General features: G+C 39.4%; 2 protein-coding genes across 4 annotated transcripts; one reads left to right on the top strand and one right to left on the bottom strand.

Annotated features, from left to right (window-relative positions):
• Positions 1–4643: 4643 nt before the first annotated feature.
• Pacc1 (proton activated chloride channel 1) lies at positions 4644–44082 on the top strand. Of its 3 annotated transcripts, XM_026387479.2 has the most exons (8): positions 4673–4802; positions 7753–7849; positions 30694–30903; positions 32188–32339; positions 37554–37696; positions 39057–39201; positions 41281–41388; positions 43260–44082. In XM_026387479.2, exons 1-8 carry the CDS (start codon positions 4767–4769, stop codon positions 43419–43421), a joined length of 1053 nt encoding a protein of 350 aa, XP_026243264.1. In that variant the 5' UTR covers positions 4673–4766; the 3' UTR covers positions 43422–44082. The 3 variants fall into 3 exon arrangements, with proteins under 3 accessions (XP_077658858.1, XP_026243264.1, XP_077658859.1); XM_077802732.1 differs by lacking the exon at positions 7753–7849 and having other exon boundaries at positions 4644–4802; XM_077802733.1 differs by lacking the exons at positions 39057–39201; positions 43260–44082 and having other exon boundaries at positions 41281–41392.
• A 2049-nt stretch (positions 44083–46131) lies between these two features.
• Ppp2r5a (protein phosphatase 2 regulatory subunit B'alpha) lies at positions 46132–112499 on the bottom strand. The gene is made up of 13 exons (XM_026387417.2): positions 112233–112499; positions 79782–79978; positions 75989–76090; positions 62855–62947; positions 59049–59179; positions 57633–57692; positions 56719–56827; positions 56045–56098; positions 50547–50597; positions 50157–50276; positions 49941–50068; positions 49116–49217; positions 46132–47276 (listed from the first exon to the last, which is right to left on the bottom strand). The coding sequence occupies exons 1-13, from the start codon at positions 112411–112413 to the stop codon at positions 47144–47146; spliced, it is 1461 nt and encodes a 486-aa protein (XP_026243202.1). The 5' UTR covers positions 112414–112499; the 3' UTR covers positions 46132–47143.
• Positions 112500–123599: the final 11100 nt, after the last annotated feature.

A 123599-nucleotide genomic window follows, 5' to 3' on the forward strand; every position in this document is an offset into this window, starting at 1 on the left:
TAAATTAGTGTACCCCACTCATAGCTGCTGTCATGCCCTATCCTATCTATTTTTTTTTTTTTAGGTACCCAAGATTGGACTCAGCCCTTTTTATTTATTTATTTTTTTTTAGAGATAGGGTCTTGGTAAGTTGCTGAGAGCCTCACTAAGTTGCTGTGGCTGGCTTTGAACTTGCAATCTTCCTTCCTCAGCCTCCTGAGCCCCTGGGATTATACGTGTGTGCCACAGTGCCCAGTTTTATTTTCTTTTGAGCTTTTATTGCTAGGTGAGATTGTTTTTGTTTGTTTAGTCAACGACTATTTGAACAACTAGTAAAAGAAGAACACCATCAAAGGTACTGGGATTCAGCAGTGCACAAAGAATACCACCTTCAATGGGGGAGGGGAGAAGGGACAGGGGACTGGAGGGAAAAGAGCAGGGAATCATGCACTGAAATCGAATTCCATGCATGTATGCGTTTGTTGGGATGAAGCCAACTACTGTGTATAACTATAAAGCTCTAAAAAAGAAAGAGAGGGAGAGAGAAAAAAGAACTCTATCTTCCTAGTGCTTCCACTCTCATGGAGGGAGACTGAAAATAAATGAGTTGATCAGAAGGTGCATGTGTTAGTAAGAAAAGTGGAGTAGAAGGATTGTTGAAAATGGAGTTTGCTGTTTTAATGGGTTTCTCAGAAGAAGGTGATAAGTTGACATTTGGAAAAAGATCTGAAAAGGAGATGAGGAAGTGAGTCATGTGTACATCTATTTCTTTTGAATGTCTAGGTGACTTCTTTTGGATATCCAGTGCAAAGGTGCTAGATTTTTTTTTTTTTTTGTGGTGCTGGGGACTGAACCCAGGGCCTTGTGCATGCAAGGCAGGCACTCTACCAACTGAGCTATACCCCCAGCCTGGTGCTAGATTGAAATGTGCTCAACATCTTGGAGCTGGGGAGTCGGGGAGCATGAGTATTAGGAAAGGTGGGTGCTAGAGGACAGATCCTTTGGGCCTTGTAGGTCACTGTGGAACTTTGGATTTGGAAGGGTTGGAGCAGAGAAGCCCTTTGATCTGACTTTAACAAGCTCTCCCTGGCTGCTCTGTCAGGAAAAACCTACATGGCATCAAGGGTAGAAATAGCCTGGCCGGGAGGCCACGGAAAATAATCAATGAGAAATGCTGGAGTGGGTGGCCATGGCAGAGGCGGTGAAGAGTACTCAGATTCTGAATACATTTTTAAATTAAAGCCATGAGGATTTGCTGATTTAGTTGTGGGATGTGAGGGAAAGGGAGGAATTGAAATGACTCCAAGAATTTTGGCCACAGTGAATTCAAGGATGGGTTTTTTTTTTTTTTTAAGGTTATCAGATTTGATTTTTCTTAAGAGAGAGAGAGAGAGAGAGAGAGAGAGAGAGAGAGAAAGAGAGAGAGAGAGAGAGAATTTTTTTTAATACTTATTTTTTAGTTTTCGGCAGACACAACATCTTTGTTTGTATGTGGTGCTGAGGATCGAACCCGGGCCGCACGCATGCCAGGCGAGCGCACTACCGCTTGAGCCACATCCCCAGCCCAAGGATGGGGTTTAAAACAGTGTGGGGGAACGATGGGAGGAGCAAGTTTGGGGTAAAAAGATTCCCCAGTTTGGCTTTGAACCTTGAGATAACCACTAACACTAATCTACTACTTAACATGTGCCAGATAATGTTCTAAATTCTTCACATCTCAGAGTTCTATGAATTGGTGGTAATGTTCCCACATTACTTGTGGGGTCACTGAAGCACAGGGAAATTAATTTCCCAAGATCACAAAGTCAGGAAGTGGCAGAGCCAAGCCTGAGAACCAGGAGTTCTGGCTACAGGGTTTGTGCTTTCCATAGTTGCGCTCTGCTGCTGCCAGGTGGGCATCAGGGGAGAAGAGGCACAGGAAGCTGGGCAGTGAGCCTGAGCCTCAGGGGAGAGTGGGAGGCTAGAAATCATGCATTTGTATACACTTGGGGACTGTGTTGGTTTCCTAGGCTGCTGCACAGAAGAACCACAAACTAGAAGGCTTTAAAACAACAGGAATTTATTCCCTCAAGGTCTGGAAGCTTTGAAATCAAGGTGTCAACAAGGACATGCACCTAGCTTCTCTTGGCAGCTGGAAATCCTTGGGATACTGCCTATTGTTTGGCCAAGGGATGGAGTCAGGACCTGGGAGTTGGGACTTGTAAACAGCATGTGAATAACTGAAGTCACCTCAGCTTGCAGCTGCATTACTACAACGTCTGCTTCTGTCATGACGTGGTCTTCTCCCTGTGTCTGTCTTCACATTATCTTCCATCATTTTTTATGCACACAGGCTTATTGGGCTAAGGAATCCCTTCACCACACAACACATGGTTAGTGTTCCCACAGGAGTAATTTGTCCAAGTACCTCTGCCAGACAAACCAAAGCGGTAGAGTCATAAGTGACCTTTTGATCTCATCTTAACTAATTACATCTGCAATGACCCTATTTCCAAATTTCTAAGATACTGAAGTCAGAATTTCAACATATTTGGAAGGGACACCATTCAAATCATAGCAGGAATCTCTAGGGTTCAGATGGTAATTCCATCACGAGACTAGAGATGACCACTTCACTAACTCCTAGGGAGTAAGGAGAAAGGAAAAGGCCACTCTGTAACGCTGAGATGAGGGGGAAGTCAGTACAGGAGGCTGAGAAGGAGCAGCAAGCCAGGGAGGAGCAAAGTGGGAGGTGTCCTAGAAACCAGGGAAGAAAGTGTATCACGGAGAAGGGAGGATCAGCTGAGTCCAGTGTCCCTGATAAATCAAGAAAGAGAAACATGGTGAAATGGCATCTGATCTGACAATGCAGAGGTCATTTGGGACCATGATAACCACTGTTCTGTTGGAAAATTTGATTAGTGTGTGCTCCCAAGGGAAGGGGAAGAGAGACCTGGGGACATCAAGGACTGAAAGTTCTACTTTATGGTCTATCTCTGTATACTAGCATGGAAGAGCCACAGAAGCAAGAATATTGGGCTATCATTCATTTGTATACCCCAATGCCTGGCACATTTTATTTATTTTTTGATACTGGGGATTTAACTCAGGGGCACTCGACTGATGAGCCATATTCCCAGCCCTATTTTGTATTTTATTTAGAGACAGGGTTTCACTGAGTTGCTTAGTGCCTCACCATGCTGAGGCTGGCTTTGAACTTGTGATCCTCCTGCCTCAACCTGCAGAACCATTGGGATTTCAGGGGTGCGCCACCACACTCTGCGTCACATTTTATTTTTAAAACTATGTTAAAAATTATATTAATCAGTTAATCTCCTCAAATAAGGGAGACCATCATTTCCCAGTTTAGTCATACCAACAAAGAGCAGAGAGGTACGATAGGACTGAAATAGATTGCTTTAGTTCCTTCCAGTCTAAAATTTTATGATTGTGTGACATGTTCTACCAACCACCTTTGCATGAATGCACTAAAAGATTTAATTAGTTGATTGTTTTAATTGATAAGTGAAATGACTGGTGTTAAGTGTTCTATTCACATTTAACAAATGTGCAGTTGAGTGCTTACAATGTGTTGGGTGCTATACACATTGTCCCATTTAATAGATGTAAGAGCAGAGGGCCTGGGGTTGAGCAGGTTGATCATGAGAGGCATGGGACCTCCCACTGCTAGCTTCAGGAGGCCCAGGATGATCTGATGTGGTTGGTGCTACTGTGCATGTCAGCAGGGAAGAGGCCCAGTGGCCTGAGTGGAGGGGGCTGCAAAGCTGCAGCTGCTCGGGACACAGAGCAGCATTCACTAAGGCATAATAAGCAGCCTCTATCTGCTTCACCACTAAGCAGCTCAGGGTGGCCACTCAGACCAGCTAGCCCCGTATGGGAGATGTGGGTGGTCCTCAAGTCCACCCTCCATAGGGCCAACACCCAATTCTCTGCCACATTTAGGGCTCCCTGCTTCTGCTGTGGTTGAATTACACCTCTGGGTGTTCACTGCAGGAACTCTCTTGGCTCCCATGAAGCCCAGTGAAACAGAGCAGGTTTTAGCAGTTGTGCTGAGGCAGAAACAGGTGAGCTCTGTTCATTGCTAGATTACAGGGTGAGGGGCAGAGCAAGGACAAGAACTAGGACTCCCGACTCCAAGTGGGTGCCTCAGGAATGATGGAAAGAACATGAATTCTGTAGTCTACTCTTGGATATATAATCTTCACTTGATCACACTGTTCTTCTTCCATCCTTTCTGAAACAAGATACCTCAGTTTCCTCATCTGCAAAATAGGGAGAAAAATATTCCTCCTAGAGGGGCCCTTGAAGGATCAAGGGTAGAAAGTGACAATGCTGTGTAACATACAAAGCGCTCTTCCAGACATTTATTGCCGGACCAAGCTTCCGCTTGCAATTATAGATTAGGCGGTCCTACCCATCTGATTTGGCCTCTTTGTTCCACTTACCCTCCCCCTCCAACAGAGAGAGGAAGTGAGAGACAAAGAGGCACGCGCGTTGAAGGCCGGGGGTTTGGCCGGGCCCAGCCAAACACTTGGGCTCCTGTTTCCCAGGGGTGGCGAGGGGCGCCCTGCCAAGAACTACATTTCCCTGCACTTCCTTCGCCCGCCCGGGCGGCTGCAGGAGCGAGGCGCATGCGCCTAGCGCGTCACGCCTGGTGTCTGGGACGCAGCTTCGAACCGGTCTTGCTCTGCGGAGCCGGCAGGTCCCCAGACTGCAGCTGCGGTGCTCACTCCCTGCGTCTCCCGGGCTGTCGCGGACTCAGGTGTACCTTAGCCCTGGTCAGTGCCATGATCCGGCAGGAACTCACCACATCCTACCAGGAGGTATGAGGGAGCAGGGGAAGGAAGGGAGTTTCTTGTGAGGCGGAGGAGCGAGGTCTCGGGATCCTGGGGGTGGGGTGCCGGGGGGCTCGGGCTGCGTGGGGGCATCCGGCTGTGCAGCCAAAGGGCGGGGTGAGCGCGTCCTCAGAGGGTCCCGGGGTGCCGAGGAGCTGCTCAGCAGGAAGGAAGGAAGGAAGCCGGGTGGCGGGCGGCGCGGGTGCCAGCCTCCTCCGGATGCTGCCAGTCGATTGGCCGGGGGATGGAGTCGGGTCCCTGGAGCCGCGACCCGTAACCAGCAGGTGAATGATTAGAGCCCCTTTGGTCCCGGTCCATAGTGCGGCCAGTCGACCGAAGCGAGGTTCTTTGCAACAAGTGGAGTCGGGTGCGTCTTTCTCGCGGCGAGCTCAGATGCGCATTGGGCATCAGCTCTCCTTTAGCTCGAGGCCGCGTGGTCCCCGTGGCTGGTAAATGGCAGGGATCATTATCTCTTGTTTTGGTGGCCGCCTAACTTTGAAAAAAAGTACTTTCACCGACCTTGCTGTTCTCGCTCCTCTCCCTTCAATCTCACCTCCTCCCACGACTTAACAGATCACTTTCTCCAGTTCTTTGTCTCTTGTCTGTCCTGAGTACAAGCTGAGCCTCCAGCTTTTCCTTCAGAGTACTCTTCCTCCTGGCTTCTTAAGCCTGTGGGTGAAACTGCTCTCTCCACCCGAACCTTGGTCATCTTTGGTAATCTTCCTCTCCTGTTCTCCTCCACTGTGCTCCTCTCACTTGCCAAGATTACTCAGGTCCACATCTTCAACTCTTCCTCCAGTTTGTGTCCCTGTGTCTGTTCTAATCACCCGAGTGTGATATTGTGTTACCCCCTCATTCTCCAGTCTCATATTCTCCACATTTGCTTTGAGGGTCTTCCCTGACCCCAGAGCCTTTTCCTTTCACAGCCCTGATGCTGGATCTTCCCAGAACGGGCCAAACTTCTCAGCAAGGATTCAAAACCATGTACAGCTCAACTTTTTATGTATTACTTTGACTATCTCCTCACCCACTTCGGCTTTGGTCATACTAGACACTCACTGTTCACAAATGAATTAGTATATGGAAAGTGCTGAGCTCGGTGTCCTCAGAGAATGACCGGTATAGTTCCTTCTTTAGGGAACTTTGCGGTCCAGATTTAACAGGATCCTGGCTCCACACACAGTCTGCAGTATCTCCTCACCTAACAGGGCTCATAAAATATTTATTAACTTATGGACTGTTATCCCACTTGCAAGGGCAAGGCCACAGGTGAGTCAGTTGCTCACTGGGGGCATTCCCATGGTGGATGATACTCTGAAGTCCCAAGAAGATTGCCCAGATAATGACTTGCATCTTTCTTGCCTGAATCATTTGAGTGGACCTAGCTCTGAGATAGGTGTCTTTGCTGAGAGGAAATTTTGGCTTTGAGGGAAGGGGTAGGCAAGGAGGTGGGCTTATTATGGCTGCAGGTATCAAGAAGGGAACTGGGTAAGAGGATGTTGCTATGTGGGTCAGGATGAATCCAGGTGAAGCTGGGATCATAGAACTTTGAGGCTTCCTGGTTCTAACAACCTCATCTCATTTTGTCCAGTGAGACTCTGGGGTTCCCTTTTGTGGGCTCCTATAGAGGCCTGTATATCATGATGTCTTCCCCAACCTCCCAGCTCTCTCCTTTTTATTTTTTCACTTTGCTTTTTTTTTTTTTTTTTTAATATGATTGGAGGGCTTGAAATTGGAGGTTTTTGCCTGATTCTAAAGGGCAGGGGTGTATGCTTGGTGAAGGAGATGGAAGAGAAACAGATGCATAAGAGTTTTTTTTTTTTTTTTTAACTCAAGTCTCCTGGAGGTGAATTTTTAATTGAAGTACTTTGGAAGTGTTAACACTGTGTACCTGAGAAGCCACTTGGGAAAACTACCCCACTGCCTCCCAATTCAGTGACAGCTCCTCGTCCCAACTCTGACCTCTCCTGCCCTCCCTCCTAATTTTATGGAGACTGGTGATTATCACTGTTATCCTTTCTGTCCTTCTCAGTGGTATAATTTCTCCCCTTTGACAGGTGAGAACACTGATGAAGTGAGATGAGGGTGGCCTGTCACCTGGACTTCCCTTCCCACTTGGTTCTGCCATTTGCAGCCCAAGTCAGTGGACTTTAGCCAGAGTCCTAGAGAGCTCTGACTGCAACTTCACTCTTCCCTTTTCTCTCTCGGCCGACTCAAAGCCACTCTTCCTCTTCCTTTAGGAAGAGGTTGAGCACTTGGGCTTTGGAACTAGACCAACTAGGATTGACTCCTAACTTTTTCTTTCACAAACTTTATGGCCATGGTGTGTGTGGTAGGTTGAAAAAGATATGTTGACATCCTAACTCTGGGTACCTCAGACTGCGATTTTGTTTGAAAATAAGGTCATTTCAGGTTAAGGTAAGGTCAGACTGAAGTAGGATGTGGCCCTAATCCTGCATGACTAGTGCCCTTCAAGATGACCCTGTGAAGACACAAACACAGGGAGAATACCTTGTGAAGATGAAGTAGAGATTGGAAATCAGATTCATCTGTAAGCCAAGGAATGAATTCCAAGGATTGCTGGCTGACATCAGAAGCTAGGAGAGAGGTATGGGATGTATTTCCCCCCATAGCTCTTGGAAGGAACCAACCCTGCCAATATCTTGATATCAAACTCCTAGCCTCCAAGAAATGTGAGAGAAGATAGTCCTGGTGTTTTAAGCCATTCAGTTTGTGGCACTTTGTTACGGAAGTCCTAGGGAACTAAGGAAGTTCCTTGAGTTTTCTGAACTCTATTTTCCTGATTTGTAGATCACACTACATCATGTGGTGTTTTGGGTGACAGTTCAGTGAGTCGCAGCTTCTGCTTTCTTATTTTGGTCTAGAAAAGCAAGGCGGACGCAGCCAACCTGTTCTCCCGCTTTGCTTTTCCCCTTAGCTGAGTGAAGAGTTGGAACAGGTGGTCGAGAACTCAGAGCAGGTGGACGAGCAGGACAAGGAGACAGTCAAAGTCCAAGGTCCAGGTGTCTTGCCAGGTAAGTAGGTCGGGTGCTGAGGGCGGGAGTGTTGGAAATCAGCTGTGTTGATGCTGCGGCTGATGCTGTGACTAGAGGCCCCAGTCTAGGTGCCTTGCTAGCTATTGGAGTGGGGGAGCCCCCTGTCCTGCACCCTGGTGTCAGATCAAGTACTGTCCTGTCCTAGTTCTAAAGCCATGCATATTTAACCAGCATCATGACAGAGGATATGTCTAGGCTGGTACCTACTCTTTCCTAAGGCCAGATCGTTGGATTCAGTGGCAGATGTTTCGAGTCTCTGTTCTTCCATTCTTCCTCCCAGGAAGCTGCTGGCAGGAGAGCCTGTATGTAATATGCCAGTCACTTCCCAGGCGCCTCCAGGAGATCTCATAGGCCCCCAGTGCTTAGATATCAAGGCCTCTGCATACTGCTGCCCAGCTGGGTGAGCCGGGTCCTGTCAGTCAGTGGCCTCTTACTGTAACTGAAAGCTCGGTCCCTGTCCCCAATGCCAATTTAATAATGAGGACATGGTTTTGAGAAAAAAAGGAAAAAGAAGATTTATTGCTTTGTTAGCAAAGGAGAAACACAGGGGCCTTCTGTCCCAAAGGCTTTGACTCTCCCAATCAGGAGGGACAGGGGTGTTTTAAAGACACTCTTTAAGGGTTACATTCCAGGTGTGCTCTGGGCGTCCCGATGGATTTACTTGTTAATTTGGGAGATATTCACGTCTCACATCCTCAGCTGGTGGCATCTCCTTCCTGTATTGGGGTGTGTGCAAGGGCAGTTAACTTGGGGAAGAAAAGATAACACTGTCTCCCAAAAATTCTTAGGGAGGTGGAGAGGGGAGAAGAGAGAAAAAACCATTTTTTTAAAGAAAGAAGCCTTAGAGCAATGGGGTCTGTATTCAGAAGGTGAAGGGACCACGGTTAATCATGGAGCCTCAGCCTCACAGCCATGCCTTATAGTTAGGTTTCACACAGTCGACTCCTCCCTTAGCTTCCATGATGTGACACCTCTTAGGCTGCTTCTTTCAGACTCTTTGAAGCTACCCTCCAGCTCTTGGCTGTTAAATATTTGTCCTAGGCCCTCTTCTCTCTCTAGTGGTCGATTCCCCTAGGCCTGTTCCCTTGCTTCAGTCACAGCTTGCTCATGTTGGCTCTCCTGTTTACCCCTCCAGCCCAGAGGGTGCCCATGAACTCCAGACCTGTATATTCTACGTAGTCAACTGTCCACACCATAGCTCTGCATTTCTTCCTACCCTAGGACCTTTCTGTTATTGTTTTTTTTCTTCTCCCTGGAAATCTCTTCCCTTCTTCACCTAGTTAATGTCCAGTCATTTATCAGCCTTGAGCTTCTCTCACCTCCTGGCCAGATCCTTTCCCATCTTCCAACACACCCCTGCTTTGCAGCTGTTGCTGCTAGAGTAGTTTGTTTGACTCATATCTGTCTCTTCCCCTACACTGAAACTCCATGAGGGCAGGCAAGAGTCTGTTTTGTTCACCACCTTGGCTCTGACCACTCAGTAAAGATTTATGGAGTGAGTAGAGCCCCGGCAGGACTGTAGCCTCTTGGTGGGTTGGGGAAAGTGGAGTTTTCTTCCTTTGATTCCTGTATTTTGGGGGGAGGAGAATGGAATGTGGAATTCCTTGATTCTACCTGCTGTTAAGTCAGAGAAGACTGTCGCAGGAAGGAAGCTGGAAATGCAGCTGATGTCCCCTGACTGCTTCCACAGTGTCAGCTTCTGTCACACCCATTGCCACGTTTAATTTTCTTAACAACCTTGTGAGGTGGTTATTATTTTATAAATGAGGGCCTGAGATCTCTCTGAGCCTCAGGGAGATTAAGTAAAGCAAGACTGAAATGAGCTCTGTCTGACTCCAAGCTTCTACTCTACCAGTGGTTTTTTTGTTTTGTTTTGTTTGCATTACTGGGGAATGATCCCAGGCCTCATGCATACTAGGGAAGTATTCTATCACTGAGCTGCATATCAGCTCTTTTTATTTTTATTTTTGACACAGGGTCTTGCTAAGTTGCTCAGGCTGGCTTTGAACTTGTGATCCTCCTGCCTCAGCCTCCTGACTAGCTGGGATTACAGGATGCATCACAATACTGATTGGGGGGGTTCTTTAATTGACACTTAATTATGCATATTTATGAGTTACAAGGTAAGGTTTGAATACCTGTATACAAATGATAATGACCATACCATAGTTATTAGCATGTCACTTCATACGTATTTACTATTTCTTATAGGTAGAGCATTAAAAAATCTCTTCTACTGAGTTGGGTAGAAGTGACTCCACCCATGATCCATGTACTCCAGAGGCAGAGGGAGGGGGTGCTCACCAGTTTGAGACTAGCTTGGGCAACTTAGCGAGACCCTGTCTCAAAAATTAAAAAAAAAAAAATAAGGAGCGGGGGAGCTGAGAGTCTATCTTAGTGGTAAAGCACCCCTGAGGGGTTCAATCTCTAGTACCAAAAGAGGACGAAAAATTGAAACGAAATATAAACAAAACCCTCACCAGGTATGGTGGCGCATGCCTGTAATTCCAGAGACTCAGGAGGCTGAGATAGGAGAATCATGAGTTCAAAGCCAGCCTCAGCAACTTAGCGAGGCACTTGCAACTCAGTGTGACCCTGTCTCTAAATAAAATATAAAAAAGGGCTGGGGATATGGCTCAGTGGTTAAGCACCCTTGAGTTCAAGTCCCAGTACTAAAAAAAAAAAAAAAAAAAAAAAAAAAAAAAAAAATCCCTCTTGCTGTTTTGAGTGCATAGCATTTTAATGTTAACTTAAGAGTCACCCTGCTATGCAAGAGGATATAAGTAGAAGAGGAAGTTATTCCTCTTCTACTTATATCCTCTTGACCTACCTCTCCCCACTTTCCCTGTCCTCATCTCTGGTAACCTCTATTCTGTTCTCTACTTCTGTGAGTTTAGCCATTTTAATTATTTATTATTATTTTTTAAAAAATATGTTTATTCTAATTTATTATACATGACAGCAGGATCCATTTTAATTCATAGTACACATATAGAGCACAATTTTTTATTTCCCTGGTTGTACACAAAGTAGCGTCACACTATTTGTGTCTTCATACATGTACTTAGGGTAATGATGTCCATCTCATTTCATCATTTTTTGTACTTCCATATCCCCTTCCTTTCCCTCTCTCCCTATTGGCCTATCAGAGTTCCTCCATTCTTCCCATGCTCCCTTCTGCCACCCCCGTTATGGATTAGCATCCGCATATCAGAGAAAAACTCCGTCTTTGTTTTTTTTGGATTGGGAACTTCACTTAGCATGATATTCTCCAACTCCATTCATTTACCTGCAAGTGCCATGATTTTATTCTTTTTTAATGCTGACTAATATTCCATTGTGTATGTATACCACAGTTTCTTTATCCGTTCATCTATTGATAGTCATCTAGGTTGGTTCCACAATTTAGCTGAATTGAATTGTGCTGCTATAAACATTGATGTGGCTGTGTCACTGTGGTATGCTGTTTTTAAGTCCTTTGGGTATAAACCGAGGAGTGGGATAGCTGGGTCAAATGTTTTTTCCATTTCCATTTTTCCAAAGAATCTCCATACTCTTCCAGATTGGTTGCACCAATTTGCATTTCCACCTGCAATGTATGAGTGTACCTTTTCCCCCACATCCTCGCCAACATTTATTGTTGTTTGTATTCTTAATAGCTGCCATTTTGACTAGAGTAAGATGAAATCTTAGTTTTGATTTGCATTGCTCTAATTGCTAGAGATGCTGAATATTTTTCATATATTTGTTGATTGATTGTATATCATCTTCTGATAAGTGTCTCTTCAGGTCCTTAGCCCATTTATTGATTGGGTTATCGGTTTTTTTTTGATAAGTTTTTTGCGTTCTTATATATCCTAGAGATTAGTGCTCTATCTGATGTGTGTGTGGTAAAAATTTGCTCCCATTCTGTAGGTTCTCTCTTCACCTCAATGGTTGTTTCTTTTGCTGAGAAGAAGCTTTTCAGTTTGAATCTATCCCATTTATTGGTTCTTGATTTTATTTCTTGCACTATAGAGTCTTATTAAGGAAGTCAGGGCCTAATCTGACATGATGAAGATTTGGGTCTACTTTTTCTTCTATTAGGTGCAGGGTCTCTGGTCTAATTCCTAGGTCCTTGATCCACTTTGAGTTGTGTATTGTGCATGGTGAGAGATAAGGGCTTAATTTCATTTTACTGCATATGGATTTCCAGTTTTCCTAGCACCATTTGCTGAAGAGGCTATCTTTTATCCAATATATGTTTTTGGTGCCTTTGTCTAGTATGAGATAATTGTATTTATGTGGTTTGTCTCTGTGTCCTCTATTCTGTTCCATTGGTCTATAAGTCTATTTTGGTTCCCACTATCATGCTGCTTTGTTATTATTGCTCTGTAGTATAAAGTCTTGTATAGTGATGCCACCTGCTTCACTCTTTTTGCTAAGGATTGCTTTGGCTATTCTGGGTCTCTTGTTTTTCCAGATGAATTTCATGATTGCTTTTTCTATTTCTATGAAGAATGTCATTGGAATTTTGATTGAAATTGCATTAAATTCGCATAATGCTTTTGGTAGTGTGGTCATTTTGACAATATTAATTCTGCCTATCCAGGTAGATCTTTTCATCTTCTAAGGTCTTCTTTAATTTCTTCTTTTAGCAATCTGTAGTTTTCATTGTAGAGGTCTTTCACCTCTTTCGTTGATTCTCAAGTATTTTATTTTTTTTGAGGGCTATTGTAAATGTGGTAGTTTTCCTAGTTTCTCTTTCGGAGGATTTGTCACTGATATACAGAAATGCCTTTGATTTATGGGTGTTGATTTTATATCCTGCTACTTTGCTGAATTCATTTATTAGTTCTAGAAGTTTTCTGGCGGAATTTTTTGGATCCTCTAAGTATAGAATCATGTTGTCGGCAAATAGTGATAGTTTGAGTTCCTCTTTTCCTATCCGTATCTCTTTAATTTCTTTTGTCTGTCTAATTGCTCTGGCCAGAGTTTCAAGAACTATGTTAAATAGAAGTGGTGAAAGAGGGCATCCCTGCCTTGTTCCAGTTTTTAGAGGGAATGCTTTCAGTTTTTCTCCATTTAGAATGATGTTGGCCTGGGGCTTAGCATAGATAGCTTTTACAATGTTGGGATATGTTCCTGCTATCCCTAGTGAGGTTAGCCATTTTAGTCCACATATGAGTGAGATCATATGGTATTTGTTTTTCTGGGCCTGGCTTCTTTCACTTAACATAATGTCTTCTAGATCTGTCCACGTTGTCACGAATGATGGATCTCATTCTTTCAACAACTGAATAGTATTTCATTATGGATATATACCAATCTTATTCTTTATTAATCTGTCATTGGACATTTAGATTGATTCCAGATTTTGGCTACTGTGTAAGCATGGGAGTCCAGATATCTCTGACACAATGATTTCATTTTCTTTGTGTGTGTATGCATTAGTGGTGTTGCTGGATCACGTAACAATTTTCTTTTCAGTTTTTTGAGGAACCTCCACACTGTTTTCTGTATGGCTGTTCTAATATACTTTTCCACCATGCCCAGCTGGATCTGAAATTTTCATTACTGATTCAGTCTTGTTATTGGTTATTGATCTGGCTTTGCATTTCTTCATGATTGAATCTTGGTAGGTTTTTTTTTTTTTAATATTTATTTTTTAGTTATCGGCGGACACAACATCTTTGTATGTGGTGCTGAGGATCGAACCCGGGCTGCACGCATGTCAGGCGAGTGCACTACCGCTTGAGCCACATCCCCAGCCCCAATCTTGGTAGTTTTTTTGTGTTTGGGAATTTGTCCATCTTTTCAAGGTTTTCCAATTTGTTGGCATTACAGTTGTTCATAGCAGTGTGTGATGATCCTTTATATTTTTGTAGTATCAGTTATACTATCTTCTCCTTTTTTTTTTTTTTTTTTTTTGTACTGGGGATTGAAACCATGGCACTTAACCACTGAGCCACATCCCCAGCCCTTTTCTACTTTTTATTTTGCCACAGGTTCTCGATAAGTTGCTGATGCTGGTTTTGAATTTATGATCCTCTGCCTCAGCCTCCTGAGCATCTGGGATTACAGGCATGTGCCCCCACATCCAGCTGTACTGTCTTTTTTTTTTTTTTTTTAATCTCTGATTTTGAGTCTTTTTTCCCCTTAATCTAGCTAAAGGTTTTTGTTTATCTTTTCAGAAAATCAAATTTTCTTTTAATTCATCTTTTAGATTATTTCTTTAGTGTCTATTTTATTTATTTCTGCTGTGATCTCTGTTATTTCTTTCCTCCTGGTTTTGGATTAGGTTAGTTTTTGTACCTTTAGTCTTTTGAAGTAACATGAAGCAGTGTACTTGGATTTTTTCTACTTTTGAGGTAGGTATATGTTAAAAACTTTCCTCTTTAGCTTTATCCCACAGATTTGGTGTGTTGTGTTTCCATTTTCATTTGTCTCTAGAAAATTTAAAATTGCCTTTGTAATTTTATTCTTGGTCCATTGGTTGCTCCAGGAGCATATGGTTTCATTTCCATGCATTTGTGAAATTTCCAAAGTTCCCTCTGTTACTAATTTCCAGTTTTAGATTATTGTAAAAAATAATACTTGAAGCTGGGTGCAATGGTGCACACCTGTAATCCCAGTGGCTTAGGAAACTGAGGCAGGAGGATCGAGAGTTCAAAGCCAGCCTCAGCAACTCAGTGAGGCTCTAAGCAACTCAGTGAGACCCTGTCTCTAAAATACAAAATAGGGCTGGGGATGTGGCTCAGTGATCCAGTGCCTATCAGTTTAATCTTTGGTATAAAAAAAAAAAACAAAACAAAACTGGAAATGAGTAGGTCTTCTTAAATTTGTTAGACTTGTTTTGTGGCCTAACGTAAGAGCCATCCTTGAGAGTATTTCATAAGCTGTTGAGAAGAATGTGTATTCCGTAGCTGTTGTACAGAATGTTCTAGAAATGTCTGTTAGGTCCATTTGGTCTAGAGCGTGGTGTAAATGCAATGTTTCTTGTTGATTTTCTGTCTGGATGATCTGTCCATTGCAAAGAGTGGGATGTTGAAATCCCACAGCACTCCATTTCTTCCTTCAAATCTAATAACGTTTGCTGTATATATTTACCCTCATGTTGGATACACACACACACACACACACACACACACACACATGCATATTTGTTATATCCTTTTGCTGAATTAATTACATGATTCTATAATGACCTTCTTTTTAGTTTTTGATATGAAGTCTGTGTGATCTGATAAATATAGCTACTCCTGCTTTTTTTTTTTTTTTTTTGGTTTGTATGGAATCTTTTTCCATCCCTTCACTTTAATTTTTTTTTTTTTTTTTTTTTTGTGGTGCTGGGGATTGAACCCAGAACCTTGTGCAGGTAAGGCAAGCACTCTACCAACTGAGCCATATCCCTAGCCCCAGCCTTTCACTTTCAGTCTATGTGAGGTTTATTTATTTATTTAAACAGGCAAAGTGAGTCTCTTTTAGGCAACATGTAGTTGAAGTGTTTTTAATCCATTGGTTTATTCTGTCTCTTAGATAATTTACTCCATTTACATTCCAGATATTATTGAGGGATACGGACTTACCTCCTGCCATTTTGTTCATTGTTTTCTAGGTCTTTTGTTTCTTCTTTGAAGTTTTCTTTAGTGATAAGGTTTGGTTTCATTTTCTTTCTCATTTTTGTATTGGCTGTACTTTTTTGTGTGTGTGTATGTCTGTGGTTACTTTTGAGACTTACATAAATACTCTCATAAAAGACTGTTTTACACTGATAACTTTGGCTGCATACAAACAGATTTTTATTCCCCCCCTTACAATTTGTAATTTCTTTGCCTTTAATTCCCATCTTTTTTTGTGTGTGTATTCCTTAACTTTTTGCAGCTATTGTTTCTGTTGACCATTTTGTCTTCTAACCTTCCTCCTAAAGATTTGAAAGTTTAAATAGTGTATTGTAAAGGAGTGTGCTGAATTTGATCATGTATTTATCTCTATTGGCAGGTTTTGTACTTTTTTATGTTTTCATGGTTCTAATTATTGTCCCTTCACTTCTGTGTGAAGCAGTCCCTTAAGTATTTCTTGCAAGGTCAGGCTAGTGGTGGTGAGTTCTTTCAAGGTCAGGCTAGTGGTGGTGAGTTCTTTCTGGGAAGAATTTTGTATCTCCTTCATTTCTGAAGAAGAGCTTTACCAAGCCTAGTCGTCTTGGCTGGCAGTTTTGTCTTTCAGCACTCTGACTATATCATCCCATTCTTTCCGGGACTGCAAGGGTTCTGCTGAGAAATTTGCTGTAATCCTAACGGGGTGTCTTTAGATGTGACTTGACCTTTAGTTTCCCTTGTTGCTGTTACAGTTCTTAGTCTTTGACTGTTGACAGTTGCTTATAGTGTTCTTTGAAGAGGACCTCTTTGGATTGACTCTAATTTGGGTCTTTTGATGGATTTGCATATTCATATCTTGCCCAAGACTTGGGCAGTTTTCAGCTATTATTTCATTAAATATGCTTTCTTGCCTTGCTCCATCCCTCATACTCTGGAATTTCCACAATGTGAATATTTGTTTGCTTAATGGCTTTCTGTGGGTCCTGAGGCTTTCTTTGTTCTTTTTTCTTTTCCTTTTCATCCTGAGTTATTTCAAAAAACATATCTTTGAGTACAGAAATTATTTCTTCTGTTTGATCTAGTCTGTTGTTTGCACTGTCTCTTGTATTTTTTTTTTATTTATTGAGTTCTTCAGCTCCAAGTTTTTTTTTTTTTTTGGGGGGGGTTTATTTGTTTGTTTGTTTTAAATGATACCTGGTTTCTTATACAAAATTGAATAGTTTACTGACTTCACTGAATTGCCTACCTGTGTTGTCTTGTTGAGTTTTCTTAGGATCATAATTTGGAATTCCTTTTGAGGCAGTTCATAAATTGACTTTTCTTTGTGGTCAGTGACTGGAGAACTGATCTTTGGTGGTATCTTGCCTCCTTGCTTATTCATGTTTCCCTGTATTGGTATCTGTGCATCTGGTGGGGCTGTTGTCTCTTCTGGTTTTATGAAGTGGCTTTCACAGGGAAAGACTTATGCCTGTAGAAGAGCCCTAAGGTGTCACTGGATAGAGTTATTGGTTTTGGTTCCAGGTAGCGGCTGTTCTTCAGCAGCAGTCAACATCAGAGATGCCTGCGAGTGCCTGGGGGTCTAGCCTGCAGGAGACGGTGCAGCTGCTCCACCATGTCAGGTGCAGTCTCTGGCTGCAGGTTGAGGTCACCATAGGGTCCTGGGGAACAGGGGCTGATTGACCTCTGCCGGCTGGTGTATGACCTTCTACATGCTGGAGGCAGGAGTTGGACCAGTGTTTCAAAAATTTTTATTCTTTATGAGCATGTATTAACTCATAAGAATAAAAATTAACGTATTAAAGTAGTTCAGTGTGATATTTCCATACATGCATAGAGTGTGCCCTGATCAAATCCAGTCTCCCTTTCTACCACCCTTCCTGTCCCACCCACTCCTCTCACCCTTTCCAGTTCCTAGTAAGCACAATTCTACTTTCAGGCTGACTTTTTGTAGTTTCCGCATATGAGAGAGACCATGCAGTAATTCTCTTTCTGAATAGTGCCACCATGAACATGGACATGCGGGTATCTCATTGGTACGCTGATTTCATTTCCTTTGGGTATAAACCCAAAAGTGAATAGTGGGACCAGAGGGTAGACCTGTTTTAGTTTTTTCTTGTTTGTATGCCCTTTATCTCTTTCTCCTGCCTGATTGCTCTGGCTAAAACTTCTAGTTCTATATTAAATTAGCACAGTGAGAGTAGCACCCTCTCTTGTTCCTGGTCTTAGAGGAAGTGCATTCTGTTTTTTCCCATCAGGATGGTCTTCACTATGGTTCTGTTACATGTAGCCTTTCTTATGTTGAGTTACCATCTCTATACCTAATTTGTTCAGGACTTTTATCATGGAGGGATATTGAGTTTTATCAGCTGTTTTTCTGTATGTATTGAGCTGATGTGATTATAGACTTCATTCTGTTGATATGGTGAGTTGTATTCATTGATTTGCATCTGTCAAACCATCCCTGCATCCCTGGAATGAAACAGCTTTGGTCATGGTAAATGATCTTTTGGATGTCCCGGTTGAATTCTGTTTGCTAGGATTTTGTTGAGAATCTTGTGCACATCTCGGGTATTGGTCTCTAGTTTTGTTTATTGTCCTTCCCTAATTTGGATAACACTGTAATGCTGGACTCAGTGAATTCAAAAGTGTTCCCCCCCTTTCAATTCTATGGAAAGTTTGAAAGAACTATTGATTTCTTTGGAATTTATTGGTAGAAAGTTATTTTTTTTTTTAATGTCACATCCCCCTCCCCCCCTTTTCCCCCTCATTTCTTGTGCTCCTGCCTTGAGACTTGTGCATGTGGTGGATCAGGTGTTTCTACCACAGTCATGGGCTAACCTGAGTAATCACACGGTTGACGGTGTGCTTTGGGGTGTCAGTTTGTGAGGTGTTGGTTTTGAATCTAGCTTCAATTCAAATGCAGTCTGCATTCAGCTTCTTTGGGTATGTAATGAGTTTGGGCACAGTGTGTATTGTGATGGAGTTGGAGAGACCCCTTTCCCTGTGGGCCATGCAAGAGTAGTGACATTCTAGCAATTCAGCCGGGCGGGTGCTGACTGTGTGGCTGTTCTTTGGTGGCAGTGGTGGCCCCTGTCAGGTGATGGGGGTTTCTGGCATTGTTGATGCGCTCTCTCCTACTGCGAGGGCCTCTGGCATTGGCGTCCTTGGCAGTGGTGAGGGCCCAAAGCACTGTCTTCTGACAGTCATTGGTGTGGGTCCAGACACTGCCCAGGGAGAGGCTGTGAGAACTGCAGGACCCCTTCTGTGGCACCCACACCCAGTCAGGACAGCGGTGTGGTCAGACGAGGTGCGCGTGGGGGCAGGACAGCAGTGGGAAGCCTGGTGTTCCTCTCTCCTGCTCTTGGTGGCAATGGCTACCTGTGAGTGGGACCTTGGCTAGAACTGGGTAAAGTTCTCTCAGGGTCCCCTTTTGGCAGCGTCACCTGGAGTCAGGTGACAGCTGGGGTTGCAGAGTTGCTCAAGGCACCCTCAGCACAGTCCTGTGGGCAGGGCAGCAGCGGGGGGCCCTTCCTGCTGTATCAGAAACCATGCTGTGTGAGGAGGGGATGCAGGACTGGAGTGCTCCCTGCCTTACAATCCTGGTGTTGGCCCAAGTTCACACTCAGCTGGCCATGCTGCTGGTCTGCGCTCCCGGATCTCCTGGTTCTTGAGGCTGACACTCTCCATTCCCTTCCATGCTGCCCCATCCATCTCCTATGTGCAGGGCACGGCAAGGGTCACAGTCGCTGTTTATTTGCTGGGCCACACCAGGTTCTTGGACAACTACCCCTCGGCTTTCTCACATTTAGAGCAGTCCAAACTCAGACAATAGCTCCCTGCTTGAAGATGGCCCTGGCTACAGCCCCCTGGGGGTTCACTGGGAGGTGATGTGACATCCTCCTCCAAAGCAAGGCTGCTGTGTAGACTTCAGGTTATTTACCTAAGTGGACTGCAAGCTGCTTAGATAAGGGTTGCGGACCTTTCCAGTAACTAGTGCTGCCTGCCTCACACTGAAGAGAGTTAACTGGGACTCTCCTTCCCTCATGCCCCTGAAGAGGAAATACTTGCCCCTGGAATTGTGTGGTGGCAGCTGCTGGTGTATTTTGTTTTTCTTCCTGTGTCTTATCCTAGATCTTTGGATCCTACCAAGTTCTAGTCTCCCTCTTGCTGTGTTCTTCCGTGATCATTTACTTCAAAGGGGCCACCTTGTCCTTCTGACCTGTGGCTTTAAGACAACATTCTAAGTGTCCTTTGATTAGAGCCCAGTATGTAAAAGGTAGTGGTGAGATTGCCTCCCACTCTGACCGTAGGCACTGTGGCCAGAGCCCTAAGACTTCAGGGAGAATAGTTTGAAATCCCTGTGTATCAGTTTCCTATTTCTGTAAGATATTACCACAGCTTTACTGGCTTAAAAACAAATTAGTTTATAGGGGCACGGTGGTGCATACCCCAAATCCCAGCTACTCAGGAGGCTGAGGCAGAGAATTGCAAGTTTGAGTGCAGCCTTGACAATTTAGGAAGACTCTGTTTCAAAATAAAAGAATAGAAAGTACCGGGGATGTAGCTCAGTGGTCGAGCACCCATTCCCCAGTACCAGAAAAAACAAAAACACAGGCAAAAACTCCAGCATTATTAGTTGATTACTTTATAGTTCTGGGGGTCAGGAATCCAAAAATGGGTGTCGCTGAGGTACATTAAGGCATCAACAGGCCCATTTATTTTCTGAAGGTTCTAGACGAGAATCAATAGGAGACAACATCATGCCCTTTCCAGCTTCTGGAGACTTCCTATGTTCTGTGGCTCCTGGCCCCTTCTTCCCTTCAAAACCAGTAGTGGCCAGCTGAGTCTTTGTCCCATCCTGTCACCCTGACTTTTCTGACACCCTTCTCCATGTTGGAAGAGTCACCTGGATCATCCAGGAAAATTTCTGTTTTAAAGTCTGTTGATTAGCAGCCGTAATCCTACCTGGTGCCTTAATTCTCCTTTGCCATGTAATTTAAAAGGCTGTGACGTCTTTGGGGGTCCTTGTTCTGCACTACCCATTTGCCCCCAGTCAGAAGAGGATACGTGGAGACGGGAGGAAGGTGGGAAGGAAGCCAAACTTGGGAAGATGAGGCTTGCTTTTGTGTTTCCTTTCATAGAAAAATGCCTAGGTCCATTAGGAAATGGCCATGATGACCTTGGACCTCAGCGTCTCTTTGGCCTCAGAGCCTGAGGTCAGAGCAGGAAGCTACACAGGGCAGCCGGGTAGTCCTGTGAACTGGCACGAGCCTTCCTGTTTTTGGACAGCCCCCGCTGGGTGTGTGTCCTTTCCAGACCAGAGATGACTCACTTCTTAAGGGTCCATTTGGCTGATCTCATTAGTGGTTAGGCCTGAATTTGAAGACCCTGTATACAACTCTTATAGTTCATTTCCTGTCTCTTGAGTCTTCTAATTATAAAATATCGGTAACGATGACAGTAGCCATGAGTTTTGGGATGCTTTTTATATCTACTTCTCCACGGAAACAGCTGTGTATGATAGTAGAACGGACAATATGTAATTAATATACAAACAATAGGAAACTAATATTCAGAGATTTCAGACTATTCTCCCTGATTAATTATATCTTCTCCATGGAAACAATTGTGTATAACAGAATAGATGATATATCACCTTCGCAGCCACTCTGTGAGGGAAATGGTCATCCTAGTTTATAGAGGAAGAACCCAAAGCACCCAGGTTAAATAACGTGCTCAAAGCTAATGAGGGACAGGGCTTGAGTTGCCCCCGCACTGTCTCCCAGGTGTTCTGACGTGGCTCATTATTCCCAGGTGCTATTGCTTCTGGCTTCAGCAGTCACTCTTGGGCCAAGTGCTAACGCCACCCAAGGTGAGTGAGGTGTGGCCTACCTGCAAGAAGTCAGGCCACGCAGAGAAGGCCAGAAGGCTGGCTGCCCAAAGAAGTTTTCCCCTCTCCTGAGCCTTCTGTGGCCTCTCTAGTGAGGTCCTTTTCTCCCTGGTGTGTGATTTCTTAAGCAGCACAATTGAGAACCCACACTCACTGAGTGTGATTCTCTTAATTGCCGGGTTCTGCCAGGTGCAGACATTTTACATTTTCTCTCCTGTTCTAACCCTAGCACCTGGTGTAGAGGCCGCTGAACCTACCAGTACCTGTCTGTGCTTTGGGCTTTGGTGGTGGGGATTAGCAGGAAGGCGTCTCCTACAGGAACAGCTAGAATGGATGAGTGAAGGTGCGTGGGCCAAACAATGGCAGAGAGCTTCCGAGTGGAGGAGGAGGGTGGCTTGTGAAGGAAGGGTAGTGACATGTAGGGGAAAAAGAAGGGCCTGGCCAGGGAGTGGGGATGGCATGAAGGACAGAATAGAGGCCGGAATAGAAATAGGATGCTTCAGAGACAGTAGGTGGCCCAGCAGAGTGTGGGTGAGGGAAGTCGAGGGAGACAAGGCAGGAGGGATAGCCGGGTCAGATTGTGCAGGTCTGAGTGTTGGCTTGGACTTTAGGAAGCAGGAACAGTAAGCGGAGTGAAGTGGGATTTAAGGAAGAAGGTGAAGAGAGACAGCTGTGTCACATCGGAGGCTGGTACGAGAGGCTGCTTTGATGTGGGGGAGGGGAGAAGGAAGAATCGGTCTGAGGTTTGAGGACAGGTGAATGGAGAATGTTGTGGTGCAGAGTTGAAGGTCTGGAAGAGACTGGAAGAGTTGGTGGCTCAGAAGAGAAGGTGTTTGCTGTCGGTATCCTGAGGTTTGAGCTTTGGTTGAAGTGGGGCATTGGGACGGAGGTGGCCCGGTGGTGACGAGAGCTGCAAGCCTGACGGGACAGCGTGAGGGCTGAGTTCTGTCCTTGAGAGGTCTCCAGGGGCAGAGTCAGGGGACACTGTGAAAACTTCAGACTGTTCATCTCCTCTTTATTGAGGGCGCCAGCACCAGCTCTTGTTCTTTCCAAAGGGAGAAATGACACTAGGGATGCTAATTGAATAAGCAGTTAATAAACTGATTATGTCAAAGATGTAATCAAATTGCGGAAAACATTTGTCTTATTAGTCATTATAATCAGTTCTCCATGGAAACAACTGTGTATAACAGAATAGACAAAGATAAGCAAACCAAAGAAAAATAGATAAATTGGACCTTACCAAAATCAGACAGCCTTCAGAATGGTGGAAAATATTTGCAAGTCATGTATCTGTTAAGGGACTTGTATTTAGAATATATAAAGAGCTCTTACAACACAATAATAAAAGATAGATAACCCAATCAAAAAATGGTCAAAGAATCTAAATACTTCTCTAAAGAAGAGGCACAAATGACCAACAAATGCTTTAAAAGATGACTAACAACCTTAGTGGTCAAGGAAACGCACATCTAAACCATAACAAAGTACCTACTGCCTCATGCCCACTATGATAAAAAAGATGCATGATAATGAATTTGGGGAGGATGTAGAGACATCAGAACCCTCAAACATTGCTGGTGGGAATGTGAAATGGTGTAGTTGCTGTGGAAAATTGTCCAGCCGTTTCTCCATCGTTGAAAAATAGTTTTGAGTGTGTTAGTCAACTTTCTGTCACTGTAACCAATACCTGAGATGAACCAACTTACAAAGAGAAAAGGTTTATTTTGGTTCACAGTTTGGGAGCTTTCAGTCCATGACCAGTCAGCCCTGTGGCTTTTGGACGTGTGGTGAGGCAGTGCATCGTGGTGGGAGCACATGACAGAGAAACCTGGTCGCCTTGTGGAGGGGAAGAGAGAGAAAGAGGAGGAGGCAGGGGCCAGGGTCGCACAATGCCCTTCAAGGCACACCTCCAATGACCTGATGACCTCCAAGTAGCATCCCCCCTGCCCCTTAAAATTCCTACCACCTCCTAATAATGCCACACTGGGGAGCTTGCTATCAATATGTAGGCCTTTCGAGGGACATTTAAGATCCAAACTATAGCACTTGGCAGTTCCACTCCTCCGTGTGTACTCAAGGGAAGGGAAAACTCGTGTCCACATACCACCTTGCTCATGTATGTTCACGGCTGCAGCATTCATAATAGCCCAACTATGGAAATATCCCAGGTGACCGTCAACTGATGACTGGATTAATGAAATGGTTTATTTATGCAACAGCAGATTATTTGACCATGAAAAAGAAATGAAGAAACTGATACTTGCTTACCACATGGATAATTCTTTTTTTTTTTTAATTTTTGTAGTTGTAGATGAACACAATACCTTTATTTTATTTATTTATCTTTATGTGGTGCTGAGGATCGAACCCAGGGCCTCACACATGCTAGGCGAGCGCTCTGCCACTGAGCCACAATCCGCGAGCCTCATGGATGAGTCTTAAAGAGAGTATATTAAGTGAAAGAATTCTATGTCTTTTCCTAGCTGAAGGGCACATGTATGATTCTCTTTATGAAGTCTCCAGAATAAGCAAATTAATTGGTAGAGATAGAAGGTAGATGAGTAGTTGCCAGGCACTGGGGGAGGGGGAGTGACCATTGATGGTCCCTTTTTTTGGGTAGTAAGAATGATATGTAATTAGATAGCGGTGATAATTACACCTTGTGAATATGCTAAAAACTACTCAATCTATTCACTTTCCAAAAAGACGAATTTTATGGTATGCAAATTTATAACTTAAAAAATAAAACCCAGCATTGCCACATTACTAAAAAGGAAAAAGGACAGACAAGAATCCAGAATCCATCTCAACTCAGTTTTCCCTGCAAGGTGATTTCACGGGGCTTTTGTGAACAACCAGCCAGGTCCCTTCCTCTGAATAAAAGTCCCATGTTTCTTCCAGAATCTGAATTGCCCTTCACAGATCCCTTTAATGGCCTGGCTTTCATTCTGGGGTGGGTTTGGGTTTTCCAGGATTTTATTTTATTTTATTTTTTTGGTACTGGAGGTTGAACCCAGGGGTACTTAACAACTTAGTCACATCCCCAGCCTTTTGTATTGTTTATTTTGAGACAAGATCTCACTAAGTTGCTAAGGCTGGCTTTAAACTTGAGACCTCCTGCCTCAGCCTCCCGATCTGCTGGGATTACAAGCATGCACCACTGTGCGCCCCCCCCTCAAAGATGTCTACGTTTTTCTTTTCTTTTCTTTTCTTTTGATACTGGGGATTGAATCCAGGGGTGCTTAACTACCAAGAAGGATGTGTACTTTTAAAACATATTATCCAGCTTGACGCAAGAAAGCCAGTATTGGATTTTCTCCCTGCAGAGTGCAGGGACATTTTGTCAAATATCTCGTACTTTTTTTTTTTTTTTAAGTAAAATGTAATGCTAATTTTAGAATCGGAGTGTTACATTTAGCATGTGTGGTTGATAAGTAGTTTTATAGCTTTTATTTACATCACAGGCCTATTAGTGGGCTAAGAAGAGGCCTGTAAAGAAGCTAACCTTGGGGTGAGGTTGTGGCTCAGCGGTAGAGTGCTTGCCTAGCACGTGTGAGGCACTGGGTTTGATCCTCAGCACCACATATAAATAAATAAAAGTATTGTGTTCACTTACAACTAAACAAACAAACAAGCAAACAAAAAAGCTAACCTTGGCTTTTGTGAGTAAAGAAGAGGAGACGTGTGATTAGTGTTCCACAGGAGTAATTTGTCCAAGTACCTCTGCCAGACAAACCAAAGTGATAGGGTCATAAGTGACCTTTTGTTCACACCCTAAATTGGTGCTTTTAGAATTTTCAAAATTTCATCCCTTTTCCTAGCCACAGGTATCATAAAGGCAAGACATTTCAAAATCATTTTTATATGACTTATAGCAGAGTAGACACCTGCCCACAAATGTCATTTATTGTTCATTATATTGTTCAGCCTGAATGTATTATATAGTTTGCCTTAAAGATGCCCCAGCTTCTCTACTTGTTAGAAAGTTAAAGGCTCAGCTGGTGCGGTGGTGCACCTGTAATCCCAATGGCTCAGGAGGCTGAGCGAGAAGGATTGCGAGTTCTAAGCCAGCCTCAGCATTTTAGCAACTCAAGGAAGCCTTGACTCTAAATAAAATATAAAAAGGGCTGGGGATGTGACTCAGTGGTTAAGCTCCCCTGGGTTCAGTACCCAGTACCAAAAAAAAAAAAAAAAAAGTTAGTCTTCAATCAGATCTTCTTTTATCATCATTAGCAACTAGAATTTTAATACTAATGCTCACTGTGTTGTGTGGGAAAGAGCATTTGGGCTAGGAGCTAGGCCTCCAGGACTCTCATCTGATTCTGCCAGTTACTGACTGGATCCTGAACTGCTGTGCACGAGTGGGGTTGGGCCAGATGGCCTTTTTGTTTCCTACCGATTCTTAAAAATTCAGTTCAGATGTTATAGACCTTATCAGTCATTTTAGACTTCCTTCAGTTTTATCTAAGGATCTTTCCAAGCCCCAGTAGAATGTAGTGAGCTGGTAATTGTTGCCGCTTAGGAGCAACTCATGACCCTGAATGTGTTTCCACTCGTCATGTTTTGAACATATACCTGTGATCCCACCTGAATTATGGAAGCTGGAAATGCTGCCGTGCTTTGGGTCCTGTGGCCCTGCAGCCCAGCTGCACCAATCTGCCAAGCCAGGGGAAACCATTTATAGGCTGGAGGTGAAGAAGGACAGAGTCTCATGAAGCATCCATTGGCACACCCTATACAGGACACTCTGGGGGAGGGTTTGATTGTAAGACTCAGGGAAGAGGACTTACATGGTAAAGTGGAGCAGGATCCTGAGGGAACGTGGAAAGAAGGCAGATAGCAAAGCTGAGAGGGAGCAGAAATTGACAGAGTTTAGATTGGAGCAAAAATGGAATGAGAGAAATTGAGAAACAATTGGACAGCTTGAGCTACTGTGTACCTTGGTGGCTTAGTTCTCAGCTTGCTCCAGTGATTTCCTTGATTCTCAGTTCCCTGATCTCTTTATAGATAGAGGACACTTCCAGTGCCTATAGTAAGCTATTCCTAAAGGGGCCTCCTTGACACTTCTGGGAATTTGTGCTTCTGTGTCAAGTAAAAACTTTCTAAAGTACTTTGCTAGAAATAGAAAGGAATACTAATTGGTTCATAGTTTTACATGCCTGAGATGTGCTGGTATTCTCTGACAAATTGCATTAGCATTGCAAGACTAAGTTTATCTGTTGTTTAGGTTCCTTACTCATTTAACATATATGAAGATGTTACATGCCTACTATGTGTTCTGCCTCACTGCCATTTAATTTGCAGCATATAATTTTTCTAGTTCCTTGTTATTAAGAGATTGTAGTTCTTGGCTCTTCATTTTTGTCATTTTTCTCATTAAGGGACTCATCTTTTGTGGGTAGAGGGTACATTCAGTTCCTTCAGTAACAGTAATTACTACCATTGAATAGACACTATAATATGTTCTGCAGTAATTTCTCATTTACTTCTCTCAAAAATCCTATAAAGTTGAAATGATTATTCACTTTTCACATGAAGAAAATGAGGCTTTAGGAATATTAATATTCAAGATTGCAGACCTGGGACTGGAGACTAAAATGGACTTAAAATCTCATGCTCTTAACCTGTGGGCTATATATCTGTTCTTTCAGTTCAGAAAATAAATGAAAAATGAAGAGCGATTTTTTTTTTTCCCTCAGAATTCTCCTGTTTTCCATAGGCTCAGGACTAATGTGACCTCCACAAAATCATTGCTGATTTAACCTCCTGCCCACTTTACACCCTCTGATTCTGAAGCAGTTGGTAGCAGAGTCCATTAATGCTTTTCTATTGGTGTCTCTCTGAAGCACCTAGTACAAAGTTTTGCGTATAGAATTGGTGCTTGCTGCATATTTATACCAATAAAGAATGACTGCCTTAACTCTACCGACCAAGAATACTTTGATAGTTCTGTGCTGATCCTACTTTTAAATAAGGAAAAATGAAACAATTATGAGCAGATACTCTGTATTTAAGTTCATGTTTTTATTGCATGTAGTTAGGTCTTGTTTTTTAGTTCAGGCAAACAATCTCTGCCTTTTTTTTTTTTTTTTTGTGGTGCTAGGGATTGAACCCAGGGCCTTGTGCATGCAAGGCAAGCACTCTACCAACTGAGCTATGTCCCAGCCCTCTGCCTTTTGAGTGTTCAGTCCATTTACATTTAATGTGATTATTGATATGCTTGAATTTGCCTCTCCCATCTTTCTTTTGTCTAGTTGTCTAATTTTTTTGTGTTATTTCTTTGTTCTTTCCTACAGATTATAAATTTGACAATATTGTATAGACCTTAGGAGTTAAAATTATAAATAGCTTCTTATACTTACCTACCTGTTTAGCACTTCTGGTGATTTTATTTCTTATGAAAGTTATTTCTTATACATCAGTTAGCACATGGTTGTTTCCCTGTATTTTCCAGGGTTGTCTTTAGCATGCATTATAGTGCAGGACTGCTGGTGATGAATTCTCTTGGCTTTTGTGCTTGGAAATATCTTTATTTTGTCTTCATTTTTGAAGTTTTTCTCAATATAGAATTCTGGGTTGACAGTGTTTTTCTTTCAGCAACTTCAAAGCTGTTCTGTTATCTTTGGGCCTCCTTTTTAAAAAAAAAATTTTTTTTTTGTAGTTGTATATGGACAGCATGCCTTTATTTTATTATTTTTTGTGGTGTTAAAGATCCAACCAGTGCCTCGCACATGCTAGGCAAGCGCTCTGCCCCTGAGCTACAGTCCCAGCCCCTTTGAGCTTCCTTAATTGCTGATCAGAACTGAGTCATTGTTTGTGTCAGTTCCCTCTACATAGTGTGTCTTTTTTGTTTTTTCCTAAGTGCTTTCAAGAATTTTCTCTTATTTTTGCACGTTCATTTGACTGTAGTTTGCCTAGGAGTAGTTTTCTTATCATGCTTGCCATGAATTTTGTTTCTTGGATCTGTCAGTGGATGGTCTTTTTTCTGTGTGATGATGTTTTTAAACTATTACAAATTTTTTTTTTTTTTGCAACTCATCTTTTTTTTGTTGTTGTTCTTTTTCCCTCCAGTTGCTTGTCATTAGACTAGAAGATACTCGCAGGCTTCATTATTTTTTTCCCCCCTTCAACGTTTTCTTCAGGTTGGATAATTTCTTTTCATCTAATTTCAAGTTCACTGATTCATTTTCTCTGTCATCATCTGCTGTTAAGTCTATGTAAATTGTTAATCTTACTCTTTTTCAGTTTTAGAATTTCCGTTGGATTCTTTAATATTTTTATTGTGGTAAGATACATAGACTATAAAATCCCCCATCTTAACCATATGTGTGCCTACAGTTCAGTGGTATTGAATATATTTACATTGCTGTGTGACTGCCATTAACTACTCTGGTTCTTTTTTTGTACTTTCTCTCTTTGACATACATTTTCCTTTATGTCCTTTAAGTGCTGCGAAGTTCCTGTCTGCTAATTGCTACATCTGGGTTATCTTGGTGTGGGTTGCTGTTGATTCCTTTTTCCCTTGAGTTTGGGTCACATCTTCTGGTTTCTTTGCATGCTAGGAAGTTTTGTTTGAACTTACTCTTATTGGCATTATGAATGATAGAGATTCTAGGATTTCTGTCTTAGCAGGTTAGTACGGCAAGACTCGAGCTTTCAACTCCCTTCTCCTTGCAGCTGAAATCATTCCTTCCTCTTTCAGTTTTCCACTGCTTTATTCCACCCCCCCTCCATCCCAAGCCCCCCAAGGGTCTCCAGCCAATGATTTGAGCATATTCCTAATTTACAGCTTCAGGAGATTCACCCCATATGCGGATTCCTCCTTAACTTCCTGGCCACTCTTCCCTGCCTGAACTCTGTCATCCTGAGTGTGTCTTTTAGGGGTTGGCATGTACCTTCAGGCAAAAAGTATGAATTTATAGATCTCACCAAGAGGCAGTTCTTCTCTTCCAGTGATAGATTGTCTTCTAACTTTACCTGCTTGTGATCATTCTTCAATGCCTTCAAATAATTTCAAATCTATTCTTCAGATTTTATAATGTTTGTGCCAGGGTGCTGTGACCAAGCTACTGTCTCATTGCTGACATCAGAAACCATATAGATACCTTTTGGGCTTCTTCTATTCAGATTCCTCCCTTGTCCCCAGTCTTGTCCCCAGGTGTGCTATGCAGAAAAGAGGGTTTTTCCTTGAGGAGCCAGCCAGGGAGCAGTGGGAGCACTGTGGGAATGTCATCTGAGGCTGCCACAACAAAGTACCCCAGCTGGGTGGCTTCAGCAACAGAATCTTGTTCTTACACAGTCTGGAGGCTAGATCAAGGTCAAGGCACCTGCAGGGCTGCTCAATGGCGAGGGCTCTCCCCTTGGCTTGCAGAAGGCGCCCCTCTCACACGCCTTTCCTGAGGTGTGCACGTTTTACGTTCTCTTGTCTCTTTTCTTATAAGGATATCAGTCCTGTGGGATCAGGGCCCCATCCTTATGACCTTGTTTGACTGACTAGCTTCTTAAGGACCCTATCTCCAAATAGAGTCACAGTGGGAGTTAGGGCTTCAACACAGGAGCTTTTTGGGGGAACACAGTTCAGCCCGTTACAGAGCAATCTAGGCTTGGGGTGGCATGTGAGCAGGTGGGGGAAGCAGAGCTGTGTTGTAGGAGTGACCTCAAGACGTGTTTAGTAGGTCAGTGTGGAAGCGTAGAATACAGGCACAGGGAGCTCTGGGACTCAGTTATGGACAGGGCTGCTCTTGACTCTGCCCTCATGGAGCTTGTAGCTTAGGAGTAGGAAAAACTCAGAGATTGCTGTGATGAAGTAGGGGACCTATAGGGTTTCCTGGGCGCACTGAGGAAGGGTTATCCAGGTAAAGCAAGCAGGCCAGAGAAGGCTTCTTTGGGAAAATGCCTTTCTAAATGGAAGCTGGAAGGATGAGGTGGAAGTCAGCTGTGGGAGGAGAGTGCTACAGACAGGCACAGGGAGTCGAGAGTGTGAGCCACGGCAGGGCTGAGAGGGACTCTGGAAGGACAGAGGGTCACTGAGTGGAGCTGACCTGGGGACCTCAGGAAATGGAGTAAGGGAAAAGGCCAGAGAGGTAGGCCGGGGCCAGCTCACTTGTTGGATTTATGATCGTCTGTCCCTGTAGACAGTAATGGCCATTAGCCAATGTCTTGGTGCCTCTGCCTGGCAGGGTGCTGTGTGGTACAGGTGTGTAAGTGCCCTCTGTTATGTTTGGGGGTGAGGTGGGAGACTCGGGTGTGGGCAACCTCACCTCCTTGCTAAGGCCTGTGAGGGGGGTGGTTGCTGACCGTCCCTGGCTGCTCTGTCCCTGTACTCTGGGTCATGCTCTGGTGTTTGTTGTCAGGCCTGGACAGCGAGTCCGCCTCCAGCAGCCTCCGCTTCAGCAAGGCCTGCCTCAAGAACGTCTTCTCAGTCCTGCTCATCTTCATCTACCTGCTGCTCATGGCCGTGGCCGTCTTCCTGGTCTACCAGACCATCACGGACTTCCGTGAGAAGCTCAAGCACCCTGTCATGTCTGTGTCTTACAAGGAGGTGGATCGCTATGACGCTCCAGGTAGAGCTGACCTGGGCCAGGTGCCAGGGCCCCAGCTCTGGGGGTCAGCTGGCAACCCCCTCCCCCAGCCACCACCATACCCACAGCACTGGTGGAGATGCCCAGGTGTAGAAACCACCTCCGTGCTGCTGCCAGGACCTGCAGAGAGTGTGCTGAGGAGAGCCATGGGCCAGGCGTGGCTCCTGTAGCACTGGGCAGTCAGGAGAGCTTTGCAGAGGTGGGCTTGCTGCCAGGCTTTGAGGAGTACACAGTGGGCAGCGAGTTCCTGGGAGGAGGAGGAGAAAGAGGGAGGAGCCAAGGGGAGTGTGGGGAGGCGAGGGCTTCTGGAGAGGAGTCCAGGCTGGCACGCTAGGGATGAGGGTGGCAGGGGAAGGCACTACCGTTCAGAGGAAGACAGAGGCCCTGCCAGGAGAGGAGCTCCAGACCATGCTGGTAGTAACACACTCTGCTCCAGCACGGTGGGGCTGGCACTGGGGCTCTGGAAGCCTAGGAGTGAACAGAGAGGCCTAAACTCTGTGGACCCAGGCCCTGCCCACCTGGTGTGTACCATCTGCTTTGCTAAGAGGATGTCCTTGAGCAACCCTCAGGACAGCCTGCTCACAGGGCAGAGCCAGAGTCAGGGACCCCTCTGCCTGGGACACCCTGCCATTCCCCGGGCATGCTGGACATGGCTCCCAGGCTGGACTTTACTATTTCATGTTTGTCCCTCCTCTCTGTGTGTCTGCTTTGGTCTCTGTGGGTCTTACTTGCAGTGTCCCAACTCTTGTCACTCTGACTCTGCCTGTCTCTGATGCCACATGCTGCTCTCAGCATTTCTGCCCTTGAGATTGGGACAGATGTCATCAGTAGAGCTGTAAACCGGGTGGGTGTCTTAGCAGGGAAAGGGGAGGACTCTTGGGATACCACCCGCACACTGGGGACTCCCAGTCAGCCGACATGACAGTGTAAGTTCTGGGGATGCCTATAGTCCAAAGGCTTCCAGCAGATCTGCAGGTGGTGACAGGCCCTGGATGCACAGCTGGGCTGAGCCTAGGAGGCTCCCTCGGAGGAGTGGAGCTGGCTCTGTGGGGAGCAGGCTTTGGGGTGGGCACTGGCCTCTGTCTTCCAGGCTGGGCGGAGCTTACTGAGGAGGGCGTGGTTCCCCAGACCATCACCCTTTCTGTTCCCTTCTCAGCAGTCACTTGGGGCGTCTGTAACATAGATTATTGGTTGGTGTGATATGGTTTCAAGGGTTTGGTCGGGGACTGAGTTCTAACATTTACTTTTCCCTGTTTGTGTTCGCAGGTATCGCCCTGTACCCTGGTCAGGCCCAGCTTCTCAGCTGCAAGCACCATTATGAGGTCATTCCACCTCTGATGAATCCTGGCCAGCCCGGCGATATGAATTGCACCACCCAGAGGATCAACTACACACACCCCTTCTCCAATCAGACCATGGTAGTAACTCACTGAGCTGGGTCTAGGCAGTGTGCTCTCTGCTTGCTCCACACCCAGGGCCGATTTTCTTCTTCCCAGGAGGCCTCCTCACACTCTATGGATATGGGTCGTTGGTCCCTGAGATCCATGGCTGGATCCTCTGCATTTCAGACCATGAGGCCTTCATCCTTTGGAGAGTGACCCTCAGATTCCTGACAGTGGGATGAGATCTGTCCTTGATAGAAGCCTGCAGGGCAGAGGGCCAGGCTGTTATGATGTGGTGAAGTAGATCCCTTCCTGACTGCTTGATAGAATTACCAGGATGTGTTTTTTTTTTTTGGGGGGGGGGTGTGGTAACCTGGGATTGAACTCGGGGGCACTTGACCACTGAGCCACATCCCCAGCCCTATTTTGTATTTTATTTATAGACAGGGTCTCACTGAGTTGCTTAGTGCCTCACTGTTGCTGAGACTGGCTTTGAACTCACGATCTTCCTGCCTCAGCCTCCTGAACTACTGGGATTACAGGCATGCGCCACCACGCCCAGCGCAGGGTGCTTTTTGAAATTATAGATTCCTAGGTTCCGAGGAGGTCAGCTGGATCATAATTCCTAAGGATAGGACCTGGGAATCCATATTTTGAATAAATTTGCCAGTGTAAAGGAGGAGTCCTGGTTTGGGGGTGAGGACTCTGTGGCTCTGCTGTCACACAGCACAGCTCAGCTGGGGACCTGATGGCAGGCTGAAGCTCTGAGCGTGGTGAGGGGAGCAGCACCTGCACTCAGCTCTTGAAGCCTGGGAAGGGACCTCATTATCTAGTTACGCTTTGACTTTTCCAGCTGTGTTCTCAGGAGGGATTGATAGAGTTGATAGAGACTGTGTGAAAGTTTTCCAGGGGGAAAGAATTTTTCTGGACAGAGGAAACTACCTACCAAGACAGAAAGGGAGGAGGTGGCCTGTTGGGTCTGTGCCTCTGGGTGAGATCACAGTAGGGCTGTTTCTGGGACCAGGTACCCCTGGAAGAATGTGGGAGATGCAGCTGTGGGCGGAAGTAAGGACAGCTGAGAAAAGCATCCATGTCATGCTGTGCAGTTGATTTTCCTCCTTTGGGTGCCCCGGAGCTGTTGATGGGGTTTTAAGAAGAAAGGATCAAACCAAGACTTTTTCATTAATTGGTTTATGCATTCCACTAAAATCTCACTAAAACTAGGGTAAAAACTAGGGTAGGGTAGAATATTAGTAATAGCTTTTCAAACTACGAACATATCACTGGCACTCCAGGAATTTTGAGGGACTAGTGTAAACTGTAAATGGCAGGTTGGGACTGAATGGTGGAGCAGACAAATCAGAGAAAACCTCTGACCTAAAACAGGTGCAGGAGGGCGGCTCAGGAGGTACAGCCTTCCTTTCCACCTCTAGCTCGGAGTTGGCACGTTCAGAGAACCAGTGTCCTCTGACAGCAGTGTCCTCATGATGGGACAGCCTATTGGCCAAGCCAGCCGAAGCCTTTGCCTTCCCTGTGGAGGCAGAGCTGCTGGGACAGTGTCACTTCTGGGTGACAGATCCTAGAACCATTCTCTCCATGAGCCGAGGGAAGGTTCTGTGCATGGACAGTGGAGATAGCAGAGCTGAGACTGAGCTGCACGGTGGACAGCAGGAGGATACTGAGGGGCAGGAGTCTCTTCCAGAAGCAAAAGACTGGGAGACCCAGGCTGGGCTCCCTGCCCACTCCTGCAAAGCACTCCCAGCTGGCCTGCCGGGGTGCGGGAGAGGAGCAGCAGAGAAACAAATATGCCACTGTGGGACGAACTGCGTCTCAGACCTCTACTTGTTGCCCTGGTCATTAGCGGTCACTAGACACTTATTGGGACCAACAAAGAAAAGGACCAAGATGAACCAGCAGAACCCAGTCCAGAATAGGAAAACGGACTAAAACAAACAGGAGAGCAATTTGTAAAACCCTGAATGTAGAGCAGAATCTGTAATGGAAAGACAGTCTGCACTCCCAGCTCTCTCCATCCCCTCCGTAAAACACGCTGGTGAACGGCTTAGCACCGCCAGGCCTGCCTGGGTTGGCCCTCTTCTTGCCCCAGCCGAGTACCATGCTCAGGAGTCAGCTGCCTTTCTCCCAAACCTGCTTATGCAGTTGTGCTTGTTATAATAGTTTGTAATTTAAGTATCATAAAGACTCATGAAGTAAGGGGACACAAAGAGTTTGTTTTCGTGAAAATGAAGTTAAATGTAGTTGCTGCCTCCAGCTCTGAGTGATGGTTGGTTTTCTCCATCAGGTCCTTAGAGCCCCAAAGCTGTGAACTAACAGGTTATCTCCTCCTCCTCCATCGGCTTCCTGAACTGAAGCCTTGTGGACTAATGCAGGAGACTGGCATGTGGCACTTGCCTCCAGACCCAGCTACTCGGAGACTAGGCAGGGGGATTGCTTGAGCCTAGGAGTTTGAGGTCAGCCTGGGCAACATAGCAAGACTCCCATCTTCATAATAATAATAACAGAAACAAACAGCAGGGGAGGAAGAAGTCAGAACACCAGAGTCCCCATGTGGAAAGGGGGATGGGAGCCCTGCAGGGCAGGACTGCGAGGCTCTTGCCTTGGCATGAAGTCAGCTCCTTGGTTTGACCTTTCTGCTGTCCTAGGGGGAGACTCCTCTGTGCTCTGCCTAATCTGCTGGGAGATCTGCCTTGTGTCCTCGGTGGCCTTGTCTGAAGTGGACAGTAGCAAACCTGCCCTCTCTGGGGTGGCAGATTATGCTGTTCAGCTCCCTGCTTGTGGCATTTGGGGTCCGACCTTAGGTTGAAATTGCACACTTGGAGCTGACTCGTTCTTACCCTCCTCCTCTTGCCTTTGCAATGAGCTTCCTCTTTGCGGAAGCTTCCTCTTTGGCTAGGTGAAAGTGACTCCCATTGAGGGTCTCATCCAGTTTCTTGTTTTCTCAATTTAAGGGTCAATAACTTTCATCAAATACTGTGAACTGCCTTCCAGCCTACAGGATCAGTGTTCCCACCACCCGAGTGCTAAGCGGATGCCTGGATGTTAAGTTTTTCGCTAATCTCATACTCCACTTGCAGCTAACACAGTGTGTGTTGCTCAGAGAAGGGGCTCAGCTCCTGGGTAAAAGCAAACACCCAACTATGGTGGCTGAGAAGATAGAGAGGCCACTTGTCTCTGGGAACCTGCAGGCATGCAGGCAGGGCTGCACCGTGGGCAGTGCCATCTCGTGGGATTGTCTAGCCATAGCTTCCATTCTGTCCCTGTGCTGCCTGCTGGGTGTCATCCTGATCCACATGGACAGTAATGAGGAGGACATGCTCACTCCTGGGAAGGGGAGAAGTGGAGGGCTAGCAGTTCTGCTTTTAGGAAATAATTCAGGACTGCATGAGTCACTGCTGCACATTCCAGGAACTTCATCACATGGCTGCACGTGAGGCCAGAAATGGGGCTCCAGCAAGGTGGCTGTATTTGCTGGAATCGCAGGCTGGGAAGTGCCTTCTTGTGCTGAAGGAGGGAGTCGGTGGGGGAGTCTGGGGACAGTTAGCCTTCTCTGCAGCCGACTTCCAGGAAAATGTCATGGAAAGGATGAAGATAGATGGATGGACAAGGGCTCTGAGAAAATGCAAGAGTAATCAGAAGAGATGGGGTAGCAGTGTGACCATCTAGGTGGAATTCCAGGTGCAGAGGATTCCAGAAGGGGGCTGGTGAATGTTGATCAGAGCTTCCATTCCATGACTCCCCACCAAGAGCTAACAGTCGTCAGTCTTTATGTACAGAACAGGTGCCATTTGTGTGTTTTAGGTAAAACCTGTTTAAAAAAAATACCCTCACCCTAGAGTGTGATTTTAATACCCTCAGAAATTCACGTATCTTCAGTAATAAACCATGAAGATTGGATAGCACCTTTAGTAGATTTGTGTGTGTGTGTGTGTGTGTGTGTGTGTGTGTGTGTGTGAGTGAGATAAACCTCGTTACCTGATAGTATACTCACGCTTTTCAAAGATTTGTAGAACATTTGTAAAAATTGATGTAAAGATACTCTTTTCTCAAATTAGCCCTCCGTTTCATCACCGTTAAAGGGGGCTTTTATGGAAGTAAACAAACTAGTTTGAAAGTACGCTTAGGCCAGGCTCGGTGGCACGTGCCTGTAATCCCAGTGGCTCGGGAGGCTGAGGCAGGAGGATCACGATTTCAAAGCCAGCCTCAGCAACTTAGTGAGTTCCTATTTCTAAATAAAATATCTTTAAAAAGGGCTGGGGATGTGGCTCCATGGGTTCAATCCTTGGTACCAAAAAAAAAAAAAAGTACACTTAGGAGAACACGTGTATGGTAATGACCCAGGCAAGTGCAGGGTGGGAGGAGCACTGTGAGAGGAGGACCCCTCTAAGGCCACAGGTGTCCCAGGAGCAGGGGCTTGGTGCAGAGAGACACCGTGTTTGTGGGCAGTGTCAGAGCCGGGAGTAGACACGTATGGTGGTTCTATACTTGAATCTAGCCTAGAAAAAGGTGGGGGAGGGGATGGCTTTAAAACATTTATTCTTTGTTGGTGGGGTGGGAGTTTCATCCCTGTTTCACACTCGACAAAACTTAAAGGCAGGGTTGGGGCTGTGGCTCAGTGTTAGAGCACTTGTCTAGCATGTGTGAGGCACTGGGTTCGATTCTCAGCATCTCATATAAATAAATAAAATAAAGGTCTATCAACAACTAAAGAAATATTAAAAAAAAAATAAAAACAACAAAAAACCTTAAAGGCAAGTGTGTGAGTATCTCAATGTGTAAAAGATTTAAAAAGTCCTAGAAAGAAATAAGAACATTGATGGAATTCTGGCTTACTTTTTCACAAGCGAAATCCAGAAACCATAAAGAAAAAGATCTACAGATTTGATTGTAAAGTACAAATTGATTGTTATATGTAAAGCTTCCATATAAAAAATAATATTAGCAACTAAATTAAGAGAAAAGTGACAGACTGGAAGAAACAGATGGAAGTGAACAATCTTACTAAACAAAGGTGAGTGTAGCTCCACCGGCCAGCAAGAGAAGTGGGCTGTATCGTGTGTGTGTGTGTGTGTGTGTGTGTGTGTGTGTGTGCGCGCGCGAGCTAGGTAAGAAGCAATGGCTGTCTCATCAGTCCTTTTGCTGTTAGACGTAAAAGCCTCTGTGTGCCCAGGTGAGGGTCTGGGGACCAGGCAGTCCTCTCATGACTGAGATTCTGCATTTGTGCCCCTGCAGAAATCTGCCCTGGTTGTCCAGGGGCCCCGGGAAGTGAAGAAGCGGGAGCTGGTCTTCCTCCAGTTCCGCCTGAACGAGAGCAGCGAGGACTTCAGCGCCATCGACTACCTCCTGTTCTCTTCCTTCCAGGAGTTCTTGCAAAGGTGGCCTCTCAGGGTTCATGGTGGTCTTGCTATCAGCTTTTTACCTTCTTCCAGACTTGTGGACCCCATGCTGAGGATGTAGGGGTGAGGGCAGGGCACAGTTGCAGATGTCCCGTGGCTAGGGAAGGGCCAGTGAGCTCAGCCTGTCCATTGAATTGTCACTGCAGAGTTGAGCAGATCTGGTGTGGAAGAGCGTCCTTGCTCTCACAGAGTGTGGTCCTAAGACTTCATTGGGTCTGGCCCATTGCCTGGGGCTGCTGGAGGGTAGCAGGGGCTGCCTTCTATCCGTCAGCCCCTGTGATGACAGGTCCCCACCTGGGACCTTGGTTTCTCCTGGCGCATGCATAGAAACTTAGGCGCAGTGTGCTTGCCGTAGCTGCCGTTGGTCTTTCTTTATGGTGAATCTGTCCTGATTATCATAAAAACATGCTGCTTTGGGGACACATTTTGGTGCCATCTCTGGGACACATTGTGGTGCATCTCTGGTGCTCATTAGATTGGGAGCATTTTCTGCATGTCTCCACCAGGTCCTGCTGAGCCCTGGGGCACCAATCATAGAAAGTAGGGTGGCTGCAGGGTGGCACGAATACCAGTCACACCTCCCCTGAACAGGAGGGAGCTGCCTCCACTGTCCCCTACCACTGCCGCTCCGTCCTTCTACCCAGAGCTCAGAGCCTCTGCTCTAGCATTTTCCTCCTGTTCTGCCCCTGTAGTTCTGTCTCCTGTCTGTCTTGCCTTCTTCCTGGAAGGCTTTTCAGAGGTGCCTGGCTCCTTCAATGAGCTTCCTCACACCATGCTGAGGTTTCTGTTTGCCTCTGCACACTTGTTCTCCTGCATCTGCACCACCCTAGGCCAGATGGGGTAGGCATCCCTTCTGGCCAAGACCTCCCCTGTCCCAGGAATCCTCTTTCCCCCTCTTGGCCTTATAGAGGAGCTGAAAGGCCAGTGAGGGCTGCCTCACGGCTCTGCTCAAGTCCAGTTCTCTGAGGAGCTGGGGACACCAGTTGTAGGAGCTTCTGCAATCTAAGTGCTAATTGCTGTGGGAGCCGTAGCAGGAGCGAGTGGGAGGGAGGAGGAATTCTCCCATTGGCAGCTGCAGGGATCTGGTTCCTGTCCCAGGCTGGTCCCAACTCTCCTTGGAAATCAAATGAAGAGCAAGCAGGGACGGACCTTGCTTTTGCTGTTGACTGACAAACAGTCCTATTGAGGCAGTCAAGTTTTGGAGGGAAAGCAGGGAGCAGCCAGTGTCCTGGTTGTGCCAGCAAAGCAGCTTGAGGCAGGGGCTGGAGTTTGAGTCTGGCCACGGTGGGCTCCTGCTGGCAGGCCTGGATTAACTCGGACCTTTCTTCTGTCCTCCAAGCTCAGACAAGGCGGGCTTCATGCAGGCCTGTGAGAGCGCTTATTCCAGCTGGAAGTTCTCTGGGGGCTTCCGTACCTGGGTCAAGATGTCCCTGGTGAAGACTAAGGAGGAGGATGGGCGGGAAGCAGTGGAGTTCCGGCAGGAGGTAGGTGGCTCTGAGTTTGCTTGGGACTGTTGGGGATTTTTCCAAACTTGAGTCTAGGGTGGAGGGAAGTTTTGCAGAAAAGGGTTCTTTTGAGCAGGATCCTAGGGATGAGTAGACCTTCACTAGGAGAAGGCAGACCCTGGCAAATGCATCACATGCCACACCAGGGATCGGCATGCTCTGGACGCGGTGTGTGGCTGGCCTGGCCATCCTTGGCGTTTTTCACAAATACAGATGTGGAACAGCGATCAGGGTAACACACCTAGCTACATCTGATATCCCAGGCCAGCAGAACTCTGAGAAGCTGGCAGCAGCATAGGGAATGATTATTTGCAGGGAAGAAAGACTAGACACAGGAATGTCTGAAGGGCTGTGAGCATGATGATCATTGTATGCAGGAGGAAAAGACTGTTTATATTTATCTCATCCTTTTAACGTTTCTATTGTCCAATGTTTTATATATATATATATATATATATATATGAGCAGAACAGTTATAGTGCACATTCTATCACTTGTAAAGTTATAAATGTAAACATATTAGATGCATACTGAGACTTTTTTTTATAACAAAGTCTGTTGGAAAAAACCTTCAGTCCACTGACCTTGAGCTGGGAGATGTGCTGGGCTTCCCTTCCTGTGATCCCGAGAGAGCTGGGAGGTCCATGGGAAAAGGCATGGAGGTGGGCGACCTTGAGGGGGCAGTTGGTCCATCATGAGCAAAAACAGTTCACTGTCACTGTGTCTGGGGCTTCTACCTGCAGTGGCCCTCCTCCTCTTCCATCCACTTAGAGCTGGGCTACCTTGTGTGTATGTGGCTGGGTGCTGCAGAGGAAGAGGGAGGAGACAGCTGTCTGTCCTCACCTCTATTCCTCCCAAGGCAATCTTTTTGGTCTGGACTATGGGGTCAGCATTAGGAAAAGTCTGGGCTGGAATGGAAGGACCCCTCTAAAAGAGTGGGCTCTGTGGCCAGAAGTTATGTACAAGTCCAGGTGGGGACTGTCCAGGTGGACTTGAAATTGCTTCTTTGTGAGCTGGTTCCTAGGACTATTAAGGAACAGGCTTTTTTCCTGCCTCAAGAGGTGCCCTTGACCCCAGATCCTTAAAATATTCCTGTTTGGTAAGCCACCTGTCACCTGGATTCTTACTCTGTACTATGCTCCTTAGAACTCCAGGCCCTTCTCTGGCCCCACAGAGGCTCTGAGAAAGGTGGTGTTGGTGTAGCTCATTGTTAGGTGCAGCCTCCACCTGGTGGCTCTGACAGTGATCTGAAACTAAAGGGCTGAAACCCTCAGTGAACCTATGCTTAGGGGATTTTTTTGGTGCCTTTTATTACTGTCTGAATGGGAAATTTTTTGGCAGGATGATGAGCTCTTTTGTTTTTTTCCATGAGCTCTTTTGAACAAAACTCAAAAAAAAAGTTTTTATATTATGCTTTTGAGTATCAAATGCTTCCACACGGATTTTTTTTTTTTCATTTGATCCTCATCATTCCACAGTGAGGTAAACATTTTATCCTGCTTTATGGGCTCAGATCAGAGGGTGGACCCATGCCCCTGGGCTGAGGCTGGCTGGCCAGCCTGGAACCTGTCTGCTCTCCATGATGCCACGTAGTCACTTTATTATTTGATAACCAGGTCTTACCATGCACACCTACTAAATATTTATAAGGAAGGCTTAGCTCTGTGGATCTGGGACCTATAATTGTTCCTGTAGACTTTTTGTGTTGAAATACCTAATCCTTAAGATCAAGTGTTTTAGAATTTGGGATTTTTTTTGCTTTTAATTGGGACTCTTCCATGGTAGTCTATATATATAATTGAGAGTATAGGCCCCTGGTGAAAAATTTCAGTAACTACTCAAAACACGTGTTGGACATCTCAGATCCTGTTTCCCAAAACTGTGGACACCACGGTGAAGCCTCAGGAACTATACTGGTTTGGGCATCTTCTGTATACAAGTTCTTTGGGTCTTTCTCCAAAAGATGGTGTCAGAAAAGCTGGAGTCTAAGACCCCCTTCCTGCTCTTTCAGGCAATGGAGGGCCCAGGGTGGTAATGCTTTCTCTCCTCCATGTCTAGACCAGCGTGGTTAACTACATTGACCAGAGGCCAGCTGCCGAGAAAAGCGCTCAGTTGTTCTTTGTGGTCTTTGAATGGAAAGATCCTTTCATCCAGAAAGTCCAAGATGTGAGTAGTATTTAAGATTTTGAGAGCGATTTTCCTGAAGCCTTCTTGCAGGCTTAGTCTACCTTGGTGTCCTCAACTTCTTTTAGCGCATCAAGCAGCTTGCAATTTATACTTATGACATTGATGTTATAGTATGTAGTTTATTTAGTTGACCTTGTCTTCATCTAGACTCTTGTCCCTCCAGAGAGGAGGCTCATAATGTTCACCATGACTCTCTGATAACTAGTAGAGAGCTTAGCACCGAGGAGCCGCTCAGTGTAATATTAATTGACTAAATAGAAAGCATGAAGCTACTATATAGACTACTATTAGAATTCATTCTTTTTTAAAGGGTCTGTACAAGATAGATAGGTACTTACTATTTGTGGTAAGTCAGGGCAGAAAGGCACAAATAATTGAAGCATCAATGAATGCCCAGATCCTCAGACTCAACAACCTTGGAAGGAGAGACATAATTGAAAGGCTTTGCAAAAGGAACATTCACTGGCTCCACATTCACTAGAGCCAGACCTGAGTCTAAAAATCACCAAGTGTCCTGACAGGATCATGGCTTAGGGCAAGAAATTTCATAGTTTTAGCCTCAACCTTGTACTCTTGGGACCAAGTAGGGATTTTGTAAGACAGCTGTCTTCCTTGCCACCCTACTGTTACTGCTACAAGGCTGTGTAGAAAAGAGTAGATGCAAAGGCTTACTGAGAAGACTCCGGGTAGAAGGATACTAGCTTTGAGCTGTACCTGTAAAATGTGCATTTGAACCTTTTTTTTTTAAACTTACTGTATTCAGCATGAGGTGCCTGTTTTGGGCTAAGTGGAGCCTATTCACAGAGGCAAGCTTTTCTTGAGTCATCACTTGGCTTCCCAGCAATCCAGAATGGTGGTGGTGTAGCCATTTCACCTGTGGGAACCCTGAGGCTTATTCTGTCTCAGGTCACCCTGCTAAACTGGGCTTCCAAGTGTTTTTGTTTGAACTTGGTTGGGAATTTAGACATTGAATAGAAAGCCCCTGCCTCCAAGTGTTTACATTTAGTGAGGCAGCAATCTATTGCTTTAAATAACTAATAACAGAGGCAAGTACCTATCAAAATTGTTCGTAGGATAAATAGCTTTGCTGAGATACAGAGAGGGTTTTGGCTTAGTGGTCAGAGAAAGCGCTGAGATTTTGATGGATTGGTAAATCAGGATAGGAGAACATCACAGGCAGGGGACCGTGAAACTAAGGTGTATGAGATGGGAAAAAAACAAGAGGAACTCACCTTCTTGTAGGTTGGGTATAGTTGTAGGGAAATTGATCTTAAGGCAAAGCTGTTGTTAAATTAGCCACAAAATTAAAGCTCAGGGGGCTGATTGTGGCTCAGTGGTAGAGCACTTGCCTAGCATGTGTGAGGCACTGGATTCGATTCTCAGCACCACATATAAATAAATAAAATAGAAGTCTATCAATATATAAAAAAAAAATTTAAAAAGTTAAAGCTCAGTATGGAATACTATATTGTTTGTATAGAGATTTTTAAAAAATTTTTGTTTTGTAGTTGTACATGGACAGAATGCCTTTATTTTATTTGTATATGGTACCTCACATATTGCTACCCCTGTCACTGAGCTTCAGCTTCAGCCCTGTACAGAGATTTTTGAGAAACAATTTTTTTCTTCCAGAATCTCTTGTAAGGGATTTGTATTTTTCTCCTCAGTCTGAGCTGTGGACATAAAAGGTATAGTCTGAAGGAAGTTCAGAGCTAGGACAGCTTCAGAACACAGGTGTTTTCTTGTCACCTCAATAAATTTGCGAGTGTGGTTTGACAGTAACACCTGTATGATTTAATAATGAAGACTGAAGAAGCAAGCCAGTAACCCCGGATTTGCTTGTTTTGCAGATAATCACAGCCAATCCTTGGAACACAATTGCTCTTCTCTGTGGGGCTTTCTTGGCATTATTTAAAGCAGCGGAGTTTGCCAAACTCAGTGTGAAATGGATGATCAAAATTAGGAAGCGATACCTCAAGAGAAGAGGTCAGGCCACAAACCACATAAGCTGAAGCCACCTGTGCGACCAGGGAACTGCCCGCAGTCACGGAAGTCCTCACCACTTCCATTTTGACATCGGAGCCACCAGCAATCCTGTATTTACTTGAAGAAAAGGGGCCTCGCAGGGAGGAACAGCCTGTCAAACTGGAACTCCTAACTCAGAAAGAGGCTGATTCCAGCTTGATGGAAAAGATCCAGTGGATAACCTGAAAGTTATTTAAGTATTTAAATTATTAATGAACATTTCACAGAGCTGTCCAATGCCTTAGGAGTGGGGCTGTGGAAGGTGCCTTTCTTCCTGTTTGGTTCACTGAATAGCTAAGGTCCAGCAGGATACTTAAGGCTCTCCTTTGTCGTTTTTCTTTGACGTTTTTGAAGTAGACAGAAGAAAATGTGATTTTCTCTTTACCAAAAATCCTGTCTACCAAGATGTGCAGGTCATACTTTGGAACTTGTGCACTGTACTCAAAACCCTTTGACATCCTCTACCATCTGTGTTGTCCAGGCTCTGACTAAGCTCTCTGAATGTTAACTATTAAATGAGACTTTAAAAGCCACTAGAAACTAGTGATTAAATTTCTCGTGGACTCACTAGTCTCCACCTGCTCTGGGTGGAGTCTGTGTTAATGCAGGTCTAAGTGATTAACACTCAAAAGCACTAGGAGATGTACCTAGCAGGTGCCTACTCAAGTATATTCTGATTTCATTAACAGGTAAATAAAAGTTGAGTTAATACGAAAGGAATAGTCTGCCATTATTGAAATCAACAGGAACCAACCAATATCTTTCATGCTGTTATCTCCAAACAAAAGGCAGCATAGCATGGGTCTGGAATCCCAGCATGGAGCTGACGTCTGAGGTAGGTCATGACTGATTCCAGGGCAGGTAAGTTGGGCATGATGATTGATGGTAGGTGGCCAGGAAGAGGGGTCTATCACAGACCATGAATAAACTGGGCAGTGCATCCTCCAAAACTACCTGTCTGAGAAAGGGGAATGCAGTGTGACTCTCAAAGCTATTGGTCTAGCTTTTGACAGAGATGAGAACCCAAAAAACCTAGGTAGTTTTCACACTGACTGAGGATCATAAAAATTGTTTTCAGAATTTCAAATTATTTAGATGGCCATCGCATACAAAGAAGGTATGGTAGTGTGTTCTGAACTCACAATCTGGCTTTAGATAATCCAAAGAGAACAACTCAGATGTCTAAATAGGACATTTTTATCTTGTGTCTAACTTAGCAGTAAGAAACCTTTGGTTGAATAGTAAAAATGAACTTGTGTAAAGAAATAGTTACTGCTACTATTGTGTTCCACAAAAGCATGAGAATTCAAATTTTAGCCTAAGTGTCTCTATTAACTTTTATTTAGGGTAAATGCAAAGCCAAGCATAAAAGCTTATAATTTTTTTTTTTTTTTTTAGAGAGAGTGAGAGAGGAGAGAGAGAGAGAGAGAATTTTTAATATTTATTTTTTAGTTCTCGGCGGATACAACATCTTTGTTGGTATGTGGTGCTGAGGATCGAACCCGGGCCGCACGCATGCCAGGCGAGCGCGCTACCGCTGAGCCACATCTCCAGCCCTAAAAGCTTATATTAATAGTATTGAAAATTAGTTTTATGTTTTTAAAGCATCTCTAAGGACGTAGTTCAGTGGCAGAGCATGTACTTATTTGTGTGTGTGAAACCCTGGGTTCAATCCCCACCACCAAATAAAAAATTCAAAAAATAAGCCAACTAAAATCCTTTTAATGTTACTGAAATAGCTAATAAAATTTGCCCCAATGAACATGCTAAAACTATCCCATATTGTGGAAAGTGGGGAGACCTATTAAATGTGCTTTAGAAAATAAGCATAAATATTTAATAACAAATATTTAAGTAAATATTTAATAAATAGGAAATAAGTAAGCACATTTACCTGTTCAAAAAAATAAAAAACAAACCTTTAACAACTATTAGTTGCAGCCTGTAAAAATGTACTCTAGCTGCTCTTTAGTAAAAGAAATATTCCTAAACTTACAAAATAGACATTTAGATGTGACTTTTGCTTTTTGGAAAGTCAAGAGCTCGCCTTCCTGTGTGTTATAGGATCATCCCTTAGCTGTGGGGTCTCTGGCTGTCAGCACTGCTGCTGGCCTGGGGCTAGTGTGGCAGGCCGGGACCCCCTTGATACCTCTCCCACTTGAGACTAGTCCGACAAGAACCACTGTGCAGGAAGGGAGAGTTTCTCCTCAGGCCACAGAGAGCAGAGGATGCCCTTCACAGTGACCTGGGAGTATTGTGTAGCGCCTCTGGTGGTTTCTGACTGATGTTAAAGAAGTAGGTGTAAGTATCAGTAGCTGAAAATATGTCATTACAGTAATGCCTGACTTTCATCTGCCAGTCTCCTTGCCCTTCACAAAACGGGCTGTTATGTCTTATGGATTATGAGATTTATCATCTTGGTTCTGTTTTAATTAAAACTGGATTTAGAGGTAAACATGAAAGAAGATGGAAGGATATTTGAGAACTTAGAATTTGATGAAAATACTCTGTAAAACAGATAAAGTTGGTAAATGGCTAGAACACTAACCTTCGGCCCACAATCTTCTTATTTTTAATTGGAATGCATTCTGCAATTTGTCTTTATTTTCTGTAAATATGCATATGTATGTTAAAGGGGAGCGTGCTTGCAGCTGAAAAAAGCAAAGATCACATAAGGCAAAATACAAACATAGACTTTATTAAATGCTGCTCAATCCCCCAATGAAGATCTTTCATTACAAAACACTTTTCCACACAACTGCAAGTTAAGAGATTGGAATGGTACTCTGATAACAAAAGATGTGAGAAATACTTGACCAGGTAAAAACATACAAGACCTCTATGTAGTCAACTTTTTCAGAACTCTACAGAGGAAGCCTACTGCATTCCCTTTAAATAAAGCCAGGCAGTGACAACTAGCAATCTGCACCACCACACTGTGGGACTCCATCCCTGGGTCAGGAGGGCCTGGGGAAGGGGCAGGTACGGGGACTGGAAAGGCCCTGCCTCCAGCCTTGCAGAGAAAGAGGAGGAATGAACCCAGAGGCCAGCCGAGTGCTCACTCTGGGGTGTTGCAGGTGAAGGGGGACATTCATGAGGAACAATCTGAAGAATTTTGGTTTACTTTCCCAGCTTTTATTTATATTTTGTGCTTTAAAAGCCTGGAGATTTAAGGTTTTGCTCAAATTCCAGAGTACAGTAATATACTTTAGGGCAGGTTATCCCACCATCCTGTTTCTGGGAGAGACAAGGGGAAAGCTGAGGATGATACCTTAGTTTTATTTCAGGAAGTATTCTTTTTCCTAAGATGTAACTAAGGTCTGCAGCAATGTCAAAAGCACATTATAAAAGGGGAAAATATACAGAGCGGACTATTTGATCTATGTGCAACACAATCAAAAAAGAATTCAAGTCATAATTCTTACCACTCCCATAATTATCTCACTCATATCATAGATGATAGAATTCATTTCTGTGAAACTTCAGAAGTGACACAATAAATCAATGATTAGACAAAGGTTACAATATACTGTGGCCATGATACAGCACATGGCTATGTTTAGTCCATATATATTTTTCATTTACAGTTGCCAGAAAAAAAATTGGCCTTTTAATTATATTATATTGATGAGGTTTGCTTTGCAATTTTTACATACTCAAAAAAAGTGTACAAAACTCTGCCTATCCAGCACACGTGATAGGCTGTTTTTTATTCGGCACTTTTATTGCTGAGAATACTGTGCATGTTGTAAGCACTGTTCTGTTTTTCAAGAGCTTTCTTTAGCTTTAGCTCCTCTAATTTCTTCCATAATTCTTCACGTTCCAATTCCTTCTTCTTCTCTCTGTAGATAAATCACAATTTTTGTAATCAGGAATTCTTTCAGAAGCTAAAAAAAAAGCTGTTTGGTAGTTTATTGGAGGACACGCTGTTGGCCCACAAGTCACTCAGATCCCTCTTCTACAGTGCTGGTGTTCAGCTACCAGGAGCATCTGAGTTCTCTTTGTCACTATCGTAAGTGTAATTAGTCTGTTCATCTCTTGTACCAACTGAAGGTGACCACTGGCTTTCCCTCCCAATACATGACCACTACCACAACCCTGCTTTATTGTAAATAACGCACTTTGACATTAAGTTTCTAATGTTAACTTCTTGTGGTCAGTGTAGCAGCTGGATCACTATGACAGACCAACGGCAGTGGCCACAAGGGCAGTCTGAAGCACCTTCCTGTTGTATCTCTAGTCACAACCAGTTGGTATCTTACTCTCTTCTGTCTCTCTCTCTCCCTCTTTTTAATGTTTATTTTTTAGTTGTACATAATACCTTTATTTTGTTTATTTTTATGTGGTGCTGAGGGTCGAACCCAGGGTCTTGCACATGCAAGGTGAGCACTCTACCGCTGAGCCACAACCCCAGCCCTCTCTTTCATATCAAATGAAAACCTTGAAGTTTGAACAGCCAATGTCAAGATAGTTTATATGTTGCTTCAACAACTTAATTTCAGTTCCAAAAGAAATTTATTCTGTGGCACTGGGGATTGAACCCAGGGCACTCTACCCTGAGCTACATCCCCATTCTTTTTTATTTTGTGAGATAGGGTCTCACTAAGTTGCTGAGGCTGGCCTTGAACTCATGAAGCCTCCTGCCTCCCAAGTTGCTGGAATTACCATCACACCCAGCTAAGGGAAACATTTCTTTCCATTGCTTCCTGGGAGTCAAATCATGTGCCTAATTTCTATTCCTGCCTGAAAGACTGCTATTTAAGAAAAATAATACATTGGGTTATTGAAGGGCTAGCTTCTTTCCTTACTTGGCAAAAGAAAGCCATTACTAGGAATTTGTAGTAAAAACGCCAGCTTTTCTGAATAGAATAGATAATATGCTTTTTAGAAGTAAATAGTAGCTGTTATCCTTGAATGATGGGTAGACTTAGGTACACTGATTACTTACCTATCTTCTTACTTTTAAAAACAATTTACTTTCCATATATTTATTTCAAGACTATAATAATAATTGGTGAAATTCTCAAAGAGGTAACCACTAAGCCATGTTTCTAAAGGCTGATATGAACTGTCATTTCTCCTCTAAAATATATTTGACACAAGGAACAGCACATCACTAGTACCTGAGTATATCATTATGTGAGTTCCCTCTTCCTAAAGAACCACACTGCCCTTTGAACCCACTTTCTGGGATTCACAGCATCAGAACTACCAAAACTATTACACAAGGAACAAGTGAAGAATGATGCTCACTATGGAAGCCCACATGCACAAAAGTGATTTCCATAAATGGAAGAAATCAAATTGTATAAATTGGTATTGGAAATTCAGCATAAATTGTATTTCACAATGTAGACTGCTACCAGACTGATGAAATCTAAGGCTCAGAATGAGGTAAATAGGCTTTATGATCCACATTAAAATCCTAATCTAATCATTAGGGTAATTAAATTATGTAACAACCTTAAATAATAAATGTCACTGCTTTTTCTGCTTAACAAATTTATAAAAAGTGCTGGGGCTAGTTTATCTGGAAATGACTCATTTAGAGACTTTCAAATTACATTTAATGTAACTGACTGACTTTGTAAACATAACTCAGAAGATTTTATCTTGCTGAATTGAATCACATTCTACTAACTAAAATGTTAGATAATTTTAAAATTCAAAATATCAAATACCTCTGTCTTTCAGCTTTGTATGAGCTCGTAAGGTCATCAAAGAGCTTGCCGTTCATTTCCATTAGGGTTTTCAGCACATTGTACACCAGGGCTACAATGGTCCTGAAATGAAAAGGAGCCAGTCCTGGGTTACTGAAGCTAGCAGATTGGAGAATTCTAAGAGAACTTAAATGTTGGCTGACTCCTTTAATTTGGGGTATTTTAGAGATGATAAAACCAAGGTTTCAAAGGTTTATAATGTGTTCAAAGTCCCTCGGCCAGTGGTGGTCAAGATGGTGTAATCCCAAAACTTGCACCCTTTCCATGTTATGCTTAAAACTCACTAAATACGTTTAGTTATCTTAATCTCTGCTCTAATCTCATTATCTGAAACCCCAAGTAACACTAAAATAAGATTAAAAAAAGATCTAATTACCATAAATCAAAAGTGGAAAAAAGCATAAGAATGTCACAGGAAGTAGAAATATATATGCATTCTACTGTGTGTCACTATGGCTTAAGCATGTCAGCTTCTCCCCAGGACGATGCAACCCACAGAGATGAGGCTGTACTGAGAGCCAGGCAGCACAGCTCTGCCCTGCACCTCGCATGCCTCATGGCGTCTGACCACACACTGGTACAGAACGTTACACCAGATGCTGAAGTACATTTACAACTTTATAAAACTGTATGTATATAAAATACAGAACAGAATAAAACGGTGATGTTAACCTTTGGCATAAGTTCCATATCTCTGTAGGTTTTCACGTATGAGTTAGGAAATCAAATGATAAAAAGGTTTGAAAGACAATACAAGAAAAACATGACCAACATAAAAACACGTACGGATTCCAGTGTTCTTTGGAAATTTTGTACAAACTGGCAAACATAATTGGCAGAATTTTATCAATATTCTCCTCAATCAAACTGAGAATATATTCATTATTCCAGAAGTACAGTGCTCTTTCTGCAACCTAAAAAAGACATTCAGAAATGTCAAAACTCTTAAGATAAAAGAAATAACAGTAAAAACCAAAAATGGTGCCACTGAAAATATCTTACCTGAAAATGAGAACTGGAGACACACTTGGATATCTGCTTAAAAAGCGGCTCTTCAATTTTTTTGAACTGTGTTGGTTCAATGACATCTAAGATTTCTTCAATTTCTCCTAAAAACATCACCTAGGTTAAAAAAATTCTCTTTTAAAAAACAATGACAAATTATATGATGTTTATATAGACACCATATGAATGAGTTTAATCTACAAATTATAAAGTGAGCAAAAAAGGTCTGGTTGGTGTACAATTCACTGTAATGCACAGCAGTCCTACTCAGTCTCCCCACATCTCCCGCTCTGTGTCAGCACCACCGTGGCCAAGCCTGAGAGGAGTTCACAGCCCTGGGGTTGGACAGTTCTGCTACAGTGCACTACTTCAGTGAACAGAACCCACCTCTTTCTGACTACATGTTTTTGGCCAAAATTTCAGCAGTCCTCTGATAACCTGCAGGAAAAAAATAAAAATAAAAAAACTTTAGGATGAGTTGAACAATGAAGGTAGTCAATCCCAGAATATTTTTAATGATGATGATTAATTAACATTTATTCTGAAGTAATATATTTAATATCTAAGTTTATACTTAGATATTTTCTGCTCAGCTTTAAACTTTCATTCAACAAATTACTCAGTGCCTATTATATACCAAGCAGCATTTTTGTTTGTTTGTTTTGGTATCGAGGATTGAACTCAGGGGCACTCGACCACTGAGCCACATCCTCAACCCTATTTTGTATTTTATTAGAGACAGGGTCTCACTGAGCTGCTTATTTAGCACCTCGCCGTTTTGCTGAGTCGGGCTTTGAAGTCGAGAGATCCTCCTGTCTCAGCCGCCCCAGCCACTGAGATTACAGGTGTGTGCCACTGCGCCTGGCCCAGACAGCGTTCTTCATGTTGGAGACATGAATGAATGAATGAGACATGAGGTTTCTGATTTTCACAGGGTTTATGTTCTAATGGACGGAGATCAACATGAGTGATCAACTATGTATACACAGAACAATTTCAACAGCAGTATATGCTACTAAATAAGACAGGATTAAAGTGGTGAGGTGAAGGAGGGAAGTTATTTTAGGGAGAAACCATAAAGAACAGATAGTTTCTGTTATCTAAACTATTATGAAGCAAAAAAAAAAAAAAAAAAAAAAAAAGAGCCAGAGAGTTTCCCAGTTTGTTTATGGCTACCATAATCTAGATAACCAAAATGCAAGAAAGGACCTGTATTTTCTTTTTCTTTAGTTGTAGATGAGCCCAATACCTTTATTTATTTATTTATTTTTATGTGGTGCTGAGGATCAAACCCAGTGCCTCACACATGCTAGCTAAGTGCTTTACCACTGAGCCCCAACCCCAGCCCCTAACAATACATTAACAGAACACTATTTCATGGCTAATTATCCTAGAAATGCCAGGATGGTTCAACCCTATAGGTTAAAAGGAAAAAACTGTAGGATCTTAAATGATTTTGAATAGTTATTTGATTTTTTTGATTGACTATATATTCTGATAAAAAAGACAAGACTGAGAGAATTTATCAGAGACCATCAGCACTCATTTTACATAATGGTTTTTTAGACACAGGCTATAAAACCATCTAAGCTTGGAAGAATTGTGGAAATACATATTTTCTAGCCTTTTTAAAAAAAAGATTTATTTATTTATTTTTATGTGGTGCTGAGGATCGAACCCAGTGCCTCACATATGCTAGGCAAGTACTTTACCACTGAGCCCTAGCCCCTCTTTTCTACCCTTTTAGGTCACCTAATAGTTTGCTGGTCTGATCCAGTAATGAGGAACTCTTCACTCAAATTAAATTTGGGTGGAACACAATTTTGGAGCCAGGATTCAGTAAGACAAAGGAATCTGATGAATAATGCTGGCAAGGAATAATAAATTCTATTTGTCTAAGTGTATAGTAGTTATATGCTTCTTGAAAATTACTAGAATAAATAGAAAAAGTCAGTATGTGGCTAGTTGGAAGGTAATATATAAAAATATCTTTAATAGATTAAAAATAATTTTCATAAGCAACTTTTAGTTATTCTTTCTCCTGTCCTTTTTAAAAAACTTATTGACCATCTAATAGGATTATAACTGTTTTTCTCCTGAATTTAATCTATAAATTCCAAATACCAATTGAGTTACCTTTGGAATTATGGAAATATTTATTCTAAAACTGGCAAATGTAATCAATAGCCAAGGTTGTTGTTATTATTTTGGTGAGGGAAGATCAATGGAATACAACCTATACTACCAATATCAGCAATTTAAACTAGATGCTGTTAGCATAGAAACTGACAGAAGAGATAAATAAAAGAGTATCTAGACAGACTCAGGCATATATGGTTTTAATACATGACAAAGGTGGTGTGGAACAGATTATCTCCCTTAGGCCTCTGGTGACACCTTGACTTCTCGCCTCCAGAACTGAGAGAGAGTAAGTTTCTGTTGTTTTAAGCCACCAAGTTTGTGTTACCTCATTATGGAGCCTAGGAAACTATAACTGGAATAAAGATATGAAAGCAAAACTAATTCTAAAATAACTTGAATATATAACTAGAAAACTACTACAAAAATTTAGAATATTTTTATAATTTCAGGGGTAGAAAGATTTTTCTTTTTCTTTTTTTTTTTTGTGTGTGTGAGTGTGTGTGATACTGGGTACTGAACTAGGGGCACTCTACTACTGAGCTACACCCCCCTTTATTTTGAGATGAGGTCTTGCTGAGGCTGGCCTTGAGCTTGCAATCCTCCTGCCTCAGCTATCCAGGTAGCTGGGATTACAGGTGTTTGCTGCTGCACCTGGCAAGGGGGGCGGGTAGCTGTATGTATATACGCAGCTGTATAACCAATGTGATCCTGCAACCTGTACACATGGAAAAATGAGAATTCATACCCCATTTAAATCAAATGTATGATATGTCAAGATCATTGTATTGTCATGAGCTATATATATATATTAGTTTTAGATGGACATGATATCTTTATTTATCTTTCTGTGGTGCTGAGCATGGAGCCCCATGCCTCACACATGCCAGGCAGGTGCTCTTACCATTTAGCTACAACTAACTGCAGCCCATAAGAAGATTTTTTTAGTAAGACAAAGAAATAGATTTATGACATAAAAATTACTGTTTTGTTTAAAGAGAAAGAACAGTATATTCAAAATTAAAACAAAACTCCCAAGTGGTCAAAAAGGTTTTGCAAAATAACAATAGGGAAAGAGCTAAACTTAGGACATAGAAATATAAATGACCAATAAACATATTAAAGGGTGGCTCGATCCTCACATATAACAAAATAGCAAATTAAAATATTTCACACCTTATAGAATAAACAGATTTTAAAACTTAGTATTTAGCATTGATTGGCTAAGGTAAGGGAAAACAGGTATTGCCTCATTCTGGAGTGAAATATTGTGAATATAGTGTAAACTTTTAGGAATACAATTTCTAACATGTTAAAATTTGCATACACTCTGACTCAGCAGCACAGATTTTACTTTTTAAATGTTTTCATTTCTTAAATTTTCAAACAGTAAAATTCTTTTTTTTTTTTTCTCCCCTTTTTTCAGTACTGGGGATTGAACTCAGGGACACCTGAGCACTGAACCACATCTCCAACCCTACTGTGTATTTTATTTAGAAACAGGGTCTCACTGAGTTGTGTAGTGCCTTGCTTTTGCTCAGGCTGGCTTTGAACTCAAGATCCTCCTGCCTTAGATTCCTGAGCCACTGATTAAAGATGTGAGCCACCAAGCCTGGCCCATTTTTTCTTTTGGTATACAGTTCTGAGGATTTATAAAGACTTATTTATAACTAATACCACAGACAGGAACAAAACAATTCTAATACCCCAAAACGTGCTCTCCCCAGCAACAAGTTTATGACATAAAAAGCTCAATCAACTGTCAACTAAGAGAGGATTAATGAATAGTAACCCATTGAGATTTTATGCCATCAATGGAAAAAATGAAGTGGATTAACATGGAAATCTAACCATGGTATAATGAGGTTTTAAAAAAAAAGAAACAACTGTATTTACCAACTTATTATCTCTAAAGGACAAGATTTCAGGGAACTTTCACACTGTGCTTTAGTTTTTGTATTGTGTGAACTAATTTAATATACATTACTTTTTCAAATGGAAGTAACAGTGATTTCCATTTTAGAAAATAACAATAATTTCAAGATTTGGGTACTTTTAGATTATAATAAAACAGCAAAATACCTAGCCTGTTTATAATTTGTAGGTGGCTTTGAAATGAATGCAGGTTTCCAGAAAATTAGTAACTCCTTAACTGATGACGGTGTTACATCCTAGTAAACTCACTGTTAAGTTGGAAACAGCCAAGTCAAAAATGCATGGAAAGCATCTAACCTATGAAACATATAGCTTAATTACACAGTACACCTTGGAGTACTGGCTGTTGGCCTTGTGACAGTGTGGCTCACTGGGAGCTGTAGCTCATGACCACTGCCCAGCATCATGAGAGTCTTGTACCATGTGTGGCTGGCCTGGAGAAGGGTCAAAATCTAAAGTATAGTTTCTACTGAATGCAGATTGTTTCACACCACTGTAAAGCTGAAAAATCATTAAGTTGAACCATCATAAGTTGGGGACTATTTGTATTAAGGCTCAAATCCAAGTAATGTCATAATTTGGGTGTTAGAATGGCCTATAGTAGAAATCATAAAACCTGTGTATGTAGAAATCTTTACAAATTGAAAAAAAAATTTTCCTTTGTTAACCTAGACATTGACCTTCCTCTTGCCTATTTCCATAAACACAGCTCACCCAGGCCAGATATCTGGGCATTATTTTTCTCCTTAGTTTCCACTCTTTAAAAAGTAATCACTTATCCTCTTTACCCACTCCAATTAAAAAGTAAAATTATATTTGTTTACTATTTACCAGGCATGAACCATGACTTAATATGTGTTTTCTCAGTTCTAAGAGGAATCATTATGAAATTATATTAAGTGTTAATTCCCTTTTGAGGTTATATGTTTTCATGTGAAAATACCATGTGCCTATTAATCCTGATTTATCTTTCAAAACTGTTTTCAGCAACAACTGATAATCCAAAAATCCAAAAACATGAAAAATCAGGGAATGGAAAAATATTGTTCCTTTACAAAAGGTTCAAGTCAAAGAAGACTTAAGTATGTAATTTTTTCAAGCATCCCTAGGGGGGGCTCCTAAAAAGGCTTAAAAAATCTTTAAAAATTAATTTTAATCCTTCTGCTATTCTTCAACAACTATCTTAGTTTAAATATTAATTTAAAATGTTGAGGAGGCATTCTATCAAAGTACTTATTTCATCAAGGTTAAAATATTTTCTATGTTTTTCTATTTCACCCTATCTCAGCTCTTTTTGCATCTTCATGATAACTATCCTTTTCCTCTCTCCTGAAGTAAACAACCTTTATTCTAAAATTCCATCTTAAAGGCAAGGAAGTGTTTTCATTCCTATCTTGAGGTTTATCATTAATAAGAGGCAATATCCTATTTCTAAAAGTAAAACAAAAATTCAAGGAAATAGTTTTGAAACCCTCACAGTATGTTTTAATTCTGAAAGGTAAATTAAAAGTAAAGATTACCAATAAAGATTTATACATATAAAATTTCACTGTGGTCATTTTCTCCTATTGTCACACATCTCAATTACTACCTATTAATATTAATATTTTATTATATTATTCAAGACACATAACTCATGAGCATTCTCCCCTCCCAGCCCTGTTCTTTGCAGATTAACCTCACATTGCTCCTAAATGATTTTAGCTTAAGGTACATTATTACTGTTTAATAACTCTGTGAGACTATAGAGAAAGTTAAAATGAAATGCTATGAATGCAGAACAAAAACATGAACATGAATGGAATACTTACTGGTTCTGTCAATGTTGTGTCTTTCTCCAGGAACTGTACAACACAGTATGCTAGCTAGAAGGTAAAAGAAAAGTTTATAAATGTTATTGAGTGAAACAACATGTAGGGATGGAAATTTTTTGTATTTAGCCAACAAAATATCATTTTGATCAATTTTACTCTAGTTTATTTCAATATATAAAAATGAATATACTCAAAATGTGTAAATTTTTAATCTTGAAAGTAATTTCTAGTTCAAAAAATGTTCTTTTTTTTAGAATAGTGATTTCTCACTATAAAGTTCACTGAAATAAATCTAGAGCTAACAATTTAGTTTTTTAGCATGTAACTATATTTGTGCCTATACTGATATAGAATTATTTTCTAAATATTAATAGAGGAGACCAAAATCTTTCTAGATAGTTTTCATGATCACAAGTAACTGTCTGAAGAAATGTGGGATTTATTCAAAGTCACATAGTTAATGAGGTAAGGACATGGATCAGAATGCAAGTAAACTTGACATGCACTGGTTTTATTTAATAACTAAATATCATAATATTTTAAGCTTATAATGAAAATTTGCTATAGACAACTTACAAAGCAAACTTCTTGGTTATCCTTCAAATTGTCATCTCAATATTTCTCCGTCTTTCTATTTGTCTTAACCAAAATTCATTTCAATTGAAACTTACCTGAGCATGAAACAAAGATAATCCTTTTGCAGTATGCATAGGAATAAGAACCTTCATTAGAAATTGTTTATGTTCTGCTTTCAGTGGCAATGCAAAGCCATTGATAATACTGGAGGGAGAAAAAGGCAGGGGGGAGGATTAAGTAGTTACTATTTTGTTTCTAAAAGGGATACTATCCACGATTATATAAGGAACAGTGCTCTGCTTCAATCCTGGTGTTGTACATTCATTCATCTTTGAACTACTTTAGAAAGACTATTATTATGAATTCTGTTCCTCTGTCATTCAGTAATCCCCAAAGAAAACCATGACTGCCAACTAATGCCACAGTATGTAATTTGTTTCATTTTCTATAAAGACTCACTTTATTTATGCATTTTGCCTTTATTTTCCTCTCTAAAGCCATAGGAGAGTCAATGTCACAATAGGTAGAATTTTCAATATTTTCTGAACTAAATGGATAGTTTCTCTTTGTTGGATAATCTAAAATTAAGTCGTTTTTTTCCCACACTTATTTTCTAAATATTCTCTGAACAGAAATAGAGGAGATTTCTAAATTCTAAATTCTCTCAAATTAATAATGCTTTGTAGTGAATAAGGCAGGCAAAATGTTTGTGCAAACTAAAGCCAAAGACTAAAGATATTCTAAAAAGAAGAGATGAATAAGGAATGGTCTATCGATACTGAACAAGAATACCTGTAACTTCATCAAATATTCACAATATCTTGAGAAACTATTCCTTCCTTCCTTCTTTTTCCTGTAGTATGGGGGATTGAATCCCAGCTTCTTGCACTGCGCTCAATATTTTAAGTTCTAAAATAGGAAATAATTTCTTCAACTCTAGCTAAGATTTTATTACATAAAATATTTAAACTTTCTTAATGAGTAAAAAGAACAAGAAAACCTGACCTACCTTCCTAAGATCTCAAGGAGTTCAGCAACACCATTGAAATGTTCTGTTTCATATATAAACCTGAATTTAAAATAAAGTAGATATAATGAACATCAGAAAACTAAAAGAAAACGGAAGGTGAGGAAATCATTCTAAAGGCAGCAGTATGAAACACAGGCGTGCTTGGGTTGTCTTTGTAAGCTAATTTGTCCCAAATCAGCAACCTTAACAAAATATATCTTTGTAAAACTTGACATGTGAGGAGAACAGAGTATCATTTTACTTGGAATATTCTATCTTATTTAATATATAAGAAAGATGATTTTTCTCAAAGAAATACTTTTCAAAATAGAAAATTTCTTCTTTGGGGCAAGGGCTATAGCTCAGTGGCAGAGCGCTTGCCAAAGCATGCATGAGGCACTGGTTCAATCCTCAGTACCACATAAAAAATAAATTAATAAGCAAAGATATTGTGTGTCCCTCTATAACTAAAAAAAAAAAAAAAAAAAAGGAAAAAGAAAATCTCTTCTCACAAGAAAATGCAAGAGAAAAAAGAAAATCTCACAGGAAAATGCAAGAGAAAAAAAGACTGATATATAGTAAAGTGACTTTTGTTCAGACAACACAGGCTGTCTAGCCCTACAACACTAGGCTCTCTTTTGAAGCAGGGGATCATAAACTCAAATACAACGGGCCAGCACAAGTGTGAACATATGGCTGAAGTGGACATAGGAGATGACAAGAGAAATGTAGAATGTGCTCTCACTAGAGGAGGGAGCTTTCACTCATTCGTGCACTACTGCAATGTGGAATGTTGGCCTACTTTTGACAGGTCTTCAACTAATTAAAACAAACCTGAAATGTGGGTATTAAATGTGAAGTCTCCTGATTTGAAGCGAATATTTAACAGATTCATAGTAGTCAAATGATAGGTCCCATAGGTAGTTAATTAGCCTTGTCAGAAAAATCAATAAAAGAAATTCCAAGAGCCACTGGTTCAAATACTATTTGTACAAAAAATTTCGGGGCCAGGATTGTGGCTCAGCAGTAGAGTGCTCACCTAGCACGTGCGAGGCCTTGGGTTCGATCCTCAGCACCACATAAAAATAAAATAAAGATATTGTGTCCAACTATAACTAAAAAATAAATATTAAAAAAAGATAAACAATAAGCTCAAAAGAAACAGAAAACTAGGTAAATTCTCCTCTCAATGAATCTTAAATAACATTGGTATTGCCTATCAAAAAATTAGTCTCATCATTACTGTCTACTGCAGTTTCTAAAAAGTTAAGATGCAATCCAATGATATCCACAAAACAGGCTAAAAATGACTCCAATACAACCAGTTACATTTGTAGACTTCAGATATTAAAAATCAACCTAAAAGGGTGAAGACAAGACGGGGGGTGTCTGTTTATGAATATATGAATAATTTACCTGAGGAAAATATTGTTAATTTGTTTTCTGATGAATGCTCTTAGTCCAAGAAATTTCCCATAAATTCGATGCAGAACAGTCTTCAGGAAGTCACGTTCTCTGGGATCTTCACTATCAAAAAGCTCCAGGAGCTTTAAAAAAAATCTGAGAAATTACTTTTAAAAAATAATCGAGCTAAAACTTCACTTTATTCTAATTTTGACTTTAAGATTATCTACGAAATCTTTAGATTTTTTCTTAAAAGATTCTGCCCTATCAGATTGATTTTACCCTTGGTAAATAAATAAAGCAAAAGAAAAGCTTAGGGAGTATTTCTTTTCACTAATTCCATTTTTTAAATGACACAATAAATAATTTAAGCACTTTAACACTTTGGGGGGCTGTGGATATATATAGCTCGGTGGTAGTGTGCCCTGGGTTTGATCCCCAGCGCTACTGCTACCAAAAAACAAAACAACAAAAAATTCCCCTTACTTTACCACTGATTTTTAACATTCTATCCTCCTCTTAGCTACTAAACATTGCTTATAATTTTTAGTGTTAAAATTAGAGAGGTGTTTAATGCTTTTTGATAGTAAGTTAACACATTAAGCTTTTAGACTGCAAATCTTCAAATAAATGAAGTTTTAAAAATACACATGTATAAATTATAGAGTTTACCAGAAATGTGGATTTTTATGTTCTGAACTTTGGTGCTGATAATTACACTAAATTTAGATGCAGAGCTCTCGACCTCTTCAGAAGTTCTTATTCCATTGTGCCTTTAATTATAATAGTATATAATTGCATACATGTACATCTCTAATATGATTTGGGTATTTTGAGGGTAGTGATGGCATAAGTCATTTTTATATATGCCTGACAAGTTAACTGCTCACAGTTTGCACACTTTGTTGGCTACGTTAAGGCAATGCATGAGTCTCCTGAAAAAAAAAAATCCATGGTATGTGAAAATTATGTTAATATGCTTAATCCAGTTTCAATGATTAGAAATAGCTAACCTGCTAATTTAACACTCAAATTCAAGTTTCTGATATTGGGTTTACTTGAAAGATAGGCTTTCAAGTTAATGAAAGGGGCCTTTAATTGTAAGGTCATTGTGTCTAAGTCAAGAACAGATATCATTCAATACAAGTTGATTTTTAAGAGGAAAACATCAGAGAACAGTTGTTAGCTACTTTTCAACCTATTTAAAGAAATATATTTTCAGATATTATAATCTAAACAAATAATCTGTTTAGAAATATAATAGTCACATGATGAAACATACACAAAACTAATCATCAGGAAACCTATTATACTGGTTCCCATACTAATATCAAGGTGATTATAAGGGTCATTCATAACCTCTGATCTTGCTTCTTCATTGATAAAATAAGACAGGTTGAGACCAAATTTTCTTTAAGATAGGGTGCCATCATAGTCAGAGACTTCGGCTCAAATCCTGATTGTGCCTCCTAATAGCTGTTGTGAAATTGGATGTGCTCTGGCTCATTATATAAAAGTACCTAAGGACAGTGCTTAGCATATTAAAAGCACTCCGTAAATCTTAGCTTCCTCTCTTTCTTCTGAAATTCTGATTTGAACATAAAATTATAATTATACAGTTGTTTCCCAAATTTAATAATTTTCCTCCTGCCTAAGGTCTTAAAATTACTACCTACCAAATCATTTCAAAATACAAAAACTGAGACTTTGGAAACATAAATTTATTAAAATAGCACCTGAACAGTTTTTCAGGAACTATCTATGAAAGCAGATCATATAGACTGCTAAAATAAAATTCTAGGCCTTAGCTTCTCAGACAATTCAGGCATTTGAAGTAGAAGGTAGAAAATGGGTCCAACACTACTGGTTTTCTTCTCTCAAACCCCTAGAAAAATCCAGCATCCTAATACTTCAAGCTCCAGACTAAGTAAGCACTAAACAAGGTTCCCCTCAACCTGCTATTATCTGAGATGCAATTTAATGGGGCATTACTAGAGTTCCTTTACTATATCCTATATGAAACCAGGTACAGTGGCACATGCCTATAATTCCAGCAATGGGGAGGCTGAGGCAGGAGGATCACAAGTTTGAAGCCAGCCTCAAGAACTTAGTGAACGAACACCTGTCTTGAAAATGAGGACTGGGTTCATCCATGGGTTCCAACCCTAGTACCAAAAAATATGTTGAGTGTGTGTGTGTCTATGTGTGTAACCCCCATGAGAACTACAGAAGGAAATAAAATATGCTTTCATTTTCAATTACCCAAATAACATAACTTGATTTAATCTGATTTTTACTCACGATTGAAGTGTACATTTTACTGTTAACACACATCTAATATTTCTGTGCAATTTATGAAGAGTTACTTGAATGGTTAGGCTGACAAATGTTTTTCATTTATCCACAGCAACTGGTCAGAATACTTTATATGAGGTTGGGGATATCTACAAATGACCAAAAATAAACTCTAAATATGTGGAACTCATGTTTGTGGAATCTTTATCATAGGGGACACAAAAAGATGGTCTGAAAGGTAGGAAAGGTCCTTATAATGATTTTAATCCTGGCCTCAGAATTAAATCCCTAATGAGGCCTTAACTGATAAGTGTTTCAAAAGCAAAAATGAACCTAGAAGGTTTAATCTGCTATGCAATTTTGTTTAAGACCAGCCAATTTCAAATAGTTAAAAGAGGCCTCTAACACATCCACATCAATGTTTATAGCAGCACAATTCACAATAGCTAAACTGTGGATCCAAACTAGATACACTTAAGTAGATGAATGAATAAAGAAAATGTGGTATATATACACAATGGAATATTACTCAGCATTAGAAAAGAATAAAATCATGGCATTTGCAGGTAAATGGATGGAGTTGGAGAATATCATGCTAAGCGAAGTAAGCCATTACCCCCAAACCAAATGCCGAATGTCTTCTCTGATATAAGGATACTGATTCATAATGGGGATGGGGGGCGAGCATGGGAGGAATAAACAAACTTTAGATGGGGTAAGGAGGAGGGTTGTGAAGGGAGGGGGCGTGGAGGTAGGAAAGATGGTGGAATGAGATGCACATCATTACCCTAAGTACATGTATGAAAATATGAACAGTGTGACTCTACTTTGTGTACAGACATGAAAAATTGTGCTCTATTTGTGTAATATGAATTGCATTCTGATGTCATATAACAAATTAGAATTTAAAAAAGAGGCCTCAAAGACTTTGAAAATAAAAAAGAAGTGGACACTCTCCTAGGGATTAATTGTGAGTATATAAGTTCCCAAAATGAGCTAATAACCAACTTATGAAAAGAAAGAAGATACTGCATGCAGTTACACCTCATGATCCCATTTTATCTGTGGTTTAGGAATTGGGTGGTTAGGATGCATAAGGTGGTAAGGGGAAGGGGAACTGATGCTTGTTGACAGGAAAGGAGCCTCAGTTAAAGCCACAATGCTTAAAATATAAGTTAAAGTACAAAGACTTAAAATTTTAAAACAAAAGTTTGACCCTTTGATTGAATGGTCATGCCAAAATTTCTCATAGATACTGCAGAAAGGCTAGCTTTTCTGGTCTTTATAAAATAACTGAGAATTTAGAACTGGATATGATAATTTGATTGACTTCATTAGAAGCTCACCCTTGATAAAAATACTTTTATATTAAAGCTTCTTCACTTTCATCCCAATTGTCTGGCAAGAATATTAAATGCTGTCAAATTAAAACAAACCATTTTAAGTTTTGAAGAACTATTTTAATCACAAGTTAATCACTGCTAAGATAAATGTAAAAACTTTAGGACATAAGAGTTCCTTACCTGTTGTACAAATTTCTGATCAATGTATCGTTTTGCAATGCTAGGCTGGAAATCAGGGCTCTCCAAAAATCTCAAGAAGAATTCATACACCAACTATGAGAGAAAGTCAAATAAAAGCTAAGATGATGGTATAAAATTCTACACCAGGTTATAATACTTCACATAAAAAACACACCTCCATTACCAACTTAGTAGGAGATTTCTGATATTATAAAATTAGAAAATAAGGTTTTTAGGGCTATATATGCAGCTCAGTGTAGAGCACTTGCCTAGCATATGTGAGGCCCAAGGTTCAATCCCCAGCAACAGTAAAAAGAAAAAAAATTAGTTTAAAAAAACTTTTTGAGGGGCTGGGGATGCGGCTCAAGTGGTAGCGCGCTCGCCTGGCATGCGTGCGGCCCGGGTTCGATCCTCAGCACCACATACAAACAACGATGTTGTGTCTGCCGAGAAATGGAAAATAAATATTAAAAAATTAAAAAAAAAAAAAACAACTTTTTGGGCTGGGGATATAGCTCAGTTGGTAGAGTGCTTGCCTCGCATGCGCAAGGCCCACCTCACCACCGAAAAAAAAAAACACAATTTTTTGTGGTTTGGTCTCCTAAGCCAATACATTCTGTCTTGCTTCCCTGGTTAGTGAATGAGCTTTCTGGAACTGTATAGTGCCTCACATCTGTTCACATGTTACACAGCACAGTACTGGGCATTGAAAACAGCCACTGAACAAGTGGCGCTGTCAACAAAACCGCACAGCAGTCCACAGGAGGCCAACTCCTTGCTCAGGTTTGAGCATCTTTTGGCATGTTTATACCCAAAGCAAAACCTACTATATTGTTTGAAAATAATCTATAAACATTGATATCAACTTCTTTTTCTTGTTATATCCTTAATGTACAATAAATATTTAAAAATTAGGTAATATTAGGCCCCATAAGCATTGCTTCCTTTACATACATGGGGCAAAAATACATCAAACAAAACTATATGTACTTGGATCACAAAACTGTTCTTAGAATATTATTGAGCTCAGTAGTCAAAATGTGTTCTATGGTAAATGCTGTAGGGTCTATGGATTTAACATACTGATCTTTTTTCCTCTTTTTTTCCCCTTCTCTCACTAAATACAAACTAAAAATACATAAAAGGTATACACATTGTATTTATTAATTACATGGAACAGACTATGAGTGCAGAAGATATTTAGCAAAGGGCTATTACACTGTGGAATATGCTTAGCAGGATAAGTTTTGAGGGAGATGTGCAACTTGAGCTCTGCATTCAACTGGATTCTGGACAAGCCAAGAAGAAAGTGGAGTGCTGTGGAAAGGCAGGCACATGTCTTAAAGGCGTACAGGGGGCAGGTTGATGGGACAGAATCACAGACTCTATGTGCAGCTCCCTAGTTCAGTGGGAGTTCAGAGTCTGTGGGAAGGCAGCATTAGTTAGACATAAGCCAAATGTGGCATGCGCTAGCGTATCTACTCTTCAGATCTACATCAGAAATACAGGGTATAAGATTTAACAGTTTTAAGAGTAATAGCATGTCCTTTGGGAGACCTAGCTGACATCAAGCTCTAAATCAAACCAAATTCTCTAAAATATATATTCTCTAATTTTATATATATATAAATATATATATTTACTAAAATATATATATTTAAAATATATATATTATATATATGTATATATTTACCAAATATATATATGGTTGAAAGCTCAATACATATATATATGGTTAAAAGCTCTCATTCACAAATACCACATATAATTAAATTTTTTTTTTTTAGGTGTTGATGGACAACTCTGGGGCTGGGACTGTAGCTTAGTGGCAGAGTGCTCACCTAGCATGTGTGAGGCACTGGTATGATCCTCAGCACCACATAAAAATAAATTAATAAACAGATATTGTGTATCCCTCTACAACTAAAAAAATATTTTTAAAAAAAGAAAGAAAAGAAAATCTCTCAGGAAAATCCATGGGAAAAAAGACTGATATATAGTAAAGCTTATTTATCTAAAAATTTATTTATTTATTTATATGCAATGCTGAGAATTGAACCCAGTGCCCCATACATACTAGGCAAGTGTTGTACCATTGAGCCACCACCCCAGCCCCGTGCACATATAATTTTTAAAACAGTTTTCATCTATATCACTTACTTGACACAGTGAATATCAAATGACCAGTCAAGATTACATGGAAAGTGCTGTTATGCAACCAACTTAAGCATCACTAAAGAAATGATGGCAACTTTATATATATGCTGCATTATTATTCCAAATAGAAGAAACACTAGTGATCTACAGAGATGAAAATCTTCAAAATGGCCAAGATTTTTCTTCTATAAAAATGAACCTTGTCCCCAGTATCACTCTCTACATACCCCTTAATCCTCAATTATTTTTTCTTGTACTTACTCATACCCTGACATAGAATATCTTTATTTGATTATTATTATTACAAAAGTTTACACTGGGAGATATGTAGTTCTCTTCCACTAGGATGTAAAGAACTTTGCTTAGTTCAGGACTTTACCCTCAGTGTTTAGAATTTCTGGCACAAAAAAGATGCTCAATAAATATTAATAAATGGGAATCATATTTGTTAAGAGATCATGTTTCCATGTAGTTTAAAGTTTATCCATGTTCTATATGAAGAAATAATATGCTCAAACAATCTAAGAAATGGGGTTGCGAAGAACAGACACTTCGGCAATGGCTTCAGCTCCCTGATAAAATGACAGACTTCATATATGTTCAAGGTATGACTGTTCCTACTTTTTCTTTTTTAAATATTTATTTTTTAGTTACGGGTGGACACAGTATCTCTATTTTATTTTTATGTGGTGCTGAGGATTGAACCCAGTGCCTCATGTATGCTGGGCAAGTGCTCTACCTCTGAGCCCCAGCCCCAACCCCTGGTCCTACTTTGTACACCTAAAGATGAAGGATAACTAAAAAGCATAGGGAATGGAAGACAGTGTTCCTGAGCTATTGAGTTCTGACCATGTCTTTTCTAAGGTAGTAAAAATAAAACATAAAATTCTGATCTTCACAATTAAAAAGACTTTATTCAAGGTACAACAGAAAACAGCCCAGATGATTTGGTATCTGTAACACCTATACAAAAAGCTATAAAAACTGGAAATGTTTGGCCACGAGAGGAAAAGACTGACCTACAAGTCATTTTCCATTCATTTCCATCCAGCCCTTTCCATCCATTTTTAAGGGGTATGGTGACCACATGCTTTCCAACTTCTATTAAGAGGAAACCAGTATAGCTGGGTGCAGTGGTGCACACCTGTAATCCTAGCAGCTTGGGAGGCTAAGGCAGGAGGATCGCCAAGTTCAAAGCCAGCCTCAGCAACAGTGAGGTGTTAAGCAATTCAGTGAGACCCTGTCTCTAAATAAAAATAAAAAAGTAGGGCTGGGGATGTGGCTCAGTGGTTAAGTGCCCCTAAGTTCAATCCTCAGTACCACCACCCTCACCCCCAGCCAAAAAAAAAGAAGAAACTAGTGTAAAGGAGTTTTAAAAATTGATTTACTATATGAAAGAATTCAAGCAAGAGTTAACACAGACAGAACTATATGAGATATTATACATGAAATGCCTAGAGCATTGCCTTGGACACAGTAAACTCTAACAAAATCTTAGTTCTCTAAGGATCTATTTTTTTCCCTGTAATCCTTGTGAAAACAGAGCAGATTCTGCTTGAACACTGTAAAGTTTAAATAGGGTCAGCCTTGTTTTTTTCCCATCTGTTCTTTTATCCACAGAACTAAAAAGATGCCAGGTGTGGTGTACACACCTGTAGTCCCAGCTACTTGGGAGGCTGAGGTGTGGGAGGATCGCTTGAGCCCACAAGTTCAAGATAAACCAGGACAACAGCATCGAGACCCTGTCTCAAACAACAAACAACGAAAAAGAACTATGAAGGAAAGGGAGGGGGGGGATGGGAATAGACTAAATAGGACATCACTTTCCTATGTTCACATATGAATACATGACCAGTGTAACTCCATATCATGTACAACCACAAGAATGGGAAGTTACACTTCATGTATTATGTCAAAAAAAACACTATTCTGTCATGTATACCTAAAAAGAACTAAAAAAAGGTCTAAAAAGATAATAATTATTCATAATTTAATGTCAAAGTAATACAAAATGTTCTCAACCTTATATAAGGTTTTTATTTCTTATATAAGGTTTTATTTCTTTTTATTTCTATGTCAGTAATGTTAATGACGTAGGCTATGATCCCTATCATTTTAGATTCTTAACACCTAAAAATATTTAAAAGACATTTTCTGGCCAATAGTTATTTGAGGTAAAGGTGTACTTTGTAAAACATGTGTGTAAAATTCCTAATTATAGGGGCCAGTGAAGATGCTTACATTCTCTAAAATACAGGTTATTCCTAAAAAAAATGTAGATGTTCTATATATATATATATATATGATGAAGTCTTGCTACACTGCCCAGGCTGGTCTCAAACTCATGGCATAAAGGATCTTACCTCAACTGCTGAAGTAACTAAGATCATAAGCAAAACATGCCACCATACCTGGCTTCACTAATTAAATCTTAATTATCTGTGCCACTGAAGTCATTAATAAAATGAAAATACTGTATGTACAATCTGGTATGTATTCCAAGGTAGTACTCTTCTAATTATCTAAAAGGAAGTAAACAGAAAATTACTATATTCTTCTTCCTCAATAAATAGAAAACAGTAACACCTAGGAAAGAAAAGAGAATATAACTTTAAACTGTTATATGTTAACAATTACCATGTAATACTACACTTGATAAATTAAAATATATAACCCTCCCAAGTACTGAAAAGGTCTTTTGTCTCTTTCTTCTGTCTCCCTGTAGTATTTCCACTACATGTGAAAGGAAGCAGAAAGAGAAAAACTTGTAAATTAGCATTTTTAGAAAATTCATGAAAAGGGCTAAGGTAACAAAGGTCTGGAAGGTTCTGGGATTACTTGTGATTACTCCCCCTCATTAACAACTTAGTGTTTATTTTCTACCATATCAAAATAGTTTCTCATGTTAAGGATCTGATAAGCTAAATATAAAATGTAAACTTTTAATGCAAAACAGGAAAATCCAGGCCATTTGATTCAAAGCACGTTTATAACAGGGGAGGAAACATTTATGGAGCAAATGTCTTCTGTGTGATAACTCTCTATAATCTCATTATCAGAGCAGCTTTTTAAATATTCTGTAAGAAATATTAAGATGATTAAATATGTATGTAGCTACAATGTGACAAATCCTATAAATCAGGTAACAGTGTGAAGTAGTTTCTGATGTCTTAGACCATTTAATAGCCAATTCAAAAATTATACACCAAGAATTAATAATTAGGAAGATTCTATAAACATATGTATCTAGAGCAGAGCATTTTATTCAAGGAACCATGGATGAATGGAAATTTCTTGTGGGTCCCTGTGGAATGTATCTTGGGTGAGAACCCATTTTTAAAAAATCATTCTTTGAAAGTAATTAACCACCTCCTAAAATGTTAAGAACTACTCATTTTGGGGAATTTAAATAAAACCTCAAATTATACCAGTGAAAAGTGGAAAGCATATTGTTTATTTGGCTGAATTTCCACTGTTAATTTTCATGAGCATTTAAAAATATTCTAATGGAAAAACTATCTTTATTTTTAAAAATTCAAAGACTAATTAAGGAATCTTTTTCAGACTATCCAGCTACATGTGATTAAAAAAAAAAGTAACATCAGCTAATGAGAATTTTATGCTTTTAAAATCTTTGAAATATTAAATATAGTCTCATTAATTTTATTCCAACTATGGCACAAAATTTCAGATGATCTTGTGTACAGTTCTATTAAAAATTATTTGCCACTTCACATTTTCTAATTCTTTAAGCTTTAATGTGCTGATAAACATTAAAATTATTATCAGCTTTCACTAATCCTAGACTCTACTTCCACTGTATGTGGAAAACAAATAAACAGAATAAATAAATATGTAAAAGGCAAACTATTGCCTAAAGGGCCCTGAATAATATAGAATGTAATTTTATTTCTCTTGTCTTTAATTACAAAAGAAAATATAATGGTCCTTGTAAAATAAAAAAATCAACAATTTAATTTGAAATCATGTCTTGCCCCCACATATTAAGCAAAGTTCCTCTGTATCTCCCAGGGACTATGTTGGAAAGTAGCTGATGTTACTGATGATCTATCCTGTTGTTTGTTACTTAAAAATGCACCATATTTATTTTTTTTAAGACAGATTCTTCCCTCCTATAGTTCTTATCTGTGGTAAAGCACTGCCAGTTGACTAATCTAACACCCATTCTATTCCCCTTGCCTGTCCCTGCTACTCAATCTGCAGAAACTAAATATTCACTCTGGGCTGGGGATGTGGCTCAAGCGGTAGCGCGCTGGCCTGGCATGCGTGCGGCCCGGGTTCGATCCTCAGCACCACGTACCAACAAAGATGTTGTGTCCGCCGAGAACTAAAAAATAAATATTAAAAAAAAAAATTCTCTCTCTCTCTCTCTCTCTCTCTCTCTCTCTCTCTCCTCTCTCCTCTCTTTCACTCTCTCTTTAAAAAAAAATAAAATAAAATAAATAAATAAATAAATATTCACTCTGTCAGACTGCTTTGCAACTAGAGTCAGGGAATAAAAGGAAAAAGAGGGTGAGACAAAAGAAAACCTAAAACCACCCAAAAGAATGAAGAGATTAACAACAATAGTTTAAGGGAAAATAAAGAGACACAGAGGCCAAAAAGAGCCAACACATGAATAGCAGGCACCCCCCCAAAGATGAAAAGCAAAGCAGTTAAACAAAAGAGGTATGAAGAACTATTAATGAAGAAAAATACTTCAGAAGTATGAGCAAACTTTTAGAGTGAAAGAACATTAATCAACTGGGAAAAGTGACCCAGAAAAACTAACATTGATGTATACTCCAATAAAAAAAAACAAAAAAAACTGGCCATTAAAAAAAAAAGTATCCTTTGGGCATTTAGGCAAAAACCTAAGTCTAGGTACAAGGGAAAGAAAATCACAGTGAAGTCAGGAGACAATGGAATAACATAGATAAGGTATTCCAGTAGAGAAGATCAACCATGGATTTTAACGTCACATCAAGTTGATCTTTAAAAATAAAGAATATACACTAACTGCTCTTAAAAATACAAGAATTCAGGGAATAATGTTTTCATGAGCCCTTCTGAATAAGCTCTAAATTACTCCCAAAATGACCGCAGATACTTTGATGTAAGGACACCATCCATTGTAATGGCACCCATGGGAGTACCAAAAAAAGAGGACAGGGGGCAGAAATACTTAAATAACAACCCTAAGCAACTCAAAGGGCAAACATTAAATATATTACCTGTAAAACTACTAATGAATGTCGGGAAGAAAAATAATAGAATAGTGTACAATTAGTTAAAATGTTCTGACCATATAGGTATTATATGACTATCTAAAATTGGAGTTGGGAACAGGATGGAGATTTTACAGAAAGTAGAAGAATATTAAAATTATCATTAGATATTTACTGTGATAGTAAAAGGGTGTTACTTTACATTAGATGCTAAGGAAGAGAGAAGTAGGGAAAGTAGAAACTACTTTCTACTTCAGTATTCTCATTACAGGGAATCTAAATTAGCTATAGAAGAGAAACACAGGTATCATATTGTCATCATAAAGATAACCATGGAGCAAAAGTATACTTCCCCTAAAATACTAAAAGTAATATATTTTAAGGAAAACAGAAGGGAACAACAGCAACCCAGAGGGTATAAGCTTTTAAAAATTGTGCAAGGTTTTGTGTATACATTGTTCATTAAATCCTTGAATCACTGTTTCATCCTAATTTTAGAAAGGAGAATGCAGGCTCAGAGAAGTTAAGCAGCTAAATAAAGATCACATAGCTAAAAAAAGTATCAAAACTGGAATTTGCTGGCACGATGGCACACATCTGTAACACCTTGGGAGACTGAGGCAGGAGGATCATGAGTTCAAACCCAGCCTCAGCAACTTAGTGAGGGCCTAAGCAACTCAGTAAGATCCTGTCTCTAAATAAAAAATACAAAAAGGTGCTGGGGATGTGGCTCAGTGGTTAAGTGCCCTTGGGTTCAAGTCCCAGTTCCAAATAAAATAAAGTAAAATAAAATATAAAAAATAAAAGGGCTAAAATAAAATATAAAAAATAAAAGGGCTGGGTTTGTAGCCCAGTGGTAGAGCACTCCTGGGTTCAAACACCACTACCACCAAAACCAACCAACCAACAAACAAAACAAACAAACACACACACACACACACACACAAAAAAAAAAAAAAAAAAAAAGGGATGGAGATGTGGCTCAGTAGATAAGTGCCCTGGTTAGAATTTGAATATGTATGTGTGTGTGTGTGTGTGTGTGTGTGTGTGTGTGTGTATATAAACTCTCGATCCATATACATAAGGCACATCTAGACTCACTTATGAGGGCTAAAAGAAAAAAAATGATGGCTAGTTGAATTATTTGGGAGATCTAATATACGATGTTATAATGATGCTAAAGTATGAATTAAATCTCAAAAATGGGCTGGGGATGTGGCTCAAGCTGTAACGCGCTCGCCTGGCATGCACAGGGCGCTGGGTTTGATCCTCAGCACCACATAAAATAAAGATGTTGTGTTCACTGAAAACTGAAAAATAAAATATTAAAAAAACTCTCTCTCTCTCTCTTTTTAAAAAAAATCTCAAAAATTTATGCCTATTTTAGGGTGGTCAACTATTATAGGGTCCCAGATGAATCTAAGAAAGATAGTAAAGCTTTTGGCTACAGCAAAAAATTTTGGAACAATGCTCAAGTTGTAAACCTGATTTTGCAGCTTACTATCTGTATCATCTCGGGCAGGTTTCTTAATCTTTAAAATCTAAGTTTATCTACAGAGTGTAAACAATATCTACTTCATAGTGCTACTATAAGGATCAAATGAGATGATGTATATGAAGCAGTTAACACTATCTCTGGAACAGGGTGAGTACTTGGTAAATAATACCTGTTATTAATTGCTATTATTAGCTCAACATGATCAGTAGTCTAACAAATAAACATCACTGGTCACACATTGGCAATACATTAAATTCCTGTAAAACACTTCACTATGCTTGCCTGCAAATTTGCGACCATTAGTATTATTTTTAAAATATGAAAGAACAATTACATTGGATGCATCAGACACAGACTTGCAAACTTTTACTTTCTCCCTCAGAGCCCTGTTTTAGAAATAAGAAAGCACCTATAAACTGAAGGTACCATTCAAGCAGTCTCAGAGCATTTGAACTAGACACTTTAAGGGAACAAAAACTTAAAGTATACTGTCAAAAAGATCGCAAAGACCAGATATATAAGAACATATGCATATAATATTTTGCTAAGTTGTTGAGGCTGGCTTTGAACTCAAAATCTTCCTGCTTCAGCCTCCCAAGTGACTTAAGATTACAGGCGTGTGCCACCTGGCTTATAATGAAATCTGTATAGTAATTTTTATAACACAAGTGGTATAAGAAGATCTGACCTGAGTCCTATCTAAGGAGTTCCAGTTACTAATGTATCAAGTGAGGTAGTACCAAAGTGATTCTACTGAGTGAACCCTGGATAACATTAAAGTCACTATAACTAAAACAGTTGAGGGAATGTTTGAATGAAGTAGCTAAAGCCAGGGAGAATTAGGGAAGGCTGAATGGAAGAATTAGTTCCACCTATAAGTTTTTTGTTCTTTCTTGTGAACCCAGGGCTGCTCTACCATTGAGCTACATCCTTAGTCCTTTTTATTTTTTGAGACAGGGTCTCTCTGAATTTCTCAGGCTGGCCTTGAACTTGTGATCCTCCTGCCTTGGCCTGCTGTGTAGCTGTAATGACAGGTGCACACCACCACACCCAGTTTTTATTACCAGCTTTCCAATGATATGGGGGGCATGAGTTGTCACACATGGCACATGGGGCAGGAAGACTACTACTGCACCATCAATCTTTACAAAGATGTGTTACTGAGATGGACTTCGGGAATGGCAGAGTGAGGATGTCAGTGAACTTGCTTTCCCATAAAAACAGTTCTGAGCAGGCAAAGGAGAGAATAAGTGAATGTGAAAATAGGTCAATAGACATTATCCAGTTTGAGTCTGCTTATCCAGTACAGAAAGGGAAAAGAATGAAGAAAAATGAACAGAGTTTCAGAGACCCATAGGACACCATCCATTGTAATGGCATACATGGAATACCAAAAAAGAGGACAAGGGGGCAGAAATACTTAAATAACAACCCTAAGCAACTCAAAGTTGATGTAAAACATTAATTTGCACAATGAACTCTAGTTGAAACTCAACAAACCCCAAGTAGAATAAAGTCAAAGAAATCTATACCTAGATACATGAAAGTCAAACTGACCAAAGTTAAAGAGAAGATGTTCAAAGCAGTAAGAAGAAAAAAACTTAGCCCCTGTGAGATCCTCAATGCAAAGAATGGCCGATATGGCATCAGAAAACCATGGACATAAAAAAACAAATATGATGACATCTTCAAAGTGTTCAAAAGGAAAAGACTGCTAGCTAAAATTACTCTTTCAAAAGGAAAAAGACTATTAGAAAAAAAAAGAAAAAGACTGTCGGAAAAAACTCTCCTTCAAAAATGATGGAGAAATTAAGACATTCCTAGATTAAAAAAACAAAAAGAGACTGGGGTTGTGGCTCAGTGGTACAGCACTTGCCTTGCACATGTGAGGCACTGGGCTCGATCCTCAGCACCACATAAAAATAAATAAAATAAAACAAAGATATGTGTCCACCTACAACTAAAAAATATTAAAAAACAAAAATACCCCAAAGAGAATTTGTCACTATCAGATCTGCCCTTTAGGAAATACTAAAGGAATTTCTTTATGAAAAGGACATTATATGGTATTTTAAATCCATAGAGAGAAATAAACAGCATGTGTAAAGATAACAATAAAAGTAAATATTAAAGATAATACATGTATTTTAATTTGTAACTTTTATTTTCTTCCTTAACAAAGCAGTAACATTAAGCAATTAATTATATAAGTGTGTGTTGATGAACATGTAAGTGTAAAGATGTGATTTTTTTTAATGACAATAATACCACAAAGAAAGGGGGAGTAATTGAAAGTATATTGGATCAAAATTTGTTTATTACTAAAATTAAGTAATAAACCAAACTAGATTGTTTTAAAATGCTAACTGGAATCCCCAGGACAACCACTGTGAAAATAACTTAAAAAAAAAAAAAAAGAGAAAGAAACAGGGAATTAAAACGATACTCAAGAAAATACCCATTCAATACAAAAGAAGACAGTAATAGTGAAGCAGAAAAACACAAAAACAAAATACATAAAACCTAGAAAAAAAATGGCAGATGTAAATTCTCCCTTATTAGTAATTACATTAAATATAAATAGATGAAACACTCTAATCAAAAGATATTATATAAAATGTTTAAAAAACATGTTTCAACTATATGGTATTTATAAAAGACATGCTTTAAAGAAATACATATGTTGAAAGTAAAAGGATGAAAAATACGTACTATGCAAACAGTAACCAGAAGAGAAATGGAATGGCTATACTAACATAAGACGACATAAAAATTGTTGTTAGAGACAAAGGACATTTTATTATGATAAGGGTAATCTATGAGAATATAACAATTACATATATGCATGTACCTATCAACTAAGTCCCCACAATATCTAAAGTGAAAACAGAAATGCAGAGAGAAATAGATAACTGAACAATAATAGTTGGAGACTTACATATCTCACTTTCAAAGGACATAATAGAGAGATGATCAACAAGGTACCAGAAGACTTGAACCACACCATAAACAAATCAGGCTTATCAGACTTTTACCAAAGATTCCTTCCAATAATGCAACATATAATTATCTCAATGGGCACACATGAGACATTCTCCAGAATAGACTGTATACTAGGCCATAAAATTATTTAAAAGAACTCAAATCATACAAGGAATATTCTCTAAACAATGAAATAAAATCAATAACATAACAAAATTTGGGGAAGTCATAAACAGATAGAAATTAAGCAACCTATTCCTAAATGATTAATGATCAAAAAAGAAAACATATGGGAAACTAGAAAATATTTTTAGGTAAGTGAAAACAAAATACAACATATCAAAACTTATGGGAAACAAACATTCAAACAAGAACGTGTAATAGCTCCAGTCACAATAGCTAAAAGGTGGAAATAAATATCAAACAACTAATAAATAAATAAAAATGTAGTAGTAGCCATACAATGGAATATTATTCAGCCACAAAAATGAGTACATTCCTACAAAAGGAATGAATCTTCAAAATATATAGTAAGTCCACAAAGTACACAGGTTATAATCTCATTTACATAAAATACACAAAACAGGTATAGAGACAGAAAACAAATTAGTAGTTGTGAGAGCCTATGAAGATGGGGGAATGGAGAATGATTGCTAATGATAAAGGGATTTCCTTTTAGGTTGATATAAAGTTTTGGAACTAGATAGTGGTGACGACTGCAGAGCACGGTCAGTATATAAAATGCCACTGAATTATATATTTAAAAAAATTTTTTATACCTTAATTTAATTAATTTATATGTGGTGCTGAGGATAGAACCCAGGGCCTCGTACATGCCAGGCGAGTCATCTACCGCTGAGTCACAACCCCAGCCCTTAAAAATGGTTTATATAGTCAATTTTATGAACTATATTTTATCACAATAAAAAACATTTTGGGGAAAGAAAATAATGTTAAGAAAACATATTTAAAAATTTTAAATAGGGCTGGGGATGTGGCTCAAGCGGTAGTGCGCTCGCCTGGCATGCGTGCGGCCCAGGTTCGATCCTCAGTACCACATACCAACAAAGATGTTGTGTCCGCCGAGAACTAAAAAATAAATATTAAAAATTCTCTCTCTCTCTCTCTCTCTCTCTCTCTCTCTCTCCTCTCTCACTCTCTCTTTAAAAAAAAAATTTTAAATAGACACTCAGAATCTAAAAGAGAGAGCCATGATTTCAGCAGAATATCAAAATATTAAAATTATCAAGACATAATCATGTTCCATACTTGTATGTGAGGCCAAGAGGCCTCAAGTGTGGGTTCATCCTCTTCTGGATCAAAATCTGGATTATCACTTGGAGGAAGAGTACGGAAGATATTAGCACTGATCTGCAAAGAAAAATACATTTAGATTTATGTTCTTATTACATAATTGAATTCAACAATGCAATATGGAATACTTTTTAAGACCCTTGATTTAAGAAAAAAGTTGTGACTATAAATTTATTTCAAAAATCTATAAATTTCAAGATATGAAGGAGGCAGGTGTTTTTCTCTTTTCTCTGCCCAATATCTGACTTCCTGAAGCTACTGAAGATTATGGATTACTTCTAGATTCCTCTTCCTTAAATATCACTTCTTTCCAAGTTTTGCTTAAAAAGAAAGGGGAGAGTAGGGCAAAATTACTAATCTTACCTATCTCTAACTTGATTCCTTAAATCTTTCCACCATTCCTTGCATATTCTAATACAGTCATATTCAATACTTACAACATGTAAACAAGTTCAATAAAACATCTCTATTCTTATATGTACATGCCACACTAAAGGACAGGTAAAAGGGCTTCATGATTATTATAGACATCATAGCTTATAACAACTCATCATTTAATTCATTGTATTTCCTCTACTCTGAGACTTTTTAAAAACATATGATCTGAAATCAGGATTTGCTTTGAGATTCTTCATTTTAGATTCAGTGAAACATAGTATTTACAATTTCATCTTTTGCTTCCTCTATCTCCATACCAACATATTCTTTTTCTCCAGTGAAGGACAGACCATGGTTCCAATCCCTAGTTCTTTTAAGAATGATGACGGACTGACAGGACTGACAAACCAAATAGTTTAGTAAACATTTAAGGACAATTATGGGGTTGGTCATTTGAGATAAACTATCTAGGGGATAGAGGATAAGATAAGCAGCGTTTGATTTATGCAAGCAAGTTTCCAACTATTCTTCTTTTTTTAATGAAGTGGCATCCATGGTAGAGTAATACTTCTAATAGTATTACTCTAAGACTTAACTAATAACTAAAATGAACCAATTTAAAAAAAGACTTAACTACATCTCATATTTGTCAGTAGTAAAAGTTAACCTTGCAGCCACCAATAAAAGTATCTGTACATAACAAATATTCAGAAGAGTTTTAAAGGACTAAGTGAGAAAAATGGCTCAACTCTTACCTAGAAATTAAGTACCCAGAAGTTAAACAACAACACGCACACACCTTTGCACTTTGGCAAAGAAATTAAATCCCAGAGTACATGTAGCAAATTACAGAATAGTCTGCAAAATTTTCAAAATTCCTGAATACAAACCTTTTGAAATCAATAATATTAAGAAATGATGGTTTTTTTTTTTTTTTTTGGTTGTTGTTTTTGGTACTGGGGATTTAACCCAGGGGATTGCAATGAGCTACATCCACAGCCCATTTTATTTTTATTTTGAGACAATGTCTTGCCAAATTGCTCAGGGTCTTGAACTTGTAATCCTCTTGCTTCGGCCTTCAGAGTTGCTGGAATTATGGGTGTGAGCCATCACGCCTGGATTTTTTTTTTTTTTTTTTTGATACCAGGGATTGAATCCAAGGGTGCTTAACCACTGAGCCATGTCCCCAACCTTTTTTATTATTTATTTTGAGACAGGGTCTTACCAGGTTGCTTAGGGCCTTGCTAATTTGCTGAGGCTGGCTTTAAACCTGCTACCTCCTGCCTCAGCCTCACAAATTACTGGGATTATAGGCCTGTGCCACCATGCCTAGCAAGAAATGAAGCTTTTTATCCTTGGAATTTTTAAATGATAAAACAAAAATCAAAATAGGAACTCCATTAATATTTAATGTTTACATCCTCAAACTGTTGCTCCCTTTTTACTGTCTGCCCAAGTTTAGGAAACCACTTTCATTTTGATTAACATTCTCTCTATAGCTAATCTTTATAGGTCATACTTGCTATTAACTTTTTAAAAAATGTGTTCTTTTTAGATATACATGACAGTAGAATGTATTTTGACATATTATATAAACATGGAGTATAACTTATTCTAATTAGGATCCCATTCTTGTGGTTGAACATGATGTGGAATTACACTTGTCATGTATTCATATATGAACACAGGAAAATTATGCCAGATTCATTCTATTTTTCCTATTCCCATGCCCCCTTTCCTTCATTCCCCTTCCTCTAATCCAATGAACTTCTACTCTCCCCTCCCCCACCTTTATTGTGTGTTAGCATCCACATATCATAAAGAACATTTGGCCTTTGGTTTTTGAAACTGGATTATTTCTCTTAGCATGATAGTCTCTAGTTCCATCCATTAACTGGCAAATACCATAATTTCATTCCTCTTTATGGCTGAGTAATATTTCACTGTGTGTATATATATACACCACATTTTCTTTATACATTCATCTGCTGAAGAGCACTTAGGCTGGTACTTGCCATTAAATTTTATACCATGGTATAAATTTAAATTGTGTACTTGGCAAATCTCTACTCCAGCTGAATTTTTTGTGTTTTATTAGAATATAATGAAATATGAAAAATCACAAATCCCATGCAAATTTCTGTTTGGCAGATGAGGTTGAATTACCAATAAATAGTATCCTGAACACCATTACTTTAATGAAGGGGGTAATTTTCAGATCACATCAGACATTCTAAATATTTACTTGTATAGGCTGAGAATTCCTTATCCACAATGCCTAAGAGGTGTTTTGAATTCTGGATTATTTTGGATTTTGGAATACTTATATATACATAATGACATATCTTGGGGATGGAATCCAGGTCTAAACACAAAACTCATTTAGGTCTTATAAACATAGCCTGAAAGTAATTTTATATAATATTTCTAGTGCACCTGTGTTTTGACTTCAACTCATCAGTGAAGTCAGGTATGAAAATTTCCACTGTTGATTCATGTTAGTGCTCAAAAAGTATTGTATATCTTATTTTGGATTAAGGATGCTCAATAAGAAGCATTACTTAACTTCTCAAAGGACCCAAGTTTTAAAGTGTTATAGTCTACAAACACATTAAAATGTCCTAAATATCATTTCTTTTAAACCAAACTCCCTTACCCTTTGCTTAAATATTTTATTCCCCAAAGTTTTTCATTGGTCTTCTCCTTCCCCTTTACAAGTTCTTTCTCAGTGACTACTCACACCCCCCATGACATCATCTATTATCAATTTATATGTACAATCTTGAGCCTACATTTTTTTTTCCTAAGCTTAAGACTGTACTATCCAAAACAGTAGCCACCAATAATTGTGGCTGCTGAGAGCCAAAGCCAAGTAGGAATGACACATGGAATTTTTGGTTGAAAGGTGACACCAGCAAGCCATTGAGATGATAAGGATTATGTTAAGATGTGCATTCAATTGGAGATTAGACCCCTGCTGTCTGCCTTGGCCTGCTAGTTCCCATTGGTTGGGGAAGTGCGGTAGGAGGGAATTCCTGAGGAGGGATTTCCTGTTGGTGTAGTATGTCCCGGGAGAGGGCCGCATGCGTGGCATTTGCGGGAGTTTTGGAAATAAAGTTTGTTCCTGCTTGAGTGGCTCGTGATTTTGTGCCCAGCCAGACTGCGGCATGTGGCTACTAAATTCCCTAACTCCTAAGCAATGATAGCATCTGGTAAATGGATAATCTTTCAAATGGACTAGTTTATAAAACATTCTTTTGGATGTATTAATTGCATACATTTATTAAAAATCAGTCTCTAATTCATAATTATACCTCAGATCTTACTTTGAATTTATATCAATCTGAGGAACATAAGTCTAGAGGCTTACCATTTTTACTATATCAGAATACGCTGATTCAACAATTACACCACGATTAGTTGAAACATACTCAACCAGTTCATTCAGTGTTGCTCTTTTAATTTCTTTGCTCTTCAAGTCTGAAACAGAGTCCATGAAATCAAACAGTATACAACACTGCTGTAACTTCTGACAGAATAGCTCTTGTTGTTCATTTGAAGTGGCATCTATAAATAAAAATAAAGAAAAACTTAGAAATAACTTAAAAGTTACCTTATATAGTTATTAATTTTGTACAAGTTACTTTCTTACATATTTAAAACCCTTCCCAGAAAGCTAGTGATGAATTCACCCACCTCATATTATGATTTAGGGACTTATTCTGAACTTCTCTCATTGTCCATAATCATTATTAATTCTGTTTAACATATCTGGAATCTTTTTCTTATTGCTCCCACTATCACTTTAGACCTTTGTCATACTTCATCTAGACCACAAATGACATCCTAATTGTTCTCTTACATGGTCTCATAAACACTATCACTCCTGATTTATCTTCCAAACTACTTTGAAAAGCTAAAATCTTGCTAAAATGAGAATCAATATGCTCATACTCAATAATTTTCAGTGATCCCAAATAATAACAACCTGCTCATTCTCTGCAAAACTAGTTGTATTTTAAATAATAATTATTTTCTTAAATCCTTTAGAGTTATTACCCTTGAAGCAAAATGGTTATATGTATTTAATTCCAATTAATAACCTGATATTTTCCAAAACTGATAACCAGTTGCTTTTAATAAATAAACAGATGTCTGTTCAACATTGATACTTGCTCCCCAATTGTGCTAAACTTACAGATTGTATATGTATATGTATCTTTCTTTCTATCTATATACACACTGTAGAAAATGGTGACTAATTAGGCTGGTAGAATTATTCTCAAACTCTATAAGAAATCACCATAGGTCTCTCAGTTGCTTGATATCTCTACTTTCAAAGATACCCTTAAACAGTATATAAGCTTTATTATAACAGATAATATACCCGTGTTACATCTTTTATAATTAAAACAATGAAATTCCAGTGTAACGAATAATTTGAATATTTTTCCCTGATGCTTAAAGTAATACACAATATTGTGCTTCAATATGGCCAACTCTTATTCTCTCCTTTCTCTCACTCCTACCTCCTTGGCATGAAAACAGTTCTCTTACTATTTTCTAAAGGCAAGGTCTTTGTTCAAAATCTTTATTCTATATAACTTTTTTTTTTTTTTTTTTTTTTGCAGTACCCAGGAGTGCTCTACCACTCCAGCCCTTTTTATTTTTTGAGACAGGATCTCACTTAGTTGCCCAAGCTGGCCTTGATCCCTCTGTTTTGGCCTCCAGAGTTACCAGGATTACAGTTGTGTGCCTCCAGGCCTTCTATCTGAAATATTTCACCAGACTTCCTTCCCTGTCTTTCCAAATTCTATACATTCTTTAAGAATAAACTTAGATCCCACATTTTCCACAAAATTTCCCTTGGGTAGGTCAGGATACAATGATGTCTCCTTTCACTGAACATTTATAGTAGTACTCACAACAACAATTTATATAGTTGACTGTGTATTATCTTTAGGTCTATATTCAATATTTCCTTTATCAACCCCCAAAAGATATCAGGCTTCTTAAGGACAAGAATCATTCATTGAGTAGGGTTTCCCTTATCTAGTAAAAAGTATTTAATAAGTCCACAAACCTTTTATGCCTGAAAAGACTCTGAATTTGAACAATAAAGATTATGCACTTGGGGCTGAGGTTATGGCTAAGCGGTAGAGCATTCACCTAGCACGTGTGAGGCCCTGGGTTTGATCCTCAGCACCACATAAAAATAAAGGCATTGTGTTGTGTCCATCTATACCTAAAAAATAAATAAATAAATGTTTTTTTTTAAAAAAATGAATATACTCTTGGGGCTGGGTTGTGGCTCAGTGGTAGAGCATTCACCTAGCACATGTGAGGCCCTGGGTTTGATCCTCAGCACCACATAAAAATAAAGGCATTGTGTTGTGTCCATCTATACCTAAAAAATAAATAAATAAATGTTTTTTTTTTTTTAAATGAATATACTCTTGGGGCTGGGTTGTGGCTCAGTGGTAGAGCATTCACCTAGCACGTGTGAGGCCCTGGGTTTGATCCTCAGTACCACATAAAAATAAAAGAAATAAAATAAAGGTATTGTGTCCAACTACTACTGAAAAATAATAAAATATTTTTTAAAAGATTATGCTTACAACTTCTCTATTATAAGCATTCTTACAAATAAAGTCTGTCATACACTCAATATTATTTCTGTCTGGCAATGTCTTATAGTAATGTCACATATTGTTTTTTTCCTTGGCTATTTTTTCTCTGTTTACTTAATTTTATCCATTCATCTGTTGATGGTCACCTAGGCTGGTTCCATTGTTTGGCTCTTGTATATTGTGCTGTGGGAAACAGTATGCATGTGTCACTAATGACAACTTTAATTCTTCAGGATAAATACTCAGGGGTGGAATAGCTAAGTGCTACGGTGATTCCATGCCTAGTCTTTTGAGAAACCTCCATACTGATTTCCATAGTGGTTGTACTAATTTACTATCCCTCCAACAGTGTAAAAGTGTTCCTTTTTCTCCACATCCTCTCCAGCATTTATTATTTTTGTATTCTTGATGACTGTCCTTGGCTATTTTCATTGAACTGATGTTAATTATCCATTCTCAATATGGATAACTCCATTCAGACTCACATGCTTCCTCACCTGGAATTCTCCCTCCAATATTAACTATATTGTCTACCAGAACTTTACTTCTAGTCTTAAAAATAAAAACACCTCTAGAAACATGCAAGTTCAAAACATCTTATAGGACAACACCATACAGCAACTAGAATTGTGGATGCTGACAGAGTAATTGCTTCACATCATACCCTGAGTACTACAGCACAGTCAAAAACCTGTGAGAAGGAGGTATGCACTCAACAGAAAGCGTATTTCGGATTTTGATCTTTCCCTGGGATAGAGATACATGGTATGATACCCTTTCACAATGCTGGACATCAGTAGCAGCAAGTCATAGCTCATAGTCATGTGATCACAAGTGTAAACAACCAATACTCTATAATGTACTGTGTTGCTAACATATGATACTCATATGTATTAAATGATTTTTTTTGTACCAGGGATTGTACCTAGGGTACTTAACCATTGAGCTACATCCCTAGCCCTTTTTTAATATTTTATTTAGAGACAGGGTCTTGCTGAGTTGCTTGGGGCTTCACTAAGGTGCTGAGACTGGCTTTGAACTCATAATCCTCCTCCTCAGCCTACCAAGCGGCTGGGATTACAGGTGTGTGCTACCACGCCCAGCTATTAAATGCATTTATGACAGTGTTATTTTTGACTTAGAATGATTTTATTGAGTGTTATCCTGTGATAAGTTGCAGAGCATCTGTATTTGTTTAGTCACACTGAATTTAATTATCAATAAATTGCTGAGGCTGGCCTTAAATTTGTGATCCTCCTGCCTCAGCCTCTTGAGTTGTTGGGATTAAGGTGTGTGCCACTGTGCCTGTTTTAATAGTCTTGCACTGATGACATGCATCTATTTCAAACAAATATTAATTTCTTCCAAAATATGTAAATGAATCTTGAACAAACAGGGAGAGAGCATTTAAGATCCTATTAATTCCATTTAAATCAAGAAAAAACCCTATCCTACGTGTAAACTTGTAAGTATATACTTTGATCTCCCAAAGTATATATCACAGAGCAATTCAGACCCCAACTATTGTAAGTGCAAAAATATTCAACAATTTCAAATGCATTAAGTTTTTATGTTAACTCAAGGAAACATGACCACAATTTTAAGAATATTATGTAATAATTGATCTCCATCACCACATAAGAATATTATGCAATAACCTATGATATCAATTTGTATTTATATCTTCAATAACAACACCAGAGCTAAGTATTTACTAAAAGCACTCTACTAGAAAATGTAACTAAATCCTCAATTTAAAAAAAAAGGGTCTCAAAAAAAAAAAAAAGGTCTCTGCATGAATATTATAAAAGATACAAGACAAACTGCACAATCAAGGAATTATCTAAACAAGAAAAACAGATGTGCCTTCCTTTTGCAAAATACATAATTAATTTAAACTTGCCTGGAAGATGATTTTCAAAATTCATCTTAGCTGTTTTCTATTATACTGTGATCCCACTAATGAATTCTCAACATTGTAAAAAATCCCTGCATAGTGTCAAGTAGAGAGGGAATCAGACAACTCCAAGGAAGTATTTCATCTTTGAAGAATTATTAATACACGTTTTAGAACTTTCCAAAGTCCTGACAGGTTGTTCCTAAATTCTTACGAAGTCTTTTTTCCCTCTTTTTTTTTTCTCCCAACATCCAACTTGAAGATGTATCTGGCTTACATTTTATGAAACAGTACTCTAGTGTACTGTTTTTCAAAGTGTGGGTTGTAACCAATTGGGGTAGTAGGATCACTTCACTTGGTTGTATCTAGAACTGACAACAACAATAACCAGGAAAACAGGCTAAAGTGGGAGGACTGCAAGTTTGAGGCCAGCCTCAGCAACTTAGTGAGGCCCTAGGCAACATAGTGGGATCCTGTATCCAAATAGAAAATAAAAAGGGCTGAAGATGAGTGCCCCTGGGTTCAATCTCTGGTACAAAACAAAAACAACAATAAAACAAACAAAAAAGCCAGAGTGGAAAAAAACAACAACAACAAAACAAAAACAGAGTGTATTGCATGTAAGTGTAAGAATTCATTTGATGCTAAGTGAAGCTAGTCAATCTTTAAAAAACAAATACCAAATGACTCCTCTGATATAAGGGGAGGAAACAAGGACAGGGTAGGGACGAAGAGCTTGAGACGAAGATTTTCATTAACAGGGTTGAGAGGTGGGAGGGAAAGGAAACGAGAAGGGGAATCGCATGGAAATGGAAGGCGATCCTCAGGGTTATACAAAATGACATATAAGAGGAAAGGAGGGGTAAGACAAGATAATTCAAATGGAAGAAGTGATTTACAGTAGAAGGGGTAGAGAGAGAAAAGGGGAGGGGAGGGGAGGGGAGGGGGTATAGTAGAGAATAATATAGACAGCAGAATACATCAGACACTAGAAAGGCAATATGTCAATCAATGGAAGGGTAACTGATGTGATGCAGCAATCTGTATACGGGATAAAATTGGGAGTTCATAACTCATTTGAATCAAACTGTGAAATATGATGTATGAGGAACTATGTAATGTTTTGAACGACCAACAATAAAAAAAAAAAAAAAAAAAGAATTCATTTGAACTGTAAAAGGATACTCAGATGTCAAGTAAGTAAAATACAATTTCATATTGTATTTTGCAGTTTTTTTTAAAAACCACTGTTCCATAATATGTGAAATTAAGATCAAAGCCTGGAGTACAGTGGTGGCAGAGCACTTGCCTAGCATGTGTAAGACTCTAAGTTGGATCAATAGCACCACAAAAATAAACAAAACTAAAAACTAAAAAATCTCATCCTATGTAGCATACGTAAAATCATAAAGCAAATTTGTAACAAAGCTAGGATTCAAACCACCTAGACTGCACACGTTCATTTAAAAGCTGTATTCTAAATCCTCACCCACTTAAGAGATTCACATGCACACTAATTAAAAGTGTCCATTTTGTTTACCTCTTATCCCTCCCTCTAGAATGTTAGTAGATATGGGGAGAGGGGGAGAGATGAACCTACAATAACAGAACAGAAAAGGCCTTACGCAAGAGACTTTAACAAATTTTTTGAAAACTCAAAGTCAGAAACTGATAAAACCATGACAAAGGAAATCACATGCTAGAATAACAGAGGACTACAGATGAGGGTCCTACAGGACTCCAGTAGTTCAAGACTAAGAAATATCTAGTTGAATAGAGGAAGGGACTGAGACATGAGCTGAAATGGAGGATTAAATAAAAAGTCTGGGCTGGGATGTAACTCAGTAGTAAAAATACATGCTTTAGCACACACAAGACCCTGGGCTTGATCCCCAATACCACAAAAACTTAATTAATAAGTACATTTAAAACAGACCCCACTCCAGAAGGGAATCATGCATTCATACTCCTGGAAAAAAAAATTTAAAAGTTCTTCTCCAAAGAAATTGAATAGTCTCAGAGAGTCATGCTTTCTAGCTTTTAACTAGTTCCATGTTCAATTACTCTAAACAAAACCAGAGTCAATAACCACATCTAACTCCTGAAATGATTTTTTTTGTTCACTCATATATATGAAGTGGAAAACAAAGAATCAACAGCCATTCACAGAAAGCCTACAACAAGAAAAGAAAACCAAATAAACAGAAAAAATGACCCAGACAAAAGGATAATCCAGCATATCCCTGAATATTCATATGTCCTAAAGGGAAGGCTAAAAGTTTTTGCATTAAAAAAAAAAAATCCACAGAAGAACCAAAAGTAGATATCTATCAGATTTCTTATCAGTAAGAGTCCTGCCAGAAGATAACAGGTGAAGCCTAAAGACAAGCCTGGCTGATAGGGTAATCAGCCATGTGATAATGTAAATTAGAATCTTTCTTTTGGAGGGGGAGATTGGACTCAGGAGAACTTGACTACAGAGCCACATCCCCAGCCCTATTTTATATTTCATTTAGAGACAGGGTCTCAATGAGTTGCTCAACACCTCGCTTTTGCTGAGGCTGGCTTTGAACTCAAAATCCTCCTGCCTCAGTCTTCCCAGCCACTGGGATTAGCATGCACCACCATGCCCAAATGTAAATTAGAATCTTTAGGAAACTCCTGCAAAGAAGTTTTACATTGTATCCTTTGATCTTATTTTATGAGTCCTACTTAGGAAGCTGTACTACTAAATTAAGAGGACTTTGAGACAAGTTTGTTTTTTCCCCACACTGAATGTTCTACCTGACTACAGAAATGTCATGGAAAAGGAAAACTCTCACTCTCAAACACATGGTAGTTCATCCTCAATAAAGAACAAGGCCAGTATCCCAAGAAGCCTGTTCATAACGAATTTTCAACATCTAAGTTGATTCCTTTAACCTATAGACTCACATATTTTTAATCACATATAAATACAGATAATAATAATGCCAACTTATTAATTTAGGATGAGAAATTATTCCCCTATATACTATATTAGAATATTCTAATTAGGTGTTTTTATGGGTAGACCTCCAGGAGAAAACAAATCATAATCAGAATAATGCCTGGTGTATTCATTTTCTATTATTTAGAAACAAATTACCCCCTAAATTTCAGTTGCTTAAAATAATTGTTATTATCTCCCAAGGTTTTTTGGGTCAAGGATTCAGACAGGACACAGCAGGGACAAGCTTATCTCTGCTCCATGATGTTTAAGTCTCAGCTAAAAAAACTAGAAAGTTAGGGACTGGAATTCTATGCAACTTAAACCACTCATAAAAGTGTGGCAGTTGATTCTGGCTGTTGGCTAAAAAAAAGTACTAGAACCCGGATGTGTAACCTTTCCACGTGGTATAAGCTTTCTCAAAACATACTGACTGGGTTTGAAGGGCAAAGACTCTAAGAGTTAGACACACAAGAATTTCATAAAGAAAATTACAAAACTTTCATGAAATAAAGACATACTATAAAGAGATATACTATAGTCACTGATGGGGAAACTAGTATCTTTTCCAATAAATATATACAAGATATGCAATTCAGATCAAATTATCAACATGGTGTTTTGATGGAACCAGAAGAGTTGTTCATAAAAATTCATCTGAAAAAATAAAGAGCCAAGAATTGTCTAGATAATTTTTAAGAAGATGAAGAAGGGAAAAGTCATCTCTGTCCTTATTAAGTAATTAAAACTGCCACGTGTTATGTAGGAATAGACAAAAAGACCACTGGAGTGGGGAGCATAAGGCACTTAGAAACATGCCAGTGTACACATCCAGAAGGTTAATTTGTAATATAGTTGTTATTTCTTTTTGAAGTCAGTCGGGATTTTTTTTCTTTTGGTACCACAGATGGAACCCAGGGGGCACTCTACCACTCACCAAGCTACATCCCTATTTATTTATTTATTTAATTGGTACATTATAGTTACACATAAAAGTAGAATTTATTGTAATATGGTCACACATGCACATGATGTAGTTTTTATTTTTTATTTTAAGAAAGGGCCTTGCTAAGTTGCTGAGGCCTAGCTTCCAGCTTCTGATCCTGCAGCCTCAAGCTCCTAAATGGCTGGAATTACAGGTGTGTGCCACCACACCCAGCAGTCAGGAGGGAATTTTAAAAATTCAATAACTTATAGTGACTACTCATATGAAAAAAATAAAATTAGATCCTTCCCTCACACACAAAAATTTCCAAGAGAACTAAAAAAAAAAAAAAAAAAATGTTAACAGGAAAACTGTAAATAATATAGTTTTATAACCAACAAAGGATTGGTATTTGGAATATACAAAAGAACACCTATGAAATAAAAAAAAGGCAAATAAAGGTCATGATACATAAATGACCAATAAGTATATTGGTAAGCAGAAAAATGTAAATCTGTATAAACTATACATATGAATTTAATTATGAAATCTCATGCATCACTTTAAAGGGTGGGCAAGACTTCTAGCAGACTAGGCCCACCACTGTAAACTACTAAATGCTGGACAAAGTATACCAAACTATTTCAGCTGTTGGGAAACAGGCAATACAGGACCCTTGATCCCCGAGAGAAGGGAGACAGTGAACACTGCGATCACATCAGTCATTTGGTGGCACTTTTCAGGGAAAGGAAGAACAGGGAAGAGAAGACCCAAAAAAGCAAGCAGGTTAACAAGAGAGAGAGATCAGAGATCAGGTCTATAGAGGCAGCTGAATTTGCAAAGAAAAGTACAAAAGAGTAAGAAACTGTATAGAATAGGAAATTTGTTCCTATTAAAATGATATGATCCCCCCTTTATTCTATTTATACAGGTGAGTAAATATTAAATGTATAACCAGCCTTGCATTCCTGGTCTAACTCCCACATGATCATGACATATCATCCTATTTTATATTTTATATTGAATTAACAGAATTTAACCTGTTAATATTTTACAAGACTATGTTCATGAGATACAGTGCTCTATAATTTTCTGATAATGTTCTTCTTAAAGTTTTTTTTTTGTGTGTGTGTGTGTTTGTGGGTTGTGGGGGGAGGATTACCGGGGATTGAACTCAGGGGCACTTGACCAGTGAGCCACTTCCCCAGCCCTATTTAGTATTTTATTTAGAGACAGGGTCTCACTAAGTTGCTTAGTGCCTCCCTTTTGCTGAAGCTGGCTTTGAACTCGAAGTTCTCCTGCCTCACCCTCCTGAGTCACTGGGATTATAGGTAAGCGCCACTGCACCCAGCTTTTTTTTAGGGTTTTTAATTAGGATTCAACCATACAGACATACTATTTAGATTTTTGTTGCTTCTTGCATCAGTTCTAGTAAATGGTTTATTTCAAGTAATCTTCCTGAAGATTTCAAATTTATTTGTGAAGTTGTATACCTGAAAGCCATGAAGTCCTATGTAAGAACTAATTGTTATTAAATAATAATATTATTATTATTAAAATTATAGTCCAGAGAGAGAAACTTCTCACAAGATAAGGAAAGGAGCTCCACCGTTCTGCTCCCCAGGGAAACTAATGAAAGTTATGTTCAAAACAACGATTTGAAGCCTCTGGAAATGGCAAAGAGCAAATGAGGAAACACCTTTCTAAGAGCACCTACAAAAATGAAATAAGAATAGTGAATCTGTGGTATTTGAACCAAGACTGCTTCTTTCTCCTTGGCTCAGAGAGGTATAAACTCCATTTCAAAGAAGTGTAGCCAAGAACACGGGGATCCATCTACCTCCGGCTCCCTGCCAGCGAGGAGCAGGACACTGGCATTTCTTACCCTCCCCACAGCTACCTGTGGACGAGGCTGAGTTCTAGGCAAGGGCAGAGGAGAAGTGAGGGCTCCCTTATGCCCAACCCTCACTTGTGGGACAGAGACTTCACTTTCTGGGCAGCGCCACTGAGAATCACACCAGCACTGGACCTTTTTGGCATGCCAAAAAGACCTCGGCTAATGCCACCCCTCCCATAAACAGCTCTTCATCTTTTCCCAAAAGAATCGACTTCATTTGCAAGGAGCCTAAGAAAGTTCAAGCCTCAGAGTGTTCTCAAAAACAGGGGAGGGGATGTTGAAAAGGGAAAAGGATGATTTCTAGATCCGATGAGGATACAGATTAAACTGCAGGCCAACTAGTTTTCAGGAGAGATCCAGGGAGAGAGACCCGCCTGGAGTTGCCTTCCCGGTGTCAGAATAAATATCATACACTGAACTTGGGAACGAGTCCTTCAAATCCCGAATTTGACTGGATTAGTCTGTGGAATAATTTGTACCCCCGAGCACTGCTGAGAACAACTGAGCAGTCAACCGGAAAACAGTGAGACTTATAGCAGGCAATGCAGTTAGGAAAAGACAAAGAAAACACTGCCCCACCACCACCCTCCCGGGACGACTGTGGGCATATCCAAAGCTGCACCTCTCAGAGGAACATCAGGGGCTTGACATAGCAGTGGGGAGAAACTTCACTCAGGCATTAAACAAATAAATAAGTAACAATAAGCCCTGAGCACGAGGACTGAGATCAGTACCCTATGTTGCTACAATATATGATTTTAAATGTCCAGCTGGCAAGATATATAAACTAAACAGGAAAAGTATGGCCCAAAAGCCAGGGGGGGAAAAAAGAGGAGGTAGCAAAAACTGCCTGTCAGAGTGATCAGATGTTGGATTTAACAGAATATGACCTTCAAAGTAGCCATTATAAGTATGTCCAAAGAATTAAAGCAACCATAACTAAAGGAGTAAAGAAAGGTATGATGTGAAATTCATTTGGAAAAATAAAAACCCAGAATAGCCAAGGCACTCCTTAGCAAGAAGAATGAAGCCCAGACCTTAAACTTCACTATAGAGCCACAGTAACAAAAACAGCATGGTATTGGCCCAAAACAGACAACAGAACAATGGAACAAACCAGAGGACACAGAAACAAACCCACATAAACACAGCTATCTTGTACTAGACAAAGGCGCCAAAAACATTCACCAGAGAAAAGATAGTCTATCCATTAAATGGTGCTGGGAAAATTGGAAATCCGTGTGTAACAAAATGAAATTAAACCCCTACCTCTCACCCTGCACAAAACTCAACTCAAAAGGGATCAAAGACTTAGGCACTAGACCAGAGACCCTGCACCTAAAAGAAGAAAAAGTAGACCTAAATTGTCACCATGTTGGTTTAGGATCTGGACTTCCTTAACAAGAGTCACAAAGCTCAAGAAGTAAAATTAACAATCAATAAATGGCACGGATTTGAACTAAAAGGCTTCTTCTCAGCAAAGGAAACAATCAATAATGAGAAGAGAGAGCCTACAGAATAGGAGAAAATCTTTATCTCATGGAGCATTAATATCCAGGTCATATAAAAAATTAAAAAAACTTAACACCACCAAAAAAAAAAAAAAAACAAAACAATAACCCAATCAACAAATGGGCTAAGGAACTGAACACTTCACAGAAGAGGAAATTCAATCCATCAATAAATATATGAAAAAATGTTCAACATCTGTAGCAATTAAAAGAAATGCAAATCAAAACTACTGTAAGATTTTATCTCACACCTCAGTCAGAATTCAATTATCAAGAATACAAATAAGCTGGGCATGGTGGTACACACCTGTAATCCCAGCAGCTGGGGAGGCTGAGGCAGGAGGACTGCAGGTTCAAAGCCAGCCTCAGCAAAAGCAAGGTGATGAGCAACTCAGTGAGACCCTGTCTCTAAATAAAATACAAAACAGGCCTGGGGATGTGGCTCAGTGGTCGAGTGTTCCTGAGTTCAATGCCCAGTAAACCCACCAAAAAAAAAAAAAAAAAAGAATACAAACAACAATAAATGTAGGTGAGGATATGGGAAAAAAGGTACACTCACAGATTGCTGGTGGGAATACAAATTGGTGCAACTATTATATAAAGTGGTATGGAGATTCCTCAGAAAACTTGGAAAGAAACCACCATTTGGCCCATTATCCCACTTCTCGGTTTATACCCAAAGGACTTAAAATCAGCATATTACAATAATGCAGCCATATCAATGTTTATAGCAGCTCAATTCACAATTCTAAGCTATGGAACCAACCTAGGTGCCCTTCAACAGATGAATGGATTAAAGAAATGTGGTATATATACACAATGGAATATTACTCAGCCTAAAAGAAGAGTGAAATTAGGGCATTTGCCAGAAAATGGATGGAGTTGGAGAGTATCATGCTAACCAAAATATGCCAATTAAAGCCAAATATTTTCTCTGATATGCGGATGCTTATTCACAAAGGAGGGGTGGGGCTAGGTAAGAGTTACTTTAGGTAGAGGGGAATAAAGAGAGGGGAGGGAGTAAGGGGGGAAGGAAAGATAGTAAAACAAATCACACATTATTTCCCTATGTACATATATAACTATAAGAGTGGTGGGATTCTACATCATGTATAACCAGAAGAATGAGAAACTACACTCCATTATATATGATGTATCCAAGTATATTCTACTGCCATATGTAACTAATTAAAACAAATTTTAAAAATTTAAAAAAGAAAGGTATGATGATAATTTCAGATCAAACAGAGGTTACTAACAAAGATAACTTATAAAAGAGAATCAAACAGAAATCCTAAGTTGAAAAGCGTAACAAAATGAGAAAAACAAACTAAAAGAACTCATGAGGAGATGTGAACTGGCATTAGAAAGATTCAGGGAACTTGGAGATACGTCAATAGAGACTGTGCAATCTGGAGAATGAAAAGTAAAAAGGATGAAGAAAAATGGACAAAGATACAGAAGACACCTGTAGGACACCATCAAGTGTATAACAAATGCACAATGGGAGTAACAGAAGGAGAAAAGAGAAGGAGCAGAAAAAATACTTTAAGAAATAAAATGATGACTGAAAACTCCCCAAATGTACTGATAACTCTAACCTAATGTATTCAAGAAACCCAAAAAACTCCAAAAGGATTCAGCTCAATGAGATCCACAGACTCATTGTAGTAAAAATGCTAAATGTCAAAGACAATGAGAAAATCTTGAAAGCAGCAACAGAAAAATTATTTGTCATTTACAAGGACTAACATTAATAGGTGATATCTCAGCAAACGTAACAGAAGATGGAAACACAGAATAGCGTTTTGAAGTGCTCAGAGAAAAAAAATAAAATAAATGAAAAACTTGCCAACCAAAACTACTATAGCTATCTTTAAAATATAAGCAAAAATAAAGACATTCCCAGATTTTTTTTTTTAAATCTATTCCCACTAGCCTGCCTTACAAGAAACACTACAGGAATTCCTTCAAGCCAAAAGCAAGTGATCACAGATGATAATCTGACCAAAAAACAAACATCACCAGTGAAAGTAGTTATGAAATTTATATAAGACATTATAAGTGCATTACAAATCTTTTCTTACCTGATTTTAAAAGTCATTGTATAAAACAGTAGTAATATAATGTATTGTTGGGTTATTAATATATAGAAATATATTTTGCTGGTAATAGCAGAAAGGAGGTACTAGAATAAAAAAATAACTACTGATGATGGTAAAGTAATAATTATAACAATGTATTATTGGTGTTGTAACATTAATAGATACAATTGTGTAACAACAATACCACAAAAGGGAAACAAACGTATATCTTACTGGAATGAGGCTAGTATAAATCTGATAATGAGTCAAAGAAGAAACTGAAAGGGAAATTAGAAACGACTTTGAGACAAATTCCAGAAACTTAAAAGTTTAGAGAAGGTACAGCTGTAAATACCTATATAAGAACAAAAATCTCAAATCAGTAACTTAACCTTTGCAAGTGCAAGTGACCCAGAGCTGCCAAAACAATCTTGCAGAAGTGAAACAGACAGGCGTGCCAACACACACCTGTAACCCCAGCGGCCAGCAACTTAGTGAGGTTTTAAGCAACTTAGAAAGATCATGTCTCAGAACAAATTTTTACTCCTCACACTTCAGATAGAGCCCTAATATCCAGAGTATACAAAGAACTCAAAAAATTAAACAATAAGATAACAAATAACCCAATCAACAAATGGGCCAAGGACCTGAACAGACACTTCTCAGAGGAGGACATACAATCAACAAGTACATGAAAAAATGCTCACCATCTCTAGCAGTCAGAGAAATACAAATTAAAACCACCCTAAGATACCATCTCACTCCAGTAAGATTGGCAGCCATTCTGAAGTCAAACAACAACAAGTGCTGGCGAGGATGTGGGGAAAAGGGTACTCTTGTACATTGCTGGTGGGACTGCAAATTGGTGCGGCCAATTTGGAAAGCAGTATGGAGATTCCTGGGAAAGCTGGGAATAGAACCACCATTTGACCCAGATATTGCCCTTCTCGGACTATTCCCTGAAGACCTTAAAAGAGCATACTACAGGGATACTGCCACATCAATGTTCATAGCAGCACAATTCACAATAGCTAGACTGTGGAACCAACCTAGATGCCCTTCAATGGATGAATGGATTAAAAAATGTGGCATTTATACACCAAGGAGTATTACGCAGCACTAAAAAATGACAAAATCATGGAATTTGCAGGGAAATGGATGGCACCAGAGCAGATTATGCTAAGTGAAGCTAGCCAATCCCTAAAAAACAAATGCCAAATGTCTTCTTTGATATAATGAGAGCAACTAAGAACAGAGCAGGGAGGAAGAGCAGGAGGAAAAAATTAACATTAAACAGAGACATGAGGTGGGAGGGAAAAGGAGAGAAAAGGGAAACTGCATGGAAATGGAAGGAGACCCTCATTGTTATACAAAATTACATATAAGAATGGGAAAATAAACAAGGAGAGAAATGAATTACAGTAGATGGGGTAGAGAGAGAAGATGGGAGGGGAGGGGAGGGGGGATAGTAGAGGATAGGAAAGATAGCAGAATACAACAGTTACTAATATGGCATTACGTAAAAATGTGGATGTGTAACCGATGTGATTCTGCAATCTGTATTTGGGGTAAAAATGGGAGTTCATAACCCACTTGAATCTAATGTATGAAATATGATATGTCAAGAGCTTTGTAATGTTTTGAACAACCAATAAAAAAAATTTAAAAAAAGAGAATCCATAAGTATTCATAAAAAGCTGTGATGAAAAACCTTTGAGTGAATAAATATTTAAATTATATTAAAGTAGCAAAAATGGTGGAATGTGATGGACATCATTATCCAAAGTACATGTATGAAGACAAGAGATATGAAAAATTGTGGTATATATATGTAATAAGAATTATAATGTAAAAAAAGAGAGTACATATATAAAGACATAAATTGGCATAAACATACTTTATACACAAAAATATGAAAAATTGTTCTTTATATGTGTAATAAAAATTATAATGTATTCTGCTGTCATGTATTTAAAAAATAAAATAATAAAGTTTTATATATATATATATATATATATATATATATATATAAAATAAAATAAAATAAAATCTTGGTCCCCAGCTTATGGCACAACTGGGAACTAAAGAAACCCTTTAGGAGGAGGGACCTAGTAGAAGGACCTTAGGTGATCAAATGTGTGCTCTTGAAGGAGATATTGGGACTCTGACCCCTTTACTCTCTGCTTCCTGACTGCTGTAAAGTGAGCAGCTTCACTCTACCACATGATTCTTGCCATGATGTCCAAAGTGACAGGGACAAATGACCATACACAAAACCTCTGAACCCATGACCCAAAATAAGCCCTTTCTCCTTTAAGTTGATTTTTCTAAGGTATTTCATCACAGCAACAGAAATCTAACACACCCCCTTTACCTTCACTATGGTAGAAAAGAAAAAACTGTCTATTTTCACCCTGGATATAGCTAATAGTAATATAGTTTAAGTATCCCTAATCCAAAAAAAAAAAAAAAAAAGATCATGTCTCAAAGTTAAAAAAAAGGTGGGGGGGATGGGGGATGTGGCTCAGTGGTTAAGCATCCATGGGGACAAAGAAAAAGGAGTAAGATTCACAACTTACATTCATAACTTACTAAAAACAGTAGTAATCAAGACAGTGTGATACTGACACAAAAACAGATATATATCAATGAAGTAGAATTGAGAATCTGGCTGATTTTCAATAAGGGTGGCAGGGCCATTTAATAAGAAAAGAATAGTTTTCAACAAATGGTGCTGGGGCAACTGGATATCCACATGCAAAAGAATTAATTTGGACCCTGAAATCATATCTTACACAAAAATTAATAAAAATGGCCAAAGACCTAAATTTAAGGATTAAAATTCTAAAATTCTTAGACACAGAGCAAATCTTCAAGACCTTAGATTTTGGAAAGATTCTTAGATATGACATCAAAAGCATGAGCAAAGGAAAGAAAAAAAGACAATTTATACTTAATCAAAATTTAAAAACTTTTGGGCTGGGTATGTGGCTTAGCAGTAGAGTGCTTGCCTATCAAGCATAAGTCACTGGGTTTAAACCCCAGCATACACACACATACACACAGAGCAATTTTTATTCTTCAACAGACAGCATTAAGAAAGTGAAAAGCCATTGGGCTCGGTGGCACACACCTGTAATACCAGTGCCTTGGGAGGTTGGGGCAGGAGTATCACAAGTTCAAAGCCAGCCTCAGCAACTTAGTGAGGCCCTAAAGCATCTTATAGAATTGTCTCTAAATAAAACATAAAAAGGGGTGGGGATGTGGTTCAGTGGTTAAGCACCTCTGAGTTCAATCCCTGGTACAAAAAAAAAAAAGAAAAAGAAAAAGTGAAAAGCTAAAGGAAGTTGTACCATAAATATATAAAGAATTGTTACAACTCAATGATAGAAAGATAAACAATAAAAAAATGGACTGGGCTGGGGCTAAAGCTCAGTGTGTAGAGTGCTTGCCTTGCATATGCAAGGCCCTGGCTTTAATCCCCTAAACCACAAAAGGGTTGGGGGAGGGCAAAGGATTTGAAGAGCCATTTCTCCAGGTAATACAATAAGCACAAGAAGAGAGAAGTGGACAGCATTAGTTATTAAGGAAATGCAAATCACAACCACAAGTAGACACTACTTCATATCCATTAGGATGGCTATAATCAAGAAGACAAGTAAGAAGTACTGGAAGGTACAGAGTGATCAGAACTCTCATACACTGCAGGTGTAAATACAAAATGGTGCAACTGTTGTGAAAAACAGTGTGGAAGTTCCTCAAGAAATTAAACACAGAATTATCACATGGCCCAGAAATTCCACTCCTAGGTATACACCCATGAGAAATAAAAATATATTCACACAAAAACTGGTACACAAATGTTTATAGCAGCATTTTATATATATATATACACAAAGGTGAAAAAAAAAACCCTAATATCAAGTGATAAATAAATAAAGCATGGTACAGTCACACAACAGAATATTATTCAGTAAAAAAGAAAAGGAATTAAGTACTGTCACTTGCTATGACATGGATGAACCCTGAAAGCATACCACACATTGTATGATCCCATTCAATGAAATGTACAGAATAGGGAAATCTATATAGATAGAAAACAGATCAGTAGCTGCTTAAGGGTAGGGAACAAGATCCTAGGAACATAGAGGGTGACCTTTAAAGGATATGAAATTTCCTTATGAGGTGATAAAAATACTCTAAAATTGATCATGGCGGTTGCACTTATCTGTAAATATACTAAAAGCCACTGGATTCTATAATTTTTTGGTGGGGGCTACCGGGGATTGAACTCAGGGGCACTCAACCACTGAACCACATCCTCAGCCCTATTTTGTATTTTATTTAGAGACAGGGTCTCACTGAGTTGCTTAGCACCTCACTTTTGTTGAGGCTGGCTTTGAATTGTGATCCTCCTGCCTCAGTCTCCCAAACCGCTGGAATTATAGGTGTGTGCCACCAGGCCCGGCTGGATTCAAATTTAAATGGGTAGATTATATGTATGTGAATCATGTTTCAAAAAAGTTTTAAAAATGTAGTCCAGTCCTGATTCTAAAATATTTTTGTATCAAAAACTTAAGACATTACTGAAAGTAAAGTTTAAAGGTCAATTGTGGTAATGCCACTGACCAACAATCACATTAACTTCAGTCCACCACAAATGTGTACAAACACATCTTAGAATCCCCTTTTAGTATCTTTTTTTTTTCAGCCCAGAATTTATAACACTAAATTAGATTGATAAAAGTTTTGAAAGGAGGGGACTGGGGTGATAGTTCAGTGGTAGAGTGCTTGCCTAGCATTTGTAAGGCACTGGGTTCGATTCTCAGCACCACATATAAATAAAAATAAAGTTCTGTCAACAACTAAAAAAATTAAATTAAAAAAAATTTGAAAGGATATGTAAATGAGAATCCCAAAATCAACACATAAAATGAAAAAGAGGTAATAATATTCTATTAATACAGCTATGTAGGATTGATTTTAAGAATAGTTCACTGAATTTTTAAAAATTTAGTATGTAAAATAATTTAGAGTTTTTCCCTATACTTTGGTTTTGCTGATCCTGTCTCAAATGCATCTTACCAGAAAATCTAGTCTACATTCATGTATCTCAAGATTTCAAATACCAAGTAGAAGTACAATGAATGTTGAGTACATTAGTTATTATAGTCTTCCTCTTCTTGCCCATCTTCATTTGAGTATTTTATAAATTAAACTTCTTAGGGATAACAAAATTATTTCAAGTTGTTAATTTGTTAACCCTTTACATTTAAGGATAAATATTTGAAGTAGTGAGTATCATCATTTGTAACAGAAATAACAGTTATGTAGGTATAATTTTGTTGAAAGGAAAAGCTGTCATATCCCCAATTACTGCCGCTCATGCATATGAAATTTAAAGTAAGATCTCATACAGGATTCATGCTACAAATTATAGAACAAGCACCGTATCATAGCAACCCAGCAATACCACTACAGTACACGCTGAGGATGCAATCCAAAATTCTAATTTAAGAAACTGGCACAGAATATAGGACATGTAGCTTTTTTTGGCACTACCCCTAGAACTTTAATAACTAAGAGTCTAAAATCAGCTTTTATTTGAAACTTTAGAGATCAAACTATCATAAAGTAATAATAGAAATGTTTATTAACAAATGACTCACAGCATTGTGACTAAATATGACTTAGTTAAGTTTCTGTGGTTTCATTAAAATCGAAAATGGTGAGAAAAACTGTGGGCATTACATTTTAGAAAATCTGAACACAGGCCACACTACCAGTTTGATAATATTCTAACAAATAAATGTATATTGTTTTAATAAAATACCTAGCATACTATCTAAAAATCCTCAAAAGCATAACATTTCCATGCACTAATCTGTTATCATTCAAATATAAGTGTGTGTGTGTGTGTATATATATATATATATATATATATATTTTTTTTTTTTTTTTTTTTTTACATTACAAAAGGGTTAAAATACACCGGCCAGTTTTTATTTCAAAAAACCATGTTACTTTTTGTACTCAAACACTTCTGATAAAGCAGAAAGAAGGAATGAAGATAAGCTAACAAGGCATGTAACAGATTCCTTGGGATGTGAAATCTTGGATTTCAGAAAGCAGGATGCTGAAAACACTCTCCTAGAAGAGTAAATGGAAGCTGTATCATTTCCTTAATTCAGTTTGAATATAAAACCTGCTAGTCATTAAATAAAACAAGTGTTCACAAGTATCTTTCTCATTTGGAATTTTCAGGAATAAGAAATATTAAACAGATCTCTATAGAAGCAATGGAGAGCTATAGCTATTTTCAGTTTTGATGGTGGTGATGAGGTTCCATCTTGCAGCTATGCCTAACTGTAACTCCTGAGAAATCCTTGCTACTGTGTTAGGAAAAGGTATTATTCTAACAAGGTGTTCAAGTCTCTACAGCAGGACCTAAGCTCTTCGGAAACCCCACTTCCCTCCATTATCACCACAAATGACCCTCGGGGTGGTAGCTAAAGGTAGAAATCTAAGAATCCTGAAATTATGTACAAAATATTGTATATATTTTCTGAAAACAGGTGCATTCTTTTAGTGGGATTTTCCAAGAGATCTACATATAAGCTTTCTAAAATTAATTACCAGAACTTTTAAACATCATTTCCTCTCCTTTTAATGTAAGGAATGTACAACCAAGGTTTCAAATGAGTTGATTCAGTATTTCCAGAAATAAAAACTCTATTCAGAAATAATTTTAATTGATTTTTTTCTTTCAAAACACTATTCTACTATAAGTACCAAGTGAAAACAATGAGTTAGAGAACTGTACAATGTATGATCCCGCTAAAAGGAAAATGCTAAAAAATGTAAGGGGTTTCCTCTGCATGGGGATTTTTATTTTCTACCTTTATAATTTTTGAATTGTTTTTAAACAGTCTTAAGTTTTTACAAAAACAATAAAGCCATTATAAAAGAAACAGAGTAGCTAAGAACACAACAGTTCTCATTCTATATTCTTTAAATAAGTTAATTTTAGAAATCCATAAAAACAGACTCATGTATGACTCACAACAAGTATTGTATCCTAAAATAGAGTCATTACCATTCTATAGGAGAAACTAGTTCTCTAAATCTTAAAAAATAAAAAAAGAAAGAAAGAAAGAAAGGAAAAAAAGCAGTTCTCAAAATATGTATAGGATCACCCAGGCAATTCAAATACATTTTTATCAAATCAAATAAAGTACCAAAACCAGTTCCTGGGTACCTGGTAGCTAGGTAAAAGCTGGGTTATTTTTTTCCTTTCCTATATGAATAATCAAAATTTCCTATAAAGGAAATGTGACTATGGAAAATAAAAGCATTTAATTGTTACATTTGCTACTATAGTCCCACTACGGATTCCAAGTTAGGCTGGTTCATTCACTGGAAGCACAAATGCATCTGGAAAGTTATTTAAGGAGAAGACATGTAAATGTCTAATTTCATCTTGTCTGGAGGTTTTTAAAAAATAGGCAGTAAACTGATAGATGAATTAGACCAAACTGACTTTATATCCAAGTCTAAGTTATCGTGCCCCAATTTATTTTCCTTTCCCAAATTGGAACAAATGGATTATAAATTCAGTGCTATGCTAATATGGCCACAGTATTAAGAAAACTTCAAAAATCTATGAGAAGGGTACTGAAATATCCAGCATTTCCAAAAGGAAGGCATAAATAAATAAATAGGGTCTAATCAGTTCCTAATCATCTATAATAATTAATCCAAGCTTCTAAATACAGATCATTATAACTTTAACTGGGTGGTTACTGACTAAATTTAAATTTAGATGTGATACAAATGTGATGCATGATTTATAATTCTAATTCACTCCATCTTGTTTCTCAGTATTCATTCATAAAACAAATGTTCTCAAATTTTTTAATATTTTTTTTTAGTTATAGTTGGACACAATACCTTCAGTTTATTTTTATGTAGTGCTGAGGATCAAACCTAGTGCCTCACACATGCTAGGCCAGCGTTCTACCTCTGAGCCACAACCCCAGCCCCTGTTCTCAATTTTTTTGAGATAAAACTTCAGGTTACTTAAGGGGATTGGTAAAAAGAGTGGTAAAAGGGAGACCACAAAAAAAAAAAAAAAAAAAAAATCAATGGGACTTTTTTATATCAGAAGAGTTTAAAGATCCTCCACTTTAAACATTCTTAGAAAAACCCATGTTTGGCCCATTTTCCCATTACTTAAAGAAACCAGTTATCTCTCTTGGTAAAGCTCTCAATTATAAGTATTTCTCTTTTGATGCTCAATTTTGCTTTAGGAGTCAATACACAACTTCCATTTAATACCATAAAAGAGGAATTGATAACCAATTGAGGAGTTCAAGCTACAAATAACCTGCAGAGATATACCTAAGTTTTGGATTCTTCATCTATCAAATGCTAAGAAGTTTGGTGTAACATATAAACATTACTCACTTATAAATAATTACATACTTGTGAACTACTATGTGATACAAAACCATGTTTTTCTTTAAAGCAATTTAATAGTGTTCACTTTATTATTTCATTTAATAAATATTTAAACAGCTCTGATTTCTAAATGCTACGTAGGAAGATATGGCTATCAGGTCTCAAAGCAGTCTAAAGGCAGAAAGCAGGCCATTAATTATAACCTTATTCATGCACTTCTCTCAATATATTTTGTGATCTCCCTCATGCACATACTAAGACCATCTTGCTTGCTACATGTGCACACAGAAGATATTCCATTGAGGAGTAGGGAAGAGTTAGTCCTAAAATTTGGCCAGAAGACCAGGTAGCCAGCACTTAAATTATGAACATCTAATAAGCAAACTTCAAAGTCTTGGCAAGCCACTGAATGTTATAATGAAGAATGTAATTAATGTTTAGAAGTCATAAAATTACAAAATGGGTACTCTTTGATTCATATATCCAAAGATTGATTTGGCATTTACAACAAGATTTCTAAAAGTCGTATTAATTACAAAGTTTTCAAAATAAAACTGGATCTTCCCTCTATTCCTGGTTTCTTCTCTAGTATTCTCCTTCTCAGGGGTAGTACATACCCCTATTCACCTAGCCATACAAGCTAAAACACACATGTGAATCAATTATCCTGGATACTACCTTTCCTTTCCATCTGCCCCTGCCCCAAACAATTCATTCACGAGTCCTGAGACACATCTCAAATTAATCTCACTCCATCCCTCCTGATCCCTCCCTAGACTAAGCCATATTATGCCTGAACTAGCCTATTAAAATAGTCTACTGGGCTGGGGTTGCGGCTCAGTTCTTGCCTAGCATGTGCAAGGCCCTGGGTTTGATCCTTAGTACCACATAAAAATAAATAAATAAAATAAAGGTATTGTGTCCAACTACAACTAAAAAATAAATATTAAAAAAAAAATAATCTGGGGGCTGGGGATGTGGCTCAAGCAGTAGCACGCTCGCCTGGCATGCGTGCGGCCAGGGTTCCATCCTCAGCACCACATACCAACAAAGATGTTGTGTCCGCCAAAAACTAAGAAATAAATATTTAAAAAATTCTCTCTCTCTCTCCTCTCTCACTCTCTCTTTAAAAAAAAAAACTTTTTAAAAAAAATAATAATAATCTGGGGCTGGGGATGTGGCTCAAGCAGTAGCACGCTCGCCTGGCATGCGTGCAGCCCAGGTCCGATCCTTAGCACCACCATACAAAGATGTTGTGTCCGCCGAAAACTAAAAAATAAATATTAAAACACACACTCTCTCTCTCTCTCTCTCTTTAAAATCTTGTTTTACTACAATCCATTCTCCCAGCAGCTACAATAAACTTTTTTTAAACCATTGAACTCCCCGAAAGATGTCTATATTACTCAGCTTACACAATTTCCATTGATGCCCGAAGACCGCCAAATCCATGGAAACTTTTTGATTCTTATTTGACTTGCCTGCTTCTTCATTGTTCCTCCACCACCCTCCTTCACTGCCCCACTCTTATTTCTTGGCTCCTCCTTTTCCTTTGACCATCCTAAATGCTGGCAGTCCTTGGCCTCTTCTCATACTATACATTTTCACTGGGCAGTCACTTCAACTTCCACTATTTCAAAAGTTACTTATAAGCTAAAGACTCGCAAATTATCATCTTTAGCACAGATCTATGTAGCTCCATGTAACTTCCCACAAGGTAGCTTCACTTGGCTTTTCTACAGACACTTCAACCCATCCCATAACAAATAATTCTCTTTGCAATGTGACTACCTCTTTTTTCCCTTTCAGTAAATTGCTATCGTGTATTTAGTTGCCCAAGTCAGAACTGTATCATCGTTGGTTCTTCCCCCTCACCAGGTCCTATCTGTGATACCACCCCATGCCCCCTTAGACAAGCCCATCTTCATATTATGTCTGTATTACCATGTCAGCATCCTAACTAGTCTCGCCTCCCAAAACACTCTTTACACTACTCCTGTCAGGTATAAAGGCAGTGTAATGTCCTACCCATTCTTCAACATATCATCAAGAATATGATCTAGACCTTAAATTGTTTTTCCAGTCTCTTCGCCAGCCAGACGCTTATTATATTCTATATTATGGCCAACATAAATGGCTGGCAATTCCCCATATATACTATAGTCACTGATGAGTCTGTTCATATTGTTCTTTAGGTGGACCTTAGACCCATCTATCTTGCCCTGACACCTTCTAGCCTTTTAGGTCTCAGCTTACCTATCACTTTATCCAGAGAGCTTTCTTTCCCTGTTCTCTCCTCTCCCATGCCAACTGGGTCTCTCACATACTCGCCTAATAATTTACCATATCACACCAACTGAAAATGCCTGTTTACAAGTCTGTATTCCCTGCCAACTTGAAGTTCCTAAATACATATAATTTCAAAAGAAAAAGCATTCATTGTTTTATTCACTTGACTGAGTAAAATTTTAATCTTTACAATGGTTCACCTACATTTTAAGCATTATGGAAATAGAAGAGGAAAAATATTTTAGTACTATATTTTTTGAAAGCAAAGTATGAGTTCAGTTTCATCACAGGCAAACAAACTCTTTCCTCTGGCCAATTAAAAAGAATGGAAGTACAATTTTTTTGAAGTCAGATACATATTTTTACATAAGTTATGTTTTATTTTACTTATAACTTTAACAGATGTTTGTCTTTAGAAAAGTCTGTTTGAAAAGTTATGTTTTGAAACCTATCCAGTTTTGCAAAACAGAATTCAGAGGTTATAAACAAAACATCTCATCTTTTTTCACATTTATCAATTTAGAGGTACAGGACTAACAATAAATTCAAATAATCTTTGACTTCTGACAATAACTATAATTCTAGAACATCTTTTACTAATAAGTGTGAAACAAAGACAAAACCAATTTAACAAAATATAGTTTTTGAAGACATTTAAGATTTGATAGCCCAAATGCAAGTTCTAAGCTCCCATATTAAAAAAGTCTTTTTTCAGGCACTTAATTTCCTTAGCGATTGTCCATAAAGTTTATTCATCAATTAAGCAAAACCTGAGAGAGTATCTGAGAGCTAAAAATCCCATGCACTTTTCTCCTTACTTATAACAAAGCTTCTCTCATGAAATGACTAGAAAGCTAATTATTTAGAACAACAAGAATGAAAATCAGTTCCCAAAGGAAGCTAAACAGAATGACCCCTGTGGTCCCATTCAGCACTAGAAGACTCAATTAGATACACCACAGTAAGGTTATAGTAGGTGCAATTAGCATCACCATTCCAGTAGGAGGTGTGTGTTCCCAAGAAATCTCTTGCCTTCCGTATCCAAGTTAGAAACAGGTTGTTTGAATTCCATCATGTGAACCTATCATATTCAGCAAACAACCAAAAAAAAAAAAAAAAAAAAAAAAACCTCAGTAGGATTCTTTAGGAAATCTGAATCAAATTACAAAATTTCTAAAATACTTCATTACTCACTCAAAAATCCCACATAAACAAATTCCTTTAGGGAAGAGTTCAAAAAGATACACATAAAAATATTCTTGAAACTGCTTATTAGTCAATTATCCTGCTCAGACAAGTAAAGTCTACTTTGCATAAACCCAGACTGTCATGTAAAACTCTTGCAGCAATTAAATTTCTTGTTACATAATAACACATTAAAAGTAATTATATATTTTAAATCTCTTCCTTTCATCTCCTTCAAGGACATCCTTGTAAATAAACTGCACCTCGACTTTAGAAATTACTGTTAACAAATTATTTCAGTTTATTCAATCTTAAATATACACGTTTGTATCAGAGAATCAACCCAGTAATACTTTTCCACACAGCTTTATACAATAACTTTGTAGCAACAAATCAATGTTACATATCACTTACACTAGTCATTGGCCAAGTACAAGGACAAACAATCTTTTGCTTTAAACTTACATTTACTATCAAACTATTAACCCAGAATTCATTTACTTTAAAAGGCTTGAACCAATTTTAGGAGAAATATATTAAAACAAAGCCCAAATAAAGAGAAGAAAATCAATCTCTGGTAGACAGCATCGAACATCACTGGAGTCTGTAATCCCAGTGGCTCAGGAGGCTAAGGCAGAAGGATCATGAGTTCAAAGCCAGCCTCAGCAACTCAGTGAGACCTGTTTTTACATAAAATACAAAAAAGGGCTGAGGATGTGGCTCAGTGATTAAGCGCCCCTTGGTTCAATCCCCAGTCCAAAACATAAAACAACAACAAAAACCCTGATCACTGGAAAAAGCACCATCAATGGTGGTGGGGTGGAGGGTAGAGGCTAGAAGACAACCAATAGGTAATTTCCTAGTCAAAGTAGTGATTGTCTACATGATCACATTTATTATTCATAGAATACTATATCAAGTACTATGATAAGTTTTGAAAAAACAGAAAAAGATATCTGTTTTCACAAAATAAAAAATAAAAAATTATCACATCATTCTAGACAGAGAACATCACTATATAACAACTGAACACTCACCCAAATGACAAATCAACAAATAGAAGTATTATACAAACTGGAAGCAGAAAGATTGAAGGCAAAATAGAGATACGAATAAAAGGGGCTCTGGATTCTCACTGCCATACCTTCAATAAAAAGCTGTGGTCCAGATTAGGGGCTGGGGTTATAGCTCAGTAGTGGAGCCCTTGCCTAGCACATTTGAGGCACTGGGTTTGATCCTAAGACCACATACAAATAAATAAATAAATAAAATTATTGTGCCCATCTACAATTAAAAAGAATATTTTAAAAAAGATTACATAAAACCATAAATATGAAAACATTCTGGAGAAAACTATTTATTGATCTAAAATAAATACAAAGCATGACCAAAACCACAGTAAAGTCCAATAGTTCAGTAGCTTTTATTCAACATGTCAGTACTAATAGGTCTAAATCTTCAAGAAGCTGATCAATATGTATTATATAAAAGAAATCAGTTTATCTTCCAAAGTGGTGGGAGTCATCACTTGTTATCCTGAATGAGGGGATTAAAACTAGGCAAACCTTTACTATGTATTCTCAATTTTACTTGCCTACTCAAGACTCTGTTCTAAAAATCAGAGTAAAGAAAACTGACAATCTGGCACTGAATGATAGCTGAGCCTTAATTATGATAGTACAGCAAAATCTAATAGAATTATATCATCATGCCTAAAACTCCAGAATCTAACAAGCACTATCCCCTTCAGGAAATCAGCTGATTAGCCATAGGGGGCAGCAAAGTTAAGAAAGTGAATGTAAATACCAAGGGGTGAAGTGAGGGCAGGAAATGTTAATAGGCTAGGTAATGAGCCATGAGTATCAGAGAAAAAAGGACAAAGTCTCAATTAATGAATTAAATCAATAGGACAGATAATGCTAAGCCAGTGATTCTCAACACTGACTACACATTAGAATCACCCTGGGAGCTTTTAGAAATACACAAGCATGGATTTTACCTTGAACCAATTAATTTAGAATCTTCTGTGAGGGGGACCCAGATATTGATATTTTTTCAAAGCTCTCCAAGTGTATAACTAGAACTAAGCATTGCAGTGCTAAACACATAAAAATAGGAATAAACTCATCTCATTCCCCAGCTGTTTACAATTTTAAAGGCTAAATTGAAAATACAAAGCATAAAAATTTATTATTTCCCAAATCTATTATTTTTGTTGATAAACTTTTGTTTTTGAAATCCAAAGGGGGTAATAACTCATTAAAGACTAATTCATCTATGATTTTTATCAAGGGAAAATGTTATTCTTGCAGATGAAAATAATTAAACTAAAGTTCAAAGGGGTTAAACAACTTGCCCAAAGCAATTGTGAATCATCACTGATGTAGGAAGACAACTTAAATCTACTCTTCATAGGACAGGGCTCTTCCCCAATGGTCATCAGTTTGCCAAATACATTTTCCTGGATTATCACTTTATTCACTTCATAAAATAATCCAAAATTAAATTAATAATCAAAGAAGATAATAAAATGGGGAAGAGGATATAATCCTGAATAGAATTCTGACGATGTTAGACTTAAAAAGCTTTTCCTCCATGTGGCTAGATGAAATGATATTAACTTTGTGAATATCTATAAACCTTAAAAGTTAGTTGAGTAGCAGTATTACCCACATCCCCCCAAACACCAAAGTTAAGATAGTTATGAAACTTCAGCTGTCAGTGTTCTTGTCTCAGTTAACTCAGAAGACCATATACCTCAACACACACACACACACACACACACACACACACACACACACTTTTCCCCTAATGCTAAGCCAGCCACTTCAATCAGTGGTACTGTTACTGGCCTCAATACTTCCAGTGGGACCCAGTTTCTAAGAATGGACCAACAAAGAATTTTAGTGATACTTGGGAAATTCTTGACTTCATCTGAAGGGGACTTAAATCTCAAATCCAGTTTCTTCTTTTCTTTCCTATTTACTGGCGGTATCCTATGAGAAATGAATATCTATAAAATTCATGAGAAATGAATATCTATAAAATAACTGAATTTATTTGGTTGGTTAAAATAAAATTACCACAGCTTTCAATATTTTGAAGAGTTTGATTTAACCCTATTTTCATTTTTACATGCATGCTGAAAATGTAACAGCCTCATCTCACTTCACATAAATCACAATTAGGAAAGTTTATGATTTAAATAATCCTATTAATTCTTCATTTAAAAATATTTTTAATCTAGATTTTCAAATATCAAAGAAAATGGGAACTAAAATTCTTTGCCTATTTTTAGGTATTTAAATTATTTCACTAAATCCCTTCAATCCTGGGAGATAGAAGGCATTATCCCCATTTTACAGATAAGGAAAACAACTCAGAAAAATTAAAAATTTATCTTTGCCTCAGGACTAACCTTAGTCACTAACTATCATACTGCTTTAATTTATGTAAAACAGATTAGTAGCAAAAATACTGAAATCATTTGACCCGAGTCCCAATATCAGTTGTAACATCATCCTGATAAATAATCACAGGTCTGAAACTAATCGGTTTAAGCTTCAACTTTCTCATCAACAAAACAGATATACTATTGATTTTGCAAGAAGTTAATGGAATGTCCTAATGAAATACAATATTTGTAAAAATACATTGAGCCATGGGCTATCACACAACAGTATTTCCTACTGGTGTAAAAAAGCAGATATCAGAAATTAAGAATTCCTTTGGATTGTTCCACTTGTTATGAGCAAGACTAACTTTAGATTAAAAATAAAGAAAAACATAAAATAATTTGAAAATGCTAAATTGTCATAAATGTAAGGCATCAATTACTTTATCAAACTAATCCTTCCAGTAACTTTAAACAAAATAGGTTAAACAGACTGAAAAACTACCTGTAACATGTTCTTTTAAAAAAAAAAAAAATATTTATTTATTTACTTTTAGGTAGACACAATATCTTCATTTTATGTGGTGCCGAGGATGGAACCCAGTGCCTCACGCATGCTAGGTGAGTGCTCTACCTCTGAGCCACAACCACAGCCCCTGTAACATGTTCTTTAAAGTTTCCTAATTGTTGGTTACCAGATGAAAAGTTTAAGGTGGAAAAATTAAGCCCACTACCAATATAAAATATATTTCTATATTTTAAGTATAGAAAAAAATTGATAAATGTTCCTAATTTTATTTTTTAGCATCTCTCAGATGAGCTTACATAATTAACAAGAGATAAAGTGTTTTGAAAAAATAATTAGTTTTATAATATATGGCTGTTTAATTTTCAGGACCCACATAACAGTTTCTTAGTTTTAAAAAGCCTTTTAACAAGACTTGTTTATTTAATACTTTCTATAACAAAACTATTTTGTGTATTTTCACCATTAAAATCCTGAAACCCACTTACTAAGTGATTATACAAATATAAACTTCTGGTAGATGAAAAGGTCGGATTATTTTGTTAATCCTTACTCGCAGTATGCTTTGAGGAAAACTCGTTGGCACCTTTCCAGTTTAGACCCACGTGGACAAACTGTAACATAAGCAGGTTGTTATAAACACTTAAAAGATCTTGGATGCCCACGGATATCTGAATCATTCCACACTAAGATTGTATTTCAGAGGAAGAAGAAAAATTCTTTCATACACATACTAAGTGGTTCTCCACTGTTTTTTGTTAAAGCCACAAATGGAAAAAACTACTACTGACAGAAAAACACACAATACTGTGGTATCAAATACACTGCCAAGCTACAAACTGAAACAACTGAATTTTTCAAAAAGTCACTTTTCAAGCATTTGGTGGCACCTGCAGCAAAAGTAGTTTTTCTTATTAGTAAGTAACCCAAGTAAGGTCTTATTTTCCTCAATTAAATCTGCATAAATTTACCTTGGTAATTTTCCTATAAGGAATACTATATTTTCATGCAAATATCTAGAATTAATCTGAAATTCCAATTTTACTATTTTTTTGCCCTATTATGATCAAACCCTATAAATAAAACATTTAAGGCACCTTCAACTTGTTGAATAAGACACTATATAACTCAGATGATTATTGAGTTTATGCATATTTTCCCCAGGCTTTTAAAAGTATACAATAAGGTACATCTCCTGACTGAAACAAATAATATTCAATTTATTTTTATTAGATAAAGTGGAATATTAACAAGTACAATACTAGGAACCAGAATATCTTACTAAAAGCAAGTTCAATAAATGTGAAAGAAAAATGTTAGCAATAAACCTTCAAACTGCAAAGATAACTTGATTAATGAAAAAAAAAGCATAAAAAATACTATGATTTCTAATTAAGTGTAAAATGACAAATTTAAAAAAAATTTAGTTGTAGATGGACACAATACCTTTATTATTTTATTTATTTATATGTGGTGCTGAGGATGGAACCCAGGGCCTCAAACATGCTAGGGAAGTGCTCTACCACTAAGCCACTACCCCAGCCCATAAAATAGCAAATTTAATGCCCTAATAGGTAAGATGATATTCTTTTATAGCCATGACATTACTCAAGAATTAAAGTCTTAGCAATGTCTACCATTGTAGTCTACCATTGATTAATATATGTAAATTGCTAAAGAGCTATCAAATGTGATAGCACAGATATCTTAAACATTCTTTTCAAAAGCCAGTTTATTCTGGCTCTGAAATATCCTTGGTTTAGAAGCACCCCAAGAGGCAGGGTAATGTAGGGTCTGAATGGGGTTCCAAAGTTATTATAGGTCAGTTGTGATTTGATCTAGGGTTTTCTTTAGACTCCTTGCCAACTCAGGCTGGATTCATAGGCCCAAAGACAAATCAGAACCAGATTGGCCTTGCTGGATCTTTTTCAAATGGACTGAAAAATCTGCTGAACATTTACCTATTTTAGTATGAAACTTCAATTTCCTGGCCTTGTAAAACAGATTATCTAGATTTCTATCGGGTATCTTTTGTTGCAATAATTTTTAAATGTCTAGAAGCATAATCATCTTGTTCCATAATATTTCTATCTCATAAAAAGCAAAGACATTAAAATGACAAAATTAAAAGCCAGTAATTCTCAAAGAACAAGAAAGAACACCAGAAAACAACTTACTGAAAAACCTCTAAACCTAGTGGGAAAGTGTGCCAAAGGGAGTGCCAAGTATTCCTGCAAGGCATTAGGCATGGTTACCAACTTGAATTACTGTACAAACCTACAAAGTCCCTGGAATCACTGTCTAGTGAACTAAGTTCCCATTGCATTGCAAAGCAACACTATCTATTCCTTGATACTTCTCCAAACTGGTCGTGTGTATCGTATCCTCTTAGACGACAGAGTATTTTAGGGGATAATATTTAAACCGAGTGATACAGTTTAAAAAAAAAATACTACACTGATCTTATTTTTAGTTTTTTACTTTATAAATACATCTAAAGACAGCTAACTCAACCGCTGGTTGCATTCAGATTCCTGGTCTAATGACTTAGGAATAATCAATGGGCAAGATAATTGATAAGAAGGTAGTGCGCACAGATTTATAATAGAAAAAGTAAAGGGCTAGCTAAGAGCGGCTAAAAAAATAAATAAATAAATAGGAGCTGAGACCGGGAAAAGTGAGGGTCGAAAGACAAGACAGGATGTTAAAGCAAGATAGGGAAAGGATAAGTCTCGGGGAAGAGTGAATAACTATCTTGCGGGACGCAAGAGTCCCAGTTGGAAGGGCAGGTTAAGCAAGCGCGCAGGTGGGAAGGGGTGTTGGCTTCCAAGATGGGAAGAGTTAAGGTGAATCAGGGAGAAGTAAGAAGCAAATGCCTTTGCATCAAACCTGTTGGAATAAAGGACGAGGAGGACGCCAAGGTATCTAAGGGAACACACACTGAGATCCCAGCAGGGTAGGAAAACCAAGCTCCAGAAGGAAATGGCTCAGCTGGCACAGAGGCGAGCGGAGCCACCCCTGCGCTCGCTCCCGGGGCTGCGCCCTCGGAGGTTACCTTTGAGTTGGGGCAAGGGGTGCAGCTCCGCCTGGCTACCCTGGCTGCGGAACTGCGACGAGCCCTGGGAGCGCTTCTGTCTCTGCGCCTTGCGCACCGATTTCCGGGTGAAGCCGTCCACTTTCTCCGAGGCCGAGATGGCGGCGCTGGCAGCCCCCGCCGGCGGCGACGACGACGACATCTCCGCGGCCCTGGCGCTTGGCAGCTCCGGCGGCTGCTTGCACCGCACGGGCAGCGGCAGCGATGGCAGGAGGAGGAGGCGGGGGAGCGGCGCGGAGAGCTCGCGCCCCTGCGCCCCGAGCTCCCGGCCACTCCGCCCTCCCGCTCCCGGGCACCGCCGAGCTTCTCCTCGCCGCCCGACAACGCCTCACAGCCACATCTCAGCGCCGGAGGTTCCTGGTCCCCGCGGCGCGGCGAACTCCCCGGGCTGACGGAGGGAAGGGCGGGGGTGGAGGGGGGTGAAGAAGTTGTTGACTCCGGGCGCGGAGGGCGGGTAGAGGGGAGCCTGAAGTTTAGACAACTGAGACGAGAGCGCGGGGTGGCGGACGCGGAGTGCGCCTCTCGTCCCTTTAGTCCTAGTCGCCAGCCGGCCGGCCGGCCAGCACCTCAGCGCCCGCTGCCAGAGCCGTCCGCCCTGCCTGGAGCCTCCTCCCGGGGCGCTGCCATCGCGGATCCTCTTGGAGCCGTCGTCGCGTTGCCTTCTCTTTCCTGTCAGCGCTGGCCCCTCATCGCCCGGGCGGTGACCCGCTGCCCCGACCCTCGGTGCACCCACACTCGCCTCTGGCAGCGTGGCGCGGTGCGAACCCCCCTCCCCCAGGCGCCCGCCAGCCGCCCACGGAGAAACCCGGCGAGCGACCGCTACAACTTGAGAAGGTGGTTGGTACAGGCAAGGGAGAATGTGTGTGCGTGTGCGCGCACGCGAAGGCGCGCGGCCCGGGGGAAGGGCTTCGCGGGGGGTGGGAAGGAGGAGTTTGACTGACAACTTCCGCGGGGTCCCGCCAGCCTCACGAGGCTCGGGAAGGGGTAGGGGGGTGAGAGAGCAAGCCAGCTCCATCAGCCAATCGCAGGGCTAAGCGGCAGAGACGGGGGAAGGCGTGGCCTCCTGGGCAATCTCTCAAGTGTCAGGAGCTGGGAGGGAAGGCAAAGAGGGGGGCGTGACGGGGTGACGGACTTCAGCTACAGCCAATCGCAAGTGAAGGCGGTGAGCGGAGTGCCATCTGCGTCACAACAGTGTAACAAATTCTCTCGCGAGGGAGGGGAAGTGCCCCTCCACCAGCGGGCCTTGTACGCCTGCGCGCAGCTCCAGCCTATAATTGCTCTGCTGACAGACTTTGAGACCAGACTAGAGTGGGTAGTTCGGGAGTCAAAATGGGTTGCCCCTTGCCTTCCCTCTCCTCTCTACTACCAATGAAGAACTGGAGCGACGGGTGGGGAATTTGAGGGCAAGGGCGCGAAAGAGTGGCAGTTTTGCGTCACTAAAAAGGGGCGGAGCAAAGGTTTGAGTGGGCGCGCGAGAGGTGTGATTGACAGGCAAAGGGGTGTAAGCGAAATGAGTTTGTCCAATCCGAACGAGGTACTGGATTCCTGGGCGGGCTTTAGCTCTTGGCTGGCTCTAAACCGCATAATTGGTAGTTGGGTAATAAATTTGTAGCTTTAGTGGTTTAGGCATCGCAACTCCCTGCGTGGTACTCTTGCGTGGGGTTTGGGCGGTCTAACATCTACTTCAAAGAGTTCTACAAGTCCTTGACCTTCAAAAAGAGGTTCCTCATTCCCAACTCAGTAGCCCACTAATTTTCACTCCTTCAGCCAAAGGCCTCACGACTCTGAAAGTACAAATTTTCTGCTCAGTGGTTTGTGGATTTGGGAACCTACCATTTACTCTTGGGGTCTCTTCCTTGGAAATTCCATCTAGATTTTGAATATCTTAAGGACAAAAATTGTACGTCTTAGTTTTTTGTGCAGTGCTTTCCACATGATATTTAAACAAGTGAACTGAATAGTCTGTCTCCTTTTGTTCCGGTGCACCCAAATCTACAGTCTTCTCCTGCGAGCCCTAAATCGTTTCCTTTCGACATGATAAAAATAACTGCCATGTATTCAAGCAAAGTTACCTGCTACATAGGAACAGAAAATTCTGATTCGGGGTAGGAAGTAGACCTGTACTCAAACTATTTCCTCTTCAGACTCACTGGGTGGTGAAATTGTACAGTTTTCCCAGTCAGGGAAGATTGGAAACCCCAGTAGCATCTAGAACACTTTTGTATTTCTTATCCTATCAAGCTCCAGATGTGTTGAATCTGCCTTCACAAAAGTTCAACAACAGTCCTTTACAATTTGCACAACCAACCACCAAACATAGTTGAGGGCTTTTAAAGTGACTGCCACTTTTATTTTATCTGCATGTGTGAAGAAGTACCTAGAGAATACAGTCCAAACTCAAGGATCTCTTCAGTCTGACTCTTGGCTGTATTCCTATTGCATGTATTATCCATATCATTCACAGGGTCAGACATAATTTTCTGTCTGAGATGGGTTGTATGTTCGTTCCCCCTTGAAAGTTTGTAAATACCAAGAGAGCAAGAATTTACTTTTTGCCTCCATATTCTGAGCACAGAATAGATATACAGAATATAACAATCTAATTTTTAATCCTCAAAAACAGATTTCTGAACGTGTGATTATTGGATCACCTTCATCAACATTCTCTGGGGTGTTTGTTTAAAATTCAGATTGCTGGACATCATCCTTGAAAAAAGAATCAGAGCCTATGGGAAAAGCTCTAAAAAATCTTTTTTTTTTCTGGGGGGGGGGTACCAGGATTGAATCCAGGGGTGTTTTAACACTGAGCCACATCTCCAGCACTTTTGCAAGCACAAGTGCAGATTAATTTTGAGTTGGTTTGTTTCTGGGGATTGAATCCAGGGGTGCTTTACAACTGAGTCACATCCCCAACTGTTTATTTGGGGGTCTCGCTAAGTTGCTTAGGGCCTTGCTAAGTTGTGGAGGCTAGTCTCGAACTTGTGATCTTTCTGCCTCAGCCTCCTGAGTTGCTGAGATTGCAAGCATGCACCACCTTGCCCAGCACTTGTGTGCATTGAGATGATTAGAACTCTTGCAATTTTTAGGAAAGACCTTTTGTTAATAGGGCAATATCAGCAGTCATTGTTTTCAGTTGCTCCCCCTTTTTGCTTTTTAATTATAAACTTTTTAGCTAAGTTTACCATTTTAAAATAAAGTTTGTTGTGGGCTATTGTACAGGCTATTTTGTTGGTCAATCAGGAATTTATAAGCGACTGAGAATTAGATTAGAGATTTTGTGTGGATGAGGATATGGACAAGACTTGCTGATGGATTGAATGTGAGCTGTTGGTATAGCAGAGGTAATATTAATCCCAAACATGCCAATGTATTTATACTTTATGATATCTGACAAATTCCTTTTCTGTAGCTATGAAGTCTTTTGTACCATCTAAATGGGCTATTATAATAAATTTCCATTAACTCCTGGTCTACCCAATCCTTTACCTGTATAGATGAGAAAGTAGGACATAATTTGAAAGGGCTCAGCTCATGCCACATACCATTGTCCTTGCAGAGTGGGACTAAAAATCCCTGAGGTTGGCAAACTCTCTGCACTTTAATTCAACCCTGCAAGCATTTCTCAAGTGTCCTTTTTGTGTCAGGCAATATGCCAGTCACTAGGAATGAAGAGATAAATAAAGCACAGCCTTTAAAATTAATCCAGTAAGGAGGGACAACATAATCTAGTGAATAAAATCTTATCACAAATGTTCTTCTTTTATTGGTTCCTTTTAGTTATTCATGACAGTAGAATTGATTTTGACATAATTATAAAAGCACAGAGTATATCTTATTCTAATTCAGTCCCTGTACCTGTCCTTCCGTTTCCCTCCCCCCACCCTCCCTGTTTCCTCTATTGATCTTTCTGCCAATCACAAATATTCTTCATGGTATTATGGGGGAAATGGTGGGGAAAGGACTTCATCTGGTTTGGAAAGAAAGAGAGAAAATTAAACGGAAACCAGAATGATCGAAGGGAGTCTTAAAACAGACAAAGTTTTCATGTGGTAAAGACAAGAGGAAAAGTAATCTGCCATTGAGGAAACTGGCTTACCCATATTTCTTCATCACTATAATGATTTCCATATCTATGTGAACTTACTTATTTCACCCACCATGTTATTAAAAAATAAGATTCCATGACAACAGAAGAATATATTGTGCTATATCTGTGTCAGAACTTGACTTGATGGTGGAGGGGCAAAGAAAAATCAGAGATTAACTTCAACACATGACCATCCTCCAAGTGTATTATGAAAACTATGATGGCAAAGAGTACTATATGATTCCCCTCATATGCAGATTTCATATGACTCTATCAATGGTCTTCTTTCATCTACCTATAAGAAGAATCTAGTAGGTTCTGAGGCAGTCCCTACTCTAAAACACCTATCTGCTAAACATTAGTATTGTAGTCTTTCTCCCTGACTTTCTACTTTGGGTCAAACTTGCAGAAAAAAAAATCAGTTTGAAAATCAAAAAAAAAAAATTGACCTTTATCTTCAGTACATTATTGTGTATAGTTTAAAGAAACGAAAATTATAGATTGATTTTTCAGGAATTATTGAATTGAGAATTCTCTAATATTTTCTAATTCTATAGTTTGGCTTTCATACCAGAGGACATGAGTTTTTCGAAAATATATGTGTTGCCAGGCACAGTGGCTCATGCCCGTAATTCCAGTGACTAGGGAGGCAGAGGCAGGAGGATCGCAAGTTCAAAGCCAGCCTCAGCAGAAAGTGAAGTGCTAAGCAACTCAGTGAATCCTTGTCTCTAAATAAAATACAAAATAGGGCTGGGGATGTGGCTCAGTGGTGGAGTGTCCCTGAGTTTAGTCCCCGGTACCAAAAAAAGAAAAAAGAATGTGTATGTGTTCAGGTATATATAAATACAATAGTCGCTATAAATGTAACACCTACTATGTGCTAGGTACCATTCATATGAAGAAACTAGCTTTTTTGGGGGGGCAGGGGGGGTTAGTATCTTTGGGGATCGTTATTGTTTCATAAAAAATCAGTAGAAATTCAAGGTTTTCTTTGTTAATTCTGTACAAAGGCATTTACAAAAAATGAAATTAGAATGGATTGGACTATTATTACCAAAGGTTATTGTTCCTACCTAGAATTGTGTGTGTGTGTGTGTGTGTGTGTGTGTAGAACTACAGAGTTGCGAGAAAAATGAGACTATCAAAAGACATAGAGGGACTCAATGTTTTCCTTCATTCAAAAAGATTTTTATTAATTCCCTATAATGTTTCTTGCCCTTTCAAGTGCTTGGAATATAGTAGTGAATGAGCTAAAGCTCACCATCAGTGTTGAAGGCTCACATCCATTAAAGCCCAACCATAGGAACAAAGTAGGGTAATGCACCAGAGAAAAACACTATGTGATAGTATGCATGGACAGCTAAAGTGGCTTAGGTGTATCGGTAGGGTGACAAACTCATTTGCTAGGGATTTGCCCAGTTCTAGCACTGAACGTCCCATATCCCAGGAGCCCCCTTCATTCTGGACAAGCAAAATGGTTGGTCACTCTATGCACATAACAAAATGACAACACTTATTTTTTAAAGGCCTATTATGAGCAAGGGCCATAGGTAAACACTGTGTCTCCACACTAAGGGACCATGAGCTCTAGAGGAAGAGATGAGACACACGTTCAGAAAAAGATAACTGCTCATTCAGGCCAAACAATACATTCAGAGCACGCACCCAGGTGGTGTTTGTTCTGAGAAGGAGGAGATGAGATTTAAGCTGGACCTGGAGGACCAGGCATAATGACAAAAGTAGAGGAAAAGGAAAGAGGTAAAGGAAAGAGCACTAGCCCACTATTTACTGCACAACTCTCAAACTCAACAAGTTCAACTTATTATGTCCACCCCTTCCTGTTCCTTTTGTCTCACTGTGTGGCGTCACTATCCATCTGTGGAAGAGAAAAACAACATGAAGCCATGGAAATAGAAAGTACTGATACATAGAGGGGAGGTTAGAAGATGTGTTGATTCAAGAAGGAAGTTCCTGGAGAGAGTGATGGGACAGAGAACCGGAAAAGGTACATTCATGTACATACTCAGCAAACATTCAGTCCTATTATTGGCTATGTTTTGTTCTAGGATCTGACTATGGAAAGAAAAAAAAATACCGTTTCCTCTCTTAGAGAGTCTGTAGGGAAGCAAGCAAGCAAAAAAAAAAAAAAAAAAAAAAAAAACCACCACCAACAACAACAACAACAAAAAAAAAAACACTAGAGAGAGCATACTAAATACTAAAGACTGAAGGAGGATGAATGAGGAATCTGTATCTCCTGGGTGGGAAGCAAGAAAGTCTTCTAGAGAGTATAGCTCTAGATTTGAGAATTGAAGAAACAGAAGGAGTTTGTTGGAAGAACAAAGAAAGGGTAAATCATTCAAGCAGTGTGGACAGAACACTTCACAGGACCCTGAGAGAAGGGGGCGCATCGGGAAGCCAAATGGAGCTAGTCTGGACTTTCTGCAGTGGGCAGAAGGTAAGTCTGTAGAAAGGGCAGAGTGGATCATGGAGAGCTGTGTGGGCAGCTTTTAGACTTTATTCTCAAGTCAGTGGGGATATACTTAAGGGTTTTAAGTAGGAGAGTGGCACGATCAAATTTGCAGTCTAGAAATATGACACTTTTGGCAGTAGGGAGAATGAACTGATTACAGAAGGCTCGGCCAGGGAAAGGGAGACCAGTAGGACAGAAGAAGACTAATGAGGCATTGTTGGGAGCTACTCTGAATGACTCACGTCTCCTGCCTGGAGTAGAGAGGCTTTTGACCGTCACTACTTCTCATAGTGACCTAGACATTGCCGCAGTCCAGAAGTTTGAGGATGCGTCTTCAGATGTAGGCGATGGATTGGGCTACATTCACCTATTCCTTTGTAATCCTACCCCTTTGCCCTGTTTGGGATACAATGTTCCATAGAAATGTCCTTTGTGTGTCCCTTCTCTTGCTGTGCTTTTCGGTGTGGCCTTCCTAGATGTCAGTCAACCTGCTGACAGCAGACATCACTAAGCTAGACTCAACTCCCTGAAATCTGACCCCTTGCCTCATTTGAATGGCTTCACCTCAATAAAAGGGTTCAGCACGTGCTCACTCTCTTTCTGCGGACCCTTAAGGTCACAGGACCCCAAAGAAAAAGATATCTCTGTCTCTTGTGTGGTTATTTTGTGCAGCCCAGTTCTCCTGAAGTGATTCTGAGTGTTTTAGTTGTGAGCGACAAGGTGAGATGCAGGGATCATCAGACTCAGGAGATGCTGTGGATAAAGTGACTTGGTGTTTATTGGGTGAGTGTGGGGTGAGGGACAGAGAGGAGGGAAGAATAACTCCCAGGCATCTGGATTGAGTGACCGGTGAGACAGAAAGTGAACACTTTTAAGTTTGGGAGACATGCAGTGAGCAGTTGGATAGTGCAATCTGGCAGGAAAGAGATCTGAACTGGAAGGAGAGAGTTGGTCATCATCAGGATGTAGATAGTAATGCAATTCTAAGAATGCAATGATTCTTCCGGGCAGAGTGTGTAGAATGAGAGGAAGAGGGGGTAAAAAAAACTCCCAAGATATCCATATATGAAGAAGCAGCAGAGTACAAGGTAATATCAGATATGGAGTGTCAACAAGTTTGGACCTAGTCCAGAGGTCATGGGGAGATGATGAGGAATGTTTGAATGGGAGATGTTGGGTGGGGGAAGTGGGGGATTGGTTGAAGATGATTACAAGTATTCAGGTGGCAAGGACCTGAATGGTGCTAAGCAATGAGTTCAGTAGCACACAGAAACCTTTTTCATGCTTTACATCCCTATCTCTTCAAGCAATGTAATAATCTTATGATAAGCCTGTAATCAGTGGTGCATGCCTCTAATCCCAGTGGCATAGGAGGATGGAAGGTTCAAAGCCAGCCTCAGCAACTTAATGAGGAACTAAGAAACTTAGCGAGAACCTGTCTCAAAAAAAATTTTTTTAAAAAGGGGGTATAGATGTGGCTCAGTGGTTAAGGGGCTCTGGGTTCAATCCCTGGTACAAAGAAGAAGGAGAAGGATCTTTGGTGGTAGAAGCAAAAAGTATGTTTTTTAAAATTCTCCTAATCCTACCCTATTCCTCATTCCTTGGTGATGAGTGTGTTACAGTTTGGACATGAGGTGTCCTCCAAAAGTTCCTATGTTAATGCAAGAATATTTAGAAGTGAAATCATTAGATTATGAGCACTGTAACCTAAAGCAATCTATCTAGTTTGAATAGACTAATTGGGTGGTAACTGTAGAGAGGCAGGGCATAGCTGAAGGAAATGGTCACTGGGGGTGTGCCCTGGCAAGGTTCATCTTCCCTGGGGCCCTTTACTCCTTTTCTCTCTGCTTCCTGGCTGCATGAGGTGAGAAGCACTCCTCTACCATGCCCTTCTTCTATGACATTCTGTCTCATTGAATAGGTAAGATAGTCAGATAATAAGACATAGGCAGACAGTTAGGGTAGTGAGCCCCAAAGAGGCTTCTCGAAGTATATGGGAAGTACCACCTACTTCCCTAGCAACCTCCCTTTGACTCAGAGAGGCAAGAAAAGGGGAAGGCAAGATGAACCTAAGTGGAAATTACAGATAATTTTGAACTCAACAGCATTTGATCACTCACTTAAAGGGACCAACCAATTAGAATGTTGCAGTCCCAACCAATAAACAGGTCATCTTCCAGATACCTAATTGTCATAAAAGTTAGGCAACATTCCAAAACTGTTGGTCCAATAGATTTAACATTTTTTGATACATTATCAACATAAATATTGAACAATGCCTCCTACCCAGTAGCCATATAAGCCCTTAGACTAGCACACTCGAAAGACAACCCTCTATGGAGATCCCTCTCATTCCATGAGAGCTCTGTTTCTTTTCTTCTTGCTTGAATAAATCTTACCCTTTCTCACTTGCCCTTCATTGTCTGTGAATTTCATTAGAGTTCATGAGACAAGAATCTGAGAAGGAATCACTTGTGGTCTGCGACTGAATGGTAACCCTAGAAGGTGTTGCCTGTTGCGGCACTAAAAGAGCTGTAGCACAAACAGACCCTGCCTGCCCTGATGGTAACAGCACAAAATCTGATTTCATCACCTTGGGCCCAAAGGAATAGAGTCAACCCACCATGGACTACACCTCTGAAACCATCAGCCAAAATGAACGTTTTCTCCTCTAGGTTACCCTTATCAGGTATTTTTGTCACAGCAAAGAAAAGTTGACTAACACAAGTCTTTAAACTAGAATTGACCTTGGGAATAGATGTGATGAGTTCTTACAAAGAAAAGCTAGAACTGTTTGATTAAAAATAGAGTCGGTGGGCTGGGGGCAGGGGTGGCATGTCAAAGGGAAGAATTGCAGGTGATGCCAAGAATTTAACTGGGTGATCAAATGAATTTGGAACCCTTAACTAAAGTCCAGAAATGGAGCCAGTTTTCTTTTGTGAGAGGAATGTCCAAGGAAGGAAGGAAAAGGGAAGCAAAGATGAATCCAAGGTTAAACAAGTTGAGTTAGTAGAGTTTTTTTTTTTTTAGGTTGTTGAAGCTGGATCTTTATTTTTAAAAAGAGGTGATGACATGTTGTATATTAATTTGGGGAAAGAAGAAGACTGTGTTGAGCAAAAAAAGGAAATTATACAAACAATACAAGCTTCTTTTTCCTCTTCAAGGAAAAAAAATAAGGCAGAAACAAATGAGCAAAAGATGTGCAGCACATCATGTGCTTCAGGGTTTTCTCCAGTGCCAAGAAGTCAGTAGGACTACACAGGAAAAGAACCCCAGAGCCCAGAATTGTTCCTTGTATCTGCTGTAGCAGTGAGCCAAAGACCAGGAACAAGGTGGCCCTTACTACTCACAAATAGGGCTGAGCGACCATTTTGGCTATACTGTATGCACGCGCGCTCACACACACACACACACACACACACACACTCTTACACACCCTCTCTATCACTTACCTACCTTGTATTCTTAATTCCTAATCACTTTCCACACAAAACTATAACAAATCTTTTCATGATATCTTTACAGAGGAACCAAACATCTATCTACCTACCAACTAAGTACTTCCTCCCTGTTTCAGGCAAAGACTATGTGAGGTTTCCAGAATTTCCAGAAGAAAGTGAGAACAGCCACATAGGGGAAGAGCATGAGCAAGGTCACTGAGACAGAAGTATATGTGATTATTTGGAGAACTGCAAATTGTCTCATTTGGCTGGGATATGGAAGAATAGTAGGCAATAAAGTTAGGAGCACAGGTTGGGGGCCTAGATAAAAGGTTTGTATGCCAACCTGAGAACCTTGTACTCAATTCTTTTGGGCAGAAGGGAGCTATTGAAGACTTTGGGTCAGGGTAGTAATTGATTAGACCTGGATCTAAGAGGCTTACTCTCACTGCTGTTAATGGAAAGAATGAAGAGGAGAGAGGCTACAAGCAGAAAGAAATTTTGGACACGTTGGGCTTAACATGTCTGTGGACACTCCAAATAAAAGTGTTCATTAAAACTTCAGGAGGAAGATATGGTTAAGGTGTTTGTAGCCTGTTTCTCCATCTATAAAACAGGGACAAAAATGCTTACTTTGAGGATTGTTTGGGGGAATCAGAAAGAATTCTTATAAGCACTTATCACAGCGCCTCACTCCCAATGAGCATGTGAGAGAGATTTAGTGATGGTGGTTGTGGCAGTAATTACCAGAGGTAGTTGAAAGTTCTTCCCTGTAGCCCTTTTGTTCTCCCCAGAATTCTGCCATGAGTTCAGGAAACAAAACCATGTGACAAACCCCTGTTGTAGCTGGAATTGCCCTTCTACTAAGATAACCAAGCCTGTATATTAGGACACACAGTTACACTGGCTCCTTTCCCCTTAAGGTAACCATTCTCCTGGAGAACCTATAGCCCCTGCTCAATAGAGCTCTATTAAATGTCTCTTTGTTTTCTGTGTCCAGACACAGCAGCTCAGATCAGTTATAACCTGGGATGGATACATGAATGGAGCTAAAAACATGTAAAATGATATTCATCGTTTAGGGATATATGGAGAATATAAATATTTGTTAAAAAATATACACACAAAAATTTGTATACCCATGTTCTTACACACACACACACACACACACACACACCATGTGCACGTGCGCACGCACATGCACACATACACACACTAAATTAACATTTAAAGCACTGATTCAGGAAACTGGCTACTTCCTAAAAGAAGGGTAGAAAGGGGAATACAAATAAAAGAGATATCTAGAGGATTCCAACTATATCTGTAAT

This window comes from Urocitellus parryii, chromosome 9, assembly GCF_045843805.1.
Source record: "Urocitellus parryii isolate mUroPar1 chromosome 9, mUroPar1.hap1, whole genome shotgun sequence".
Taxonomy (NCBI): Eukaryota; Metazoa; Chordata; class Mammalia; order Rodentia; family Sciuridae; genus Urocitellus; species Urocitellus parryii.

What these genes read in the sequence shown, in the direction of transcription:
- Ppp2r5a (XM_026387417.2), bottom strand. Translation starts at nt 112,413, where the DNA reads ATGTCGTCGTCGTCGCCGCCGGCGGGGGCTGCCAGCGCCGCCATCTCG. An exon ending in ATCAGAAATTTGTACAACAG is followed by an intron (nt 59,180 to 62,854) that starts GTAAGGAACTCT and finishes TTTTTTTTAAAG; the next exon opens with CTCCTGGAGCTTTTTGATAG. An exon ending in TCTCCAGTTCTCATTTTCAG is followed by an intron (nt 50,069 to 50,156) that starts GTAAGATATTTT and finishes TGTCTTTTTTAG; the next exon opens with GTTGCAGAAAGAGCACTGTA.
- Pacc1 (XM_026387479.2), top strand. Translation starts at nt 4,767, where the DNA reads ATGATCCGGCAGGAACTCACCACATCCTACCAGGAG. An exon ending in AGGTCCAGGTGTCTTGCCAG is followed by an intron (nt 7,850 to 30,693) that starts GTAAGTAGGTCG and finishes GTTTGTTGTCAG; the next exon opens with GCCTGGACAGCGAGTCCGCC. An exon ending in TCATCCAGAAAGTCCAAGAT is followed by an intron (nt 41,389 to 43,259) that starts GTGAGTAGTATT and finishes CTTGTTTTGCAG; the next exon opens with ATAATCACAGCCAATCCTTG.